This window comes from Ranitomeya variabilis, chromosome 1 (assembly GCF_051348905.1).
Source record: "Ranitomeya variabilis isolate aRanVar5 chromosome 1, aRanVar5.hap1, whole genome shotgun sequence".
NCBI lineage: Eukaryota > Metazoa > Chordata > Amphibia > Anura > Dendrobatidae > Ranitomeya > Ranitomeya variabilis.
The window spans coordinates 122,928,446-123,072,624 of record NC_135232.1 but is presented as its reverse complement, the minus strand read 5'-3'; the positions used below and the strand labels follow the sequence as shown (position 1 = coordinate 123,072,624).

Genomic DNA, 144,179 nt, shown 5'->3' with positions numbered 1-144,179 from the left:
AGAGGATGGTACAGGACCATCTCCAAGTTAATATCGATGCCATGACTGTGGAACTGGACTCTTGCTCATTTTGGGCTTCCAACATGGAAAATGGCCTGAGCTCACCACTAGTGTTGAGCGATACCTTCCGATATCGGAAAGTATCGGTATCGGAAAGTATCGGCCGATACCGTCAAAGTATCGGATCTAATCCGATACCGATACCCGATCCCAATGCAAGTCAATGGGACGAAAATATCGGAATTAAAATAAACCCTTTCTTAACTTGTAGGTTCATTCTACATGAAGGAAAACAACTAAGAATAATGTAGGATGTATTGGGGGACGTGGAGGAGACATTAAAGGCACAGAGGTTTAGCCCAATCTAATAGAATAGCAGGATTTTGTTTTGTTTTTTATGACGTTCGGCGTTAGAAAGATTTTGACTATGTTATTTTTTTTTTTATTTTGTCAGATATTGATGTTTCACTACTTCCACGCCCTTCACCTTCTTTTTTACTTCTCCCACACTTTCTTCTTCATTATTCTCATCATCAGCTTCTTTGACATCAACTTCTTCACCTTATTCATCTTCTTCTTCATCTTCTACCTATTATTTTTTTTGTTACATTGTTCATATTCTTTTTATTTTACTATTATCTTCTTCATATTCAACTTCTTCATCATATTCTTATTTGTGACAGGCATTCCCGTAGTTGTTATCTATAAAAGTTTGAAGATTACACCTTCCGTTCTGCCTGTCACAAAACAGTTACATTTGTTCGCGTTCAGTTTGGCCTGCAGCATCAGGCTTTATCCAGGGGCACCATGAGGAGGAACAGACTCACCCCCATACACTGCTTAGTCTTCTTCTGCTTATAATTTAGATAATATCTTTTGCTCTGATATTTAGTCTTATGCTTAATGTTCTTCTGCTCTTTGTTCTGCAGCCTCTTGTTCTTCTGCTTCTCGGTCATCCAGGTCGTCGTCGTCTCCAGGGTTGTCGTCTCTGGGGTCGTCGTCATCGGGGTGGTCTTCAGGGTCATCGTCTCCAGGGTCGTCGTCATCTCAGCGGTTGTCGTCTCTGGTGTCGTCGTCATCTTAGGGGTGGTCTTCCGGGTCGTCGTCTTTACGGTCTTGAACTTGGAAATGTAGCAGAAGGTACAAGAAGGCTGAGAAAATGCCGAGAAACAGCTGATGGAACTGGAACTCGAATGGCTACCCGAAGGTCCAAGAGCCAATGGAACTACCGAGGACCAGCTGACGTTACTGGAACCCAGTTACTAAGCAGGAGGTACCCGTGCTGAAAGCACTACCAAGGACCACCTGACGTTGGTGGAACTCAGATACCCAGAGGGAGGCACCTAAGCCAAAGGCTCTGCCCGGAACCAGCTGACAGTACTGGAATCAGGATGGGGAGCAGAAGGTACAAGAGCAAAAGACACTGCCGAGAACCAGCTGACGGTACTGGAACCCGGATGGGTAGCCGAAGGTCCAAGAGCCAATGGAACTACCGAGGACCAGCTGACGTTACTGGAACCCGGTTACTAAGCAGGAGGTACCCGTGCTGAAAACACTACCAAGGACCACCTGACGTTGGTGGAACTCAGATACCCAGAGGGAGGCACCTAAGCCAAAGGCTCTGCCCGGAACCAGCTGACGGTACTGGAACCAGGATGGGGAGCAGAAGGTACAAGAGCAAAAGACACTGCCGAGAACCAGCTGACGGTACTGGAACCCGGATGGGTAGCCGAAGGTCCAAGAGCCAATGGAACTACCGAGGACCAGCTGACGTTACTGGAACCCGGTTACTAAGCAGGAGGTACCCGTGCCTGAAAGCACTACCAAGGACCACCTGACGTTGGTGGAACTCGGATACCCAGAGGGAGGCACCTAAGCCAAAGGCTCTGCCCGGGAACAGCTGACGGTGCTGGAACCAGGATGGGGACCTATTCAAGCTTGTCTTCCTAGAGCCCCAACTAGTGGTGTTGGAGCAAAGGGTCAGCAGGGTGAGCAGAGTGTAGGCCGAAGCCTGCACTGGAGGCATTTGTAGGTCTGTTGTGTCTGCATGGCATTTGCAGGACACGTTGCCGGCTACACAGCAGGGGAACAGCTGGCGGTGCTGAACCCCACTGACACATTGGCTGGTGTTTTTCTCTGTGCAGCTAGCAGTACCGGGCCCCAACTGGCGGTGTTAGAGCCCAGGGTCAGCAGGAGGAGAGGGAGCAGAGTGTAGGCCGAAGCCTAATTGAACCAATTTTAAAGGTAACCTTTAACCCCCCCTCAGGTGTTACAAAGTAGAAGAGCCACGCCTTATGCAGCAGTAGTGCTGCACAAGTCAAAGGTTGCTCTTTTAATTTTGTTCCTTGCACAAGCTGAATGAAACACGTACAACATTTTGGCCCTTATAGAGTCAATCTGTCTTGGAGGCAGGAGTTCCCTTTGTAATGAGACGCAGCACAGCTGGCAAAAATACCGACTTGGTGCTTGGCGCGGCCTCCTGAGCATCGCATTTTGCTGTACAGGAGTCTGCGTTGTTGCGTTATCCCTTGGCCATGTGCTGCCCGTCTTCTGACATCATTTCATGTCGGCTGGTGCGGTTCGCGATGCCCATGAATCCCAGCCCCGCAGTGTCTTTACAGTGTTTCACACTGCGGGGCTGGGATTCATGGCCTGGTGCAGTACATATGTTCGCCTCTCGCTCGTGTCCTTACACCTGCTACAGACTGTGCGGCGTCAGCTGATCCCTTATCGCATGCCGCGGCCATGAAGCCGCACCGTCTGAAGAAGGCGGAAGGAGCTGAGTGACAGCCTGGCGAAGATATGCACTGCTCATGCCCGTCAATCACACCCTCGCAGTCAAAATAAATAAGACACCGAGGGGCGTTGTGTCGGGCAGGGTGGCCACAGAGGTGCAGCCAGCCAAACAATGATGTCAGAAGAAGGGCTGTGCTACCAAGGGGGTCGTTGCGTGTCATTACAAAGGAAAGTCACACCTCAGGGACGTTTTAATGGTCTCAGGGGACACATTGTAGACGTGTTCTGTTCCACGTGTGCAAGGAGAATAAGTTTATGAGCCACCTTGCACACATGCAGCATTACTGCTGTACAAGGTGGCTGTAAAACATACAAACACCTGGGGGAGGGGGGACAGGTTCCCTTCAATTTCAGTTCTTGTGTCTAAGTGGCTGTTGCAGGACACGTTGCCGGCTACACAGCAGGGGAACAGCTGGTGGTGCTGAACCCCACTGACACATTGGCTGGTGTTTTTCTCTGTGCAGCTAGCAGTAACGGGCACCAACTGGCGGTGTTAGAGCCCAGGGTCAGCAGGAGGAGAGGGAGCAGAGTGTAGGCCGAAGCCTGCACTGGCGGCAGCTTTGTGTCTGCGTGGCTGTTGCCGGACACGATGCCGGCTACACAGCAGGGGAACAGCTGGCGTTGCTGAACCCCACTGACACATTGGCTGGTGTTTTTCTCTGTGCAGCTAGCAGTACCGGGCACCAACTGGCGGTGTTAGAGCCCAGGGTCAGCAGGAGGAGAGGGAGTTGTTATGATTCTAGTGGTAGAGAAACTCTGGTATTCAGACTAAGTCCGCAATAACATAGAACTGCTCTAGGGAGGTGGAAACTAGGCTAACCGCATAACTGATCCTAACACACAACTAGAAGTAGCCGGTGAACGTGCCTACGTTGATTCTAGACTTCTCGAGCCAGCCGGAGAACTGACTACCCCTAGAGGGAAAATAAGACCTCACTTGCCTCCAGAGAAATTAACCCCAAAGATATAGAAAGCCCCCAACAAATAATAACGGTGAGGCAAGAGGAAAACACAAACGCAGAGATGAACTAGATTTAGCAAAGTGAGGCCCACTAAACTAGATAGGCAGAAAATAGAAAGTGAACTATGCGGTCAGCAGAAAACCCTGCAAAAACATCCACTCTGAGTATTCAAGAACCCCCGCACCGACTGACGGTGTGGGGGGAGAATATCAGCACCCTAGAGCTTCCAGCGAGCTAGAAAATCACATTTTGAGCAAGCTGAACAAAAAACACTGATAATGCAAATGATCCAAAGTATGCAAACTGGACTTAGCTTTTCTTGCATGAGGCAGATGGCAAGGAATCAGGAGGAGACCAAATAGGACTGAATACATCGATACCAGGCAAGAGACTGAGTCCTAAGGAGGACTAAATAGGGAAAACCCACAGCTTAATGAAACAGCTGAAGCCCAGGCATGCAGAAAGACATGACTCATACAATACCATTAGTGACCACCAGAGGGAGCCCAGAAACACAGTTCACAACAGGGAGCAGAGTGTAGGCCGAAGCCTGCACTGGCGGCAGCTTTGTGTCTGCGTGGCTGTTGCAGGACACGATGCCGGCTACACAGCAGGGGAACAGCTGGCGTTGCTGAACCCCACTGACACATTGGCTGGTGTTTTTCTCTGTGCAGCTAGCAGTACCGGGCACCAACTGGCGGTGTTAGAGCCCAGGGTCAGCAGGAGGAGAGGGAGCAGAGTGTAGGCCGAAGCCTAATTGAACCAATTTTAAAGGTAACCTTTAACCCCCCCTCAGGTGTTACAAACTAGAAGAGCCACAGCTTATGCAGCAGTAGTGCTGCACAAGTCAAAGGTTGCTCTTTTAATTTTTCTCCTTGCACACGCTGAATGAAACACGTATAACATTTAGCCCTTTATACAGTCAAACTGCATTGGAGGCGAGAGTTCCCTTCGTAAAGAGACGCAGCACAGATGTCAAGAATCCCACCTTGGTGCTGGGCGCAGCCTCCTGAGCGTTGTTATTTGCTGTACAGGAGTCTGCGCTGTCGTTTTATCCCTTGGCCTTGCGCTGTTAGCGCTGCCCATCTTTTGGCATCATTTAATGTCGGCCGGTGCGGTTTGCGATGCCCATGAATCCCAGCCCCGCAGTGTCTTTACATAGTTAAAACACTGCGGGGCTGGGATTCATGGCCTGGCGCAGTACATAGGTTCACCTCTCACACTCGGGTCCTTACACCCGCTTCAGACTGTGCGGCGTCAGCTGATCCCTTATCGCATGCCGCGGCCATGAAGCCGCACAGTGTGAAGAAGGCGGAAGGAGATGAGGGACAGGCGAACATATGCACTGCTCATGCCCGTCAATCACACCCTCGCAGTCAAAATAAATAAGACACCGAGGGGCGTTGTGTGGGTCAGGGCGGCCGCAGAGGCGCAGGCAGCCAAACAATGATGCCAGAAGACGGGCAGCGCTACCAAGGGGGTTGCAGCGTGTCATTACAAAGGAAAGTCACACCTCCGGGACGGTTAAATGGTCACAGAGGACACATTTTAGACGTGTTCAGTTCCACATGTGCGAGGAGAATAAGTTTATGAGCCACCTTGCACACATGCAGCATTACTGCTGTACAAGGTGGCTGTAAAACATACAAACGCCTGGGGGAGGGGGGACAGGTTCCCTTCAATTTCAGTTCTTGTGTCTGCATGGCTGTTGCAGGACACGATGCCGGCTACACAGCAGGGGAACAGCTGGCGGTGCTGAACCCCACTGACACATTGGCTGGTGTTTTTCTCTGTGCAGCTAGCAGTACCGGGCACCAACTGGCGGTGTTAGAGCCCAGGGTCAGCAGGAGGAGCAGGGGGAGCAGAGTGTAGGCTGAATCCTGCACTGGCGGCAGCTTTGTGTCTGCGTGGCTGTTGCAGGACACGATGCCGGCTACACAGCAGGGGAACAGCTGGCGTTGCTGAACCCCACTGACACATTGGCTGGTGTTTTTCTCTGTGCAGCTAGCAGTACCAGGCACCAACTGGCGGTGTTAGAGCCCAGGGTCAGCAGGAGGAGCAGGGGGAGCAGAGTGTAGGCCAAAGCCTGCACTGGCGGCAGCTTTGGGTCTGTTGTGTCTGCGTGGCTGTTGCAGGACACGTTGCCGGCTACACAGCAGGGGAACAGCTGGTGGTGCTGAACCCCACTGACACATTGGCGAGGTGTTTTTCTCTGTGCAGCCAGCACTTCCGGACAGCAACTAGCGGTGTTGGAGCCCGGGCTCTGCAGTTGGAGCAGAGTGTAGGCCGCAGCCTGCACTGGAGCAAGTTGAAAGGGAACCTTTAACCCCCCCCCCCAGGCGTTTGTAGCTGAAAGAGCCATCTTGTACAGCACTAATGCTGGAAAAGGTAAACTTAGCTCTTTTAATTATGGTCCTTGCACATGCTGAACCTAACACTTATGAAATGTGTCCCCTCACACGGTTAAACCGTCCGGTCGGTGGAACTTTCCTTTGTCATGTGACGCAGCACAGCCGTCATTCTTACCCCCTTGGCGCCGTGCGCCTCCTCCTCAGCGTTGTTTGAATCTGTCCCGGAGTCTGCGCTGTTATGTTATCCCTTGGCCAGGCACACTTAGCGCTGCCCGTCTTCTGACATCATTTGGTGTCAGGATGGCTGTGCCTGTGCGGCCGCGCTGGACGAGATCCCGCCTCGCTATGTCATCTAATGTAATCACTCTGCGGACCTGTGATCCATGGGCATGAGCAGTGCATATCCTCGCCTCTCACTCCCCTCCCTACGGCTTCTTCAGACTGTGCGGCGTCACGGCCATGGCATGCTATTAGGGATCAGCTGACAGCGCACAGTCTGAAGAAGGCGTAGGGAGATGAGTGAGAGGCGGAGGTTAAGATATGCACTGCTAATGTCCATGGATCACAGGTCCGCAGTGGGAATAAATCAGAAGACACTACGAGGCGGGATCTCGTCCAGCGCGGCCGCACAGGCGCAGCCATCCTGACACCAAATGATGTCAGAAGACGGGCAGCGCTAAGTGTGCCTGGCCAAGGGATAACATAACAGCGCAGACTCCGGGACAGATTCAAACAACGCTGAGGAGGAGGCGCACGGCGCCAAGGGGGTAAGAATGACGGCTGTGCTGCGTCACATGACAAAGGAAAGTTCCACCGACCGGACGGTTTAACCGTGTGAGGGGACACATTTCATAAGTGTTAGGTTCAGCATGTGCAAGGAGCACCACGAAAAGAGGCACTTTTTCCCTTTGCATCATTACTGCTGCACAAGGTGTCTCCTTCAGTAACAAACGCCTGGGGGATGGGGGGACAGGTTCCCTTAAATTTAACTTGTTGTGCCTGCGTGGCGGTCGCAGGACACGTTGCCGTATACACAGCAGGGGAGCAGCACACATTACTGAACCACACTAACACATTGGCGAGGTGTTTGGCTCTGTGCGGACAGCACTTCTGGACGGCAACTAGCGGTGTTGGAGCCCAGGGACAGGAGGAGGAGGAGGAGGAGGTGGAGGAGATAGGAGGGATTGCCACACACACAGCTGGGGAACAGCTGACGTTACTGAACCCCAATAACAGAGGAGGGACTGTTGGGACTGTGCGGACAGCACTTCTGGACGGCACCTAGGGGTGTTGGAGCCCAGGGACAGGAGGAGGAGGAGGAGGTGGAGGAGATAGGAGGGATTGCCACACACACAGCAGGGGAACAGCTGACGTTACTGAACCCCAATAACAGAGGAGGGACTGTTGGGACTATGCGGACAGCACTTCTGGACGGCAACTAGCGGTGTTGGAGCCCAGGGACAGGAGGAGGAGGAGGTGGAGGAGATAGGAGGGATTGCCACACACACAGCTAGGGAACAGCTGACGTTACTGAACCCCAATAACAGAGGAGGGACTGTTGGGACTGTGGGGACAGCACTTCTGGACGGCAACTAGCGGTGTTGGAGCCCAGGGACAGGAGGAGGAGGAGGTGGAGGAGATAGGAGGGATTGCCACACACACAGCTGGGGAACAGCTGACGTTACTGAACCCCAATAACAGAGGAGGGACTGTTGGGACTGTGCGGACAGCACTTCTGGACGGCAACTAGCGGTGTTGGAGCCCAGGGACAGCAGGAGGAGGAGGAGGTGGAGGAGATAAGAGGGATTGCCACACACACAGCTGGGGAACAGCTGACGTTACTGAACCCCAATAACAGAGGAGCGACTGTTGACTGTGCGTACAGCACTACCAGGCAACAACTAGTGGTGTTGGAGCCCAGGGACAGCAGGAGAAGCAGAGGAACACAATGTAGGCCGAAGCCTGATTGGAGAAAGTCGAAAGGGAACCTTTAACCCCCACCCCAAGGCGTTTGTAGCTGAAAGAGCCAGCTTGTGCAGCACAAAAGATGCAAAAGGAAAAGGTGGCTCTTTTCATTATGCTCCTTGCAAACACAGAACTAAACACTTATAAAATGTGTCCCCTGAAACCGTGAGACCGTCCCGGAGGTCGGACTTTCCTTCGTAATATGACGCAGCACAGCCGTCATTCTTACCCCCCCGGTGCCGTGCCCTGGCTCCTCAGCGTTGTTTGATTCCGTCCCGGAGCCTGCACTGTTATGTTATCCCTTGGCCAGGCACACTTAGCGCTGCCCATCTTCTGACATCATTTGGTGTCAGGCTGGCTGCGCCTGTGCGGCCGCGCTGGCCGAGAGCCCGCCTAGCAGTGTCATCTAATGTAATCCCACCGTGGGCCTGGGATCCGTGGCCATGCGCAGTGCATATCCTCGCCTCTCACTCCCCTCCCTACGGCTTCTTCAGACTGTGCGTCGTCACGGCCGTGGCATGCTATTAGGGATCAGCTGACGGCGCACAGTCTGAAGAAGGCGTAGGGAGATGAGTGAGAGGCGGAGGTTCAGATATGCACTGCGCATGTCCATGGATCTCAGGCCCCCAGTGGGATTAAATGAGAAGACAATGCGAGGCGGGCTCTCGGCCAGCGCGGCCGCACAGGCGCAGCCAGCCTGACACCAAACGATGTCAGAAGATGGGCAGCGCTAAGTGTGCCTGGCCAAGGGATAACATAACAGCGCAGGCTCCGGGACGAAATCAAACAACGCTGAGGAGCCGGGGCACGGTGCCAAGGGGGTAGGAATGACAGCTGTGCTGCGTCATATTACGAAGGAAAGTCCCACCTCCGGGACGGTTTTACGGTATCAGTGGACACATTTTATAAGTGTTAAGTTCTGCGTGTTCAAGGAGCTAAACAAAAATAGCTACCTTTTCCTTGTGCAGCAGTACTGCTGCACAAGGTGGCTCTTTCAGTAACAAACGCCTTGGGGGGGGGACAGGTTCCCTTACGTTTCAGTTGTTGTGTCAGCGTGGCGGTCGCAGGACACATTGCCGGCTACACAGCTGGGGATCAGCTAACGTTACTGAAACCCAATAACACTGGGTCGTATGTTTTGACTGTGCAGACGGCACTTCAGAGCCTCAACTGGCGGTTTTGGAGCCCAGGAATTAAAGTTCAGGTGGTAGAAAGATGAACACAACAGGAGACCTGGATAACGTAGACAGTCACCTAATTATTTAATCAGGAAGAGGAGTGGCAAATTCCTGCGAGATCCAGGCCTTGTTCATTTTCAGGAAAGTAAGCCGGTCAACGTTATCGGAGGATAGTCGCATGCGACGGTCAGTTAGTACACCACCTGCAGCACTAAAGACGCGTTCCGATAATACACTAGCCGCAGGGCAAGCCAGCACCTCCAATGCATACTGGCTTAGCTCTGGCCATGTATCCAGCTTTGAGACCCAAAACTTGAAAGGGGAAGAGCCGTCTGGGAGTACAGCAAGAGGGCAAGACATGTAGTCTGTCACCATCTGACGGAACCGTTGCCTCCTGCTGACTGGAGCCGTCTGTGATGGTGTAGACTTTTGTGGCGGGCACAGAAAACTGTGCCACAGTTGGGCCATACTGGTCTTGCCTTGGGCAGAGGCACTGCTTCTGCTCCCTCTTTGTGCAGAGCCTCCAACACTGCCTGGACGCACTGAGCTGCTTTGTAATGCACTAGCAGCACTTCTCTCACTTGGAATGGAGAAGATGAAGGAATTCACCAGTGTGTCTTGGTACTCCCGCATTTTTCGCTCCCGGTTCAACGGTGTGATGAGGTTTTCTACGTTGTCCCGGTAGCGAGGATCGAGGAGGGTGAACACCCAATATTCAGACATGTTGAGAATGTGGGCAATGCGGCGGTCATTTCTCAGGCACTGCAGCATGTAATCCACCATGTGCTGCAGACTGCCAACTGCCCAAGAAACGCTGTCCCCTGCTGGAGGCGTGATCTCTGCCCGCTCGTCATCACCCCACCCTCGCTGTACACACTGACTACTGGACAATTGTGTAACTCCCTCCTCTGGACGGATGTCTTCCTCCTCCATTGACTCCTCCTCATCCTCCTCACAAACTGTCCCCTGCCTATGCGTTTGTGAGGAACCACGTGGCGCTGACTGTCCAGAAGATGATGGAAATGGTGAATCCTCATCCTCCACCTCTTCCACAACATCATCCCTTAGCGCTTGCAGTGATTTTTCAAGCAGGCAGATAAGGGGGACAGTCATGCTGACTAGTGCATCATCTGCACTCGCCATCCGCGTGGAATAATCGAAGGGACGCAAAACCTGGCAGACGTCATTAATAGTGGCCCACTCTGTGGTTGTGAAGTCCGAACGGTGCTGAGTGCGACTTCTTTGCGCCTGAAGCAGCTGGTACTCCATTACAGCTTGCTGCTGCTCACACAACCGCTCCAACATATGTAACGTGGAATTCCACCTGGTAGGTAGGTCACATATGATGCGATGTTCCGGCAGGCGGTGTCGGCGCTGCAGAGCCGCAATGCGCGCTTTTGCCGTGCTGGAACGCCGCAAGTGAGCACACTCTAGGCGGACTTTGTGCAGCAGTGCATCAAGATCCGGATAGTCCCTCAAAAAACTCTGCACGACCAAATTAAGCACATGTGCCAGACATGGGATGTGAGTGAGGTTGCCGAGGCCCAGAGCTGCCACCAGATTTCGGCCATTATCACACACTACCATGCCTTGCTGGAGATTCGCTGGCACAAACCACACATCGCTCTCCTGCTTGATGGCATTCCAGAGCTCCTGCGCTGTGTGGCTTCGATTCCCCAAAGAAATTAATTTCAAGACGGCCTGTTGACGTTTGGCCACGGCTGTGCTCATGTCGGTCGTAACAGGTAAACGTTCATCACGGGTCCATGTGGAGGTGGACTGTGATGGCTCCTGCAGCGATGATTCTGAGGAACTGGTGTAAGAGGAGGAGTCAATGCGTACAGAATGGATTCCTGCAATCCTTGGAGTGGGAAGGACACGTCCTGCGCCACTCGCACGATCTGTACCCGGCTCAACAACATTAACCCAATAAGCAGTGAGGGAAAGGTATCGCCCCTGTCCATGTTGACTGGTCCATGCATCGGTGGTGAGGTGGACCTTGCTACTGACGGCATTCAGTAGCGCGTGTTTTATGTGTCCCTCCACATGCTTGTGCAGGGCAGGGACGGCTTGCCTGCTGAAGTAAAAGCGGCTGGGCACATTGTACTGTGGGACTGCCAATGACATCAAGTCACGGAAGCTGTCAGTCTCCACCAGCCTGAATGACAGCATTTCCAGTGACAGAAGTTTGGCAATGCCTGCAGTCAGAGCCTGTGCTCGTGGGTGGTTTGACAAGAAAGGCTGCCTTTTCTCCCATGCCTGTACTACCGATGGCTGTACACTGGGCTGGGAGTGTGTGGATGACTGGGAAAGTGGTGCTGCGGGTGGAATTACAGCGGGTCTCTGGACAACAAGGCCAGAGGTTCTTCCACGGCGATCCTGGGAGGAAGCCGAACCAGCTGCGTGTGAGCTGGAGGAAGAGGCAACACGAACTGAAGAGGTGGTAGCTGCCGCTGTTGGTTGGCCTAGCTCTTCAGTGTGTCTTTCTAACTCCGCCGAGTGCCTGGTGCGCACATGTTTCCACATGTTGGAGGTATTGAGGTTGCTGACATTTCGACCTCTTTTGACTTTGTGATGACACACCTTGCATTTGACATAGCAAATGTCATCTGCAACTGTGTCAAAAAAGGACCAGGCACTGCAAGTCTTGGGAGCGCCCTTTTTGGCTTTTGGAAGAGACATGCTCCTAACGGGTGCCAAGGCGGAGGCTGCAAGATCCGCAGTCTTCCCCCTCCCTCTCCCTCTTTGGGCCGTACGGGGAATGTCTTCCTCAGAACTGCTCCCACCACCTTCCTGTCCCTCACGCCAAGATGGGTCAAGGACCTCATCATCTACACTACCCTCTGCCCCCAACTGCTCCTCCTGGGTAGTCTCAGCAGCAGAGCATGCAACAGAAAGTGGCACCTGAGTGTCATCAGCGGATGCGTCCTGCGATGTGGTGACCGGAGGCACTGGCCCACCAGCCTCTTCAGAGGAAGAGAGAAAAAGCGGTTGGGCATCACTGCACCCTGCCTCTTCTTCCATTTCTCCAATGCTGCTTGGCTGGCCCCCTGTTTCCAAGCCAAGAGATTCAGAGAACAGAAGTAGAGACGGCTCCTGTCCTGGGATCTCTGTCTGCCTGGGCAATTTGGCAGGTGGTGAAGAGACAGATGGCTGCTCTCCAGTGCTCTGTGTCTGAGAGGATGTGGCACTAATTGAAGTTGATGCATTAGCTGCCATCCATCCGACAACGGCTTCAATTTGTTCTTCACGCAGCAGCGGTGTACGGCGCTCTGTGACAAAGCTGCGCATGAAGGACTGTTCCCTGGTGAAAGTGGGTGCTGATGAGTCACCGGTGCCTGCAGCAGGCACAGAATCCCCACGTCCTCTCCCTGCTCCGCACCCACGCCCACGTGCCTTACTCACTGCCTTCTTCATTTTGGTTGACTGATAAAGATAAGCAGAAAAGTACTAACGACTTTGTGTGCTTATTCCTGAACAACTCCTAACAGGTATAAGAAACACTAATTTTCTAAAGTGTGGACTAGACTTTAATATGAGCTAATGTGGCCTACACAAATGTTAAGTGGTGTCACTGGTGTGTTTGGTGAACTTTATTATTTATTTATTTATGGGGGCTGAACTGACAACAGAGAGAGCTGCAGTCACACGGAGACCGTGCAGACAGCCGTAAACAGCGCTGCAAGGCCCAAAAACCCTCCTCTACGTTATCCTATGTAGTGTTTTTCCACAAGTTAGCTGGAGACGGGTGGAAAGACACTAATAGGAATTTTTTGAAAAAATGTGCAGCAGCCTGCACTACTTAAAACAAAAGGAAAATTGATTTTACGGTATGATGCAGTGAAGAACCCTGAGCTGGAGACAACCAGGCTATGGCTGCTCACAGACTACAGGGCGAGCTGCAGTCACACGGAGACCGTGCAGACAGCCGTAAACGGCGCTGCAAGGCCCAAAAACCCTCCTCTACATTATCCTATGTAGTGTTTTTCCACAAGTTAGCTGGAGACGGGTGGAAAGACAATAATAGGAATTTTTTGAAAAAATGAGCAGCAGACTACACTACTTGAAACAAAAGGAAAATTGATTTTACGGTATGACGCAGTGAAGAACCCTGAGCTGGAGACAACCAGGCTATGGCTGCTCACAGACTACAGGGCAAGCTGCAGTCACACGGAGACCGTGCAGACAGCCGTAAACGGCGCTGCAAGGCCCAAAAACCCTCCTCTACATTATCCTATGTAGTGTTTTTCCACAAGTTAGCTGGAGACGGGTGGAAAGACACTAATAGGAATTTTTTGAAAAAATGTGCAGCAGCCTGCACTACTTAAAACAAAAGGAAAATTGATTTTACGGTATGACGCAGTGAAGAACCCTGAGCTGGAGACAACCAGGCTATGGCTGCTCACAGACTACAGGGCGAGCTGCAGTCACACGGAGACCGTGCAGACAGCCGTAAACGGCGCTGCAAGGCCCAGAAACCCTCCTCTACGTTATCCTATGTAGTGTTTTTCCACAAGTTAGCTGGAGACGGGTGGAAAGACACTAATAGGAATTTTTTGAAAAAATGAGCAGCAGACTACACTACTTGAAAAAAAAAAAAAAAAAAAAGAACAGTATGAGGCAATGAACCACCCTCCCTGAACTGAATACAACCAGCTATGGATGGCCTATGGCTGCACTCAGACTAGAGAGTGGGCTGCACTCACACACACACACACACACAGACCTTGCAGATCGCTGTGAAAACAGCGCTACAAGGCAAAAGCAAGGTGATTAGTAGGTGAACACAGCGGTTGCTAAATTAGCCTTTGAAAAGCACAAAGAAGCAAATCGCTATCTCTAAACTGGCCCTCAGTCAGCAAACAGCGTCCTGTCACTAACTGAATTCACAGCAGAGAGAGCGCAAAATGGCACCAGCGACTTTTAAATTGCATCATGACATCATTTCAGCAGCCAATCACAGCCTTGCCAGTAGTTTCAGGCCCTCCATGCTGAACAGGATGTGCCCACACTTGGAATCATTCTCATTGGCTGATTTCGTACAAATTTGTGCAGTTTGAATCCTGGGAACTTCCGATTCCGGTATCCGATACGCGGCAAGTATCGGATCTCGGTATCGGAATTCCGATACCGCTAAGTATCGGCCGATACCCGATACTTGCGGTATCGGAATGCTCAACACTACTCACCACTCTGCTGGTGGTGTGCTGACAGATAAGAGCACGCGGCTGTCCAGTGAGAATGTAGACAGACTAACGTTCATCAAGATGAACAAATCCTGGATCTGCTAGGACCTTTCTACCCCTGTGTCATCCTGGGGAGACTAAAAGCTTGATGATTTTTGAAAATCACCTCACCAACCATTTTAAGAAACTCTGGGGAAATTGATGCCACTTAAGTGGTGTCTGTGGCCCAATTTTTGGAAAAAATGAAGACTCTTTTTGGAGTCCCCTTGCTGTGTTTTACATGACTTTGGCATCGTCAATTCCAGGTGGGTGGGGTCGCTCACCCCCCTTTTAACCTTTAGAAACTACATACACTATGGCTTGGGGTAACACAGATGGCTGAGTCTGCAGAGCTGTTTACTCATACTATGGCCTTGGATTCAGAGGTCTTCTCCAAAGCTTCAGTGTCTGCTAGTCAGCAGAGTAGCCCACCCATGAAGCAAGCTGCACCACCTGTTTATCTAATTACTAATGTTTTACTGCATCTAGCCCAGGCAATACCTTGGGCCTAGTAGCAGTGTCTGCTATTCAGCAGAGTAACCCACCCATGAAGCAAGCTACACCGCATGTTTATCTAATTACTAATGTTTTACTGCATCTAGCCCAGGCAATACCTTGGGCATAGTAGCAGTGTCTGCTACTCAGCAGAGTACCCCACCCATGAAGCAAGTTACACCGCCTTCTTCCTTTCTCAATCTAACCCCTCGGCTCTGGGGTGTCCGCTCTCCCTCCAGCTCTTTCCTCCTCACAGGTGGACTACCGCGTGTATTCACACTGTGGCAAATCTTTTGGGCCCATGTGTAAGAAGTTGTTGAGGTAATGGATAATATGTGCCCCCTTAGAAACTTTTTTTTTTTTGCCCCTGAGGAAGCCAGTTCGCTGGCGATACGCGTTGGGCATCTGTGCCCGGTGCCACCTGCTTTATTTATTTATCCATCTGCTTTACTCACCACTTTCTATTGCCCTGATTGATCCATGGGGATGCTACCTTGGAAGCCTGCTATACCCTGTCAGGTAGTATAGGTTACTCTATAGTGTGGTCATTTGTAGCCACTTAGGGATCTTCCATCACGGTTCCCTAGATAGCCTGGTGGGTGGCACTGTGGCTTGATCATATTACTGGTCTAGGCTATATCTATTTTTTGGCTATGTCTTTGCAAATTTTAAATGTTTTTAACCTTGGTATGTAGTTTTTCAGCATTGTGGTTTAATAAAATTGATATATATTTTTCTGGTAAAACCATTGTCTTGGTGATCCCTTTTGCTTGCATGCTACCCCTTTTTCTTTTGTTTATTATCTTGTGTTTTTGTAGCATGCTTTAGGTGATCCCAAATAGTTGTGCCTGCCTACCTTTTGTTGTCCCCTTAGAAACTTCCATGACGACCCATTCGAGGAGGCAACTAAACCCCTCAAATAGTGAGCAGGATATGGAGCACCCCATGGGCAAACAGCAATCTATGTAGTATGCTCCTTCACAGAAGCAGCCCAATAGGCAGACACTATTCGGAGGCACAGGTAGTAACCGGAGTGCCCCCTCAATGTCTGTTTTGGCCATTAGGGTGCCCCTTCCCAACTTCTTGACCAACCTGATTGCCTCTTCAAAGGAGTTACAGTATATAGTACTGTACTTGGTTTCGCGTCAATGTTGTCGTTTACTGACCTGCCCCTTGGATATGACAAATGGTGGATTAATCTGAATGTATTGGGTTCCTTTTTTTGGCACGACTCCCAACGGGGATACCACTATGCCTTCTAAGGAAAGTGTTATGAATGGACCCACCATTCTACCTTAAGATATTTCTTTTTTAAATTTTCTTGTCACGACGTCTGCGTGTTGGTAGGCTGATTTTAGATTTTTACCCAGCCTTTCTTGATTTTAGAAGGGCATGACATGCCTATATCTGTGTCTCCTCCTCCTTTTACTCCTCCACCTCTTTTCTTTTCGCGTGACTATATGTACTTGTGACTTTTCTACGTGTTTGTTGTGTCTTCTGAGCAGTTCGTCAGCTTTTGGACACCTTTTAAGGTGTTTTCTATGTGTTTTCTATGTGTTTGTATGTGTTTGTATTTGCCTGCCACTGGTTTCAATGGGTTTCGACGGTGTTCGCCGACCGTTCGCCGAACATTCGTTGAACACGCCCCAATTCGACGAACCGAAGCGAACTCGAACACTAGGGGGGTGGCTCAGCACTAGTCATGATCACCACAACTGCTGCCAATTGATTGGCTTTTACTACCTATTGAGAAGGAAATGCATGTGCTCAGTCCTTTTATTCAATGTTTTGCATGTTGTGGATGCACAACTGAAAGCAGTTCGTTGTTTACTGGTGGTGAAACCTCCATACCAGGCAACAATTGTGAGCTTCTTTGACATCGTAGTCAATGAAAATCTCCCAATCGTCACCAGCAATAGGAAATAATGTATCAATTGTCACAAGGCATTACTTCTATTCAACTATAGCCAGGCAACCTTGCTAGCTGCATGGCAAACTCCCTCAACATAAAATATTATTCGTAGAACCAAGTTGCGCTCATTGCCAAAAGAGTGCATGGGCAATTCAACAGTTCTTAAGTGGCGAAAAATGACTACGAATATGATCCTGTTTCTGTCCTTAAGTAGGTCTGAATAACCCCACATGGATCTTGTTGGTTTTAATATCATCATCATAATCTACTGCTTGTTGTGTCTACAATACTCCACATCCTCCTATATTCAAAACTAGAATCATGGCTGAAAGTGTGGGCACCCTTAAGACAAGACAAGGTGCTAAGATCCTAAGCTATAAGATGTTGAGATCAACATTACTATTTTATGATCATCAACTGGAATGAAGTGCACAAGGTCTGGGTGTAAAAGGAAATTATTTTTTTCAAAACCAAATTCTTCTAAGAAACTTGATCCAAGAAGTATCGTTTCTCCTTGCGGAGAGTGACATTTTAAGCATGTCGACATGAGGAGACTTAAAGCCACAATGCTCCTCTGGGAAATATGCAAATTGTCTCTTCAGAGAGGAAGAGGACTAGAACTCTAGTACCACCTACTGGAAGTAGCAATCTAGCAATCCTAACAGTCAATGTCGACCATTTAACAAGCCTTGTCACATGACTTAGGATAAAAGCCAAACCAGAATCTCAATTTGCAGACACTGTTTCGGGGCACTCGTCGACATTGACTGTTTGGATTGCTACTTCCAATAGGTGGCACTAGAGTTCTAGTCCTCTTCCTCTCTAAAGAGACATTTATCTAAGAATCTTAAAATTGATCTAAAGTGAATTTTCATGGTAAGTCACTGAGTAAGGCTGGACCTCTGTAAAGGGCAAACATTTTTATCAAATTGATATTCATGGGCTTCTATTGCTATACTTTTCAGATATCATCATCATCTATTTCCCTGTGAACATATATGCTGAGGTCTATTGGACATTGATAATGTTGTGCCTGCATAAAATACTTTATATAACAATTGTCCAATGTGACAAAAATGCCCTTACCTAGGGTGGCATTTCTTAGGCTAGTGAATTTATGCAAATTTTATACCTAAAGCAACAATTTGTTTCTGGTATGAAATAGAAGTGACAAAATTTTTTATTGAAAACAAATATTTTATTTCAATATTTAAAATAATTTAAAAACAGGAAAAGGTACTGAAAAAATATGAAAACTAATGAACTCATAATTAGAACTTTAGCAGCACAGGTATAACATAATGTCTATTGCACAAATCCTTGGCTCAGAAACATTGATACATAAAACGTGAAAATAAATGGATTAATATTAAATATAGTAGTGTGGAAAAAATACTATAATGTGAAAAAATGCATACTCTCTGAATCTAAAGTAAAAATAAATGGCTTTTAGAGGACAATTGATATCCTATTTTATCCAAATTATTACTCAGAAGGAAAGCTGATATTTCACATGGCCAATAGATGGCAATCTCATCAAAATAAAGTGCTTGTGCTAGCAGAAGACATTGTGGAAAACATGTGTAACCGAACAAGGTAAGTATTCCCCAATGGGTTTTTTGTTCATGGTCAGCATTAAAGTGCAAAGTGGAAGTTATCTAGTAAGCTGAATGTACCTGTAAAATCCGCCGCTACATGCACGTGTAAGAATAGCTCTTGCCTCCAGACCCGACGCGCATGTTTTGTCCAGCTTCTTCAGGGGGCATGTTCAATTATTGCCTCAAAGTAGTGATAAACGAACATACTCTGATTAGATGTTATCCGAGAATGCTCGCATGCTAACCGAGTATCTTTGACGTGCTCAAAAAATATGTTTGTGCTCCCACGTGTGCATGTCTCGCAGCAGGTAGATATAGAGATATGCAAGAGTGGGGACTCCAAGATATTATTTGAGCACGCCGAAGTCACTCGGTTCGGACCCTACCATGCTCGAATAACACCTTGTCCGAGCACGTTCGCTCATCAGTCATCACTACTTGAAAGATATTCAGCACTCTTCTAGGAGACCTTCTTTTCAAGGCAATTGACAGTTTTGCAAATTAATCTTTTCAGAAAATGTCTCTTACCTGTTGTATTTGGATTTCAAAAGGATTGTTCATCTCTTGCTGACACTATAAAAATCAAATAATAATAGATGAGTGAACATATTCAAGTGAAATTGTAATCTACTTGAATTTTTTTTGTAATTCACTTCCACGCAGATCAGCAAAATGATGCCGCTAGCTGCCACATTTTTCTTGCCCAGAAAAACCCATCTCAAATGGTAAAAAAAAAAACATACTCACCTTGCCGCACATTCCTTTGGCCCTTCCACTCATCACCATCTCTTCTGGTTGCCGCTGTGAGCACTGAAAGTCCTGAGTTTCTCCAGACAGCACACGTAGTGGTACTGATGTGGGGCAGGGGCCAGAGAAGTGAGCGGTAATGTGAGTATAGGGATTTTATTTTATGCGGTACATTTTATGCCCTGGGGTCTCTGCAAATTAAATTTCATTGGAAAATCTATGTATGCGAACAGATGAATTTGAATTGTGCTTGATGTACTCATCTTTACAAGTAATACTGTACTTTTCGACTGTACTTTTTGCTTTTAATGCTGAAATTATATCATTCTCCTAGATTTCAGCACTGATTCAAACAGTATAGTCCAGTTATGTATTATTTATGATATATGTTAGATATAATAGTCAAGAAAAAATATTTAACCCCTTCATGACATTTGACGCAAGTTTACCTCATGGTCAGGAAGCCATTCCCACAAAATGATATAAAATTTACATCATGGCGATCATGTCGGCAACAGCAGCAGTGCCCGCACAATCCAAGTCGGGAGCTCAGCTTAAGTGAAAGCTGAACCTCAGCTATCACTGCAAGGAGCAGTGCCCGCATTTAACCCCCTAAATGCAGTGATTGATAGTGATCATTTAGAATGCCGCAATCGATTGCAGCATTTAGAAAGCAGGAGCGGAGGGGGTTCCATTCTCCCATCCGATCGGTGTCATCGCGAGGGCCTGATCATTGCCAATCCACAAAAAAAGCAAGCTTCCACTCAGGTCCATCATCTCTCAATGGGAATATAGAGGGCTTCTACATTACTAGTACCATAAAATCTCTGTAAAAGCGCTATGGCTCCTCACCCCTCATAAGAAATCCAACAAATTCTGTTTTCCCAAATTCAAATGCCAATGTCCCTTCTGAGCCCCAGTGTACCTAAACCACATTTATCGTTCTCATGTTTGGCATTTCTATAGCGATAAAAGGCCTCTTAATTTATGGGTGCATGTCTCAAGAAGCATGAGCTGGGTACAAAGTATAGGCAATACAATGGCAGATTTGCAATTTTCACTTGGTAACATTTACTTATGTTTGTTTCTCGAAAACACCCATGGAGTCAAAATCGTAATTACACCTGTAAATAAATTCCTAGAGGGGTGTAGTCTCCTGAATGGGATCACTTGAGGGGAAATTTGGCTCTTCTGGCATTTAGAGGCTTTGCATATAGAGTCCACAAATAATACTAGAATAATTTGTTCACCAAATAATTATAGGTCATATCCTCCACAAGCCATAATAGTTAAATATGCACTACCATATGGCACTTCTTCCCTTCTGAACTTTTCACTTTGCCTGAAAAGTAGTTCCCGGTTACATGTAGGGTGTTGGAGCAATTGCACAACAAATTGTGAGCTCCATTTTAAGAGGTAAAATTGTAATTATTTCTTCACCGCCCAATGTTATAAAATTCTTTGAGGCACATGTGATATCAATTTGCTCACTACACATCTAGATAAATTCATTGAGGGGTGTGGTTTGTAAAATGAGGTCTCTTATGCGGAGTACTGCTTTTGTGGCACCTCAGGGGCTCTGTGAATGTGACATGGCACTCCAAACTATTCCTTCAAAATCTGATCTCCATTATGGCACGCCTTCCCTTCTGAGCTTTACACTGTGCCTTAAAAGTAGTTATTGAACACATATTGGGTATAGTCGTACTCATGAGAAATTTCAAAACAATTTGTACTATTCATTTTCTCCTACTCTCTTTTGAAAATTAAAAACTTGGTGCCAAAGCAACATTTTACTGGAAAAAAAAATGTAAAATTATCCATTTACTAAGCCTAATGTTATACAATTATATGTGTGGCCTAAAGATTATAAATCCTCACTATACCCCAACATGAATTTGTAAAGAGGTGTAGTTTCCAAATGTGTCTTCTACCTAATCCAGCCATTTTTTCACTCCAAAAGTAAAATAGCAATCCATCCCTTTTTGCACAGGCTAACCGAGCTTTAATGGTGAACTGAACGATCTGTAGCATATAGTTCAGTATGCAAAGGCTTACATTGTTCTCTGCAGCATGAGTTCTGTTTGCCCAATACGATGCACCTCTGAGAACAATGATCTACTGTGAAACCAAAAGATCATTTCACCTGATAAACAGGTGTTTTGCTAGGTCATCAGCGCCTGTTGAGACTGGGTGATTATTTTGAAATACAGGTGCTTCTCACCACATTAGAATATCATCAAAAAGATATTTTATTTCAGTTCTTTAACTCAAAAAGTGAATCTCATATATTATATAGAGTCATTACAAACAGAGTGATCTATTTCAAGTGTTTATTTCTGTTAATGTTGATGATTATGGCTTACAGCCAATGAAAACCCAAAAGTCATTATCTCAGTAAATTAGAATAGTTAACAAAAAACAACTGCAAAGGCATCCTAAGCATTTAAAAAGGTCCCTTAGTCTGTTTCAGTAGGCTCCACAATCATGGGGAAGACTGCTGACTTGATAGATATCCAGAAGGCAGTCATTGACACACTTCACAAGGAGAGTAAGCCACAAAAGGTAATTGCTAAAAAGCTTGTTGTTCACAGAGTGCTGTATCCAAGCATATTAATGGAAAGTTGAGTGGAAGGAAAAAGTGTGGTAGAAAAAGGTGCAAAAGAAACCAGGATAACCACAGCCTTGAATAGATTGTTAAGAAAAGGTCATTCAAAAATTTGGGAGAGACTCACAAGGAGTGGACTGTAGCTGGAGTCATTGATTCAAGAGCCACCACACACAGACGTGTGTCCAGGACATGGGCTACAGGCACCGCATTCCTTGTTTCAAGCCACTTATGACCAATAGACAATGCCAGAAACGTCTTACCTGGGCCAAGGAGAAAGATAACTAGACTGTTGCTCAGTGGTCCAAGGTGTTGTTTTCAGATGAAAGTAAATTTTGCATTTCATTTGGAAATAAAGGTCCCAGAGTCTGGAGAAAGAGTGGAGAGACAATCCAAGCTGCTTGAGGTCTAGAGTGAAGTTTCCACAATCAGTGATGGTTTCGGGAGACATGTCACCTGCTGGTGTAGGTCCACTGTGTTTTATCAAGACCAAAGAGCGCAGCCGTCTACCAGGAAATTTTAGAGCACTTCGTGCTTTCCTGCTTTCCTCTGCTGACAAGCTTTTTGGAGATGGAAATTTCATTCAGGACTTGGCAACTCTCCACACTGCCAAAAGTACCAATACATGGTTTTCAAACAGTATCACTGTTCTTGATTTGCCAGCAAACTCGCCTGACCTTAACCCCATTGAGAATCTATGGGGTATTGTCAAGAGGAAGTTGAGAGACACTAGACCCAACAATGCAGATGAGCTGAAGGCTGCTATCAAAGCAACTTGGGCTTCCACAACACCTTAACAGTGCTACAGGCTGATCGCCTTCATGCCACCCACATTGATGCAGTTATTGATGCAAAAGGAGCCCCGACCAAGTATTCAGTGCATTTACTGAACATACATTTCAGTAGGCCAACATTGTGGATTTTAAAATCATTTTTCAAGCTGGTGTTATAAAGTATTCTGATTTACTGATAAAATGACTTTTGGGTTTTTATTGGCTGTAAGCCATAATCATCAACATTAACATAAATAAACTCTTGAAATAGATCACTCTGTTGGTAATGACTCTATATAATATAGAACTTTCAGTTTTTGTATTGAAGATGAAGAACTGAAATAGGTTAGCTGCTTGATGATATTCTAACTTTGTGAGAAGCACCTGTAAGTATTCCTAGGAAAACTCCTTTGCAATAATAATGCAGTGTAAATAGATCTCAAGGCAGTATGTCATCTAAGGCTACGTTCACATTTGCGTTGTGCGCCGCAGCGTCGTCGCCGCAACGCACAACGCAAACAAAAACGCAGTCAAACGCATGCACAACGCTGCGTTTTGCGCCGCATGCGTGCAACGCATGCGGCGCAAAAACGCTGCGTTTTTTGAAAACGCAGTTGCGTTTGTAACAAAAACGCAGCGTTTTGCGCCGCATGCGTTTTTTGGGCACTGAGTCATTCTTCTTTCCCCACCCCAAAAAAAAAAATTCTACACAATAGATAAGGACCACCAATGGCTAGAAGAGGGTTGGTGTTTATGTAATTGTGTATATATACCCTGGCAGAGATGAATTCCTCCCATTTTGCTGGTATTCATGATGGAGCGTCCCATGGACAGTATCTACATGGATATGGAGATGGAATTTGCCTTGGCTCATGCCTATGCTGTCGCCTGTTCTCATCAAAGGGAAAGGGAAAAACGGAGATGGAGTCGTCGCCGCTTTTGGATACACCCTATCTTGGAAGTCCGGGAGAGCCGTGGAGCATACCATAGCTTGTTTGGCGAACTGAATGACAACCTGGAGAAATATTACGAATATACCAGGATGTCTCAGGACAGCTTCCGCTATCTTCTTCGTCGGGTGGAAGGAGACATTAGCAGGCAGGACACGCAGCTCCGGAGAGCTATTTCCGCAGAGGAGCGGCTTCTGGTGACTCTACGGTATGTAGCTGTTTGAATGACTGTGATATGTTCTTCCCTTTTATTTTTTTAATTTATTTATTTTTTTGGGTTTGGTATGGTCAATGTACTTTTATAAATTACAATGTACTTTAATGTAATTTCTTTCTCTTCTTGGCAGTTTCCTGGCTACCGGAGAGACCTTGAGATCCCTTCAATTTCAGTTCCGGATTGGAGTCTCCACTCTCTCCGGAATTATTGCTGAGACATGCCGCGCTTTGTGGGATAATCTCCGGGAGGAATTTTTACCCGTCCCTACAAGCGAAATCTGGGAGTACAACGCACAGAAATTTGACCAAGTGTGTTCTTTTCCAAACTGTATTGGCGCGGTGGATGGAAAGCACATTCGGATTACCAAGCCAGGGAAAAGTGGATCCCTTTTCTACAACTATAAAAAATACTTTTCCACTGTGCTAATGGCAATTGCCGGTGCGGACTGCCGTTTTCTCGCAGTGGACATTGGTGCGTTTGGCCGTGCAAATGACTCACGCACATTTAAAGAGTCGGATATGGGCCAAAAATTATATGGGAACAATTTTAATTTCCCACAGCCACGACCTCTTCCCCACACCGAAGGCCCTGCGATGCCATTTGTTGTGGTTGGGGATGAGGCATTCCAAATGTCTGCCAACCTATTGAAACCCTACTCCAGTCGGGGCTTGGACCATACAAAAAGGGTTTTCAATTACAGACTGTCCAGGGCCAGAAGGACAGTGGAGTGCGCCTTTGGCATCCTTGTCTCCAAATGGCGGATATTAGGATCCGCCATTAATCTGAAAACTGAGACAGTGGATGAGGTGGTGAAGGCTTGTGTGGTTCTCTACAATTATATTCTGACCAAAGAGAGACTGAACGTGGAACTGGATGAACCCATAGCCAACCCATTGCCCGATTACCATGATCATCCTCTGAGGACAAGTGTGGAAATTGCACAGATGAGGGATCGTTTTGCGGCCTATTTTGTGTCAGATGTTGGCCGTGTGTCATGGCAAGATACAATGGTGTAGTGTTTATGTTTTACTGTTGGACTTTATTCTGGATTTAACTACACCAATAAATACCTCTACTGTGACTGTGCTAAAAATATAATATAATAATAAACTAATTCTACATTATGTGCAATATCCGTTTTGGTTGGTTTGGTTATGTCAAATTTGGCATCTACCTATAGTTCACTAATGTAATGTGCCTTATCTAAAAATTTGTAACCCTTTCTTTTTAAAATGTTGTTTAATAAAAAAGTTTTCTAAGTTTTCTACCCTTTTTCAAAGAACAAATTTATGCCATAGCATATAACATATTTATTTGTTTGTCAGATCGCCGTTTATCGTTGTGTTTGACAGCAAAAACAATGATACCAGCGATGTTTTACAATGGTAACCAGGGTAAACATCGGGTTACCAACCGCAGGGCCGCGCTTAGTAACCCGATGTTTACCATGGTTACCAGTGTTAAATGTAAAATTAAAAATAAAAATACATATACTCATCTTCGCGTCCCCCGGCGTCCGCTTCCTTCACTGACTGAGCGCCGGCCGTAAAGTGAATGCACAGCACAGCGGTGATGTGACCGCTTTGCTGTGAGGGACGTCACTCAGTCAGTGCAGGGAAGCTGACGCCGGGGGATGCGATTGTGAGTATATGGTTTTTTTTTTCCTTTAACACTGGTAACCAGGGTAAACATCGGAAGTGCGCCCTGCGCTTAGCAACCCGATGTTTACCATGGTTACCCGGGGACCTCGGCATCGTTGGTTGCTGGAGAGCTGTCACACAGACAGCTCTCCACCGACCAAATAGCGATGCTGCAGTGAATTGCATCGTTGTCTGTTTTGCTGCAGCATTGTTAAGTGTGAAGGTAACTTTACCGTATGTGTCCACGTTCAGGATTGCATCCGGATTTGCTCAGGTTTTTTCATCAGTATTTGTAAGCCAAAACCAGGAGTGGAACAATTAGAGGAAAAGTAGAATAGAAACATATGCTCCACTTCTGTATTTATCACCCACGCCTGGTTTTGGCTACAAATATTGATTTAAAATCCTGACCAAATCCGGATGCAATAATGAGCGTGGACACATACCCTTTGTGTTTGAAAACAGCTCATACACTTTAGTGTTTGGAAACACCTCATACAGCAATGAGAGACATCCAAAAAAATGTAAAAGTAAAAAATCCAAAAATACTGTCTGTCATTGCATATATGAGGTGTTTGAAGCACAAATAAACGGCGCACGGAGTGAATTGCCGAGAAGTGTACTTGAAAATAAGAACAAATATTGTATTCAAACTAATAATTTTTATTGGGGGGTAACAGAAAAAAAGGGAAAATAAACTTAGGGGGGATCAACATCCGCTACCAGCGGCGAATGGTATGTGTTTGTTTTTGAACGGGGACAGGAAGAGGAGGAGGAGGAACCATAGTCAAGGAGGCTGGAAGGCAGGTCCAACCCCCCCGCAGGGTATACTGGGGAGACCGGATCATCTGTAGGGGAGGGAGGAGGCAACACAAGTCTTTGGTATTTTTTACTTGGTTGGCCCTGGCTGCTCCTGCTGTGGCTAGAGCCACGGCGAGATATTGGTGTCTGTACTGGAGCAGCCAGAACCTCACTTTGTGCCTCTGTGTGTCTCCTCTTTCGTTTGTGTTTTTTCCCACCCCCTGCGGCATCTCCCCCAGAAACACTCCTACGGGAGGATGAGGGCCTGGCAGGAGCAGGAGTGGGCGGCACACTGGTATGGTGCCTGTGGTTGCGTCTCTCGGCACATGGACCTCGATGGCGTGGCTGGAGTGGCTCTGCAGCAGGAGTCGGAGTCATGCTAGCCAGCGACGGTACTACTGGCAGTGTCGCTGACTGCATGACCCGAGCCTGCTGCAGAGCCCTCACGTAGGAAGTGTTGCAGTCCTGCATCACCGAAATCTGGAGTTCCGGCGTAAGGTTTTCCACCATGCCTTTTGCAATTGAACTTAAAAAATGTTTTGCCGGATTCGAGAGCTCGGCTTCCATATTTTCAAGGCGCTTTTCGATACTGGCCAGACGACTGTCCATTTTATCGTTAAACGCCTTGAAACAGTTCTGGAAAACCGTGCTCAAGTGCATAAATTCGGGCATGGCTGGCCTGTCCGAGGCCCGCTGGCGCTGTTGGGAATTCCCGAACGAAGGTGCGCCAGAGGCCTCGGGCAGGGGAAAACCTGATGGCCCGGCTGCCGGTTCTCCAGATGATGGTGGTGCAAGCCTGCTGTCGCTGTGGGAGGGCTGTGACGGGTCAGATGGCGATCCATGAAGTTCCGCTTCACAGGGGGGAGCTCGCTGGAGGGTGCTGCTGTGTGTCCTGTGAAAAGATAAGGAAAAAATTAGTCTTCAATTAATAACCTATCACATACGCCAACTCCTGTAAAAAAATTTACATTACATGACACATCAAAACATTACAATCCCCTGTCTCTCAGTCTGTGTGGCCTATTATAAATTGCTGATTGTTATCGCCAGCTGACCATTAGGGCTCACGATAACAATCATGGACATACCGACGGCAGAAAATGACTGTTCATTTCCGCTGCTAAAGGCAATGAATACCCCTGTCATTGTTTTAAAACATTTTTGGTCAAAAAAAACTTTCAAGATGCCGTCTATGTCGCAAAAATAGTCTAAAATTTAAGGTCAAGAAAAAAATTTAAAAAAAAAACAAAAAAACCCTGATTTATCTGATCTGATCGCAGGAATGGCCATGACGTTAGGATCATGTGATCCAGACGTCATCATTATTCCTGCGATCAGAACTACACTGAACTCAGAACGTAACCTGTCATGGACTACAAGGACTCACGCTTAACCAAATAAATTATGGGCTATATACCATTCCACTAGGGAAAAAGGATGGCCAATATGCTACGCTGACTGCATGGATGGGCAATACACTATGTTCCTGGGAAATATACTATGTGGATACGTGGCATATGTACTATGTGGCTGCGATATAGTGGCCTGCCAATATACTATGTGTATGCGCAATGTACGTGGCTGGACAATGTACTATGTGGCTGTGCAATATGGTATGTGGACAAAATACTTACTGTCGGCGGCTAAGGACCAGTCTTAAGAACTGCAGTGCCCTGCTGTACTTGTATGGCACCGACTTAGCCGCAGCAGCACCACTCCGCGATTGCTCCTCCTCTGTACGGAGCCCCTTATTGAAACGGTCCTTCATGGATCGCCATCTGGTCCTCAACTTTTTAACTGTGAATTTAAAAAAAAAAAGGTTACATATTTAGCATTTTAAAAGGATAAAACAACCGTCTGCGATGCAAAGTTTAGGCGTTGATCGCATCACACAAGGTTGTGTTTATCCTGGCAAGATGGGTCATAACAGCGTCTCAGCAATACTCACTAAAGTTGCCTTTGTCCTTCGCTGAGGCACTGTCAAAGCCATCCCACAGCGACTTTGCCACCTCTGCCCACAAACGCCTCGACACCACCTGGTCCATGTGCCGGGGGTCACGGCTGTCCCACAACGGGCCACGCTCCTGGATGCTGGAGATCAGTAGGTCCACATCAATACTCTCCATGTGGTCCCGTTGTGAAACTTAGAAAAATTAGAAAACAAAAAGGTTACAAATATGCAAATATTAACAACCACCAGCACCTGGCATGATTTGTACCTTTGCCCTATCCTTGGACATTTGATGTATGTATATTTATGTTTTCTACACCTGTATTTTGGAATGTTTGTGTGCAGGGAGTTCAACTTTATGTAAAGCCCACGTCTCACATAGCGAGATCGCTAGCGATATCGCTGCTGAGTCACAAGTTTTGTGACGCAACAGCGACCTCAGTAGCGATCTCGCTATGTGTGACACGTAGCAGCGACCAGGCCCCTGCTGTGAGATCGCTGGTCGTGTCGGAATGGCCTGGACCTTTTTTTGATCGTTGACGTCCCGCTGACATCGCTGAATCGGTGTGTGTGACACCGATCCAGCGATGTCTTCACTGGTAACCAGGGTAAACATCGGGTTACTAAGCGCAGGGCCTTAGTAACCTGATGTTTACCCTGGTTACCAGCGTAAATGTAAAAAAACAAACACTACATACTCACCATCTGATGTCCGTCAGGTCCCTTGCCGTCTGCTTCCTGCTCTGACAGTGCCGCCGTACAGTGAGAGCACAGCACAGCAGTGACGTCACCGCTGCGCTCTGCTCTCACTGTACGGCCGGCACTCAGTCAGAGCAGGAAGCAGACGGCAAGGGACCTGACGGACATCAGATGGTGAGTATGTAGTGTTTGTTTTTTTACATTTACGCTGGTAACCAGGGTAAACATCGGGTTACTAAGGCCCTGCGCTTAGTAACCCGATGTTTACCCTGGTTACCCGGGTGCTGCAGGGGGACTTCGGCATCGTTGAAGACAGTTTCAACGATGCCGAAGTCGTTCCCCTGATCGTTGGTCGCTGGAGAGAGCTGTCTGTGTGACAGCTCCCCAGCGACCACACAACGACTTACCAACGATCACGGCCAGGTCGTATCGCTGGTCGTGATCGTTGGTAAATAGCTATGTGAGACGGGGCCTTTACCTTCCCCCAATACTTGCTGCCCTGAAAAGCTATAATGTAATTAAACTTAGTAAACATCCCTAGTGAAAACAGGATGCTCCTCAAATGTAATGTACCTCACAGCAGGATGCTACTCAAAAAAAAAGATAAAAAAAAAAAAAAATACTCACTTGCCGGCCTGACGCAACACCTTGGCCCCGACCTCGCTGCTCCCGCTGACTGCCTTCCCCCTCCTCACTTGAAGAAGCCTGTAAAAATTGTATACAAAAATTATTGTCAATGGTACAAATGGCAGCGAATAGTAAGCAACTGAACATAATTACTCACCGCACTCCCCCGCGCCGATTGGCCAGATTCACATGGACTCGCCATTCTTGCAAGTTTGTTCTGCAATGAAAAAATGAGCAAAAAATCACATCCAAAGCTAACAATAAAATTGGCATAAAAAATTAAAACAAGCACAATTGACTGTTGACTGATAGATAGGACAATGCAAACTGAAAAAGCGACACCACAACACCATACATTGCAAGAGAATACAATAGAAGAAACAATACAAGAATAGACACAAACAAAATTTTTTCAACAACAGCCACCAATGTCCAAATTTTTAAATATAAAAAAAATGTACAGGGAAATAAAAAGGCACAATGAAATAGCAAACTGCACGCCATACTTTACAATAGCAACAAGACATGATCCAAAACAACACCATCTGGTGACATCTACCACAGAAATACATCTGGAAAAGGAGAAAAATACCATTCTAGATAATAAGCAATAATCATTATGGGACAACCGCTGTTAAAAATACAGCAACCCAAAATATAAACCATAAAATAGAAAAGAAGACACATGAAATTTTACATAGAAAAATGGCCACACCAAAAAAAAAAATATATACTACACACTTGGCAATGCAAACAGGCAAGGAAGGAGATACATGCCATACAGAAAAAGAACCATCAGAGATACCAAAAAAAAAAAAAAAGGGAAAATAAAATTGAAAATAGCATGGCATATAGCCGCACGGAACAATACAATACAAATGAAACATCATACATGTAGCCCCCCCCACCAGCAAGAAAAGACACTCAAGAAAAGAAAAAAAATGCCTGCCAACAGCATAATAAAACACAGCAAGACATGAGCCAAGAAAACGCCATACGGTTAACCCCAACAATAGAAACCAGAAAAAGACATGCACCAGAAATTTAACAATAAAAAATCTGCCAAAAAAAATACATTGAACAACCGCATGACACCAGAACAACCAAAAATCCATTAAAAAGAATCCAAAACCAAGCAAGGCCGAAGACAAGAAACTACAGCATATAACGCCAGAAGTACATCAAAACCAGATAAAAAACCACAATTTTTCAATAACAACCCACAGTGCCATAACCGTACAATAGCACAGACCAAACATTGCACAAATTAAATAAAAATCAAAAAATAAAACACAGAATAAAAAATATTCAAGAGAAATATATACTTACAGGTTTGGCAAGCAGATTCTCCTCTCTGTGTCTTTTCTCCTCACAGTCTGGTCAGCACTGAATAGCCTTGTGAAAGACAATGCCAAACCCCCTTTTTTTTATATATATATATATAGTGCTTTTTTTAAGTGTCTAGACAAAGTCTAGACAATGTTTTGCATTTTTAATTGGAAAACGCATGCGTCGTACAACGCACCACGACGCAAGTACTTGCGTCGTCTGCGTTGTCAATGCAAGTCAATGGGAAAAAAGGCGCATCGACGACGCAAACACGACGCAAACACGACGCATGCGTTTTTGAAAATGTCTGCGCCGCCCAAAAAATGCAACATGTTGCGTTTGCCGCGCCCTGACAGGTGCGCCCTAACGCCGCATGCGGCGTACAACGCACCAAAACGCATGACAACGCATGTACATGCGGCCCCAATGTTAAAGATAGGGCCGCACGACGCATGCGTTTTGTTGCGGCGACGACGCTGCGGCGCACAACGCAAATGTGAACGTAGCCTAAGAGCTCATCTGATCACTGTTTTTCTCTAGTTCCTTCTTGTAGAAGTTTTGTGGCCACAGAGTGCACTCCGATAGTCACAAATATGGGAACACTGAAGCTTGGATTATCTGAGGTCCATGACTGTAGCATATTAAGATAACAGAAATAAATGTTTGAAAAATGCAAATGCATACAATAATTTGTATGAAAAGATGCAATTATAATAATATTTTTTTTTATTTATATAGCAATTGAGGGATACCTGCAGTTTAGACCTCTTACAAATACCGTAACTAAAAAACATACTTTAAAAAAAATCTAGTGTAGACATCCCATTTAGTCTAATATGCAAAAATAAAAATATATATTTCTGCCTCATATTTATATGATTAAAGAAAATGTTCAGATGTCTTTCAGATGGATTGGATCCATGTAAGAATACTTCTGTTTATATTAATATGGGTGGCAAGAAAGCAAAGCACAGAGAAGTTTTGTCTGTGTAAGCTTGACAAGGGCCAAGTTTAGTTTATAATTTTGAAATGAAGCGTCTTCTTTGTTATCATATTCATTACTAAAGATAATTGATTAAAAACTGTGACAACCTTCTCTCAACTAGTTCTGTAAGTGTCCTTTATTTGCTATGCGTTGGTGTATAGGTTGAGCACTTTGGGTTTGCCAAAATTGGGGTCTTTGCCGTCTAATGCCTCCTTCACACATACTGGGAATTCCTGTACAGAAAAAAACAGTACTGGTGAGATCCGTGGTCCGTGTCCATATGTCAGTATGTGACATTTGTGTGCTGTCCATATGTCTATGTTTCCTGTCCGTGTGTCAGTGTGTCCATGTATTACATCCCTGTTCTGTCCATGTATCCATGTGACGCGTATCAGCTCAAGGGCATAAGCGGTACAGTTCGCGCTGTTCCCTGGCACCAACCGGCTGCTGAAGGCAGCTCACATCATTGTCTCCTGCTTGCGCTGAGATCAGTGTGACCAGGAGACATTGATGTGAGTTGTACTTAGCAGCGGCTGTGTACCTTTACTATGTAAAATAAATAATTAAATAAAAATGCAGCATGGACTCCAGCCCAATTTTCATAACCAGCAGAGAGAAAGCCGACAGCTGGGGGCTCATGTTAATAACCTGAGACAGGGACAATACCCAATAAGGTTTCCAGGCTATTAATAACGGTTCAAAACTGTTTGCTTAGCAATTCTTAGTGAATTTATGGGGGAACCCAGAAAAAAAATGATGTAGGGTCTCCCTATAAATTCAAACCAGCAAAAGTGAAACAGACAGCTATAGGCTGATATTAATATCCTGGTAAGGGGTCAGAGGTATTCCCCCCCTTGGGCTACCAACATCAGCCCTCCGTTGCCCCAGAAGTGGTGGATCCATAAGATGCACCAAATCTGGAGCTTAGTCTCACTCTACCCCCTTGCCCTGTGGCGTGCCAATAGGGGTTAATATTTGTGGGGTTGATGTCATCTTTGCATTGGCCGCTGAGATCAAGCCCACAGGTTAGTAATGGAGAGGCATTTATAAGATGCCTATCCATTACTAAGCCCATAGTCATATTGTAAATAAACATACTGCAAGAATAAAGTCCTTTATTTGAAATTCAAAAATAATAAACAACCATATCCTTCACCTGTCTGACATACTGTCCCATGCCGTTATCCATCTCAGCGATAACTACTTTACATCTAGGACAGCGCAAAGATGCAACAGTCCAGGCCTAAGAGCAGGATACAATGATGCACTCTATCATGTCACTGCTCGTCACTGTAGCTGTGCTCGCAGCACCTCATTGTATCCTGCTCTTCAGCCTGGATGGTTGCACCTTGGCACCGTTTTTCTTTTTATAGGAAACATTTTTTTCTGGTGTCCCCTGTGAATTCAGAAGGAAAGGCTAAGCAAACAGCTTTGAGCTATTATTAATAGCCTGGGAATCTTATGGGGTTATTGTCCCTTACTAACGCCAGCTCCCAGCAGTGGGGTTTCTTTCTGCTGGTTATGAAAATTGCACTGGAGCCCATGTTGTTTTTTTTTATTTCTTTATTTTACAAAGGAGGTAAACAGCTGCTGCTGAGTACAACTCCCATTATTGTTTACTGGTCACCCTGAATCAGTGCGAGCAGGAAACAAAGATTAGAGATGCCTTCAACAGCCGGCCGGTGCCAGGGAACAGTGTGAACCGTACCAGTTCTTAGCTGACGCTGTACTTGTCACGCTGATCACAACTCCCATCACTGTCTCCTGGTCACGCTGATCACCGTGCGGGCAGGAGACAATGATGACAGCTGTCTTCAGCAGCTGGCCGGCACCAAGGAACAGCGCAAACCATACCGCTTGTCCCCAGGCGCCGGTATGTGTCACACTGATGACCCACGGATGTCATCTGTCTGTCATCAGCATGCATGTATACAGCACACATTTTGTCCATGCTGCACAAAAAAACCTGACATGTCTGCAGAAAGACCTGACATGTGAACAGGACTACCGCATTTGCGTTCCTTAAAAAATGGACTACATATGGACATACAAAACAAGACGTGAAGAAGGCCTAAGGCATAGTCTTACTGAGGCTTGTGGCTACACTTTAATTTTTTCCTATAGACTACTGAGATGCAAATCTGATATTCTGTAAGACAATACTTTATAGAGCATATGGATATCCAAGGTAGGGACCTCCATTGATAACCTATTCTATGAGCCTGAGTGGAAAGACACTAAAAACAGGTTCTCTGATAGCTGATCTCTTTGAGCTAATGGTGTTAGACACACACACCAATTGTCTGATTTTGAGGGCAGATTTGACTGCAAAAGGGGTTCTATTCATGATACAACCCTTTGAAATGCAGAGAATGGTTAGTATAGTATAGTTACAGAATATCTAAAATGTTTTATTGTGACAATCCAAATAATATTCTGTATGCAAAACAATAAGTGCTATTTAAGAAAGGTAGGTAAATTCACAGCACACTCTTTATTTCTTAAGTGCAAAAAAGTTTATTTGTTGGTAGAGTTGAGCGAATTTAACTTTTTTCGGATCGAGTCGGGTTTCGCGAAACCCGACTTTGTCAAAAGTCGGGTAGGGTGAAATCGGCCGATTATTGCGAAAAGTTGGGGGCCGACTGAAACATAAAACCCAATGCAAGTCAATGGGGAATCAAAGTCGGCAGTGAGTGGAGGACAGGAAAACACCTACAGTACCCATTTTAATGCCAAAAACATCAATTCTTATTACTGAAGCTTGTCAATCCTAATTTACTTTATAATAATAGTTAGGCTTTGAAAACTGGGGGTCATTTGACTAAAGTTGTGGGGGGGTAGGGCTGGCTCAAGATTTTCATGGGCCCAGGAAACACGAAATACGTCACAGCGCTGGAGCAGGGAGAGGTAAGTATTTCAACTTTGCAAGTGCAGTGATCCTGAGCAAGCAGGGGGGCCCACTCCTTGGCATTGGCACTGGCACAGGGCTCCTCATAGTACGGCGGTGTGTTTGACGGCGGGTGGCGCCTCCCACCGGCAGAGACACTTTTGCGTACTATGTGGGGCCCTGTGCCAGTGAAGTCGCCAACGAGTATGCCCCCCCACCTGATGAAGGAACCTGCACTTTCATCTGCACCTTCCTCTTTGTCCCCGTGTTAGGTGGCATAGTATGTGGGAAGGGGAACCTGACTTTCAGCAGGGTCAGATTCTGGCTGTGTAGAGTGCAAGGGGAATGTAGTGGTCTGGGTCAATGTACCAGCAGACTCATCTAGCAGTGGCTGGGCAATGGGCAGGATGAGGAGGAAACACAGATATAGGCCCAAATAATAAAGTGGGCTAAATGCAATTCAAAATTGGTAACAGGACTAAACAGGCGGCATTGCTTTGTTCAGTGGAGGACAACTGTAATGAGCGGCAGACACAGTTAGTAGGCCCAAATAATAAAGTGAGCTAAATGTCTGCCAAAAAATTATTCATAAATAAACAGGTGGCATAGCTAGGTACAGGGGTGGGCTCCTCTGCTGAGTAGCACACAGTGGTAGTAAACGCAAAGTATTAACTGGTCTAAACGGAGGCCAGGGCCCCTGTATATTTTAACTATCATCTATCATTTCAACAAATTTGTATTGACAGTGCCATTGAAGGATTTAACAGCACAGACTACACAGTGGTGGAGCAGGGAGAGGTAAGTATTGCAAGTGGTAGAGCACTGTTCGAGCTGGGGGGGAACACTCTCTCGTGGGCAGCGGTACTGGCACAGGGCACCTCATATTACGACGGTGTGTCTGATGTTGGTTGTGCACCACCACCGTCAGAGACACTTCATTGTACTATGAGGGACCCTGTGCCAGTGCCGTTGCCCAAGAGTGGGCACATCCACCTGTCCAGGCAATCGGCACTCGCATGGGTGCTTGCGCCAGGTGGTGACCATGGCCCTGTGGGGGGAGTCAGCTCATTTAGGGAGGTATAAAAATGGCCTATGGTGGACATTCAGCAGCTGCAAATGGAGGAATTGGAGAAGTTAGTAAGAGGAGGCCAAAAGCAAGACATTTTTCAGGCAAGCTACATGTCAGCAGGGGAAGGTGGGGCCAAATAATTTGAAATCCATGATTGGTTCATTTTAATGCAGGTTAGATTATCAACATTTCGGGTAGCCAGACGTGTCCTTTTTTAAGTCAGTATTGAAACAGCAGCACTGAAGACTCTTTCTGATAGCACACTAGCAGCAGGGCAAGTGAGCTCCTGTCATGCATATTCTGCCAATTCAGGCCAGTTGTCTATTTTAGATGCCCAGTAATCAAAGGGGAATGACCTGTGAGGGAGAACATCGATAAGGGAGGAAAAGTAGTTCGTAACCATACTGTAAAAATGCTGTCTCTTGTCACTTTGAATCGATGCAGCAGTACCTGTCGTGTCAGCGGTCATTGCGAAATCAGTCCACAACCTGGTCATAAAACCCCTCTGTCCAACACCACTTCGGATTTGTGCACCTCTAACACCTCTGCTATGTTGCCCCCTATGGCTGGTGTGAGAACCATCACCGCCGCTGTGTGCTGGGAATGCCTAAACCAAACGGTCTACAAGAGTTGCTTGTTTGGCAGCCAATATTTGCTCCAGGTTCTCATGTGGCATGATATTTTGTAATTTTCCTTTATATCATGGATCCAGGAGGCAGGCCAACCAGTAATCATCATCGGTCATCATTTTGATAATGCGGGGGTCCTTTTTAGGATACGCAAGGCATACTCAGCCATGTGGGTCAATGTTCCAGGTGTCAATTCACTGCTTGTGCCGGGTTGAGGAGCACTTTCTTGCAAATCAACATCTCTTGTGTCCCTCAAAAACCCTGTACCTGACCTTGCAATGCCACCAGTTTCTATTGCCCCCTGAGAAGCATCCTCCTCCCATAAATATTCATCCCCATCATCCTCCTCCTCTTCGTCAGCCACCTCGTCCAGGAGAGTTCCCTGAGCAGACAATGGCTGACTGTCATCAAGGCTTCCCTCCTCCTCGGCTGCAGACGCCTGCTCCTTAATGTGCGTCAAACTTTGCATCAGCAGACGCATTAGTGGTATGCTCAAGCATATGATGGCATAGTCTGCACGTACCAGCCGTGTGCATTCATCAAAACACTGAAGGACTTGACAGAGGTCTTGTAGCTTCGACCACTGCTCACCTGACAACTCCATGTCTGCCAACTAACTGCCTGCCCGTGTATGTGTATCCTCCCACAAATTAATTACAGCACGCCTCTGTTCGCACAGCCTCTGAACCATGCGCAGTGTGGAGTTCCACCTTGTTGCAACGTCAATTATTAGGCGGTGCTGGGGAAGATTCAGCAATCGCTGATGGTTCAGCATACGGCTGGAGTGTACGGGCGACCGGAGGATGTCTGAGCAAAGTCTTCGCACCTTCAGGAGCAGGGCTGGTAACTCCGGATAATTTTTGAGGAAGCACTGCACCACCAGGTTCAAGGTGTGAGCCAGGCAAGGTATGTGTTTCAGTTCTGAAAGGGCTATGGCAGCCATAAAATTCCTTCCGTTATCACTGACTACCTTGCCTGCCTCAAGATGTACACTGCCCAGCCATGACTGAGTTTGTTGCTGCAAGTACTCGGCCAGTACTTCCGTGGTGTGTCTGTTGTCGCCCAAACACTTCATTTGTAACACAGCCTGCTGACGCTTACCACTAGCTGTTCCATAATGGGACACGTCATGTGCAACACTGGCAGCTGTGGATGGAGTGGTCGTGCGACTGCGCTGTGTGGACGAGCTTTCGCTTCTGGAGGAGGAGGAGGGGTGGCGAACGCCTACAGCCAACTGTTTCCTAGACCTAGTGGGCTAGGCAGAACTGTCCCACTATGGCTGTCCCCTGTGGACCCTGCATCCACCACATTAACCCAGTGCGATGGACATGTAACGTCCCTGGCCATGCCTACTGGTCCATGCATCTGTTGTGAGGTGCACCTTTCCACTGACTGATTGCCTCAGAGCATGGACAATGCGGTCTTTGACATGCTGGTGGAGGGCTGGGATGGCTTTTCTCGCAAAGAAGTGCCGACTGGGTAGGTCATAGCGTGGTACTGCGTAGGCCATCAGGTCTTTGAAAGCTTCGCTTTCAACCAACCGGTAGGGCATCATCTCTAACGAGAATAGTCTAGCAATGTGGGCGTTCAAACCCTGTGTACGCGGATCAGAGGATGAGTACTTTCTTTTCCTAACGAGAGTCTCTTGTAGGGTGAGCTGGACTGGAGAGCTGCATATGGTGGAACTAGCGGTGATGGTGGTGGTGGATATGGTGGATTGAGAGAGGGTTGGTGATGGTATTCTTGATGTTGGCCTACATACAGTGTTTCCTACCAATAACCTTGTGATTCCCTGACTGCTTTGGCCTTGCGACGATACCTCCACATTTGCTGCTGGTGGTGTCCTAACCGGTGGGCTTACAGTGAGGGAAGCAATGTAGCATTGCTGACTGCCTTCATTCTGAGCAGGTGCACCAACGGTACGGGATGTTTGGTAGTTAGTCCAGGCTTGCAAGTGCATGCTGGTTAAATGTCTAAGCATGCACGTTGTATTTAAATTTTGAAGATTCTTCCCTCTGCTAAAGGTCATTGAGCATTTCTTACAGATAACTTTGCACTGATCATTCGGATCTTGGTTAAAAATTGCTACACTACACTCTTCCTACTATGGAATACCTTTTCAGGCATTGCACTCTGTGCTACTTTAACCGGATGGCCACGCTGTCCTGAAACTGTTTTTGTTTTTGACCAATGTTTTTGGCCTGATACGGGCCTGCCAGATGACAGCTGTTGCGATGTAGATGGCTGCTGAGGATCATCCTCCTCCGCTTCTGAGCTACTGGCAGCAGCACCCTCTTCCCCCAATGGCTGCCAATCTGGGTCAACAACTGGGTCATCTATCACCTCCTCTTCAATGTCATGTGCACGTTCCTCTGTGTCACCGTGTAAGGTGCTATAGCGTTCAGGACGGGGCACCATAGTCTCATCAGGGTCAAATTCTGGCTCAGTACCCTGCGAGGGCAATGTAGTAATCTGAGTCAATGGAACAGCATAATAATCTAGCTGTGGCTGTGCATCAGTGCACTCCATGTCCGATTCATCTTGTAATGGGCAGTTAACAATTTCCCTTTCTAACCCAGGCACAGTACAGTATGTGTAAAGAGCTCCATGGAGTAACCTGTAGTGTCGCCTGACGCATCCTTCACTTTTGGTTTGGTAAAGGACACAAGGAAACGTCTTGTTCCTGACCAGGAGCATCCACTGACGACTCGCTGCTTTTTTATTTGGAACTTTCTGAAGAGGAGGCGAAAGAGCTAGAGGCTGAGTCAGTAAGGAAAGCCAAAACTTTTTCCTGCTGCTCCGGCTTTAAAAGCTGTTTTCCTACTCCCAGATAAGGGAGCCTTCGAGGCCTTGTGTAGCCAGATGATGACGCTGGCTCAACACCTTCAGCCTTAGGTGCTATTGTGATTTTCCCACTACCACCAGATGCACCACCACCACCACCATCAGTACCAGCTGGCAATGACTGCCCACGGGCTCTTCCACCAGACTTCCTCATTTTTTGGAAAATCTAACCAAAATAACAACCGTTATATGGTACTGTAAAACAAGGTAGAAGGTGTATATTAAATTGTTGAGAATTTAAATCTCCCTTTTTTTTGGGGAGACTGAACCAAAACTCAGGCCCAGTGTATAAAACAACACAATGTAAGTGGCAGAAAGTGGCTGGCTGATATACGACTAACTAACAGGACAGAAGTATATCCACTTTGTGAGAATTTGAATCTCACTTTTTTTTTGGGAGACTGAACCAAAACAGCACAATGTAAGTGGCAGAAAGTGGCTGGAAGATATATGAAAAAATACAAGGACTGTAGTACAATTTCAATCTCCCTACAATGATCTCAGGACAAGTATGGCAGCAATAAAAAGGACTGCTGCACACAAAAGTGTGGACAAATAAACAAGATAACTGTGCAGAAAGGAGCAACAGGATTTTTGCTTTTAAAAAAGCAGTTGGTTTGCACAGCAGCGGTGCAAACAGCAATGCAGCTATCAGGGAGCCTTATAAGGCAGCCTAATAAGCTACAGAGCTGATGCACAAAAATATAGCCTCCACTGTCCCTGCAAAAAAAAGGTGGTGTTGGACAGTTGAAATCGCTACAGCACAAGCGGTTTGGGGGTTAATATTCCCTCTCTAACTATATCCCTTCTTCTGATGAGGCTGCAGCAACCTCTCCCTATGCTAAGATCGGCAGAAGTAAGATGGCGGTCGGCATGCACGCCCCTTTATAGCCCCTGTGACACCGCAGAAAGCAAGCCAATCACTGTCATGCCCTTCTCTAAGATGGTGGGGACCGAGACCTATGTCATCATGCTGCCATCACTCTGCATCCTCCTTCATTGGCTGAAAAATGGCGCTGAAAGCGTCATACGAAACGCGACTTTGGCGCCCAGATTGCCGACCGCATGGCCGATCCCACACTAGGATCAGATCGTGTTTCATGAAACCCGACTTTGCCGAAAGTCAGCGATTTTTGAATTTGTCAGATCCGTTTCGCTCAATCCTATTTGTGGGAACAGGTAGAGACAAAATTATAGCGCTGGGTTTGAGAGACAAAGTTAAGACGTTTCGAACCCACCAGGGTCTTTTTCGGTAAGTCATTTTAGGTGGATGGAGAAAAGAGAACATTTATTAATGGTGGAACATTGCACAAGGCTTGTGCTGTGTTATATTGTCGTTGATTGATTCAGCACTCCCGCGCCTGCCTGCTATCCATGGTATATTAATTTCTATGATCAGCTCAGACTTTGAAATCCTCCTATCACAGCTGCACTTTGTGCCATTCAGGACAGCTACTGTCGACAGAGACGGCTGAACTAAGCAATATAACAGCTTAAATACTCCTACAATAAATACCCTGGATAAAAGTAGGTAGAGATTTAGAAATGCATGAACCTACAATACAAATATTCCCCAGGTATATTGCTTTTTCTATTGTAAATATTACAAGCTCAGAAGGATAATGAAAAAGGTCATACGTTTAGTTTTTCAGCTTTGAGTTGTGAAAATAAAGTTTCAATTTTTATTAGATTTACTCTGTCCCATATGAGCTGCAGGATATTTTTAGCTATATACATTTCCTTGTTTGCTGCAGGTAAAAAAAAATATACAAAAACTATACATGACAATCATTCCAGTTGTGGTCAACAAAGAATTAGCAATAATTACATTGTTTCATTCATTGCAGCACTCAGAGAAGAAAATTATAATGGGGAAGGGCAGGGAGCATAAACAGGGATATCGGAACCATAGGGCACAATACACCAGAGCCAGAGACAAACTAAAGAAACACAAAGAACTACCAACCGTACCACTGAAGTGCAACTGAATAATCAGCGGTAAGCAAGTCGATATGGTGGGTTTTAGGCTATGTGCACACGTAGGAAAAGTGGTGCAGAATTTTCTGCACAAAATCCGCATCTCCTGGCAGAGTCCGCAGCTGCGGATTTGCCACGGTTATTATGCGGATTTTGTGCGGTTTTGCCGCAGAATTGATGCGGATTTTGTGCGGATTTTCTGCAGTTTTTGCCACTGCGGATTTCTATAATGGAGGGGTGCAGAAACGCTGTAGATCTGCACAAAAGAAGTGACATGCACTTCTTTGATATCCGCAGCACTTCCGCACTGATTTTTCCGCACCATCTGCACAGCTTTTTTTTTTTACATTGATTTACATTGTACTGTAAATCACAGTGCGGATCTGCAGCAGTGGCGTATCTTGGGGGGGTAGCTGGGGCATGTGCCCCGGGCGCAGCCGGCAGGGGGGCGCAGTCGGGCCGCCTAAAGCGGCGGTTCGCAGTGTCTCCCCCGGCGGCTGCATTCTGCCGCCCCCCGCACTGGGAGTCGGCTGTTCTCTGTGCTGACTGTCAAGCTGACAGCCGGCCCAGAGAAGCTGCAGCACGCCGGCTCCCAGTGTTCAATTGTACTCGTATCTGAGATGCGAGTACAATTGAAGCTCTGACTTCCGGGTCAGAGTGACGCCAGCAGCGTGATCAGGTCATGTGATCACGCTGCTGACGTCACTCACCCGCGCGGCAGAGCAGACTCCTCACCAGGCTCCCGGGGCAGAATCAGTCATCTTTCTTTGCTTACAGCCACCCACAGTGCAGGATGTACAAACACTGCCCTGCGCGGTGCGTGTCTGTGATTGGCTGTGAGCTCCTCCTCACCGCTTCCTGGACCTCCTCTTCAGCTCCAGGGACAAGAGAAGTTTCCCTGTGTGTGCAGAGCGGTGCACAGACTAGAAGGAAACAAGCAAGAAAGGGAAGAGGTGGGCGGAGCCAGGTATGTGGGGGGAATTAGACACAGACAGTGCTGAGGTGAGGAGAGTTGGTTATTGGAGAAGCTACTGAGGAGAGGAGAGGGGTGATGGGAAAAGCTACTGAGTGGAGATTGATACACACTACTGGGCAGTTATATTCCTGCGCAGAGGGTGGAAACCTTACAGCACTTTCCCCTGCATGGCTGCTATTCACAGACAGGAGCCTCCTCCCTCCTGTAATGCTCCCAGGAGCTCAGCAGTCGGGACAGGGTGGGGGGAGGTGGGGAGGCATGCAAGACTGACAAGATTGATTCCTGACTGCATGACCCCCCATTTCCTGTCCTCTAATTGTTTGTATACAGTGTGTATTGTGTGTGTGCAGGCTGTGTGCTGTACTGTCAGAATATATACAGTGTGTATAGTGTGTGCAGGTTGTGTGTTGTACTGTTAGTTTATATGTGTATATACAGTGTGTATGGTGTGTGCAGGCTGTGTGCTGTAATGTCAGTATATATGTGTATAGTGTGTGTGCAGGCTGTGTGCTGTACTGTTAGTTTATATGTGTATATACAGTGTGTATGATGTGTGCAGGCTGTGTGCTGTAATGTCAGTATATATGTGTATAGTGTGTGCAGGCTGTGTGCTGTACTGTCAGTATATATACAGTGTGTATAGTGTGTGCAGGTTGTGTGTTGTAATATCAGTATATATGTGTATAGTGTGTGTGCAGGCTGTGTGCTGTACTAGGGAGGGGGGATTTATTGTGTGTGGGGAGAATTGGAGTGGAGATGGAGGATTTAATGTGTGGGGTAGATCTGAGGACACAAAATGAAGAGCAAAGGGGGAGATGGGGGGCACGTATGAGAAAACAGTATGGGGGAATGGGGGGCATGTATGAGGAAACAGTATGGGGGATGGGTGCAGACAGTTTGGGGAGCAAATGGGGGAATGTATGCAGACACAGTATGAGTAGCAATGTGAAAAACGTATGTGGACAGAGTACGGGGAGTGAGGGTGTTGGGATGTGTGCATGCGTAGCATGGAGGGACAGTGTAAGGGCACAGCCAGGAGGGGATAGTATACCAAGGAGGGGGAGTGTGATGAGAGAGTACAGTATAAATACTGGGCCCTGTATGGGGGACACAGTATGAGAGGACAGTGTAAAAATGGGGGCCGATATGGAAAGGGGAGGTCAGTGTAAAGAGCGTGTACCATAAGAGGGACAGTGTGGGGGTCATATTTTATGCAGACAATATAGCGAGGGGCAATTTTTTTATTCAGGAGCATTATAATGACACTTGTATCTTTAACCCCTTAGTGACAGAGCCAATTTGGTACTTAATGACCGAGCCAATTTCACTAAAATGACACTAAAGTGTCACTTTATGAGGTTATAACTCTGGAACGCTTTAATGGATCCTGCTGATTCTGAGACTGTTTTTTCGTGACATGTTGTACTTCACGCTAGTGGTAACATTTCTTCGATATTGCTTGCGATTATTTATGAAAAAAATGGAAATATGGTGAAAATTTTTAAAATTTTGCAATTTTCAAATTTTGTATTTTTATGCCCTTAAATCAGAGAGATATGTCACACAAAATAGTTAATAAATAACATTTCCGACATATCTACTTTACATCAGCACAATTTTGGAAACAAAATTTTTTTTTGTTAGGGAGTTATAAGGGTTAAAATTTGACCAGCAATTTCTCATTTTTACAACACCATTTTTTTTTAGGGACCACATCACATTTGAAGTCATTTTGAGGGGTCTATATGATAGAAAATAACCAAGTGTGACACCATTCTAAAAACTGCACCCCTCAAGGTACTAAAAACCACATTCAAGAAGTTTATTAACCCTTTACGTGCTTCACAGGAACTCAAACAATGTGGAAGGAAAAAATGAACATTTAACTTTTTTTGCAAACACTTTAATTCAGAACCATATTTTTTTATTTTCACAAGTGTAAAAACAGAAATTTAACCATACATTTTGTTGTGCAATTTCTCCTGAATACACTGATAACCCATATGTGGGGGTAAACCACTGTTTGTGCGCACCGCAGAGCTTGGAAGAGAAGGAGCGCCGTTTGACTTTTTCAATGCAGAATTGGCTGGAATTGAGATCGGATGCCATGTCACGTTTGGAGAGCCCCTGATGTGCCTAAACAGTGGAAACCCCCCACAATTGACACCATTTTGGAAACTAGACCCCTTAAGGAACTTAACTATATGTGTGGTGAGCACTTTGAGCCCCCAAGTGCTTCACAGAAGTTTATAACGTAGAGCCGTGAAAATAAAAAATCACATTTTTTCTACAAAAATGATCTTTTTGCCCCAAAATTTTTATTTTCCCAAGGGTAACAGGAGAAATTAGACCACAAAAGTTGTTGTGCAATTCCTCCTGAGTACGTTGATACCCCATATGTGAGGGTAAACCACTGTTTGGGCTCACTGCAGAGCTTGGAAGAGAAGGAGCGCCGTTTTACTTTTTCAATGTAGAATTAGCTGGAATTGAGATCGGATGCCATGTCGCGTTTGGAGAGCCACTGATGTGCCTAAACAGTTTAAACCCCCCACAAATGACACCATTTTGGAAACTAGACCCCTTAAGGAACTTATCTAGATGTGTGGTGAGCACTTTAAACCCCCAGGTGCTTCACGGAAGTTTATAACGTAGAGCCGTGAAAATAAAAAATCCTTTTTTTTCACTCAAAAATGATTTTTTAGCCTGCAATTTTTTATTTTATCAAGGGTAACAGGAGACATTGGACCACAAAATCTGTTGACCAGTTTGTCCTGAGTACGCTGATACCCCATATGTGGGGGGAGGGCACTGTTTGGGCACCCATCAGGGCTCGGAAGGGAAGGAGCGCCGCTTGGAATGCAGACTTTGATGGGATGGTCTGCAGGTGTCATGTTGCATTTGCAGAGATCCTGATGTAACTAAACAGTAGAAACCCCCCACAAGTGACTCCATTTTGGAAACTAGACCCCCCAAAGAGCTTATCTAGATGTGTGGTGAGCACTAGGAACCCCCAACTGCTTCACAGAAGTTTATAATGTAGAGCCATGAAAATAAAAAAAATCATATTTTTTCCACAAAAATGATCTTTTCACCCCCAAATTTTTACTTTCACAAGGGTAACAGGAGAAATTAGACCCCAAAATGTATTGTGCAATTTATGCTGAGTAGGCTGATACCCCATATGTGGGGGATAAACCACTGTTTGGGCGCATGGCAGAGCTTGGAAGGGAAGGAGCGCCGTTTTGGAATGCAGACTTTGATAGAATGGTCTGCAGGCATTATGTTGCGTTTGCAGAGCCCCCGATGTACCTAAACAGAAGAAACCCCCCACAAGTGACCTCATTTTGGAAACAAGACCCCCCAAGGAACTTATCTAGATGTGTTGTGAGAACTTTGAATGCCCAAGTGCTTCACAGAAGTTTATAATGCAGAGTCGTGAAAACAAAAAAAAATATTTTTTTCACAAAACAGATATTTTTAGCCCCCCAATTTTTATTTTCACAAAGGTAACAAGAGAAATTGGACCCCAAAAGTTGTTGTCCAATTTGTCCTGAGTATACTGATACCCCATGTGTGGGGGGACCACTGTTTAGGTGCATGGCTTAGCTCGGAAGGGAAGGAGTGCCGTTTTGGAATGCAGACTTTGATAGAATGGTCTGCGGGCGTTATGTTGTATTTGCAGAGTCCCAGATATACCTAAACAGTAGAGACCCCCAGAAGTGACCCCATTTTGGAAACTAGACCCCCCAAGGAACTTATCTAGATGTGTTGTGAGAACTTTGAATGCCCAAGTGCTTCACAGAAGTTTATAATGCAGAGTCGTGAAAATAAAAAATATTTTTTTTTTCCACAAAAAAAGATTTTTTAGCCCCCAAGTTTTTATTTTCACAAGGGTATCAGGAGAAATTGGACCCCAAAATTGTTGTCCAATTTATCCCGAGTACGCTGATGCCCCATATGTGGGGGTAAACCACTGTTTGGGCGCACAGCAGAGCTCAGAAGGTAGGGAGCACCATTTTACTTTTTGAGCACAAAATTGGCTGTGGCGTTTAGAGACCCCCTGATGTACCTTAACAGTGGAAACCCCCCAATTCTAACTCCAACCCTAACCCAAACACACCCCTAACCCTAATCCCAACCCGATCCATAATCCTAATCACAACCCTAACCCCCAAAACACCCCTAACCCTAATCCCAAAGCTAACCATAACCCTAATCAAAACCCTAAACCCAGCACCCCCCTAATCCTAATCTCAACCCTAACCTCAAAACCTAACCCTAATCCCAATACACCCCTATCCTTAATCCCAACCCTAACCTTAACCCTAATCCCAAACCTAACCCTAATCCCAAATGTAACCCTAATGCCAACCCTAATCCAAATCCTAATCCCAACTCTAACCCTAACTTTAGCCCAAACCCTAACTTTAGCCCTAAACCTAGCCCCAACCCTAACCCTAACTTTAGCCCCAACCCTAGCCCTAACCCTAGCTCTAACCCTAATCCTAGCTCTAGCCCTAACCCAAGCCCTAACCCTAAGGCTATGTGCACATGTTGTGGATTTTGCTGCGGATCCGCAGCGTTTCCGCAGCTGTGGGTCCGCAGCAGTTTCCCATGAGTTTACAGTACAATGTAAACCTATGGGAAACATAAAACGCTGTGCCCATGCTGCGGAAAAAAACACATGGAAACGCAGCGGTTTACATTCCGCAGCATGTCAATTATTTCTGCTGATTCCGCAGCGGTTTTACACCTGCTCCATAATAGAAAACCGCAGGTGTAAAACCGCAGTGGAATTCGCACAAAAACCGCGGTACATCCGCGATAAATCCGCAGGAAAAATGCAGCGTTTTGGTCCTGCGGATTTATCAAATCCGCTGCGGAAAAATCCGCAGAGAACCATTCTATGTGTGCACATATCCTAACCCTACCCCTAACCCTACCCCTAACCCTAACCCTACCCCTAACCCTACCCCTAACCCTACCCCTAACCCTACCCCTAACCCTAACCCTAACTGTACCCCTAACCCTAACCCTATTTGGAAAATAGAAATTCATACATTTTTTTTTATTTTATTATTTTTTTCTTACTAAGGGGGTGATAAAGGGGGGGGGTTATTTACTATTTTTTTTATTTTGATCACTGTGATAGGATCTCACAGTGACCAAAATAAAAAAAGAGGAAGAATTTTCTTCTGCCGGCCGGCAGATCATGGCGGGCGTACTGCGCATGCGCCCGCCATTTTCTTACCGGAGCAAGAAGCCGGCAGCCAGCAGAAGAAGCAGGAGGACCCAAGGACACCGGTAAGTATAACAGGGTCCCCGAATCCCCCTATTTCTCTGTCCTCTGATGTGCGATCACATCAGAGGACAGAGAATGACATCGATTTTGTTTTTTGTTTTTTTTTTGCGGTCGCCGGTAAACAGTTAATTACCGGCGATCGCAAAACAGGGGTCGGTAAAAACCGACCCCGATCATGTTCTTTGGGGTCTCGGCTACCCCGGACAGCCGAGACCCCAAAGAACATCCGGGTGCCGGGCGGCGGGCGCACTGCGCATGCGCCCGCCATTATTTCCCCGGAAAAAGATGGCGGCGCCCATCGGGAGCCACGAGGAGCACTGGGGGAGGTAGGTGAGTATTGGGGGGCTATCGGGGACCACATTTCTCTGTCCTCCGATGTGCGATCACATCGGAGGACAGAGAAATTAAATGGCAAATCGCGTTTTTGTTTTTTTTTTGTTGCGACCGCCGGTAAACGGTTAATTACCGGCAATCGCAACTCGGGGGTTGGTAAAAAAACCCCGAATCATGTTCTCTGGGGTCTCGGCTACCCTCAGCAACCGAGACCCCAGAGAAATTCCGACTCTGGGGGGCGCTATTCACTTTTTCCACAGCGCCGTTAATTAACGGCGCTGTGGTTTAAGTACCCTTAGCGGCCGCCGTTAAAAGGCGTATCGGCGGTCGTTAAGGGGTTAAGGGCGTCATGTGGAGATTTTCTGCAAAAGAGCGGAGAAGATGGAAGTCTGCAGAGACGGCTGTGGATGAGAAAACTCATCATGGGGTCTGGCCAAGATGAAGAAAAGGAGAAGGACTCCAGAGACAACGTCATCTATAAGGTACCTCGATGTAAATGTTATTTGTGAAACTGACTAACTCTCATGTTTTTATTTATGTTAGGAGCATTAAAGGGGATGTCCAGGTTTGTGATGAGTCTGCAGTCATTCTTTGTGACTGCAGTATCCTGAGTTCTCACAGTGCGCACTGCACACTGTCAGGATTCTCTCGTGCTGGCGATTCACATACATGCGGTCACATGCTGACTAGACATATGTGGCCTCAGTCAATGAAAATGAACTGAGTGAGGCCGGGCACGTCTGGTCGGAATGTGGTCAGAAGTATACAAATCACATGCTTATGTTGACATGACTGTCCACCGGCAAGGGAGAATCCTAAAAGTGTGCAGTGCATGCGTTGTGAGAATTCAGAAGCTGCGATGTCAGGATTCAGCTCTGCAGGTTCCAGTAGTCGTCACATGGACGCTTCACTCACATGCGACTTTCACACTTATGGTCCTGTGACACCGAGCTTCCCTTCTGCTTCTCTCAATTTGTCACTGAACATTGAGAGCATTAGGGAGAGGAGCTCGTGGGTACATGACTAAGTGTAAAAAATTGCATGCGTTCTGGGGGGGGGGGGGGGGCACCAAACTGAATTCTTGCCCCGGGTGCCAGAAACCCTAGATACACTTCTGATCTGCAGCGTTTCTGCGCGGAAAAATCTGTTGCAGATCTGCAGCAAATCCGCATCGTGTGCACACAGCCTAAATATCCCTCTCATGGATCACCTGATACCACTGAGGTAATTCCCAATCTTCACCCTCTGCTCATAGAGGCAGAGGAAGGGGTAAGGGGGGCAGAGAGAGAGGACCACCACATATCTGAACCAGAAGACATAGCATCCCATGTCTCCTGGCTGCAGTTATCTTGTGAATTCTCCACACCCCATACCCCTTGAGTGACAGGCTTTGAGTGACAAAGGCAAGTGTAGGGAGAGATTTGTCAGAGATGTACAGAGAGACATATCACTCAAAGAGATGAAGGTGTGTAAAAGCCACCAGAAATACTCCTTTTGGTCTGGTCACTAGTGTTGAGCATTCCGATACCGCAAGCATCGGGTATCGGCCGATATTTGCGGTATCGGAATTCCGATACCGAGTTCTGATATTTTTGTGATATCGGAAATCGGAATCGGAAGGGAAGTTCCCAGTGTATGGTTCCCAGGGTCTGGAGGAGAGGAAACTCTCTTCAGGCCCTGGGATCCATATTCATGTGTAAAATAAAGAATAACAATAAAAAATAGGGATATACTCACCCTCTGACGCGCCCTGGTTGTAACCGCTGCAACCGGCAGCCTCCGTTCCTAAGAATGAGCGAGTGAAGGACCTGCGATGACGTCGCGGCTTGTGATTGGTCGCGTGAGCAGTCACATGAGCGGTCACGCGACCAATCACAAGCCGCGACGTCATCGAAGGTCCTTAACTCGGCATTCTTAGGAACGGAGACACCGCTAAGAGCAGGGGCCACCGGAGGGGTGAGTATATCAATATTTTTTATTTTTATTCTTTATTTTATACATAAATATGGATCCCAGGGCCTGAAGGAGAGTTTCCTCTCCTTCAGACCCTGGGAACCATTCCGATATTTTGTGTCCCATAGATATGCATTGGTATCGGGTATCGGTATCGACGAGATCCGATATTTTGCCGGTATCGGCCGATCCAATCCGATACCTATACCTTTGCATATCAGAAGGTATCGCTCAACACTACTGGTCACCACTTGAGACACATGTCTCTGGATGACTTTTTTTTTTATGAAACACTGCAACATTTCAGAGTTAAACACACCTGTTTGAAATTACAGAGCTAGACTCTGGTTCAGGTAACATGAATCAGCTTTCAGGATTCTTTTAATGATTTTAGGTAAATTACACAAAATAGAAAAGTTAGTCTTGTACGAAGAATCAGTCTCATAGTCTAAGGAAATTTTAAGACAATGTATCATGCTCAAGTCTTTCTAAGGAAGCGCAGGTATACAATAGCACTGTAATATGGTACAAAACAGCTAGCAAAGCAGTAGGAGGCAGTGTAGCTATTGTTATACCAAACCTCCTGTAGAAAGTAAAAAATGAAATCACATAGACCCTACTTAAACTGTGTAACCTTCCAGTAGTTTAATGTTTCTTCTTCCTTTGAAAGATATAGGTTGCACGCCTAGTAGATACTGCAGAGATGGAAAAAGAGCATAGGCTCTGCCTTTAAGTCTCCAGGTTTCAACGCAGGAGCCTTTTGTGAAATACGTACTCGCAAAAATGTGAAAATGTGGAAAAGAGCGACTAGGTCCTACAGGCGGTCTCTGCTGTTACATGTATAAATAACAGCAGATACCTCATGTTCTCCAATTTTATATATATGTATATATTGCAGTCCTGCGGTAGCAAGCTGTGCAGTGATGAGGCAGTGACCCAACAAAATTCCAACACAAAAGTCTCTTTTATGCATTACGTCACAGCATTAAATGTCCAATTCACACCAGTGCATATCCTTAATGTCCAATTCATAGCACTACATAGTTTCCAGTATCCTCCGGATAGCAGTTGAGCACATATACTCTGGGTTACACAGTCACTACACACGCCAGTCTACCTTCATGACCTGTTGCCGTTGACAACCGCACCACCATGTCAATGTCTCTTTACTCACAGCTTTTCCACAGTACACAATATCCCTCAGTTTGCAGCTGTTACACATGCTAGTCCTCTTTTGGGCACAGGACAGTCTACCTCCGGTTCACCTCTGGGTACAAGACCGTCCACCTCTGAGACCAGTTACCATGGGCAACTGCACTGCTGTGTAAGCTGTGGGTGCCAGACTATTCAGCTGCATTGGCTGTTTTGGCTCTGCTAGCCTGTGTTGCCTCACACAGGTGTTGCTCTGCACACTATCAAGCACCAACTGACTCTGGCCCTGACACACCCATAGCCTTTACTGCAAAGATTTTAACTGGGATCTGTGGCCTTCAGCCACATGGAAAACCCGGGCCTGGAATGAAATGGACTGCATGACTATCACTCTGCAGTCTATTTCAAAATACAAAACCCAGAGCAGTTTTCCTTAAATCTGCCTTGGACACTAGCATGCCCAAGACTAACGCTTATTTTTAGTCTGCATTGCAATCACAGCTATGCCTGTGACTGCAAAGCACTCTCATGGCCTATATACGCCTCCGTGTGCATCCTGGGGGAACACACAGTGCCCCCTACATATGACGTTCACTGCCTCACCATTGCAATCACAGCTACGCCTGTGACTGCAATGCACCCCCAAGGCCTCAATACGCCTCCGTGCGCATCCTGGGGGGAACATACAGCACTCCCTAGCTGTGACACTGATCACTGCTTCACATATCCCCCCTCTGTTGAAACCTGTGGGGTTGAACACTAGTCACCCCACATGGGCACGTAACAGGGCATCCGCATGACCCTGTGACACCTCCGCCCGACATGGTACTGAGAAATCAAAGTAAGGACCGGAACCATTGGTTGATGCACGCATCTTGATTAACCATAGATTTGGGCCAGTTTTGAGTGGTCTCAACTTTGTTTAATTTGGGTTCACTAATCCCACAGCTCATGCTGTCACCTAAGTACCTGCCTTTGAGCCCTTGATGCCGTTTCCTCCATATCCTTACTTGTGCCTCGGTGACTATTTCATGCTGAAACACCATGGTCCACCCTGGCACATCTGGGCATGCCTCCGTATTACGTTGCACCCGAACCAGAGCCTCACAAAGCTGCTGTCTTGCGAGAACTCTATCCCTTTTTAACTGTCACCTCATCCTTGGCTGGTGCCAGAGGGTTCCTTGTTCGTATGTCCCTTGTCGCATCCGTGACCAAACTCCCAGTACTTCCCGCCGTTCTTTTTATATGTGCGGTTTTTATTCCTGCATCTCTGCGTGGGACCCTGGAACTGAGCTGTCCTGAACTTGCCAATGGTAATTTCCAGCTTGTGGTTTGGTGGATTCTCCGCGTCCTCTCTTGCCACAACCTCTAGGGCAAACCTATTGGGTTTACACTCTGTCTCTACGTTGGTGACCCCTATGACAGGTATACCTGACTCAGGTTCTTTGGGTTCTGCACCTGAAACAACATTTATCATGGGAGGGTTACACTTGTTCTCCTATAGGGACCAGAACAGGGGCAAGTCTCTTCCCAACACAGTCTTATATGAAAGAGTCTTCACCACTCCCACCACATGGTGTGGAAAAAATTAAGCTTCACCATTAGGTACTCCCGAATTTCCCCATGGACACCCAGCACCTCTACTTTCCGCCCTTTTGATTTGTCCCTGGTAACAAGGGACCCATGTACCAGAGTCACTGCGCTCCCCAAGTCCGGGAGAGCATCCGTTTGTCACCCATTAACGAGTATCTAGCACTGCTGGGTTTTGGTACCGGCAGGGCCTGTAGTGGCGGTACAGACTGGCTGGGCATACATAGATACACAGCTAGTATACCCGCAGTCCATGGGCTCAGATATCAGGGGACAGTTGGCAGCGACATGCCCGGGCCCTTGGCACCACCAACACACAATTGCTGCGGCATGACTACACCACGGAGCAGCTCCAGGTGAAATGGAGCCCTCATCACTCTCACTTCGGGTTACCCCCTCATCATGGGCTTGGTCCTGGTTAGCCCCAACAGTGGTTTGTGGACTTTTCCCATGCTCGGCACAAAGTCCTGAGAGGCTATATACCACTCAATCAATGCTATCAGCAGATCCAGAGTGCCTAGGTCCCTTTGACCCACCCAATGCTACATGGCAGTCAGCAGAGCCCTCACCAGCCGGTCGGCAACCACTCTCTCTACCATCTCGGTCAGGGTCAAAAACTTAGGCTGGAGCCATTCCTCCACCAACTGCAATAAATCATTCGCCTGAGACCTGGCGGGATGAGACTCTAAGACATGATGAGGAAACCAGCTCAACGAGGTAGTGAAAAAAAAAGGCTTTCTTTATTCACTTCAAATCATGTTCAGTGGAGGATAAAACATCAGCAACAACGAAGAATAAAATGCGATATCAACGCGTTTCTGGTGAACAAGCACCGTTAATCATGAAGACTCTACAAAGGACCACTGGTACACCCTCTGATCGCCCTTTACCTTAGGGGTCTCTTCTTTACACCGCTGATCATCTGGTTGCTGCTTTAACTGTAGCTCCTGCTGCAGCACCTCTTGCTGCTGCCGCTGGAACTGCAGCGCCTCCTGCTGCTGGCCCAGTAGCTCCTGCTGCAGCTGCTGAGTGAGGACCACCATTTTCAAAATCTCCACCATTTTCCAGCAGGCCTGAGCTGTAGCAATGCCAGCTTGCTCACAGATATGCAGCACTCTTTAGGGTATACCTCAGTTCACACCGCCCATATTCTTTACAACATATGTAGTTCCGCGGTAGCAAGTTGTGCAGTGATGTGGTAGTGACCCAACAAAGTTCCAACACAACAGTCTCTTAATGCAATACGTCACAGCATTAAATGTCCAATTCACACAAGTGCATAGCAATTAATGTTCAGTTCACACCAGTGCATATCTTTAATAGCAGTACATAGTACCCAGTATCCTCCAGTTTGCAGCCTTTACACACGCTAGTCCTCCTTTGGGCACAAGACAGTCTACCTCCAGTTCACTTCCAAGCACAAGATCATCCACCTCTGAGATCAGTTACCGTGGGCGACTGCACTGGTGTGTAAGCTGTGGGTACAGGCTATTCAGCTGCCTTGGCTATTTTGGCTCCACTAGCCTGTGTTGCCTCACACAGGTGGAGCTCTGCACACTGTCAAGCACCAACTGACTCTGGCCCTGACACCCACACCCTTTACTTCAGAGATTTTAACTGGCATTTTTGCCTTCAGCCACATGGAAAAACAACTATTTTAGTGTGTATTGCAATCACAGCTATGCCTGTAACTGCAATACACTCGCATGGCTTCCATACGCCTCTGTACGCATCCTGGGGGAAGACACAGCGCCCCCTACATGTAACATCAGTCACTGCCTCACCATTGCAATCACAGCTACACCATTGTCTGCAATACACCCCCAAGGCCTCAATACGCCTCCGTGCACATTCTGAGGGGAACACACAGCACCCCTTAGCTGTGACACCAGTCACTGTCTCACGATATATATATATATATATTGTTCATACTGTGCGGTAATGAGGTAGTGACTCAGTAAAGTTCAATGCAAATGTCTTTATTTTACAAATACTCACAAAGTAAAGGCAAATGGTATCCTCCAGATCGCAGCAAGGGTGTCAAAATAATCCATCTCCTAAACTAGTTTTGGTGGGTGACTGCACCTCCATGTCACACTGAGGGGCGCTAGGAGTTTTGCTTCCCTTGCCTCTGTGTTAGCTTCACACAAGCCGGTGTTGCAGAGCTACCTGCTTTGCAGCTTCCAAACAAACACTAACACATCCAAACCTTTGTTGCAGGTTTTTAAATGGAATCTGTGGCCTTGAGCCACTTGTAAGACCCAGCTGGAGGGACTGAACTGGCCCACTGCCACCCTGTAGTTTACTCCAAAAATAAAAGCCCATGCCAGGTTTTCCTAAATCTGACTTGGTCAAATAACTTGCCCAAGTCCAAAGTTATTTTTATTTTGCACTGCAACCACAGCTATGTCTGTGATTGCAATGCACTACATTGGGCTCAATATGCTTCTATGCGTATCCTGGGGGATACATACTGTCCCTCACATATAATTCTCCTCACTGCCTCACATATTCCCCTCTGTTCAAACTTGTGGGGTTGGACATTTGCCACCATAAAGATTGCCCGTGACAGGGCATCTGCATTTCCCTGTGACTTCAGCACCCCATGTACCACCGAAAAACTAAAATTTCGTAGAGACAGGAACCATCTAGTGACCTGAACATTTTTCTTCTTTGCATTCCTCAACCAGAGGAAGGGTCATTGATCCGTTATCAAACAAAACACTCCTCTTGAGGGTTCCACCGTACCATAACCGACTCTTTAGCCCCTTTCCGACATCAGGCGTACATTTACGCGGATGTCGGACAACCTCTCTTTGATGTAGACTCCAGCGGTGAGCCCACATCTTTCCCGGGACATGTTTTCAACAGCTGACATGTGCCTGGAATAGCCGCGGGTGGAATCACAATCCACCCGCAGCTATTAACCAGTTAAATGCTGACAGCATCATTTAACAAGCATTTCTGGCAATCACGCTGGAAATATGACCCCCCCAGTGACCCACGTCACATGATCATTGATCATGAGTCACCGGAATGTTGGGATGACAACCGAAGGTCTCCTGGAGACCTCTATGGTTGTCAGTGCCGGATTGCTGTGAGCGCCACCCAGTGGTCGGTGCTCATAGCAAGTGAGTAATTCTGCTATATAAAGGTGGTCTGAGCATCGCCTCTATGTAGCAGAGCCAATCGGGTTCTGTCAGCTTCTAGTCTCGCATGGAGACTATTGAAGAATGCCAAAAGTTAAAAAAAAGTTTTAAAAAATATAAAAAAATTAAAAAAATAAAAGTTCAAATCACCCCCCTTTCTCCCCATTCAAAATAAAACAATAAAAAAATCAAACATACACATATTTGGTATTGCTGTGTTCAGAAAAGGCCGATCTATCAATAAAACTAAAAGGATTAACCTGATCGCTAAACGGTGTAGCGAGAAAAAAAAAAGTCAAAACGCCAGAATTACTTTTTTTGGCCACCGTGACATTGCATTAAAATGAAATAACGGGCTATGAAAGGATTGTATTTGCACTAAAATTGTATCATTAAAAATGTCAGCTCGTCATGCAAAAAATAAGCCCTCACCCAACCCGAGATCATGAAAAATGGAGACGCTACGGAAAATGGCACTATATATATATATATTTTTTAACAAAGTTTGGAATTTTTTTCACCACTTAGATAAAAAAGAACCTAGACATGTTTGGTGTCTATGAACTCATAATGACCTGGAGAATCATAATTTAACCTAGTAAAAAAGCCAAACAAAAAACAAATGTGGGATTGCACTTTTTTTGCAATTTCACCCCACTTGGAATTTTTTTCCCCATTCTCTAGTATACAACATGGTAAAACCAATTGTGTTGTTCAAAAGTACAACTCATCCTGCAAAAAACAAGCCCTCACATGGCCATATTGAAGGAGAAATAAAAAAGTTATGGCTCTGAGAAGAAGGGGAGCAAAAAACGCAAACGCAAAACTTGAAAAAAGCTGCGGGAGTTAAGGGGTTAGCAGATTGGTTAGGGGTGCTGATCTCCCATCAAAATTAGGTGTAAACCGGTGGTAGTACTCAGTGATGCCAAGAAACACTCTTACCTATTTGGTGGTTACAGGCAGGGGCCAGTTTTGAAAGGCCTCAATCTTGTTTATTTGGGGTTTGATAGTTCTGCGGCCAATCACATATCCTAAGTACCGGGATTCCTTGAGTACAATCGCACATTTTTTAGGGTTTGCTGTTAACCCGATTCTGAGTGAATCCAGCACCGCTTGTACCTGGGACAGGTGGATACGCCAGTCGATACTAAAGATGATGATATCATCTAAATATGCAGATGCGTACTTCTGATGAGGCTCTAACACTCTGTCGATCAGCCTCTGGAATGTAGCCGAAGCCCCAAGTAATCCAAAAGGCAAAATGACATAGTAATGGAGACCCTCTGGAGTTATAAAAGCGGTCTTTTCTCTTGCCGATTCTGTCAGTGGCGCCTGCTAGTCTACTTTATGTTTTATCTAAGTGGTAAAAAAAATTCCAAACTTTGCTGAAAAAAAAAATTGCGCAATTTTCCGATACCCGTAGTGTCTCCATTTTAGTGATCTGTGGTTCTCTCATCAAGAGAATGCCAAGAGTGTGCAAAGCAGTCATCAAAGCAAAAGGTGGCTACTTTGAAGAACCTAGAATATAAGACATATTTTCAGTTGTTTCGCACTTTTTTGTTAAGTATATAATTCCACATGTGTTAATTCATAGTTTTGATGCCTTCAGTGTGAATTTACAATTTTCATAGTCATGAAAATACAAAAAAATCTTTAAAGGAGAAGGTGTGTCCAAACTTTTGGTCTGTACTGTATGTTATTTTGATTGCTCGTTATTGTATTTTAATGCAATTTCGCGGTGACCAAAAAACATAATTCTGGTGCTTCTAATTTTTTTTCTCGCAATGCTGTTTAGGGATCAGGTTAATCCTTTTTCTTCTTCATAGATCGGGCGATTCTGAATGAGACGATACCAAATATTTGTAGGTTTGATTTTTTGTATTGTTTTATTTTGAATGGAGCGTAAGGGGGGTGATTTAATCTTTTATATTGTTTTATTTTTTGCATATTTTGTAAAACATTTTTTTTTACTTTTGTTATGCTTCAATAGCCTCCTTGGGAGGCTAGAAGCTGGCACAACTCGATCGGCTCTGCTACATAGGAGCAAAGCTCAGATCGCTCCTATGTAGTAGATTTACTGCATTGCTATGAGAGCCGACCACAGGGTGGCACTCATAGGAATCCGGCATCAACAACCATTGAGGTCTCAGGGAGACCTCTGGTTGTTATGCTGACTCATCGCTGACCCCCGGTAGTTAAATGCCGCTGTCAGCGTATGACAGCGGCATTTAACCAGTTAATAGCATTGGGTGAATCGCGATTCTACCCGCCACTATTGCGGGCACATGTCTGCTGTTCAAAACAGCTGACATGTCACGGCTTTGATGCGGGCTCACGGCCGGAGCCCGCATCAAAGGAAGAGGTGCGACCTCCGCAGTACTAGTACGGCGAAGGCCGGTAAAGGGTTTTAAATGTGTTTTTGGTGAATTAAAAAAAACAAATAAAAAAAAGAAAGAGTAGAACAAGGATAGCACACAGAACTATGCCACGTATGCCTGCGAAACTATGAATTTTCCACCACAGATACATCAGGCCTCAGCCTGACATAGCAGACTGTATACATTTTTTTGTTTTTTTTTTGGTGAATTTTAAAAAAAAATTGAACAAGGCTAGCACACATAACTATGCTAAGTCTGCCTGCGGAAATATGATTTTTCAAACACAGAAACATCAGGCCTCAGCCTGACATAACAGACTGTATTAATTTTTTTTTGCTTTTTGGTGAATTAAAAAAAAAAGAAAAGAGTAGCTCAAGGTAGCACACAGAACTATGCTACGTATGCCTGCAGAAAATACAATTTTTCCACAACAGATACACCAGGCCACAGCCTGACATAACAGACTGTATTAAATATGTTTTTAGTTTTTGGTGAATTGAAAAAAAAACAAATAAAAAAAAGAAAGAGTAGAACAAGGCTAGCAAACAGAACTATGCCACGTATGCCTGCAAAACTATGATGTTTCCAGCACAGATACACCAGGCCTCAGCCTGACATAACAGACTGTATAAATGTTTTTGTTTTTTTGGTGAATTTAAGAAAAAAAAATTGAGCAAGGCTAGCACACAGAATTATGCTATGTATGCCTGCGGAAATACAATTTTTCAAACACAGATACACCAGGACTCTGCCTGACAGACTGTATACTTTTTTTTTTTTTGTGAATTTAAGAAAAAAAAATTCAACAAGGCTAGCGCACAGAACTATGCTACGTATGCCTGCGGAAATGCAATTTTTCAAACACAGAAACACCAGGCCTCAGCCTGACATAACAGACTGCAGTGTCTCTTCAAGAAAATGGTGCCGAAAAGCGCGGACTGCGCAGGCACCGATTCCGGGAGCAGGGGGACATCAATTCTGGGAGCAGGGGGACATTCATGCGGCGGAATCAGGGGGCGTTATCGTGACACCTAAATCAATACCAGGGCAGTCAGCGTTTCCGGCACCATTTTTCTTTGATGGACACTGTGGCTATAATGTAACGCTGGGAGCGTCTGCGCAGGCGCTTGCGCTTACGCAGTCTATAAAGTTGTGGGACAGATTGACGCTCCCAGCATTATATTATAGATAAGCAGCAGCAGACAATTGTGGAGCTTTGGGAGGTATGCAGTGAGAGCTATGTATGCACATACAGTGCTTGCAGGCCTTGCACTGATATGGATATGAGCACATAGACTCCCTTAGAAAATACCAAATATATTGAAAAGCGGAGTATAAATTAAGATATATACCAAAAAAAACTCTAAAATGTAACTTTTAATATTCTTAGGTAAAATTACCCTTAGATTAGGGTCAGGAGACAAGTAGTTAATCTTAACAATGCAATCTTAACAACACTAAAAGGATAGAGGTAAATCTGGTGAGGGGGGTGATCTTTCCCTTACTCACCCTACCTTACCACGGAGGTTGGCCCCATAAGTTTGATACTCAACAGCTGTTGATTCACATTCAATAAATCAACAGCTTTCAAATGTAATGTGCATGTGCTTGAATTATGAAGCTTTGGACATTGTCATTGTGTTGCCGAATCAAAGGAGGTATGTATAAGGTGCAACGGAGAAAGAAGGTCTCCCTTAAATAAGTAGGTATACTTACAAAGTGCCAAAGTGCTTGTGAGATGGATAGTAATGTGTCACCACCCCGGGATGACACCATTTCGCCAGATGCTTTTCCAATTAGGGTGTTCCTAAACTAAAATATTGTGGCAAAAATCTTTTGCAGAAAAAGATAATTATTTCTTCTTACAGAGACATAAGTAAAGTTTAGCAGTTACAATTATCCCCAATGGTATAAAGTCTTAATAGTTAAATTTACTGTACACAAAAGGAAAACTTGCATTTGAACAGCAGAACAATTGCAGAACTGTCAGAATTTTTTTGCTAGGAGGCTAAAATGACTGTATAACATGCCACAGATTATCCAGATTGTACAAAAAAGGGCTTATATGGATCTTGTACATCTTTGGTAGTATGAGTGTCAGTGAGGCTATCATTTAACACAGCAAGCCCTATATAGACAGTTACAGAGTTGTACCTGCTACTTTTATGGCAACGTTCTGATGCTTTGAAGGTTCTTTGCCTATCTAACTTGAAAATGGAAAGATGCCACAAAATTACATTCTTCATGGACCTCTGAAGACAAACAATAACTTCAGCAAAAAGAAGGAACAGCAAGGTGGCATAATTGAGACACAGAGGAATATATCACACATACTCACTAATGTTATTGCTTAAAGATAAGGACAAACCCAATTAAAGCAACTTAAAACCAATGACATTTTTATTATAGATGGCCATGTTTTTTATTTTTATTTTTTGGGGCGTGATTTTTCCTTATTTATACAGTATATTTTGTGCTCCTTTTCTACCAAAGCCAGTTTCACACATGTTTTTTGTTGTCCATACCTAGACTACGATGCATGAAGCACCTAACTGTTGTGAACTCCGTTTTCAGGCTCCCTCTTGTGGTCACAGATGGTATTGTGTGACTTTGGTTTTTTGGCTCCCCCTGGTGGTTTGGTTTATTATCCTGCGGGTCTGCTGGGTCAGCTGCCTCGTTATTCACCAGGGAGGCTCCTATTTAGCTCTGCTTCACTTCCACTTGTTGCCGGCTGACAATGTATTCAGTGCTATTCTGATTACTCCTGATTATCTCGTTTTCTGCCTCTTCAGGATAAGCTAAGTTTTGTTTGAATATTTTTTGCTCATCTGCCTGCAATATGATTTCTGTGTATGATGAGTCTAGTCCAGCTTGCTAACATGTGATTTCTTTTTGCTGGTAAGCTCTGGGGTACGGAGTTGCTTCCCCCACACCGTTAGTTGGTGCGGGGGCTCGAGCAATCTCTGCGTGGATATTTTGAATAGGGTTTTTTATTGACCGCACAGTTTCCTTCCTATTTTCTGCTATCTAGTATTAGCGGGCCTCATTTGCTAAATCTGATTTCATCTCTGCGTTTGTGCTTTCCCCTTAACTCACCGTTAATATTTGTGGGGGGCTATTCTATACCTTTGGGGTCTTCCACTGAGGCAAGTGAGGACTTAGGGCCCCTTCACACTGTGCAATCAAAGTCTGAACGAGCGTTCGATTTGTGACGTTTATCCGTCCTCGTTCCGAGGTTGCAAAGTGTGACATGGCGTTACGATTTGCGACGCAGCCCAGCATCGTACGATGTGAAAGAAAGAGCAGAACTTTCTTTCGTCGTAAATGTCCCGCTGTGGCGGTCGAAATCGTAGTATGTGACGGCGGTCATACGAGCTCGTAATGCGACTACGTGGGTTGGGCTTCCGCATACCTGTCTCCTGATTGGGCGTGACGTTTTAGCACGCCCATGCTGGTAATACGTCACGCTCGGAGTCGTAGGACTATGGCGGTGTGAAGGGTAGCGTACGATTGCGACGCGTGACGTTCACATCGCAACTACGTCAGAAAAAGCGTTAACATCGTAGAGTGTGACCGCTGGCTACGAGCTCGTACTGCGATGTCGAATATGACGCAAATGCGTCGTAATCGTAGCAGAATCGACCAGTGTGAAGGTACCCTTACTTTCCCTCCAGGAATAGTCAGTTTCTCAGGCCGTGACGAGACGTCTAGGATTTTTAGGTAACGTTCCACGGCTGCCTATAGTTGTTTGCGGATAGGATCAGGTTGCGGTCAATCTAGTTACCACTTCCCCAGAGCTAGTAGTCTGTTCAGTTACTTAGCTAGTCCGACCTGCGATCCTTGCCACTAGGATCATAACACCTAACCCAAACTCGATAGCATCATAGGCATTTATCAGGATATCAAGTTCGAATCAAGAGATCCACGGCCAGTCTGTGCATTATAGTATGAGTATGAGAACAATGGTCCAAGTTGAATGACATCTTGTTCATCAGCTGAGTGATGAGGCAATAGTATGCCAGCTCTAATTTTAAAGTTTAGACTATGAGATGATAAAGTCCTTCACAGGATAATACAGCATGCTTCAACCTCAGTAAACAGCATTATGGGGCAACATTGCTCAATGATTAGTCCTTTTGCCTTACACTGCTGTTATACTGGATTCAAATCTGACCTAAAGAAACAACTACATGGACTCTGTATGGCGTCTCCATGTTTGCTTCAGTTTCCTGCAATGCTCCAAAGCCATATTAACAGGAATTTTAAAATATGAGTGATGACAATCCCTGTAAAATGCTGCACAATATGTTTGGCGCCATATAAGCAAGAGAGAAATAAAATGAATTATTACATTTTATAACATATACATGACACTGCATAATGTAAGGAAAGAGAACAGGTTAGATCAGTCCCTCTCAACCTTATGCAACGTGTCCTTAGTTGAATTTTTAGTAGTGATAGTGGTAGTGGATCTTCACTTTTTCTTGAACATGGTCAAGGACTTTTAATAGTGGATTTATTTTAGCAGATAGTATTTAAGCTCCCATTTTATTTTCCTCTACAAATACTGTAGAAAGAAAGTACTCAGTAGGCTCTCTTTTTATCATGTCTCTCAACCATTCCACGTACAGTAGATTAATTTTGAGAGGTCCAACAATTTTAGTTTTAAGACTGTAATTCTATATACAGGTAGAAAACCATTTATTTTTTTTCATTGATACTCAGCCTCAATATTTCCAGTTTGCTAACTTTTTTGTTTATATTTTTAGTTCATGTTTTTAAATGTTTCCTCAATTCCATTTAGCTTTAGTAATATAAAAGCTTTTTTTATCTAGCCAGATGTCAGTTTCATTTTATTTCTCTTTGATGCATATAAAAAAATATATATCACAACACCTTAAAGTGAATATCCACCCTTGAGTACCATTTTGAAGTTTTTATCTATATATGTTTCTTAATATATGTATTTGTCAGGGCTTTCTCAGGGCTTTTTATATTTATCACATACCTCAAAATCAACTGTACAAACATAATATTCTAAAAAATTATGTGTGTAAGTCATCCAATGCTTTAAAGCAGACATGGGCAAAGTGTGGCCCAATGGCCACATGTGGTCCTTTGGCTACTCCTGTTTGGCTTATGGACTGGGCAGCTAGAGAGTGTAGCATGGCTAAAGGGTGTGTAGTCGACGGGAGGTATGTGCCACATAAGTGCCTTGTTGCTGTAATGTAGCCCGGAGTATTTCTTTGTTGTATATAACCATGTATATATATGTGTTTCAGGACCTGTGGTGATGTCAGACCACATGGCTAATCATGTGATGGGTTACTGGGTGTGGTTAGCTCTATATAAGACAGGCTAATGATTAACCCCTTAGTGACAGAGCCAATTTGGTACTTAATGACTGAGCCAAATTTTACAATTCTGACCACTGTCACTTTAAGAGGTTATAACTCTGGAACACTTTATCGGATCCTGCTGATTCTGAGACAGTTTTTTCGTGACATATTTTACTTCAAGTTAGTTGTAACATTTCTTTGATATTACTTGCGATTATTTATGAAAAAAATGGAAATATGGTGAAAATTTTAAAAATTTTGCAATTTTCAAATTTTGTATTTTTATGCTCTTAAATCAGAGAGATATGTCACGAAAAATAGTTAATAAATAACATTTCCCACATGTCTACTTTACATCAGCACAATTTTGGAAACAACATTTTTTTTTGTTAGGGAGTTATAAGGGTTAAAAGTTGACCAGCAATTTCTCATTTTTACAACACCATGTTTTTTTTAGGGACCACATCACTTTGAAGTCATTTTGAGGGGTCTATATGATAGAAAATAACCAAGTTTGACACCATTCTAAAAACTGCACCCCTCAAGCTGCTCAAAACCACATTCAAGAAGTTTATTAACCCTTTACGTACTTCACAGGAACTGAAACAATGTGGAAGAAAAAAATGAACATTTAACTTTTTTTTGCAAACATTTTAATTCAGAACCATTTTTTTCATTTTCACAAGTGTAAAAACAGAAATTTAACCACAAATTTTGTTGTGCAATTTCTCCTGAGTACGCCGATACCCCATATGTGGAGGTAAACCACTGTTTGGGCGCACCGCAGAGCTTGGAAGTGAAGGAGCGCCGTTTGACTGTTTCAATGCAGAATTGGCTGGAATTGAGATCGGACGCCATGTCGCGTTTGGAGAGCCCCTAATGTGCCTAAACAGTGGAAACCCCCCACAAGTGACACCATTTTGGAAACTAGACCCCTTAAGGAACTTATCTAGATGTGTGGTGAGCACTTTGAACCCCCAAGTGCTTCACAGAAGTTTATAACGTAGAGCCGTGAAAATAAAAAATCTCATTTGTTTTCACAAAAATGATTTTTCACCCACAAATTCTTATTTTCACAAGGGTAACAGGAGAAATTAGACCACAAAAGTTGTTGTGCAATTTCTCCTGAGTATGTCGATACCCCATATGTGGAGGTAAACCACTGTTTGGACGCACCGCAGAGCTTGGAAGTGAAGCAGCACCGTTTGACTTTTTCAATGCAGAATTGGCTGGAATTGAGATCGGATGATATGTCGCGTTTGGAGAGCCCCTGATGTGCCTAAACAGTGGAAACCCCCCACAAGTGATACCATTTTGGAAACTAGACCCCTTAAGGAACTTATTTAGATGTGTGGTGAGCACTTTGAACCCCCAAGTGCTTCACAGAAGTTTATAACGTAGAGCCGTGAAAATAAAAAATCGCATTTTTTCTACAAAAATGATTTTTTGCCCCTAAATTTTTATTTTCACAAGGGTAACAGGAGAAATTAGACCACAAAAGTTGTTGTGCAATTTCTCCTGAGTATGTCGATACCCCATATGTGGGGGAAAACCACTGTTTGGGCGCACCGCAGAGCTTGGAAGAGAAGGAGTGTCGTTTTACTTTTTCAATGTAGAATTGGCTGGAATTGAGATCGGACGCCATGTCACGTTTGGAGAGCCCCTGTTGTGCCTAAACAGTGGAAACCCCCCACAAATGACACCATTTTGGAAACTGGACCCCTTAAGGAACTTATCTAGATGTGTGGTGAGCACTTTGAACCCCCAGGTTCTTCACAGAAGTTTATAACGTAGAGCCGTGAAAATAAAAAAATCGCATTTTTTCTACAAAAATGATTTTTTGCCTCCAAATTTTTATTTTCCCAAGGGTAACAGGAGAAATTAGACCACAAAAGTTGTTGTGCAATTTCTCCTGAGTACGTCGATACCCCATATGTGGAGGTAAACCACTGTTTGGAGGCACCGCAGAGCTTGGAATTGAAGCAGCACCGTTTGACTTTTTCAATGCAGAATTGGCTGGAATTGAGATCGGATGCCATGTCGCGTTTGGAGAGCCCCTGATGTGCCTAAACAGTAGAAACCCCCCAAAAGTGACCCCATTTTGGAAACTAGACCCCCCATGGAACATTTCTAGATGTGTAGTGAGAACTTTGAATGCCCAAGTGCATCACAGAAGTTTATAATGCAGAGTCGTGAAAATAAAAAATATTTTTTTTTTAACAAAAAAGATTTTTTAGCCCCCAAGTTTTTATTTTCACAAGGGTAACAAGAGAAATTGGACCCCAAAAGTTGTTGTCCAATTTGTCCTGAGTATGCTGGTACCCCATATGTGGGGGTAAACCACTGTTTGGGTGCATGGCTGAGCTCGGAAGGGAAGGAGCGCCGTTTTGGAATGCAGACTTTGATAGAATTGTCTGCGGGCGTTATTTTGCGTTTGCAGACCCCAAATGTGCCTAAACAGTAGAAACCCCCAACAATTGACCCCATTTTGGAAAATAGACCCCCCAAGGAACTTATCTAGATATGTGGTGAGAACTTTGAATGCCCAAGTGCTTCACAGAAGTTTATAATGCAGAGTAGTGAAAATAAAAAATATATTTTTTTCCCACAAAAAAGATTTTTTAGCCCCCAAATTTTTATTTTCACAAGGGTAACAAGAGAAATTGGATGCCAAAAGTTGTTGCCAATTTGTCCTGAGTATGCTGGTACCCAATATGTGGGGGTAAACCACTGTTTGGGCGCACGGCGGAGCTCGGAAGGGAAGGAGCACCATTTTGGAATGCAGGCTTTTGATAGAATGGTCTGCGGGCGTTATGTTGCGTTTGCAGAGTCACTGATGTACCTAAACAGTAGAAACCCCCCACAAGTGACCTCATTTTGGAAACTAGACCCCCCAAGGAACTTATCTAGATATGTGGTGAGAACTTTGAATGCCCAGGTGCTTCACAGAAGTTTATAATGCAGAGTAGTGAAAATAGAAAATATTTTTTTTTCCACAAAAAAGATTTTTTAGCCCCAAAGTTTTTATTTTCACAAGGGTAACAAGAGAAATTGGATGCCAATATTTGTTGTCCAATTTGTCCTGAGTATGCTGGTACCCCATATGTGGGGGTAAACCACTGTTTGGGCACACGGCAGAGCTCGGAAGAGAAGGAGCGCCATTTTGGAATTCAGACTTTGATAGAATTGTCTGTGGGTGTTATGTTGCGTTTGCAGAGCCCCTGAAGTACCTAAACAGTAGAAACCCCCCACAAGTGACCAAATTTTGGAAACTAGACCCCCTAAGTAACTTATCTAGATATGTGGTGAGAACTTCGAATGCTCAAATGCTTCACAGAAGTTTATAATGCAGAGTAGTGAAAATAAAAAAATATTTTTTTTCCCACAAGAAAGATTTTTAGCCCCCAAGTTTTTATTTTCACAAGGGTAACAGGAGAAGTTTGACCCCAAAAGTTGTTGTCCAATTTATCCCGAGTACGCTGATTCCCCATATGTGGGGGTAAACCACTGTTTGGGCGCACGGCAGAGTTCAGAAGGGAGGGAGCACCATTTGACTTTTTTAGCGCAAAATTGGCTGTCGTGTTTGGAGACCCCCTGATGTACCTAAACAGTGGAAACCCCCCAATTCTAACTCCAACCCTAACTCCAACACACCCCTAACCCTAATCTCAACCCGATACATAATCCTAATCACAACCCTAACGATAATCACAACCCTAACCCCAAAACAGCCCTAATCTCAACCCTAACCATAACCCTAATCAAAACCCTAAATCCAACACACCCCTAACCATAATATCAACCCTAACCTCAAACCTAACCCTAATCCCAATACACCCCTAACCCTAATCCCAACCCTAACCTTAACCCTAATCCCAACCCTAACCCTAATCCCAACCCCAATCCCAAACGTAACCCTAATCCCAAACGTAACCCTAATACCAACCCTAATCCAAACCCTAACCCTAATCCCAACTCTAACCCTAACTTTAGCCCCAACCCTAACCCTAACTTTAGCCCCAACCCTAACCATAACTTTAGCCCCAACCCTAACCCTAACCCTAATTTTAGCCCCAACCCTAGCCCTAACCCTAACTTTAGCCCCAACCCTAACCCTAAATTTAACCCTAACCCTAGCCCTAACTTTAGCCCCAACCCTAACCCTAAGGCTACTTTCACACTTGCGTCATGTGGCATCCGTCGCAATCCATCGTTTTGGACAAAAAAACGGATCCTACAAATGTGCCCACAGGATGCCTTTTTTGCCCATAGACTTGTATTACCGACGGATGGCCACACGTCGCGTCCATCGTGCACTGGATCCGTTGTGTTTTGGCGGACCGTCGTCACAAAAAAAGTTCAATGTAACCTTTTTTTTGTACGTTGCGTCCGCCATTTCCATGCATGCGTGGCCGTAACTCTGCCCCCTCCTCCCCAGGACATAGACTGGGCAGCGGATGCGTTGAAAAACTGCATCCGCTGCCCACGTTGTGCACAATTTTCACAACGTGCGTCGGTACATCGGGCCAACGCATTGCGACCGCCCCGTACCGACGCAAGTGTGAAAGAAGCCTAAGGCTACTTTCACACTAGCGTCGTACTCGGCCCATCGCAGTGTGTCGGGCCGACGTACCGACGCTAGCGTTGTAAGCGCCGCACAACGGGTGCAGCAGATGCTGTTTTTTCAACGCATCCGCTGCCCCATTGTGAGGTGCGGGGAGGCGGGGGCGGAGTTCCGGCCGCGCATGCACGGTCGGAAATGGCGGACACGTCGCACAAAAAAAGTTACATGTAGCGTTTTTTTGTGCTGACGGTCCGCCAAAGCACGACGCATCCGTCGCACAACGGATGCGACGTGTGGCAATCCGTCGCAATGTGTCGCTAATGCAAGTCAATGGAGAAAAAACGCATCCTGCAAGCACTTTTGCAAAATGTGTTTTTTCTCCAACGACTCATTGCGACGGAAGCCAAAAAACGCTAGTGTGAAAGTAGCCTAACCCTAACCCTAGCCCTAACCCTAAATTTAGCCCCAACCCTAACCCTAGCCCTAACCCTAACCCTAGCCCTAACCCTAACCCTAACCCTAATTTTAGCCCCCTGTGCATGCGCCCGCCATTTTCTTTACCGAGGAAGAAGCCGGCCGGCAAGAGGAGACGCAGGAGGACCCAGGGACACCGGGTGAGTATGATAGGGTCCCAGAATCCCCCTATTTCTCTGTCCTCTGATGTGCGATCACATCAGAGGACAGAGAATTACAGATCGCTTTTTTTTTTTTTTTTGCGGTCGCCGGTACAGTTAATTACCGGCGATCGCAAAACAGGGGTCGGTAAAATCCGACCCCGATCATGTTCTTTGGGGTCTCGGCTACCCCCGGCAGCCGAGACCCCAAACATCTTCCGGGCGGCGGGCGCACTGCGCATGCGCCCGCCATTTTTTCCCGGAAAAAAGATGGCGGCGCCCATCGGGAGCCATGAGGAGCACCGGGGGAGAGAGGTGAGTATTGGGGGCTATTGGGGGCCATCGGGGACACTATTTCTCTGTTCTCCCATGTGCGATCACATCGGAGGACAGAGAAATTAAATGGCAAATCGCGGTTTGTTTGTTTTTGTTGCGACCGCCGGTAAACGGTTAATTACCGGCGATTGCAACTCGGGGGTCAGTAAAACCCCCCCGAATCATTTTCTCTGGGGTCTCGGCTACCCTCGGCAACCGAGACCCCAGAGAAAATCCGACTCTGGGGGGCGCTATTCACTTTTTCCACAGCGCCGTTAATTAACGGCGCTGTGGTTTAAGTACCCTTAGTGGCCGCCGTTAAAAGGCGTATCGGCGGTCGTTAAGGGGTTAACACAGGATATATGTGTGGAGGTGCTAGCCTCCAGGGTGTGTTAAGGCTCCAGGACTGAGCCTGAAGGAATGGACACTTGTTTTTTTCATTTGCCTGAGCTAAAGGCTATTTGTTTTCTGTTTATGCTAACTGGTTTATGGAACAATAAACCTTTGAACTTTTGTTTGGACCTGCATCCTGAGTGTCAGTCGTTGCACCTGAGTGAGTGAAACCCCTACAGTTAGAAATGATAGTGTCCCACACCACATGGCTGTCCTCCACCTGGCATCTTAATTTCACCAATATCTACATTCCCAGAAAGCAGACATAGTGAATAAAGTGAGGAACAAGAAGCCATCCGCTCTTTCTTCCACCATTGAGCCGTTGCCTCTGAGAGAACAGCAGGCACAAAGATGTCACTACATCTTACCTGCCTGCTGTGTTGAGCCTGAGTACACTTCACAGAACAAAGCAGTGGAGGAATGGATTTAGGTAAATAATTTTCATTTATACCTTTTAAAGTGTTGTGTGGCAACATCATACTGCATAAGGGGTTTTGTAAGGACATGCTACTGTGTTGAGAGCAGTGTAGGGACATCATACTATGTGAAGGGCTATGTTTTGGCATCACATTATATGGGAAGATATGTGTGGACATAATGTGTGAGGGGCTATGTGGGGGACATCATACTGTGTGGGGGGGTTTTGTGGAGACTTCATATTGCGTAGGGGGGTTGTGTGGAGATATCATACTAAGGTAGTGTGTAAGGTGCTTTGTGTGACATCAAACTGTGTGGAGGGCAGTGTGGCGACATACTGTGTGAGGGGCTTTCTGTCGACAACACGCATGTGGTGCTTTTTGGGGATATCATGTTGTGCAAGGGCTTTGTAGGGAAATAATACTGCATGGAGTACAGTGTGGATATATCATACTGTATGAAGTGCTTTGTGGGGACATCATACTGTGTGGAGGCAGTGTGAAGATATCATAATGCGTGGGAAGGTTGTGTGAGGACATCTTGATGCATGGATAGCTGGGTGTGGAAATCATACTGTGTGAGTTGCTTTGCGGTGACATCATACTGTGCGGGGGCAGTGTGTGCACATCATACTGTGTGGGGGCTTTGAAGGGAAATAATACTGCATGGGGTGCAGTGTGGAGAAATTATACTGTGTGAGGTGCTTTGTAGAGACACTATGCTGTGTGGGGGCAGTGTGTTTATGTCATACTGTGTGGAGGATTGTATGTAGACATCATGATGCATTGGGAGCTGTGTGGAGATATCACACTGGGTGGAGTGCTTAGTGGAGACATCAAACCATATGGGAGGCAGTATGGGTATCATGATGCATGGAGGGTTCTGTGGGGACAACAGACCAAACTTACTAACGACTTACAGCCAAAACTAACAGACAATTCTCTATACTTCTTTTAGACCTGCCCTCTGCCTTCGACATAGTTGACCACTGCCTCCTACTACAGATCCTCTCTTCCTTTGCTGTCAAAGACCTTACCCTATCCCGGATCTCCTCACACCTTACCAACAGCACATTTAGCATTTCCTACTCCCACACTACCTCCTCATCTCGCTCTCTCTCTGTTGGTGTCCCTCAGGGCTCTGTCCTAGGACCCCTACTCTTCTCAACCTATACCCTTGGCCTGGGACAACTCATAAAGTCCTATGATTTCCAGTACCATCTATATGCTGATGACACTCAGATTTACCTATCTGGCCCAGATGTCACCTCTCTGCTGTCTAGAATCCCAGAGTGTCTATGAGCAATATCCTCCTTCTTCTCTCGCATCCTCAAGCTTAATGTGGGCAAATCTGAACTAATTATCTTTCCTCCATCTTGCATATCTTCGCTGCCTCGGAGTAACCCTTGACTCTGCCCTGTAATTCAAACCGCACACCCAAGCTCTCACCACCTCCTGTCACCTCCAGCTCAAAAATATTTCCAGGATCCGTCCATTCTTCAACCCTCACTCTACAAAAATGCTTGTGCTTGTCCTAATCATCTCCCGCCTTGACTACTGCAAAATCATCCTCTGTGGCCTACCTTCTAACACTCTCGCAACCCTCCAGTCCATCCTTAGCTCTGCTTCCTGACTAATTAATCTCTCTCCTCGCTACACTCCTGCTTCTCCTCTTTGGAAATCCCTTCACTGGCTCTTAATTTCCCATCGTATCCTGTTGTGAACTGTATTTCTTGGCTCCCTCTTGTGATCACTAGCGGTATGACACTTGGATTGTCTTTCTCCAGGTTGGTACCCACCTGGTTCGTTAGGCCTTGGGTGTTCCTATTTAGACTTCCTGGAAACTCAGTCTAGTGCCTGGAATCGATGTAGTCAGTCTATGTCTGTTTGCTCCTGACTCCTGGTCTCCTGCTTTTTGCAAGATAAGCTAAGTCCTGCTTTCTTATTTTTGATTATTCGCATTTCTGCTATTTTGTTCCAGCTTGTTACAATGTGATTCCTGATTTTTGCTGGAAGCTCTAGGGGGCTGATATTCTCCCCCCACACCGTTAGTCGGTGCGGGGGTTCTTGGATATTCAGCGTGGATATTTTTGTAGGGTTTTTGCTGACCGCATAAGTTCTCTTCCTATTTTCTGCTATTAATTAGTGGGCCTCTCTTTGCTAAATCTAGTTCATACTTACGTTTGTCTTTTCTTCTTACCTCACCGTTATTATTTGTTGGGGGCTTGTATCATAACTTTGGGGTCCTTTCTCTTGAGGCAAGTGAGGTCTTATTTTCTCTGAAAGGGTTAGTTAGTTCTCCGGCTGGTGCGAGACGTCTAGAATCAACGTAGGTACGTTCCTCGGCTACTTCTAGTTGTTGCGCTAGGATCAGATATACGGTCAGCCAAGTTACCACCTCCCTATGAGCTGGTTTTTGTGTTTGCGGACTTAGCTTGAACTTCTGAGATCCTCTACCACTAGGATCATAACAGTATTCCAGGCCGCAAGTGAATATTTAATGCATTGCAGAAGCGGGATTAAAAGAAAAGAAGTTCAAAGTTGTTTTTTTTTTTTTTTTCTTCTTCCCCTTTTTCCTCTGAGTGGCTTGAAGCTCTGCTGCAGACATGAATGTTCAGACTCTGATTACTAGTGTGGATCAGCTTGCTGCACGAGTGCAGGGCATTCAGGATTTTGTTACTAGTACTCCTATGTCAGAGCCTAAGATACCTATTCCTGAGCTTTTCTCTGGTGATCGATTTAAATTTGGGAATTTTAGGAATAATTGTAAATTGTTTCTATCTTTGAGACCTCGTTCGTCTGGAGACTCAGCTCAGCAAGTTAAAATTGTTATCTCTTTCTTGCGTGGCGACCCTCAGGATTGGGCTTTTTCATTGGCGCCAGGAGATCCGGCATTGGCAAATATTGATGCGTTTTTTCTGGCGCTCGGATTGCTTTATGAGGAGCCCAATCTTGAAATTCAGGCAGAAAAAGCGTTGCTGACTATCCCTCAGGGCCAGGATGAGGCTGAAGTGTATTGCCAAAAATTTCGGAAATGGTCCGTGCTCACTCAATGGAATGAGTGTGCTCTGGCCGCAAATTTCAGAAATGGCCTTTCTGAAGCCATTAAGAATGTGATGGTGGGTTTTACCATTCCTACAAGTCTGAGTGATTCTATGGCTCTGGCCATTCAGATAGATCGGCGTTTGCGGGAGCGCAAATCTGCTAATCCTCTGGCAGTGTTGTCTGAACAGACACCTGACTCAATGTTATGTGATAGAATTCAGACTAGAACTGAACGACAAAATCATAGACGTCAGAATGGGTTGTGTTTTTACTGTGGTGATTCTACACATGTTATCTCAGCATGCTCTAAACGCCTAACAAAGATGGTTAGTCCTGTCACCATTGGTAATTTGCATCCTAAGTTTATTTTGTCTGTAACTCTAATTTGCTCATTGTCTTCCTACCCTGTGATGGCATTTGTGGATTCAGGTGCAGCCCTGAGTCTTATGGACTTGTCGTTTGCCAAGCGCTATGGTTTTGTCCTGGAGCCTTTAAAAAATCCCATTCCTCTTAGAGGAATTGATACTACGCCATTGGTGGAGAATAAACCGCAGTATTGGACACAAGTGACCATGTGCATGACTCCTGAACATCGGGAGGTGATTCGTTTTCTTGTTCTGCATAAAATGCATGATTTGGTCGTTTTAGGTCTGCCATGGTTACAGACCCATAATCCAGTCTTGGATTGGAAGGCAATGTCTGTGTCAAGTTGGGGTTGTCAGGGAATTCATTGCGATTCCCCGTCGGTGTCTATTGCTTCTTCTACTCCTTCTGAAGTTCCGGAGTATTTATTGGACTATCAGGATGTATTTAGTGAGTCCAGTTCCAGTGCCCTTCCTCCTCATAGGGACTGTGACTGCGCTATAGATTTGATTCCTGGTAGTAAATTTCCTAAGGGACGATTATTTAATCTATCTGTACCTGAACATGCCGCAATGCGTTCTTATATAAAGGAGTCTTTGGAGAAAGGACATATTCGTCCATCCTCTTCCCCTCTTGGTGCGGGATTCTTTTTTGTAGCCAAAAAAGACGGGTCTTTGAGACCTTGTATAGACTATCGGCTTCTGAATAAAATCACGGTCAAATTTCAGTATCCTTTGCCATTATTGTCGGACTTGTTTGCTCGGATTAAGGGTGCCAAGTGGTTCACCAAGATAGATCTTCGTGGTGCGTACAACCTTGTGCGCATTAAGCAGGGAGATGAATGGAAAACTGCGTTTAATACGCCCGAAGGTCATTTTGAGTACTTGGTGATGCCTTTTGGGCTCTCTAATGCTCCTTCAGTGTTTCAGTCCTTTATGCATGACATCTTCCGGAGGTATCTAGATAAATTTATGATTGTTTATCTGGATGATATTCTGTTTTTTTCTGATGGTTGGGATTCTCATGTAAAGCAAGTCAGGATGGTGTTTCAGGTTTTGCGTGATAATGCTTTGTTTGTGAAGGGCTCAAAGTGTCTCTTTGGAGTGCAGAAGGTTTCCTTTCTGGGTTTCATTTTCTCCCCTTCTACAGTGGAGATGGACCCAGTCAAGGTCCGAGCTATTCATGATTGGACTCAACCCACTTCTGTTAAGAGTCTTCAGAAGTTCTTGGGTTTTGCTAATTTCTACCGTCGTTTTATTGCTAATTTCTCTAGCGTTGTTAAACCTTTGACGGATATGACCAAGAAAGGTTCTGATGTGGCTAATTGGGCTCCGGCAGCCGTGGAGGCTTTCCGGGAGCTGAAGCGCCGGTTTACTTCGGCGCCTGTTTTGTGCCAGCCTAATGTCTCACTTCCCTTTCAGGTTGAAGTGGACGCTTCTGAGATCGGTGCAGGGGCTGTTTTGTCGCAGAGAGGCCCTGGTTGCTCTGTGATGAGACCTTGTGCTTTTTTTTTCTAGGAAATTTTCGCTTGCGGAGCGGAACTATGATGTCGGTAATCGGGAGTTGTTGGCCATTAAGTGGGCATTTGAGGAGTGGCGTCATTGGCTCGAGGGAGCTAAGCATCGTGTGGTGGTCTTACTCTTGACTGATCACAAAAATGTGATGTATCTCGAGTCTGCTAAGCGCTTGAATCCTAGACAGGCTCGTTGGTCGCTGTTTTTCTCCCGTTTTGACTTTGTGGTCTCATACCTGCCTGGTTCGAAGAATGTGAAGGCTGATGCTCTTTCTAGGAGTTTTGTGCCTGACTCTCTGGGAGTCTCAGAGCCAGCTGGTATTCTTAAAGAGGGAGTAATCTTGTCGGCCATCTCTCCTGATTTGCGACGTGTGTTGCAGAGATTTCAGGCTGGTAGACCTGATCCTTGCCCACCTGATAGACTGTTTGTTCCTGATAAATGGACCAGCAGAGTTATCTCGGAGGTTCATTCCTCAGTGTTGGCAGGGCATCCTGGGATTTTTGGTACCAGAGATTTGGTAGCTAGGTCCTTTTGGTGGCCTTCCTTGTCACGGGATGTGCGTTCTTTTGTGCAGTCCTGTGGGATTTGTGCTCGGGCTAAGCCTTGCTGTTCTCGTGCCAGCGGGTTGCTTTTGCCCTTGCCCATCCCGAAGAGGCCATGGACACACATTTCCATGGATTTCATTTCAGATCTTCCGGTGTCCCAAGGAATGTCTGTCATCTGGGTGGTGTGTGATCGCTTTTCCAAGATGGTCCATTTGGTGCCCTTGCCTAAGTTGCCTTCCTCTTCCGATCTGGTTCCTTTGTTCTTTCAGAATGTGGTTCGTTTGCATGGCATTCCTGAGAATATCGTGTCTGACAGAGGATCCCAGTTTGTGTCCAGGTTCTGGCGATCTTTTTGTACTAAGATGGGCATTGATTTGTCGTTCTCATCTGCCTTTCATCCTCAGACTAATGGCCCAACTGAGCGAACTAATCAGACGCTGGAGGCTTATTTGAGATGTTTTGTTTCTGCGGATCAGGACGATTGGGTGACCTTCTTGCCATTGGCTGAGTTTGCCCTCAATAATCGGGCTAGTTCTGCTACTTTGGTTTCGCCATTTTTCTGCAACTCTGGTTTTCATCCTCGTTTTTCCTCGGGTCATGTTGAATCGTCTGACTGTCCTGGGGTGGATTCCGTGGTGGATAGGTTGCAGCGGATTTGGAATCATGTGGTGGACAACTTGAAATTGTCACAGGAGAAGGCTCAGCATTTTGCCAACCGCCGCCGCGGTGTGGGTCCCCGACTTCGTGTTGGGGATTTGGTTTGGTTGTCTTCTCGGTATGTCCCTCTGAAGGTTTCCTCTCCTAAGTTTAAGCCTCGCTTTATTGGTCCTTATAAAATTTTGGAAGTCCTTAATCCGGTGTCTTTTCGTTTGGATCTTCCGGTGTCGTTTGCCATTCACAATGTGTTCCATAGGTCTTTGTTGCGGCGGTACGTTGTGCCTGTGGTTCCTGCTGTTGACCCTCCTGCTCCGGTCTTGGTTGAGGGCGAGTTGGAGTACGTGGTGGAGAAGATCTTGGATTCTCGTCTCTCTAGATGGAGGCTTCAGTATCTGGTCAAATGGAAGGGCTATGGTCAGGAGGATAATTCCTGGGTGGTCGCCTCTGATGTTCATGCGGCCGATTTGGTTCGTGCCTTTCACGCTGCTCATCCTGATCGCCCTGGTGGTCTTGGTGAGGGTTCGGTGACCCCTCCTTAAAGGGGGGGTACTGTTGTGAACTGTATTTCTTGGCTCCCTCTTGTGATCACTAGCGGTATGACACTTGAATTGTCTTTCTCCAGGTTGGTACCCACCTGGTTCGTTAGGCCTTGGGTGTTCCTATTTAGACTTCCTGGAAACTCAGTCTAGTGCCTGGAATCGATGTAGTCAGTCTATGTCTGTTTGCTCCTGACTCCTGGTCTCCTGCTTTTTGCAAGATAAGCTAAGTCCTGCTTTCTTATTTTTGATTATTCGCATTTCTGCTATTTTGTTCCAGCTTGTTACAATGTGATTCCTGATTTTTGCTGGAAGCTCTAGGGGGCTGATATTCTCCCCCCACACCGTTAGTCGGTGCGGGGGTTCTTGGATATTCAGCGTGGATATTTTTGTAGGGTTTTTGCTGACCGCATGAGTTCTCTTCCTATTTTCTGCTATTAATTAGTGGGCCTCTCTTTGCTAAATCTAGTTCATACTTACGTTTGTCTTTTCTTCTTACCTCACCGTTATTATTTGTTGGGGGCTTGTATCATAACTTTGGGGTCCTTTCTCTTGAGGCAAGTGAGGTCTTATTTTCTCTGAAAGGGTTAGTTAGTTCTCCGGCTGGTGCGAGACGTCTAGAATCAACGTAGGTACGTTCCCCGGCTACTTCTAGTTGTTGCGCTAGGATCAGATATACGGTCAGCCAAGTTACCACCTCCCTATGAGCTAGTTTTTGTGTTTGCGGACTTAGCTTGAACTTCTGAGATCCTCTACCACTAGGATCATAACAGTATCCAGTTTAATCTGCTAACACCGACCTACAAAGCCATCCATAACCTTTCTCCTCCGTATATTTCCAAACTAATCTCCCAATATCTTCCCTCACGTAATCTCTGGTTCTTCCAAGACCTCCTTCTCTGCTCCACGCTTATTCCCCCCTCACACAATCGCCTCTACGATTTCTCCCAAATATCCCCTATACTCTGGAATTCTGTGCCCCAACACATCCGGTTATCCACCACATTTGGATCCTTCAGACAGAACCTGAAAACCCATCTCTTCAAAAAGCTTACAACTTGTAAATGACCACGCGGCTACCTCAACACCATCGGAGCTACTGCAACCTCTGACCTACTGTCTCCTTCCCCATAATCCTGTAGAATGAAAGCCCACAAGGGCAGGGTCCTCTTCCCTTTGTACCAGTCTGTCATTGTTAGTTTGTTTACTGTAAGTGATATTTGTATTTTGATGTGACCCCTTCTCATGTACAGCACCATGGAATTAATGGTGCTTTATAAATAAATAATAATAATAATATAGTGAAATGCCCTCAGTCTGTTGCTGAGAGGCATTTAGTATAACTAGTTCACCTGCAAGATGACTCCTAGCCAATTACTGAGAGTCATTCTGTATAAAGACTCCCTGTCCCTAGATGGTGGTGCATGTGGATTAGTGGACCAACTGTGCCACAGGACCAGGCCTGCCAAGGAAGGGGCATGGCTAAATGGCTACCTGTTGTTCACTGGAGTCTCTAGTGGTGAGGTTAGTCTTGTGTGGTTGGTAACCTTTTTGCAGTGATCCTGAACTGGATCAATTAGCCTGAATAGAGCCCTATTTCAGTGTCAGTGTACATGACCCCCTGGGGTCAGCAGCTTCATTACCAGTTTCTGCATAGGAGTGGTACCTGGCAGCTACCTACTGCATAAGCCTGACCTAGAGAAGACTGTGTTGAGATGGGCACTGACAGGTGCAACGGAACCAGCTGACATAGAGATGAGCACTGGCAGGTTCAATGGGACTGGCTGACATAGAGATGAGCACTGGCAGGTACAACGGGACCAGCTGATGTAGAGATGAGCACTGGCAGGTGCAGCAGGACCGGCTGATGTAGAGATAAGCACTGGCAGGTGCAGCGTACAGGGATATGAGCACTTAAACTTGAGAACTCATAAGAGTGTTAGGAAACAAAATCACAACATTGCACAGACACCTACATGTTGGAGGAGGTGCCTTAAATAGTAAGTGCCCTCCAGTCATTGGCTGAGGACGCTTTTGGGGAATGCGTGCAGCCCCTTTAAGAAAGGGGACGTGTGCATGTGCATGCCCTAAGCACAGTGCCCGGGGACCTGCATGTGGTGCATGCAGCAATTTATAGACACCTAGTAAGTCTCCTCATAGCCTTGTATTTTGCAAGTTAAACATTCCCATATCCTTTAACCTCACACTTTGCAGTCCGCTCACCATCCTGGTAGCTCTTCTCTGAATTGCTTCAGTTTTGCAATGTTTCTTTTAAAATGTAGTGCCCAGGACTTAATTAGTTTACCTTCAGTTCCCTTATCTAAATCATTTATAGAAATGTTGAACAACACTGGGGCCAAGACAGAGCCTTGTGGTACCCCACTTGAAACACTCTTCCAATTGTAAGTGCAACCATTGGATGGGCAATCATTTATTATTACCACTCTTAGGCTGGCGTCACACTACTGTAAAATAAGGGCCAGTGTTAGTCTATGGGGCAGCTCACATCACCATATTTTTTCTTAGGCGTATTTGACGTGCGTGTAAAATCGCAGCGATTGTACACGTGTGTCGTCCGAGAGTCATCAATGCAAGCCTATGGGTGCGAGTAAAACTCGGACGCCACACAGACCGTCATAGTGAGAAATGTAAAGCCATATGCATGTCATACGGATAAATGGGTGGGAGAAAATCGCATCATAGCATTACACACATATTACACACGGATGATCATACGAAGATAACTTGTGCGATTCTCGGCAGGGAGACTCGGAACGATTTTTATACGTTTAGTCTGACTCCGACCTTAGTGTGTTTCTATGAGGCTGTCACGTTTGGGTCGGAAGGCAGTCCATGCATTGTGGTCCTTGATCAGACCAAGATCCACAGATATTTGCATGAACCCTAATAGGAATGACATGCTGCCATCGAACTAAGTTGAGAAATTTTCTGTGATCTTAGGCACTCGGTGCTATTGCATAGGGCCTCTGTATACCACTGTGTTATAAAGTTATTAGGATTTTTTTTCAAGAAGCAATTTTACTAATAAAAAATAAAAATTTTTACAGAATCTGATAGAAAAATATCTGGATAAATTAGGCTAGTAGCCATAGATGCCATTTGATAGCTTTGTATAAATTGAATATTGTTAGGAATAAGATGAACAAATTAGTTAAAGGTAAATAACATTTTTATGATTTGTTTTAAGCAATTCCAGTAAATGTCGCTCGGCTGATCACCATTTTGGTAGTTTGTAGAGGGGCAGGAATGGAGTTAATAAAATAAAAATTATGCTCACCCAGCCCTCACTTATCAGACCATGCAGCCCAGCAACGTTTATCTTCTTCCATCCAGTGTTGTCACTTCCGTTGATGCTTGTCATATTCGATGCTTCAGGCACAAACTAGGCCCCACAACATAATAACGTCAGACGCAAATTGAATTTCATGGCTTAATTAAATCAAATATGCTCAATTTTTATTTAATCGGAATCTGTCAGCAGGATTTAGCTATTTAATATGAGAACAGCATGATGTAGGAGCAGATTGCCTGATTCCAGTGATGTGCCACTTACAGGCTATGTGTTGTTGCTTCAATAAAATTAATGTTTTATCAACAGGTGGTTATCATTAGAGGACCAGTTATCATGAGCCATGTAGTCCTCCTGCTCTGTGTAATCCCACTCTCACCACTGATTGGCAGCTTTCTGCATAGGCAGAAAGCTGCCAATCAGTGGTGTGGGCAGGGTCATACAGCACTCAACATTCAGAAAACTGGTAAATCTGCAGCAGATAAAACAATGATTTCATCAAAAGTGTAGCTACCAATATAGTAATATGTTACGGGAATCAGGGTCTATGTCCCTATATTATACTGCTCTCTGATAACAGAGCAAAACCCTGCTGACAGATTTCCTTAAATTTTAGCAGATTTGCTTATCCTTAGGAAGTCTATTACAAATGTCAGCATAAGATCGAACTGTTTATTTAAAAGTGACAGGTTATTAAAGTCAATGGAGGTCACTTGACGTGATATTTTGCACATTAAATAACAGGTTGCTCAAATATTAAACACTGCTCTATAAACCTATGATTTCATACTGATCCATCTGAATTTCATGGAAAAAAAATGTGCATCAATAACTGAGATTATCTCACCCAGAAGCTTTACTTTTAGAAGAGAATACAATGAGGCACATAGGCACTGTGTATAAATCATACAGAACTCTTATTATTTCTAAGAATTTTGTGTGAAAAAATATTGAACTTTTTCATCAACAGCATTGCATTTATCCTTGTGATAGCAATAAGCATTATGGTTCTGTAATGTGGTGATTGTAATTGAGCATTCAAGCGTAAAATGAGTCGACAAGGGGCGCACTCCTTCCTTCTGCTGAAAAAAGATTTGATCTCCAGGGGCAGCACGATTTCTTCACCGTATGAGCTGGAAATCTGTGGAATATTCAGATTTCTTGCAGAAGTTTCTACAACTGTCTCAATCATCTGATTATGCTTTCTGCACAAATACCAAATTGATCAGCAAATTCGGCCACATATGACGGCACCCTAATATTTCATGGTAGAAAAGACTGAAAGAAATACAGTATATGTGAAGACTAGAGAACTGGCTCATTGCTCTTTTTAAATGGAATCTGTCAGCAGGTTTTTGCTACCTCATTTGAGAGCAGCTTGATGTAGGAACAGAAACCCTGGATCCAATGATGTATCACATAGATTCTGAGTGCAGCAGTTCTGACAGAATCAGAATTTTCAGATTTAGCAATACAGCAGAGCTGAGAAAGCTAACCACGCCCACACCATGCTCTCTATGTACATGGTCTATAGAGAGTGAGCTGCTTATCGGAGGAGGGAGTGGATTCCAGAAGGGAGAGTGGCTAAGTACAGTCTCTAGGCAGAGATTAGGAATTGCAGTCCATTGCTAAATATATAGCTGCTGCAGTTGACCACATTTTAATTTTTGGGGTGAAAAAAACGACCACATTGTCATCCATAGAGTATTAGGTGCTTTGTGATACATTTCTGTGTTATATAACACTCCAACAAAGGATTGAACCCTTTTTCCGGATTCAATTACTCACCCATAGAGTATTGCGTGCTTTGCTGTATATTTCAGTGTTATGTAACACTCCCAAAAAGAGTTGAAACATTTTTCTGTATTCAATTACTTCATATACTATTACGTGGTCTATGGTACATTTCAGTGTTAATAAGTAAAAAAATGAAAACAAATCACTGAGAACATCAGTCCTCAGCCGACCCAGAAATGGAGCATCCATAAGATACACCAATTTTAGGGCATAGCCTAGCTCTTCCCATCTGCCCTAGTGTGGTGGCAAGTGGGGTATTATTTGTGGGATTGATGTCAGCTGTTTTATGGTCGCTGACATCAAGCCCATAGGTTAGTAATAGAGGAGCGTCTATGAGACACCCCCATTACTAACCCCATAGTCAAATGTAATAAAGACATAGACAGGATAAAGTCCTTTCATTGGATTAAGCACACAGACTCCTTTATTGGAAATAAAAATCCCTGACCCTCTTTAACTGATTTATTCACAAAAAATGAAAATAAAAAATAAAGTTATACTCAAAATTCCGCCGATAATCCATTAATGGCCATCGATGCATATTCAATTGAAATAGAGCACTGACACTGGCAGCATCCTGGATCGGGCCACGATCATCAAGAGGTCTGCAGTGCCTGCAGTCCACATGTGCAGAAAATACATTGGGGGACTGGAAAACAGGTGAAAAGATTTTTTCTTTGGCATAATAGGGTACATTATTCCTGGATCAGGGCTTTACTCCTGGATGAGGACATTACTCCTGGATGTGGACATTACTCCTGGATGAGAACATTACTCCTGGATGAGGACATTACTCCTGGATGGGGACATTACTCCTGGATGGGGACATTACTCCTGGATGGGGACATTGGTACTGGATGGGGACATTGGTACTGGATGGAGACATTACTACTGGATGGGGAACTGGATGAAGACATAACTCCTGGCTGGGACATGGGTCCTGGATGGGGACATTACTACTGGATGGGGACATTACTACTGGATGGGGAACTGGATGAAGATATAACTCCTGACTGGGGACATGGGTCCTGGATGGGGACATTACTACTGGATGGGGACATTACTCCTGAATTGAGAAATTACTACTGGATGGGGAACTGGATGAAGACATAACTCCTGGCTTGGGACATGGGTCCTGGATGGGGACATTACTACTGGATGGGGACATTACTCTTGGATGGAGATTGGATGGGGATTGATTGAGTACTCAAACAATGAGAGTTGACTTTATTCCACCTCCCCCCTGACCTGTGGATGACAGCCTGAAGGACAGAAGTGAGTATATAAAGAGATCTCTATCCTTCTGAAGTGTGATTTCACAGAACAGCAGCCAGGGAACCACGGCTCCAACTGGAGGAACCCAGATTTAAGACACTCTGCAGGATTCGCATCGCAGCCATTTTTCGTTTTTGCGTATCTGGTTTCCGCTCCTCTTTTTTCCAGAGCCATAGCATTTTTTATTTTTCTGTCAATATTGCCATGTGAGGGCTTGTTTTTTGTGGAATGAGTTATACTTTTGAACAACACCACCTGTTCTCAAAAATGGGAAAAAAATTCCAAGTGTGGTGAAATTGCAAAAAAAGTGCAATTCTACAACTGTTTTTTGGATTTTTTTTTTACCATATTCACCAAATACTAAAACTGACCTGCCAATATGATTCGCCAGACCTTTACCAGCTCTTAGACACCAAACATGTCTAGGTCCTTTTTTTTTAACTGGTGAAAAAGAATTCAAACTGTACTAAAAAAAAAATTGCAAAATTTTCGGAGACCCGTAGCGTCTACATTTTTCATGATTTCTGGTCGGGTGAGGGCTTATTTTTTGTGCTATTTTGGTGCATATATGATCTTTTGAACGCCTGTTATTGCATTTTAATTCAATGTTGCGACTACCAAAAAAAAATAATTCTGTCGGTTTTAATTTTTTTCTCTATAATAATAAACTTGGCACTCAGTAATTGAACAAAAAAGAGCTTCCTTTTATTTGTGCATCCAGACAAAAATGGTGATGAACGTTTTCGGTCCATCACAGGACCTTCATCAGAACATTCTTTAACATGAACTGGATGTGAAGGGGTGCTCTGTAAGCGGTCATGAGCGTCCAAGTTATAGGGACCTGCTGCAGCGGGTATGTACGGTAGACCAGCTGGGCATCATAAGTTAAGGACAGCGCAAGAGGTAAAGGCAAAACTATTGCAAAAAGAACCGCGCTGTATCCCAGTGTGCGAGTGCGCCGTGCAGCACTGCTGCATTTAACGGACTACTAGCTGCGGGTGGATCGCGATTCCACCAGCGGCTGTTCTGGGCATATGTCAGCTGTTGGAGTATTGACAATATTCCCCAGATTATATTGGAAGAGAAGACTTCTTGTTACTGAACCACTTGGTCGAGTGCAGAACGTGCATCGTATTTCAAAAAATTACTCCTGAGGGGCTGTGTCATAGATGCAGGAAGATACCATGACACGGGCCTCCCTTGACAAACATTATTTATGCTGGATTACTGTAGTAGTTGGGGGCCTCAATTCAAGTTTTCAGAGGGCCATCACTCGGTCATCAACAGTCAGTGTACATTTCTATTGAATATGTATCCCCTATCTCAATCACAATGTGAGACAACCTGTCAAAGGTAGGGCCACTCTACATTCAAGATTTGTCCACTGCACAATGTGCGTAGGGTTTGTAAAAATTAGATCAATGGGCTGAGTCATGGTTGACGCAAGAAGCCACCATCCTAAGGGCCTCCAATCACAAGTAGTAGGTAGGCTTGAGTAGGAATACTGTCCTCGTTTATCCACTGCACAATGTGCATAGGGTTTGTAAAAATTAGCCCTATGGGCTGAGTCATGGTTGACGCAGGAAACTAGCATCCCAAGGGCCTCCAATCACAAATAGTAGTTAGGCTGGAGTAGGACTACTGTCCTGGCTTGTCCGCTGCACAATGTGCATAGGGTTTGTAAAAGTTAGCCCTCTGGACTGTGTCATGGATGACGAATGAAGGAAATGGGTTTTTATGGAAAGGGGTTGATGTTAACAGCAGGAATATGAATCAGCATTTTTGGTGAATTTAGGTTGGCTTGCTGTCATCTGGAGGGATTGCAAACTGGAGATATGCAGTCCTTGTTGAATTTAATCAGAGTAAATCTGTCTGCATTTTCCATGGAGATGCGTGTGCGCCTATCAGTGATGGTTGACCCAGCGGAACTGAAAACACGCTCTGACATCACACTAGCAGCTGGGCAGATCAGTACCTCAAACGCATATAAGGAAAGGTTGGGCCAAGTCTTCAGCTTGGTCACCCAATAATTTTAAAGGAACTGAAGTGTCAGAAAGGACGCACATATGGTCACTTAAGTACCCTTTGACCATGTTCTGCAAATTCTCCCTCCTTGACATTGTTACAGGCACAGATATCCCTTGCTGTTGTGCTGGCTTATTGAAAATTGCCCAATTTGTGCACATGTTCCCCCAACTCTGTTGGACCTGTTGTTCGGGTCTCTCACTATTATCCCGTGGTGTTGAAAACAGTCACTACCTCTGCCACCAGCATGGTCTGAGGGTGATGTTTTCAGCAACTGATCTACAACGGCCTTCTTGATCGATTCCACTGTAAAACTCTTTGGTGACTCCAAAAGAAGAGAAGGAAATTTCTCCTTGTACCGTGGATCGAGAAATGTGGCCAATCGGTATCGGTCATTGGATAAAATGTGTATCATGCTAGGGTCTTGCCACAGACACTTACACATGAACTGTGCCATGTGAGCCAAGCTGCAAAAAGGCAAATGTTCTGTGTCACCAACAGTAGGAACAGTACCCATCCTCTCCTCACACTGACTCACCTTCTCCTCCTCTTCCACCCCCTCCTCTCCAGCCCATCCAGGCTACACAGACATGAAACTTGGGTTGGGTGTCCCCTCTGTAGCATTAGGAGTCCCCTTGGCAGCACAGAAAAAGAAGTCCTCTCCCTCTTCATCCTCCTCATCTTCCTCCTCATCACCCAATATTGCCTCAGAATATTGGCTGGGCTGGGTAGTATAACCCATTGTGAAATCTGGCTTCATACCAACATGCTGGGCACTCAAAGCTTTCTCTTTGAGATTATGCAGTGATTGTTTCAAGAGACACAGAAGTGAGATGGTTACACTGATAATAGCCTGATCACCACTCACAAGGTTGGCGCAGTACTCAAAGTCCTCAAAAACCTCACAAATGTCAGCAATCCACACCCACTCAACAGTTTTATGTGTGGTGGCTGACTCTCAGTTTGACCGACATGTTGAAGCTGGTATTTAGCTACTGCCCTCTGCTGCTCACTAATCCTCACCTCGGAGTGGCCAAGTTTGGGGTCATATGTCTCCTGTGACTGATAATGGTGGGAGGAAGGAGAACCAGCTTCAGGATTGGATGAGCCAGCCTTCTGTGTATCAACAGTAGAGTGTGTGGTCGTGAAAGATTTGTTGGTGCTTGACAAATGCGTAGAGACCTTGTCTGCTATCCAAGACAGAATCTGCTCTCGATCTTCTGGCTTCCACACAAGTTTATGTTCCAGACCAGAGAATTTTTCCAGGAACATAGTGGATGCACTAAGCTTCTTCTGACCTGACACAGACTCAGTGACTTCTCATGCCCCACTGACAACACCACATCCACATCCCTCTCTGTCCTTTCCGGCACCTGCGCACTGCAGTACTTTGCTCTGCCCTCAACAGGGCAGACAAAGTACGCCTGCGCCGGAGCTGCAGCGTGAAGCCCAGAAGAGGATGTCATGGAATGAAGATGGGAGGCACTGTACCGGACCTGAGATGCCCGTCGGAGCGGGAACGCCCCTGGGTGAGTATAATCTAACGTCTTTTTCTCATCTTTCAGGTAACATCGGGGGCTTATCTACAGCATTACAAAATGCTGTAGATTAGCCCCTGATGCCGGTGAGCTTACCTCACCATCAATTTTGGGGGTGACAGGTTCCCTTTAAGAAGCCCAGTATGTTTAGTGGCTGCAAAGGAGACGCCAAAACTGCACAGCGGGACATCCGAATATAGTAATGTAATGAGTAACCCGAATACCGTGCTATCCATGTGTGTGTAGCCCATTCACTATTTACACCTATCCCCCAACCCCTGAAGATGGCTAGACCATCATTGTAAATACATTATTGTAAATACACACCTGTACTTTGTATCTCCCCCACCTCATTATAGATTGTAAGCTCTCACGAGCAGGGTTGTTTATTTTGCTTGAATCATTATATTATTGTTAATGCTGTTACTTATGACTGTTGTATTTGAAACTGTTTAACTGTAAAGCGCTGCGGAATATGTTGGCGCTATAAAAATAAAGATGATGATTATATTATTACTTGACTGTGGCCCGATTCTAACGCATCGGGTATTCTAGAATATGCATGTCCCCGTAGTATATGGACAATGATGATTCCAGAATTCGCGGCAGACTGTGCCCGTCGCTGATTGGTCGAGGCAACCTTTATGACATCATCGTCGCCATGGCAACCATTATGACATCTACGTCGATACTGTGCCCGTCGCTGATTGGTCGAGGGGAATTCGCGGCAGACTGTGCCCGTCGCTGATTGGTCGAGGCAACCTTTATGACATCATCCTGGCCTGGCGGCCTCGACCAATCAGAGACGCGGGATTTCCAGGACAGACAGACAGAAAGACAGACAGACAGACAGACGGAAAAACCCTTAGACAATTATATATATAGATTACTATTATTATTAGTAACGAATACACTCTCTCATCACTACAGTAGCATTAAGTGGGTAGAAGAGCAAAATGAGAAATTGTAATTACACAGTGCCATATATCGATGTGAATACTTTTCTGCCCAATGATGACAATAGTATTCTAGGAGTGATACCTTTATTGGCTAACCAGAAAATAATGTTTGCAAGCTTTCAGAGCACAGGGGCTTCTTCTTGAGGCAAGATTACAATTAGATTAATAAGAAAAAAGCACAACATTTAAGTGATACTACAATAGGACATTTGCTCATGAGGTGGGAGGTGTGATGACTCCTAAAGATAAGACAAGGAAATCAAATTAGGCATTTTGTTACAAATGGAGAGGTGGTGGGAAAGTTCTTCTAAGGGTACTGTCACACAGTACCATTTTGATCGCTACGACGGTACGATTCGTGACGTTCTAGCGATATCGTTACGATATCGCAGTGTCTGACACGCAGCAGCGATCAGGGATCCTGCTGAGAATCGTACGTCGTAGCAGATCGTGTGGAACTTTCTTTCGTCGCTTGATCACCCGCTGACATCGCTGGATCGTTGTGTGTGACAGCGATCCAGCGATGTGTTCGCTTGTAACCAGGGTAAACATCGGGTAACTAAGCGCAGGGTCGCGCTTAGTAACCCGATGTTTACCGTGGTTACCAGCGTAAACGTAAAAAAACAAACAGTACATACTCACATTCCGGTGTCTGTCCTCCAGCGTCTCAGCTTCTCTCCACTGTGTGAGCGTCTGCCAGCCGGAAAGCGAGCACAGCGGTGACGTCTGACATCACCGCTCTGCTTTCCGGCTATGGCGCTTACACAGTGGAGAGAAGCAGAACGCCGGGGACAGACACCGGAATGTAAGTATGTACTGTTTGTTTTTTTTACGTTTACGCTGGTAACCACGGTAAACATCGGGTTACTAAGCGCGGCCCTGCGCTTAGTTACCCGATGTTTACCCTGGTTACCGGGGACTTCGGCATCGCTCCAGCGCCGTGATTGCAACGTGTGACCGCAGTCTACGACGCTGGAGCGATATTCATACGATCGCTGCGACGTCACGGATCGTGCCGTCGTAGCGATCAAAATGGTACTGTGTGACAGTACCCTTAAGGTACCTTCACACATAACAATTTCGTTAACGATATCGTTGCAACGTCATGCTTTTTGTGACGTAGCAACGATCCCGCTAACGATTATCGTTATGTGTGACAGCGACCAACGATCAGGCCCTTGATCGTTGGTCATAGGGAGTGATCAGGACCTTTTTTTGGTCGCTGATCACCCGCTGTCATCGCTGGATCGGCGTGTGTGACGCCGATCCAGCGATGTGTTCACTTGTAACCAGGGTAAATATCGGGTTACTAAGCGCAGGGCTGTGCTTAGTAACCCGATATTTACCCTGGTTACCATTGTAAACGTTTTTTTAAAAAAATACTACTATACTCACATTCCGATGTCTGTCACGTCCCCCTCCGTCAGCTTCCCTGCACTGACTGTCAGCACCGGCCGTAAAGCAGAGCACAGCGGTGACGTCACCACTGTGCTCTGCTTTACGGCCGGCGCTGACACAGTCAGTGCAGGAAGCTGACGGCGGGGGACGTGACATACATCGGAATGTGAGTATAGTAGTGTTTTTTAAAAAAAAAATCTTTTATAATGGTAACCAGGGTAAATATCGGGTTACTAAGCGCGGCCCTGCACTTAGTAACCCGATGTTTACCCTGGTTACCCGGGTGCTGCAGGGGGACTTCTGCATCGTTGAAGACAGTTTCAACGATGCCAAAGTCGTTCCCCTGATCGTTGGTCGCTGGAGAGAGCTGTCTGTGTGACAGCTCCCCAGCGACCACACAACAACTTACCAACGATCACGGCCAGGTCGTATCGCTGGTCGTGATCGTTGGTAAGTCGTTTAGTGTAACGGTAGCTTTAGTTATCTGGAGTGCGTCTGGTGGAGGTGTGAATTGTATCCATGTAGTGAGTCATAAATCCGGGTGTTAAATTGAGTCCTAGTGTCAAAGAATTGAACATCTTTATCAGTTTTCCATATAAAATGATAACGCCAATATAGTAAGAGGATACAAATTTTGATGGAAGTGCTTTTTTAAATAAAGAAAACTATGCATGTTGGGTATCATTGTAATCGTCATGACCTGAGGAATTATATTGCTGGGTAACTCTTGCATTATAGAGATCACTATAGATAAAATAAAAACAGTTGAGGAATAACACATTTTTTGAATTTTTTACATTACATCACATGTCATAATGAATGGTGTGATTCAAATGTATAACTCATTTCACAAAAAAATAAGCTCTCATACACCTGTTGACTGAAAAAAAAAAAAAATACTTTAGGAAGAAGGAGAACAAAGAACAAAAACAGAAAATAGCCATGTCGGGAAGGGGTTAATACTTTAAGTACCAGTTACTTTTTTACTTTTGTTCTTTCATTATTTATCTCCTTCTAAAAAGCATAACGTTTGTATTTTTTTGTCAGCATAGATGAATGAGGGCTTGTTTTTTCATGACAATTTGTACTTTTGAATGACGCCATTCAATTCATCATATAATATACTAAGAATGGGAAAAACATTTCAAGTGGGATGATATGGTGAGAAAAATGTAATTCCACGATAGTTTTTTGGTTATTTTTATGGCATTTATTGTTTGGTAAAAGTGACCTAGAAACATAATTGTCCAGGTAAGTCCAATTATGGCTGTAGCAAACTTGGACAAAATTTTTTTCTAAAAAAAAATTCAGAATATTGTAAAAAAAAGTCTTAGCTTACTGTGACTGAGACTCATCACATTTTTATGTTTCTGTTGATGGGACTGCATGAAAGATGACAGACTTTTTACTTGTACCAATTTTGTGTACTTAGGGTGCTTTAAAATTTTTATTACATTTTTTGGGGAGATGAGGTAACAGAAAATACTTTTGATTTTTTTTCTCTTTACAGTATTACTGATTGGGTTTATTAATTCCATAGTTTGATAGCTCAGATGCGGCAATGTCAAATATATTTTCAATTATTTTTAGTCAGGATAAAGAGAGGATTTGAGTTATTTTTTATTGTTTTTATATTTCTAAACACTTGTTTACATTATTTTAACATTATTTTTTTAGGCCCTCTAGGGGTTTTGCACCTGTGATTATTAGTTTGCTTATACTATACTAGATGGCAGCCCGATTCTAAAGAATCGGGAGTCTAGAATCCATATATACTTTATTTATTCAAGTGTAAGAATAATTTGGTGGGCGGGGACCCTCGGCCTCCGATTTGGTTGGCGGGGCCCCACGGCCTCCGATTTGGTGGGCGGGGTCCCTCTGCCTCCGCTTTGATGGGCGGGCCCGCTCGGCCTTCGATTTGGTGGGCGGGGCTCCTCGGCCTCCGATTTGGTTGGTGGGGCCCCTCGGCCTCCGATTTGGTGGGCGGGGACCCTCGGCCTCCGATTTGGTGGGCGGGGCCCCTCGGCCTCCGATTTGGTTGGCGGGGCCCCTCGGCCTCCGATTTGGTGGGCGGGGACCCTCGGCCTCCGATTTGGTGGGCGGGGACCCTCGGCCTCCGATTTGGTGGGCGGGGACCCTCGGCCTCCGATTTGGTGGGCGGGGACCCTCGGCCTCCGATTTGGTGGGCGGGGACCCTCGGCCTCCGATTTGGTGGGCGGGGACCCTCGGCCTCCGATTTGGTGGGCGGGGACCCTCGGCCTCCGATTTGGTGGGTGGGGACCCTCGGCCTCCGATTTGGTGGGCGGGGACCCTCGGCCTCCGATTTGGTGGGCGGGGACCCTCGGCCTCCGATTTGGTGGGCGGTGACCCTCAGCCTCCGATTTGGTGGGCGGGGCCCCTCGGCCTCCGATGTGGTGGTCGGGGCCCCTCGGTCTCCGCTTTGGTGGGCGGGGCAGGGCTCCTCGGCCTCCGATTTGGTTGGCGGGGCCCCTCGGCCTCCGATTTGGTGTGTGCTCTGCCTGGGGCCACTGTGCTCTGCCTGGGGCCCCATATGCTGCCTAGGGCCCCTGTGCTCTGCCTGGGGCCCCATATGCTGCCTGGGGCCCCTGTGCTCTGCCTGGGGCCCCATATGCTGCCTGGGGCCCCTGTGCTCTGCCTGGGGCCCCATATGCTGCCTGGGGCCCCATATGCTGCCTGGGGCCCCTGTGCTCTGCCTGGGGCCCCTGTGCTCTGCCTGGGGCCCCATGTTCTGCCTGGGGCCCCTGTGCTCTGCCTGGGGCCACTGTGCTCTGCCTGGGGCCCCATGTTCTGCCTGGGGCCACTGTGCTCTGCCTGGGGCCCCATAAGCTGCCTGGGGCCCCTGTGCTCTGCCTGGGACCACTGTGCTCTGCCTGGGGCCCCATATGCTGCCTGAGGCCCCTGTGCTCTGCCTGGGGCCACTGTGCTCTGCCTGGGGCCCCATATGCTGCTTGGGGCCCCTGTGCTCTGCCTGGGGCCACTGTGCTCTGCCTGGGGCCCCATATGCTGCCTGGGGCCCCTGTGCTCTGCCTGGGGCCCCTGTGCTCTGCCTGGGTGTAGGACACTGGTGACGTCACTTATCTCCGGACATTAGCTCCGGACATTAGCTCCGGACATTAGCTCCGGACAAAGCCACGGAAGTTGGCACAAATTGCAGGAAGTAGTATTCTAGGCAATTATATATTAGATACTGCAATGACCCAGTATTATAGTAAATAATGAAAATCAACCTATGGCTAAGCTTCACAGGAGGACCAAGATGGCAGTGACAGGGGTCTTCAGTAGTCCCCTAACTGTCATAGTAACACATCAGTTCCCCGTGATCTTTTCATGGGGCGCCAATAGAAACTGGTGTCCCCAAGATTAACAGCAGTGTTTAAATGGTTAATAGCTTTGTTCAGAACTGAGCTTCAGCCTTGTCTTTTAGACATAAGTGCCGGTTATATATTATAGCCGGTATCTGCCACTTGTGAAGGAAGCTGCGCTCCTGAGCCTCCTCCCCACCCGAGGACCCCTTCCCAGGACGTTAATTCAAGTATTAGTGTGGGAAGGGGTTAAAAAGAAACACATTTTAAAAAATAGAAATAATCTTGCATTTTTTGAATGGTGCCCTGCTCTGTCATATTTCCTCGGTGTAGGGTTAGTTAAAAGACAAGATGTGTGAAGAAATAGAGAATATACAGTAATAACTTTGAAATATATGAATTGGGAAGAAAAAAATATGCAAAATTTACAAAGGCTTTAGAAGAAGATGGAACACAGAATGGAGAATTCTTCAGAAACCTTTGTTATCTGATTCAATAAATAAAGTACATTAAGGGCTACCCACCAGAGAACAAGCCAAGATCAGTTATTGTGTTGAATGTGCTTCTCGTGGGACTGAAATTCTATTTCACTCTTATTTTTACTGAAATATTGCTTGATTGGAAAATATATTTAACAAAGGAAAAAGGATGCCCTTTTTTATAGATTTCTCATAACTACAGTACCATAGTTCAAAAAATGAGGTATGAGAAAATGAAACGTGCTGGTTGTTCATTACAAATGTCCTATAGATAAACAGTTCTGGAGAGGAGAGGCAACATGAATGAGTAACATGAAAATTGTTTTCTATTTCTAAAGTATTATATACAAGACTTTGTGCCCTGTTGGGGAACTGAGTTGATATTGTGGGGTCAAAACAGATATCAACACAACAAATCAAATCTCATCTGGACTATCCATGTTTATGAGTTCAGTGGTTTCTATTGATTTTAGTAGGAACCTTGCAATACGCTACCAGTAGTTTCCCTGGTAATGTCAGAAAATATATATCACTGCTAAATGGCGGTCATCTAGAGATGCACATTGGCTTAGCTCACTAGTCATGCCTTCTTAATACAGTGTGCCCATCAACATACGAACACATGCTGGATACCATTTGGACGGACACGATATGTGTACTGGACCCATATCCATCCTAGTTGTCTTTTTAAAATAGACAATTTTGGTCCGTGTCTCAGTATCAGTTGTCATTTCTGCATGCCAGTCTGTATAATATTCTTCAGCAACCCTAATAGTGTGACCCACAACAAAGTTGGAAGACCCAAAGCACGAATACAAATCGAAAACCAACATTAGATAGCGTATAGGACCAAGATTGTTGCAAATGTAAATATGATATAACTAAGGAATACAAATATAACCTAGTATAAAAACAATGAATAGATTACCTGCTGTAAGTAGGTAAACACTGGAAATACATGTAAAAACCATAGGGTACTTAATTAACTTTTTTTAGTTAAACAAAATCGTAAAAGATGGAGAGTTAAAGAGACAAGGTATACAGCCCAAAGGAGGGGGCGGGGGGGACACTCCCAAATGTACAAAGAAATAAAGCAAGACCAAAAGCTTAGGTCAGCACACTTATAGGTTTAACCCCTTAACGACCGCCGATACGCATTTTAACGGCGGTCGTTAAGGGTACTTAAACCACAGCACCATTAAACGATTCTGTGGAAAAAGTGTATCGCTCCCCCCAGAGTCGGATTTTCTCCAGGGTCTCGGCTGCCGGGGTTGCTGAGACCCCATATAACATGATTGGGGTTGGTTTTTACCGACTAAATGTGTAACGGCGGGCACAAAAAAAAAAGTCTGATGTGCCATTCAATGTCTCTCTCCTCTGATGTGATCGCACATCAGAGGAGAGAGAAAGAGTCCCTGATCCCCCCAGACCTCTGATCACCCCCCCCCCCCAATGCCTGCAGAGTCCCTCCATGGCCCCCTGAAGTCCCCCGTGCCTCCGGCTTCTTTTTCTCGGAGATAATGGCGGGCTCATGTGAAATGCGCCCGCCGAGATCTGCCCGCTGGCAACAATAGGAAGATTTTTCTTATTGGTTCATTTTGGTCACCGTGATAGACTCTATCACAGTGATCAAAATAAAAAAAATAGTAAATAAACCTCCCTTTATCACCCCTTAGGAAAAAATAATAAAGTAAAGAAAATGTATTTATTTACATTTTCCAATTAGGTTTACAGTTGGGCTAAAGTTAGGATTAGGGTTAGGGGCTAAAGTTAGGGTTAGAGTTGGAATTAGGGTTTGAGTTCCCGCCTCTGCACAGGGGGAATCTTGGGCCATCTCCACTGCGGTCTCCCATTCTTCTTCTGCCGCAGTGGAGCCTGCTCAGTGGAGACGTCGGTCCCAGCATCTCGCTCAGTCTGACTCTGTACAAAGAGTTACTGGTGCTTTTCCTGCTTCTGCCATGGAAGTCAGTGCTGGGCAGCGGCGAGCAGACGCTTCTGGGACTAAGTCCTGCTTTTCTCATTCTGAGCATGCCCAGAGTAAGATCTCTCAGTGGAGATCGAGGGTCACATGATCAGATACTGCAGCTAAGGCCATTGGTCCTTCAGGAAGGTCCTGTAGGTGCTCACACTCTGTGGCAGCCTCTCATTGGTCCTTCTAGGAAGCACGGCCATGTGCTAGTATTGTTCTATGTTATGTGCTTTGCGCCAGTGTGGTCATGTGAGTTTGTGTTCAGGGACCCGGCTGAAATAAGCCCCTATAATGCTGGCACCTCCGGCGAGGAGATTTTATGTGAATGTATTCAGGGTCCTGGCTGAAATAAGCCCCTAGAATGCTGGCACCTCCGGCGAGGAGTTTGTGTGCATGCATGACCACTGACTGCTCTCAGTTAAGTAGTTAGCCTGTGCCACTGTGAAGTCTAACAGGGCGCAGTGCTTTGAGTTTCAGCTAATCTGTCAAGTAACAGGGTTAGCTCATACCGCCATATAGTTCTGCCGTTTGCTAGCAGCAGGTTCTCCTGCACGGTGGACCCTGGGCTGCGAACGCATCTATTATAATAAAACCTCTATATTTACTTGGTGCATTCCGCTAGCCCTAACATAATACTAGCGCCAGGGTCTGGCTAGTAAATGGCAGACATTCAGCAATCCTTGCAGTATATCCAGCAGCTGGAGGGTAGGTTGGCGGCTCTCGAGAGCTCAACCTCAGCTGTGGATGTTATCGCAGTAGCTGTACCTTATCCCCATATTTTGGAGGGGGCTGGCTGATCACGTGAAGGATGCTCTGGCCCCTAGGGAGATTCCTGCCACACTGGAGTTAATAACTGTCTCTACTCGCATTGACCTCCGTTTTAACGAGCGGAGGTTAGAGCGAGCCCAGTGTAGGCAGAGGTTTCGGCTGGCTCCCACCTTCGCCAAACCTCTGGAATCTCCAGTCCTGGTTCCTGAGTCACATGAGGCCATGGAAGTGTTACGAGCGGGATCTAAGTCCCGGACCGCTTGTGGACTCAAGGTCTGTCATGTTTTCCAGCAGTCAGGACATCTAGCCACCAGATGTCCCCAGCGGTCGAGGAAACGTCAGCGTCTAGTGGTAGTAGGTGGAGGTACACTAGACACGGCGACGTTTGCCTCCAAATTGTCCTATAATGGTACAATTATTATAGGCTCATCCTCCCACTCGGTAGAGCTCTGCGTGGATTCAGGGGCGGAGAGCAATTTTATGTCTTCTGCCTTTGCCCAACGTCACGCAATACCCCTGGTTATGCTAGCTCAACCAGTAATGGTACGAGTGGTGAATGGGTCGACACTGCCCTCACAGATAACACACCAGACCATCCCTTTTACTCTGTCCATGTCGCCATCCCATCAGGAGATTATATCTCTGCTCGTCATTCCTGAGTGAATTGATGAGGTCCTGTTGGGGATACCTTGACTACGGTACCACTCTCTTCATATCGAACGTATCTATTATAATAAAACCTCTATATTTACTTGGTGCGTTCCGCTAGCCCTAACAGGGTTAGAGTTGGGATTAGGGTTATGGTTATGGTTGGCATTAGGGTTAGGGGTGTATTGGGATTAGGGCTGGGATTAGGGTTAGGCTTGTGGTTAGAGTTATGGTTAGGGTTGGGATTAGGGTTAGGGGTGTGTTGGAGTTAGGGTTGTGATTAGAGTAATGGTTAGGGTTGGGATTAGGGTTAGTGGTGTGTCTTGGGGTTAGGGTTGTGATTAGGATTATGGATACGGTTGGGATTAGGGTTAAGGGTGTGTTGGGGAAAAGGTTGGAGTTGGAATTGGGGGATTTCCACTGTTTAGGTACATCAGGGGGTCTCCAAACGCGACATGTCTCCACCATTGATTCCATCCAATTTTGTGTTCAAAAAGTCAAATGGTGCTCCCTCCATTCTGAGCTCTGCCGTGCGCCCAAACAGTGATTTACCCCGACATATGGGGCATCAGCATACTCAGAACAAATTGGACAACTTTTGGGAAAATAAAAAATTGGGGGCTGAAAAAATCATTTTTGTGGAAAAAAAATTTAAAAAAATGTTCACTGCTCTAAGTCATAAACTTCTGTGAAGCACTTGGGTGTTCAAATTGCTCACTACACATCTAGATGAGCTCCTTGGGGATCTAGTTTCCAAAATGGGGTCACTTGTGGGATGTTTCTACTGTTTAGGCAAATGCAACATGATGCCCGCAGACCATTCCATCAAAGTCTGCATTCCAAAACATCACTACTTCCCTTCTGAGCCCCGACGTGTGCCCAAACAGTAGTTTTCTCCCACATATGGGGCATCATCATACTCAGGACAAATTTGACAACAACTTTTGGGGTCCAATTCCTCCTGTTACCCTTGGGAATATAAAAAAATTGGGGGCTAAAAATCATTTTTGTGGAAAAAAAAAGGATTTTTTTTATTTTCACGTCTCTGCGTCATAAACTTCTGTGAAGCACTTGGGCATTCAAAGTGTTCATCACACATCTAGATAAGCTCCTTGGGAGGTTCTGCTTTCTAAAATGCTGTCATTTGTGGGGGTTTCAACTGTTTAGGCACATCAGGGGCTCTCCAAACGCGACATTGCATCCGATTTCAATTCCAGCCAATTCTGCATTGAAAAAGTCAAACGGTGCTGCTTCCCTTTCGAGCTCTGTCGTGCGCCCAAACAGTGGTTTACCCCCACATATGGGGTATCGGCGTACTCAGGACAAATTGGACAACAACGTTCCTGGTCTAATTTATCCTGTTACCCTTGTGAAAATAAAATTTTGGGGGGCGAAAATATCATTTTCTTGTGGAAAAAATACGATTTTTTATTTTCATGGCTCTACATTATAAACTTCTGTGAAGCACTTGGGGGTTAAAAGTGCTCACCACACATCTACATAAGTTCCTTAAGGGGTCTAGTTTCCAAAATTGTGTCACTTGTGGGGGATTTCCACTGTTTAGGCACATCAGGGGCTCTCCAAACGTGACATGGCATCTGATCTCAGTTCCAGCCAATTCTGCATTGAATAAGTCAAACAACGCTCCTCTTCCAAGCTCTGTCGTGCATCCAAACATATGTGGTATCGGCATATTCAGGAGAAATTGCACGACAAATTCTGTGTTCATTTTCTCTTTTTACACTAGTGAAAATAAAAAAATTGGTTCTGAAATAAAATGTTTGTAAAAAAAGTTAAATGTTAATTTTTCCTTCCACATTGCGTCACTTCCTGTGAAGCACGTAAAGGGTTAATAAACTTATTGAATGTGGTTTTGAGCACCTTGAGGGGTGCAGATTTTAGAATGGTGTCACTTTTGGGTATTTTCTATCATGTACACCCCTCAGTGTGACTTTAAATGTGAGATGGTCCCTAAAAAAATGGTTTTGTAAATTTTGTTGTAAAGATGAGAAATCGCTGGTTAACTTATAACCCTTATAACTTCCTAACAAAAAAAAATTTGTCTCCATGATTGTGCTGATGTAAAGTAGACATGTGGGAAATGTTATTTATTAACTATTTTGTGTGAAATATATCTCTGATTTAAGGGCAAACAAAAGCAAAGTTTGAAAATTGCTACATTTTAAAAATGTTCGCTATATTTCCATTTTTTATAAATAAATAAATGCAAGTAATATCAAAGAAATGTTACCACTAACATGAAGTAGAATATGTCACGAAAAAACATTCTCAGAATCAGTGGGATCCGTTGAAGCATTCCAGAACTATAACCTTATAAAGTGACAGTGGTCAGAATTGTAAAAATTGGCTTGGTCATTAAGAGACACATTGGCTCTGTCACTAAGGGGTTAAGACTATGGCTATTAACAGACAAATATAACCTAGAATAAAAACAGTGAGTAGATCCCCTGTATTAAATAAATAGTAGTAATTCCTTTAAAAAACACAAGGTACTTAGTTGACTTTTTTAATATAAAAATGTAAAAGTCATCCCATCACGACAAGTTGTACCCAATCATTATTGAATACAGGTTAAAAATCTGCATACTGGAACATGTATCGCCACTTGAATTTCTTGCCATCTGTTTGTACCTTCAGTTTGATCACTGGTTTAGATTTTTGGATTAAATGTTCATCAGTGACCACAAGGCATTGACTTATGACTTACTACCCTTCTGTGCCTCACTGCTAAAGTATCTCATGCTTAAACATTGATTATACTAAAGTAAAATCTGAGGAGTCTACCAAGGCCAAACCTCCTTGCGGGGGTCCTGAGTGAAAACAAAAGGAACACTTAACTTCATACTTTTATATAATATAGTATATGACAAACTAGTTGTAGTTAGGGATGATCGAATAGCTTCGGATAAGTGCTTATCCGAATACCTATAGCGCTTACCGAATAGCTGCCTCGGTAACCCGGATACCTGGAGCATTCCCGCCTATCAGATGTTCAGTGCCGCAGCTGCATATGTCGCGGCTGTGTGACCGTCACAACACATGTATGGAGAGCCTGTTTGTTGGGTTCTCTATGCAAGTGTTGTGACTGTCATGCAGCCTTGACATATGCAGCTGCGGAGCCGAACAGCTGACTATTGTAAGCGTTCCAATTATCCAGGTTACCGAGGCAGCTATTCGCTAAGTGCTATAGGTATTCAGATAAGCACTTATCCGAAACTATTCAATCATCCCTAGTTGTAGTACAAGAATCCATTTTTAAAGGTATGTCCACCTAATAAACCTTTGACAATTCGTAATTGTATTCCTCTTCAAATTCGAGTCATAGGGGCCCATTCAGTAAGACTGGCATTGCCCATGCAAGTCTTAATAAAGGGTTCGCTGGAGTACAAACACCTAATTCATTAAGAGGTGCACACCACTTAATGAATTTAGTATCTTCTCAGTGGCGTGCATCTTCATGCCTCTGGCCAAAAAAGCTACTCCAGTCATAGCCATGCCCTGTCCTATCCTGACTCCTCCAGAACTCTGTCCATTCTGGCAGAGCTACTTTAAAGTCACAAAATGTTTGTACAACAAATTAGGAACATTTCAAAGTGTTATATACAAGTTTTCTTGCTTTGATGAATATCCTCTTGCTTTCTTGCTTTTGAAGCATATCCAAGCACACAAGCATGTTTACTCCAGCCTGTAACCAAACTAAGGATTTTTTTTCTTTATAAAGCCGTTGCCTCCCAATATTTTTAATGCTACCATTCCACACACCATTGCTTTTAGTTCTAAGCACTTTCTGTCCTTAATTAGCTGATCTCATTGTTTCAGAAAAAATGGGCTATTTGTGTTATATATATCTGAAAGAGAATATATCAAACTCCTAAAGGAAGAAATTGGAGGTCTGAAGGAAATTTGTAGAAAGGTAGAGGTGGACTGTATGTTTCCACAAATATTTTTCAAAACCTCACTGCCAGCTGATTGCTAGACTCTTCTGCATTTTTGCAAAGTGTTTTGATAGTTATTGCAACCATTGAATTAGTTACAATTTTTATCTGATTTGTTAGCCTTGCCTTCCCATATAACTTAGTTCTTCTACATGATAAAAAATATTAAAAAATATTCTAGTGAAACCATAAAACATGAAGCTACTTACTTCTCTAAGATTAATTGAGTGGACAGCTGATTAAAAGAAAACGTCCATTGTCATCCGCTGCCATAGGAAGGCTTTTCATTAGCCTTACTGCAGTTCTCTACCTATGCTTTACACTTGGCTGCATATTGGAAGGACTGTGAAATAATCAACTACCTCTTGTGAAGAACCACTCGGCAATGTACTAGTTTTTGATATAAAATTATGTTGCCATTTATGACACTGTGAAAAGACTTTGACTACAAGTATAACCTTTAAAAATTGAATCATCCTATAATTCAAACACCATTTCATTCCAGTAACAAGATGTCAGGTTATCACTAAAAAGACACTCACAGCTTATTTTGAGGGGATAAAAGTAGGAAAGAAAGAGCCTTCCCCTTCAGAAAGCTATGATTGTACTTATTGTTGAGTCAAGTCGTATATAATTAATATTCTGTAATATGCTTTGGATTTCCATATTTTTATATTATGTTTAATGTTTTATATTTTAAACTGAATATTTTATTATTGTGGAATGCTTATTATATCTTATTAAAATAATAACTTGAGCTCTAGAGAAAAACAAAATGTAATAAAAGAAGATAAGAAACAAAAGAAATCGAAGAAAAGAAAAATTATGTTTGACTCTGTTAACATTTGTGGTATACTTGTGAAGTCAAAAATTCCAGTATATATCAAAACATAGTATGCAGGTGTCACGACTCAGCTGTCGGATGACCCAGGACCAGGGGCTCCTTCCTTGTCCATAACACTAGGGGGTGCCATAGCCTGCCCTATTCTCCTGGATACTTCTGAAGGTGAAGATGTCGGGGCCGCCACCCTTGCCTTATCTCCTGAATCAGCCCTCTGTCTGTTCCCTTCCCCCACCCAGGAAAGAAGGGAGCTGCAGTGCACCGCAGTACACCAACCTGACGAACAAGGCAACACGAACATGGGGTAACTGAAAATACCAGGCATACAAATTTTCACTCACATATAAAACAGGAAGTCACTGGGGAGTGGCGGATGGGGACAAAACAAAATAAGAGAAGGGAAGGGAATTATCACACTTAAAAACCCATGCAAAAGTCACAGATAACTCCTCCAAACACCTTCTCAAATAAGCACCAAAAACACCTCCATTACAAGCCATGTAGCATAAGCTAGCTCTGACAATGTATTTGAATCAGGACCAAGATTATATAGGGCATATGAGTGGCTAACCAAGCTCAGCTGAGAGCTCAGACTCCCAGGGGTCCCAACATAGCCGATTAACCCCTGTTCTGCCAAAATAAATAAACACCATTTAAAAAGAAGGCGAAGTACTTCTTTTCAGAGCAGGAGTAGGATTAATCAGACAGCGCGGACTTCTGGCTCCTCTCTTTTGCAGTAATCCCGTGACATCAGGACTATACTTTCCATAAAAAATTAACAGAATCCAGATCAACACATGACAAACCCTCATTAGCACCAAGTCAATGAGATCATCCAAGATTAATTAGAAATGCGGATATAATTGACATAAGCAAATCTTCTCAAGTTCAAATTATGTAGATTTGATTGAATTTCGATGGAAAATTCTACTCATCATTAAAATATCCTGCAAATTATATCTGCTGGGAAGAGAAAAACCCTACTACACATCTCTCTTGGGCTATCTTCTTTTCTCTGGTACTCTGGTACTAACACTGGTACTCCAATTGGTTCATCTGTCTTCACTCTTATGTATTCTATCTTCTGTTTTCTCTATCCAGGTCTCCAGCACCTCCGCACTTCACAGACTCAATGCAGATACATTAGAGCACAGTGCAGTCCATTGATGTCAATGACGTGTGCTGCATTCCAAGTGATCATGTGAGGTGCAGCACACATCACTAATGAGCAGCACACCCCGCGTAATACCTAGGGGGCAGGTGAAGAACGGTAGTGATGGAGACCCATAGAGAGAAGACGATATAAGTCAGAAGAGAGAAGACAGAGGTGCCAATTTTAAAAAAAACTCTTTCCCAGCCCTCAGAATCCAACAAAATAGTGACCAGCTGCAAGAATAACAAAAAATGTTGAATTTTCTGAAATCTTACAGTGGGTATGGAAAGTATTCAGACCCATTTAAGTTTTTCACTCTTTGTTTCATTGCAGCCATTTGGTCAATTCAAAAAAGTTCATTTTTTTTCTCATTAATGTACACTCTGCACCCCATCTTGACTGATAAAAACAGAAATGTAGAAATGTTTGCAAATTTATTAAAAAAGAAAAACTGAAATATCACATGGTCATAAGTATTCAATCAAGACCCTTTACTTAGTATTAAGTAGAAGAACCCTTTTGAGCTACTACAGCCATGAATCTTCTTTGGAATGATGCAACAAGATTTTCACTCCTGGATTTGGGGATCCTCTGCTATTCTTCCTTGCAGATCCTCTCCAGTTCCGTCAGGTTGGAGGGTGAAAGTTGGTGGACAGCCATTTTCAGGTCTCTCCAGAGATGCTCAATTGGGTTTAGTTCAGGGCTCTAGCTAGGCCAGTCAAGAATGGTCACAGAGTTGTTCTGAAGTCACTCCTTTGTTATTTTAGCTGTGTGCTTAGGGTCATTGTCTTGTTGGAAGGTAAATCTTTGAACAAGTCTGAGGTCCAGAGCACTCTGGAAGAAGATTTCATCCAGGATATCTCTGTACTTGGCCTCATTCATGTTTCCTTCAATGGCAACCAGTCATCCTGTCCCTGCAGCTGAAAAACACCCTCATAGCATTATGCTGCCACCACCATGTTTCACTGTTGGGATTGTATAGGGCAGGTGATGAGCAGTGCCTGGTTTTCTCCACACATAACACTTAGAATTATCACCAAAAATATCTATCTTTGTCTCATCAGACCAAAGAATTTTATTATTCATAGTCTGGGAGTCCTACATGTGTTTTTCAGCAAACTCTATGTGAGCTTTGATATGTATTGCACTAAGGAGAGGCTTCGGTCGGGCCACTCTGCTATAAAGGCCCGACTGGTGGAGTGATATTTTACTTTGTGAAACTCTCTCCCATCTCCCTATTGCATCTCTGAAGCTCAGCCACAGTGATCTTGGGGTTCTTCTTTACGTTTCTCACCAAGGCTCTTCTCCCATGATTGTTCAGTTTGACTGGACAGCCAGATCTAGGAAGACTTCTGGTGGTCCAAAAGTTCTTCCATTTAAGGATTATGGAGGCCACTGTGCTTTTAGGAACCTTAAGTACTGCAGAAATTCTTCTGTAGCCTTAGCCAGATCTGTGCCTTGCCACAATTATGTCTCTGAGCTCCTTGGCCAGTTCCTTTGACCTCATGATTCTCATTTGGTCTGACATGCAATGTGAGCTGTGAGGTCTTATATAGACAGGTGTATTACTTTCCAAATCAAGTCCTATCAGTTTAATTAAACACAGCTGGCCTCCAATGAAGGAGTAGAACCATCTCAAGGAGGAAAACAAGGAAATGAACAGCATGTGCCTTAAATATGAGTGTCTGAGCAAAGGGTCTGAATACTAGTTATGACCATGTGATATTTTAGTTTTTCTTTTTTAATAGATTTGCAAAAATGTCTACATTTCTGTTTGTTTTTCAAGATGGAGTGCAGAGTGTACATTCATGAGAAAAAAATGAACTTTTTTGAATTTACCAAATGGCTGCAATGAAACAAAGAGTGAAAAATTTAAAGGGGTCTGAATACTTTCTGTACGCATTGTACATTTAATGTAATATTAGCAAAATTTCTAGATTAACGGGATAACACTTAAACATCTTGTCACGTGGATATTAACCCCTTTCTGCCATTGGACATACTATTCCGTCCATGTGGGGTGGGCCCTAATTCCCAAGGACGGAATAGTACGTCTAGCACGATCGGCCGCGCTCACGGGGGGAGCACGACCGATCGCGGCCGGGTGTCAGCTGCCTATCGCAGCTGACATCCGGCACTATGTGCCAGGAGCGGTCACGGACCGCCACCGGCACATTAACCCCCGGCACACCGCGATCAAACATGATCGCGGTGTGCCGGCGGTACAGGGAAGCATCGCGCAGGGAGGGGGCTCCCTGCGTGCTTCCCTGACACCCCCGGAGCAACGCGCGCGATGTGATCGTGTTGCTGCGAGGGTCTCCTACCTCCTATCCCTGCAAGCCCCGGATCCAAAATGGCCGCGGGGCTGCATCCGGATCCTGCAGGGATTACTTCCGGGTGCCGTGCAGGCGCTGGTAAGCCTGCACGGCTGTGAGATCGGTGATCTGACAGAGTGCTGTGCACACTGTCAGATCAACGATCTGTAATGTCCCCCCCTGGGACAAAGTAAAAAAGTAAAAAAAAAAATTCCCACATGTGTAAAAAAAAAAGAAAAAAAAAATATTATTCCCATAAATACATTCCTTTATCTAAATAAAAAAAATCAAACCATAAAAGTACACATATTTAGTATCGCCGCGTCCGTAACGACCCCACCTATAAAACTATATCACTAGTTAACCCCTTCAGTGAACACCGTAAAAAAAAAAAAAAAAAAAAAAAAAAAAACGAGGCAAAAAACAACGCTTTATTCTCATACCGCCAAACAAAAAGTAGAATAACACGCGATCAAAAAGACGGATATAAATAACCATGGTACCGCTGCAAACGTCATCTTGTCCCGCAAAATACAAGCCGCCATACAGCATCATCAGCGAAAAAATAAAAAAGTTATAGTCCTCAGAATAAAGCGATGCCAAAATAATTATTTTTTCTATAAAATAGTTTTTATCGTATAAAAGCGCCAAAACATAAAAAAAAGATAGAAATGAGGCATCGCTGTAATCGTACTGACCCGAAGAATAAAACTGCTTTATCAATTTTACCAAACGCGGAACGGTATAAACGCCTCCCCCAAAAGAAATTCATGAATAGCTGGTTTTTGGTCATTCTGCCTCACAAAAATCGGAATAAAAAGCGATCAAAAAATCTCCCGTGCCCGAGCATGTTACCAATAAAAACGCCAACTCGTTCCGCAAAAAACAAGACCTAACATGACTCTGTGGACTCAAATATGGAAAAATTATAGCTCTCAAAATGTGGTAACGCAAAAAACATTTTTTGCAATAAAAAGCTTTTTTCAGTGTGTGACGGCTGCCAATCATAAAAATCAGCTAAAAAACCCGCTATAAAAGTAAATCAAACCCCCCTTCATCACCCCCTTAGTTAGGGAAAAATAAAAAAATTTAAAAAATGTATTTATTTCCATTTTACCATTAGGGCTAGGGTTAGGGCTAGGGTTAGGGCTAGGGTTAGGGTTAGGGCTAGGGTTAGGGCTAGGGTTAGGGTTAGGGTTGGGGCTAGGGTTAGGGCTAGGGTTAGGGTTGGGGCTAGGGATAGGGCTAGGGCTAGGTTTGGGGCTAGTGTTAGGGTTGGGGCTAGGGTTAGGGTTGGGGCTAGGGTTAGGGCTAGGGTTAGGGTTAAGGCTACAATTAGGTAACACAAAAAACATTTTTTGCAATAAAAAGCTTTTTTCAGTGTGTGACGGCTGCCAATCATAAAAATCAGCTAAAAAACAAGCTATAAAAGTAAATCAAACCCCCCTTCATCACCCCCTTAGTTAGGGAAAAATAAAAAAATTTAAAAAATGTATTTATTTCCATTTTACCGTTAGGGCTAGGGTTAAGGCTAGGGTTAGGGCTAGGGCTAGGGTTAGGGCTAGGGTTAGGGTTAGGGTTAGGGTTGGGGCTAGGGTTAGGGCTAGGGTTAGGGTTGGGGCTAGGGTTAGGGCTAGGGCTAGGGTTGGGGCTAGTGTTAGGGTTGGGGCTAGGGTTAGGGTTAGGGCTAGGGTTAGGGCTAGGGTTAGGGTTAAGGCTACAATTAGGGTTGGGGCTAAAGTTAGGGTTAGGGTTGGGGCTAAAGTTAGGGTTAGGGTTTGGATTACATCTACGGTTGGGAATAGGGTTGGGATTAGGGTTAGGGGTGTGTCTGGGTTAGAGGTGTGGTTAGGGTTACCGTTGGGATTAGGGTTAGGGGTGTGTTTGGATTAGGGTTTCAGTTATAATTGGGGGGTTTCCACTGTTTAGGCACATCAGGGGCTCTCCAAATGCGACATGGCGTCCGATCTCAATTTCAGCCAATTCTGCGTTGAGAAAGTAAAACAGTGCTCCTTCCCTTCCGAGCTCTCCCGTGCACCCAAACAGGGGTTTACCCGAACATATGGTGTATCAGAGTACTCGGAACACATTGGAGAACAACTTTTGGGGTCCAATTTCTCCTGTTACCCTTGGGAAAATACAAAACTGGGGGCTAAAAAATAATTTTGGGGGGAAATTTTTTATTTTTTTATTTTCACGGCTATGCATTATAATCTGTAGTGAAACACTTGAGGGTTCAAAACTCTCACAACACATCTAGATGAGTTGCTTAGGGGGTCTACTTTCCAAAATGGTGTCACTTGTGTTTTTTTTTTACTGTTTAGGTACATTAGGGCTCTGCAAACACAATGTGACGCCTGCAGACCATTCCATCTAAGTCTGCATTCAAAATGGCGTTCCATCCCTTCCGAGCCCTCCCATGCGCCCAAACAGTGGTTCCCCCCCACATATTGGGTATCAGCGTACTCAGGACAAATTGGACAACAACTTTTGGGGTCCAATTTCTCCTGTTACCCTCGGGAAAATACAAAACTGGGGGCTAAAATATAATTTTAGTGGAAAAAAATATTTTTTATTTGCATGGCTCTGCGTTATAAACTGTAGTGAAACAATTGGGGGTTCAAAGCTCTCACAACACATCTAGATGAGTTCCTTAGGGGGTCTACTTTCCAAAATGGTGTCACTTGTGGGGGGTTTCTACTGTTTAGCTACATTAGGGCCTCTGCAAACGCAATGTGACGCCTGCAGACCATTCCATCTAAGTCCGCATTCCAAATGGTGCTCCTTCCCTCCGAGCCCTCCCATGCTCCCAAACGGTGGTTCCCCCCCACATATGGGGTATCAGCGTACTCAAGACAAATTGGACAAAAACTTTTGGGGTCCAATTTCTCCTGTTACCCTTGGGAAAATACAAAACTGGGGGCTAAACAATAATTTTGGGGGGAAATTTTAATTTTTTTTATTTTCACGGCTATGCGTTATAAACTGTAGTGAAACACTTGAGGGTTCAAAACTCTCACAACACATCTAGATGAGTTGCTTAGGGGGTCTACTTTCCAAAATGGTGTCACTTGTGTTTTTTTTTACTGTTTAGGTACATTAGGGCTTTGCAAACGCAATGTGACGCCTGCAGACCATTCCATCTAAGTCTGCATTCAAAATGGCGCTCCATCCCTTCCGAGCCCTCCCATGCGCCCAAACAGTGGTTTACCCCCACATATGGGGTATCAGCGTACTCAGGACAAATTGGACAACAACTTTTGTGGTCCAATTTCTTCTCTTACCCTTGGGAAAATAAAAAATTGGGGGAGAAAAGATGATTTTTGTGAAAAAATATGATTTTTTATTTTTACGGTTCTGCATTATAAACTTCTGTGAAGCACTTGGTGGGTCAAAGTGCTCACCACACCTCTAGATAAGTTCCTTAGGGGGTCTACTTTCCAAAATGGTGTCACTTGTGGGGGGTTTCAATGTTTAAGCACATCAGTGGCTCTCCAAACGCAACATGGCGTCCCATCTCAATTCCTGTCAATTTTGCAGTGAAAAGTCAAACGGCGCTCCTTCCCTTCCGAGCTCTCCCATGCGCTCAAACAGTGGTTTACCCCCACATATGGGGTATCAGCGTACTGAGGACAAATTGGACAACAACTTTTGTGGTCCAATTTCTTCTCTTACCCTTGGGAAAATAAAAAATTGGGGGCGAAAAGATCATTTTTGTGAAAAAATATGATTTTTTATTTTTACGGTTCTGCATTATAAACTTCTGTGAAGCACTTGGTGAGTCAAAGTGCTCACCACACCTCTAGATAAGCTCCTTAGGGGGTCTACTTTCCAAAATGGTGTCACTTGTGGGGGGTTTCAATGTTTAGGCATATCAAGGGCTCTCCAAACGCAACATGGCGTCCCATCTCAATTCCATTTGAAAAAACTGACCGTCACATCCAAACATAGATCAAGTGTGAACAGGTGCTGAACCTTAGAGTCACCAACTCCTATACAGTCAAGCAAAAAAGGCAGCACACTGCAGCGCTAACACATGCAAAAATGAAACACAGAAATTGAACTGCATTACTGCACTAAAAATATGAAAAATGAGAGCGTTTAGCGCATAAAAAAGGCCAATTTTATGTGTACCTGGTAGCCTCATGAGAGGTTTTCATAGGTGCCCATTCACATGGAGACGTTTATTCTCAGCGACGAAGCATAGCGCAGGACCTGGTATAAGAGAGATGCCGTAAAGTGGCTACCAGGTACACATAAAATTGGCCTTTTTTATGCGCTAAACGCTCTCATTTTTCATATTTTTAGTGCATATGACGAAGACGTCATATCATCGCGCACCTGCTGTGTCCCGGGCAGACTGCAGCTGCTGAGACAGGAGCAGGAACCAGGAAGCGACGCTGGCAAGAGGAGAGGTGAGGAGAGTGTTGTTTTTTTTTTTTACTGGACTGTGGGCCATTCTAGGGGGGGGTGGAGAAAGAGAAGAGATGCGGGCTGTGCTCTGTGCTGTATACTACTGTGTGGGCTGTGCTATATATAGTACTCTGTGGGCTGTGCTATATATAGTACTCTGTGGGCTGTGCTGTATATAGGACTCTGTGGGCTGTGCTGTATATAGTACTCTGTGGGCTGTGCTGTATATATTGCTCTGTGGGCTGTGCTGTATATAGTGCTCTGTGGGCTGTGCTGTATACTACTATGTGGGCTGTGCTGTATACTACTGTGTGGGCTGTGCTGTATACTGCTGTGTGGGCTGTGTTATCTACTACACACGCTGTGCTATATTATGCAGGCTGTGCTATATACTATGCGGGCTTTGCTATATACTATGGGGAGTATATTATATTCTATGGGGGAAGCCATGTTATGTACTATGTGGCTGTGTTATATACTATTGTGGGGGTATATTATATTCTATGGGGAGGCTGTGTTATATACTATGGGGGAGGCTGTGTTATATACTATGGGGGGCTGCATTATATTCTATGGGGGGCTACATTATATATTATGGGGAGGTGGGCTGTATTATATTCTATGGGGGGTTACATTATACTCTGTGGGGTGGCTGCATTATACTCTGGGGTGGCTGCATTATACTATATGTGGGCTGCATTATACTGTATCGAGGACTATGGGGAATACGTTATACTATATGAAGAACTATGGGGTGCATTATACTATGGGAAGTGAATTGTAGTACATGGATGACTATGGCGGTGCATTATACTATATGGAGCACTATGAGGAGTGTATTATACTATATGGAGGACTGAGCAGTGTATTTTAATATGGAGGACTATAGGAAGTGTATTATACTATATGGAGGACTGTGGAGCACATTATAATATATGGAGGACTATGGGGTGTATTTTACTAAACAAGTAAATTGCTGCATATTCAGATTGTTTTTGCTGGAACAAAAATCATTGTTCTCAGCGGCACATCGCCGGTGTAAACTGTAGATGTGCTGCTGATAACATGATACTCTATGGTGATCTATTAGTGATCGTTCTGTCCCATCATTATTCCTCAGTTGGTGGAAAGAGGCTGGGAAACAAGCGTTGAACAACTTCCGTATTGTCGATCAAACTCATTTAGCGGCCTGAACTCAGCGCACGTAAATACAACAGAAATGCTTTTGTGTGATGTGCAATATGTTAGCATTTGGGGCCCCATTTTAAACTTTACCTAGGGCCCCACTTTGCCTAAAACCGGCCCTGCCTACAAGTGTACAAAGATATTATACAGTCACCATGTGACAAGTGGGCCTGTGTAACTTCAAATGCCAGGGCTGAATTTTAGTCCCAGTCTGGCCCTGGTCGAATGAACCTTTTCCTCAGGGGAACCACAATAAAGAAGGTGAGAGGAAAAAAAGCAATAAAACCACATGGTATTTGGTTAATTCCCTATTTGTGCTTTTTGTCCTTTCCTAGTCTATTAGCAGAAAAAATGGGCTGTGACCACTTTAAATTTGAAAGCTAAATTATAAAATTAATTAGCCCAGAATTTAGTGTAACAAAAAGTGTATAAAAGTTGAAGTACACGTTAGATTGAAATGTATTTATTAAGTATTCTCTGTATAATATATAATGTATTGTATTAAGTGATTAATACATTGAATATTATACACATATAAAAACACATTCTGGTCACATGGTATCGTACTATGTGGTTTATTATTTATGGCCACTTGTGTAAGGCTGATTACAAATACTGCAACAATGTCCCATAACAAAGTACAGTAATGCTTGGTTATTGCAGTTTGGTATAAGGTTCTCTTGTAGGGTTATAAATAAAATATAATCTGTAGAAGTTTGGGGATTTCTCAGATTCTTAATTAACTGTATTTTAAAATTCAACCATGCACTGGAAGCATTTGATATGCACCATCGAGAATCTACTGCAAATGATGGACAGGGGCTACCTCTCCATTTATGTTATATTTTAGATTGATCTTCTAGCTACCAATATTTCCATGTAGACTTAAAGCGAAAGGTTTGAATGGGGCTGAATCGTGAATGAAACACATGATATTCTGAAGGTAAAATCTCTTTTCCTGAAGGAAAATATTTGAAGGTTGATTTCAAAAGTCAAATAAAACATGACTGATAAAATTGGAACAAAATCCAAGAAAAATAATAAAGCTTAAAATATTCTAAATGATTATGATAACACGAAAGTGGAAATTGAGGAATAGAAAAACATTTCATCCACCTTCTGTATCAGGACTTAGGGGCAATACTATATGTTGGGCACTAAGAGGGCACCATTACTTTGTACAATGCACAAACTGAGCATTCTCAATTAGTGATGGGCTAACTCCCCGATGTTCGGGATCAGCGGGTTCGCCCAAGTTTTTTGTAAAGTTCGAGTTCAGGGCCGGAGATGACACGAACTTGCGTCCGAACCCTGAACTCGGACTTTACATATATGGGATGAGGCGGTTGGGGCTGTAAAACAGCAGAAAACTAATAATAAACATTATAATTATACTTACCTGTCCAGCGATGTGTCCTCCCATTTCGCTGTCTCCCAGCCGCATCTGCTTACGGGGCCGCTCATTAACTGCCGGCAGTATTCACTGCACTCGGCAGTCTTCGGCTTTTTCTGGCAGTGTTCTTGCGGTGAAGTCACCGCACGAACACTGCCATAGAAAGCCGAAGACTGCCGAGTGCAGTGAATACCTCCAGAAGTTAATGAGCGGCTCCGGAAGCAGATGCGGCCGGGAGACAATGGGACAGGAGGACGTTTCGCTGGACAGGTAAGTATAATTATAATGTTTATTATTAATTTTCTTGGGTTTTTTTACAGCCCGAACTGGACCTGAACTGTAACACGGGTTTCCCATGGAAACCCGTGTTCAAGACCATGTGACCGAACACTATGTGTTCGGTACGGTTCCTAACTTTACAGTTTGGGTTCGCCCATCCCTACTCCCAATTAGTGAGGGCAATATTTTTGTGTGGAGCTCACTAAGGGGGTTGTTTTACTAAGTAGATGGCACATTCTGAACTAAGAGGACACCAATAATATGATGGGGAAACTGATTTTTTGTGAAGGCAGAGAGAGGGCACTATTACTGCATTGATGCTACTAAGAGTACACTGTTAGGCCCCTTCACACGTTCTGTTTTCAATACTGGAAAAAACAGGTTCTCAAAACCAAAAACGTTGCCATTATGGTCTATTAAATAACCCTTTTTTTCAAAATTTCTGTGTTGTCTCCATATTAAAGGTTTGGTCTTTTCCTGGGAGGCATTGCACCCTGACTACCTGCTGGTGCTATTTCTGTTTTCATTTTTTAGATAGATAGGTAGATATGGGGTGGATAGACAGCTATATAGATATCCTTGATATATAAAATTATTGCCTTGCATGTGTTGGTTACTGTACATGTATTAGGCTAATAGATAAATTCCCATGATGTTCCCCACGTCCAGCCCTGGCGACTGTGAATAGCAGTGACGCTATTCGCTGTTGCCTTGTCTCACTGAGTGCAGAGTGAGCCGGCAACTCTCATGAGTGGTGACGTCAGTGCCCACCAACTGTGAATAGCATTACTTAAATTCACAGACACCATGGCCGGATTCGGAGAACGTCATGGAAATCACTGGACAACGTCAGATCTGCATGGTAATTTCTTTTTAAATAAATAGTTGAAAGAGGGACAGCATCCTTGTTTTCATTTCTCTCTTTCTATGTTTTTCAGGTATCCATTTGTGGATGGCATACAGATGTCACACCTTATGTCATCCGCGTGCACATGTGCGGTAAGTTTTATCATCCGTGCTTATGGACATGTCTACTTATGGGTCACACTGACACATCGTCTGTGTGAAAACACTGACATGTGCACAGCCCTTTAGATTATAATGGGTATGTATATATCTCCGGGACACGTGAAAGCAGAAAACAGATGAGACGTGTGAAGGGGACCTTACTGTGTAGGGCAAAATGGATGGCACAGTACTTGCAGAGAACAATTGTTCTCACTATTTTGGTGGAGCAACCATAGTTATGACTCTGTTATTTTTTAATTTTATGGATTTATTTAGTTATGGATTGTAATGGTGGAAGAAGCAGAATACCACTGTTAAAAAAGCAGTAGGATGGGGGAGTTTCTGTAGAGTATGGTAAATAAGTAGGAAGAGCACTGTAATAGTGAAAAGCCAAAAGTGTCTGGGCAGAGAACTCTAAACTAGGGTTGAGCGACTTTCATTTTTTTAAGATCGAGTAGGGTTTTGGGAAACCCGATTTTGTCCAGAGTCGAGTCGAGTGCAGTCGGCCGATTATCGCTAAAAGTCGGGGATCGACCGAAACACGAAACCCAATGCAAGTCAATGGGGAAGCATAGTCGGCAGTGAGTGGAGGCCAGGAAAACACCTACAGTGCCCATTTTAATGCCAAAAACATCCATTCTTGTTTCTGAAGCTTGCCAATCTTAATTAACTGTATAATAATAGTTGGGCATAGGGAATTGGGTGAAAGTTGTGGGGGGAGTAGGGCTGGCTCAAGTTTTTCGTGGGCCCAGGAAATGCGGACTACGTCACGGCGGTGTTGCAGGGAAAGGTAAGTATTTAAAAGTTGCAAGTGCTGTGATCCTGAGCAAGCAGGGGGGGGGCCCACTCGTTCGCATTGCCACTGGCACAGGGCCCCTCAAAGTACGGCGGTGTGTTTGCATGGCGGGGGCGCCTCCCACCAGCAGCGACACTTTTGCGTACTCTGAGGGGCCCTGTGCCAGTGACGTCGCCAACGAGTATGCCCCCCCACCTGATGAAGGAACCTGCACTTTCATCTGCACCTTCCTCTTTGTCCCTGTGTAAGGTGGTATAACATGCGGGAAGGGGAACCTTACTTTCAGCAGGGACAGATTCTGGCTGTGTAGAGTACAAGGGGAATGTAGTGGTCTAGGTCAATGTACCAGCAGACTCATTTAGCAGTGGCTGGGCAATGGGCAGGATGAGGAGGAAACAGATATAGGGCCAAAGAATAAAGTAGGCTACATGCAGTTCAAAATTGGTAACAGGACTAAACAGGCGGCATTGCTTTGTTCAGTGGAGTAGCAAACCCAAGAGCAGCAGACACTGTTTCAAGGGCCTAACCACACTAGTAGGCCAAATGCAGTTTAATATCTGATAGTATAGGGCGAAAGCCAGAATGTGGAAGCTCAGCTTTGTTCAGTTGAGGACAACACCAGGGAGGGGCAGACACCTTTAGTAGGCCGGAAAAGCCTATTGCATTTTTTAAAATGGTAATTTGGAGCAGAAGGTTGAAGCTCAGCTTTATTTACTTGAGGGCAACACCAGGGAGGGGCAGAAGCCGTTAGTAGGCCCTAACCACCATTTTTTTTTTTTAAACCACATAATGAGAGCCGGAAGGTTGAAGCTCAGCTTTATTTAGTTGAGGACAACACCAGGGAGGGGCACACAGACAGACACCTTTAGTAGGCCTGAAAAGCCTATTGCATTTTTCAAAATGGTAATTTGGAGCAGAAGGTTGAAGCTCAGCTTTATTTAGTTGAGGGCAACACCAGGGAGGGGCAGAAGCCGTTAGTAGGCCCTAACCACCATTTTTTTTTTAAAACCACATAATGAGAGCCGGAAGGTTGAAGCTCAGCTTTATTTAGTTGAGGACAACACCAGGGAGGGGCAGAAGCCGTTAGTAGGCCCTAACCACCATTTTTTTTTTTTAAACCACATAATGAGAGCCGGAAGGTTGAAGCTCAGCTTTATTTAGTTGAGGACAACACCAGGGAGGGGCACACAGACAGACACCTTTAGTAGGCCTGAAAAGCCTATTGCATTTTTCAAAATGGTAATTTGGAGCAGAAGGTTGAAGCTCAGCTTTATTTAGTTGAGGGCAACACCAGGGAGGGGCAGAAGCCGTTAGTAGGCCCTAACCACCATTTTTTTTTTAAAACCACATAATGAGAGCCGGAAGGTTGAAGCTCAGCTTTATTTAGTTGAGGACAACACCAGGGAGGGGCAGAAGCCGTTAGTAGGCCCTAACCACCATTTTTTTTTTTAAAACCACATAATGAGAGCCGGAAGGTTGAAGCTCAGCTTTATTTAGTTGAGGACAACACCAGGGAGGGGCAGAAGCCGTTAGTAGGCCCTAACCACCATTTTTTTTTTTAAAACCACATAATGAGAGCCGGAAGGTTGAAGCTCAGCTTTATTTAGTTGAGGACAACACCAGGGAGGGGCACACAGACAGACACCTTTTGTAGGCCTGAAAAGCCTATTGCATTTTTCAAAATGGTAATTTGGAGCAGAAGGTTGAAGCTCAGCTTTATTTAGTTGAGGGCAACACCAGGGAGGGGCAGAAGCCGTTAGTAGGCCCTAACCACCATTTTTTTTTTAAAACCACATAATGAGAGCCGGAAGGTTGAAGCTCAGCTTTATTTAGTTGAGGGCAACACCAGGGAGGGGCAGAAGCCGTTAGTAGGCCCTAACCACCATTTTTTTTTTTTAAACCACATAATGAGAGCCGGAAGGTTGAAGCTCAGCTTTATTTAGTTGAGGGCAACACCAGGGAGGGGCAGAAGCCGTTAGTAGGCCCTAACCACCATTTTTTTTTTTTAAACCACATAATGAGAGCCGGAAGGTTGAAGCTCAGCTTTATTTAGTTGAGGGCAACACCAGGGAGGGGCAGAAGCCGTTAGTAGGCCCTAACCAAAGTTGAAGGCCAAATGCAGTTTAATTTCTGATACTATAGGCCGAAAGCCAGAAGGTGGAAGTTCCGATTTAGACAGTGGAGGACAATTTGAATTAGGGACTGCAGACAGACTTAGTAGGCTGTCCCCTGTGGACCATGCATCCACCACATTAACCCATTGCGCCGTAATGGACACGTAATCTTCCGTGGCCATGCCTACAGGTCCATGCGTCTGTTGTCAGGTGCACCTTTGTACTCACAGATTGCCAGAGTGCATGGACAATGCGGTCTTCTACATGCTGGTGGAGGGTTGGGATGGCTTTTCTCGCAAAAGAAGTGTCGACTGGTTAGCTTGTAGCGTGGTACAGCGTAGTCCATCATGGCCTTATTAATAGTAAATAAAATATATAACTAGGCTCTATGAACTTTTAAATAGGTTCCAGGGGTACACGGGCAGCATTGGTGTGGTCAGTGGAGGAGTATTGCAAGTAGGGGCTGCAGACAGGCTATCAAAGGCCTAAAATAACAAACAGTAGGCAGTCATGGCAGTTTTACATCGGTTACATGGATACACAGGCAGGCACTCCAGGCAGCATTGTGGTCAGTGGAGGAGTATTGCAAGTAGGGGCCGCAGACAGGCTATCAAAGGCCTAAAATAACAAACAATAGGCTCATGGCAGTTTTACAGCGGTTACATGGATACACGGGCAGGCAGCTTGGTGGTCAGTGGAGGAGTATTTAAAGTAGGGACCGCAGACAGGCTTCAAAGGCCTAACATAAGAAAATGGGCTGGCTGTAGGCACTTTATAATTGGTTCCAGGGGTACACGGGCAGCAGTGGTCTGGTCAGTGGAGGAGTATTTAAAGTAGGGACCGCAGACAGGCTATCAAAGGCCTAACATAACAAACAATAGGCTCATGGCAGTTTCACAGCGGTTACATGGATACACGGGCAGGCAGCTTGGTGGTCAGTGGAGGAGTATTGCAAGTAGGGGCTGCAGACAGGCTATCAAAGGCCTAAAATAACAAACAGTAGGCAGTCATGGCAGTTTTACATCGGTTACATGGATACACAGGCAGGCACTCCAGGCAGCATTGTGGTCAGTGGAGGAGTATTGCAAGTAGGGGCCGCAGACAGGCTATCAAAGGCCTAAAATAACAAACAATAGGCTCATGGCAGTTTTACAGCGGTTACATGGATACACGGGCAGGCAGCTTGGTGGTCAGTGGAGGAGTATTTAAAGTAGGGACCGCAGACAGGCTTCAAAGGCCTAACATAAGAAAATGGGCTGGCTGTAGGCACTTTATAATTGGTTCCAGGGGTACACGGGCAGCAGTGGTCTGGTCAGTGGAGGAGTATTTAAAGTAGGGACCGCAGACAGGCTATCAAAGGCCTAACATAACAAACAATAGGCTCATGGCAGTTTCACAGCGGTTACATGGATACACGGGCAGGCAGCTTGGTGGTCAGTGGAGGAGTATTGCAAGTAGGGGCTGCAGACAGGCTATCAAAGGCCTAAAATAACAAACAGTAGGCAGTCATGGCAGTTTTACATCGGTTACATGGATACACAGGCAGGCACTCCAGGCAGCATTGTGGTCAGTGGAGGAGTATTGCAAGTAGGGGCCGCAGACAGGCTATCAAAGGCCTAAAATAACAAACAATAGGCTCATGGCAGTTTTACAGCGGTTACATGGATACACGGGCAGGCAGCTTGGTGGTCAGTGGAGGAGTATTTAAAGTAGGGACCGCAGACAGGCTTCAAAGGCCTAACATAAGAAAATGGGCTGGCTGTAGGCACTTTATAATTGGTTCCAGGGGTACACGGGCAGCAGTGGTCTGGTCAGTGGAGGAGTATTTAAAGTAGGGACCGCAGACAGGCTATCAAAGGCCTAACATAACAAACAATAGGCTCATGGCAGTTTCACAGCGGTTACATGGATACACGGGCAGGCAGCTTGGTGGTCAGTGGAGGAGTATTGCAAGTAGGGGCTGCAGACAGGCTATCAAAGGCCTAAAATAACAAACAGTAGGCAGTCATGGCAGTTTTACATCGGTTACATGGATACACAGGCAGGCACTCCAGGCAGCATTGTGGTCAGTGGAGGAGTATTGCAAGTAGGGGCCGCAGACAGGCTATCAAAGGCCTAAAATAACAAACAATAGGCTCATGGCAGTTTTACAGCGGTTACATGGATACACGGGCAGGCAGCTTGGTGGTCAGTGGAGGAGTATTTAAAGTAGGGACCGCAGACAGGCTTCAAAGGCCTAACATAAGAAAATGGGCTGGCTGTAGGCACTTTATAATTGGTTCCAGGGGTACACGGGCAGCAGTGGTCTGGTCAGTGGAGGAGTATTTAAAGTAGGGACCGCAGACAGGCTATCAAAGGCCTAACATAACAAACAATAGGCTCATGGCAGTTTCACAGCGGTTACATGGATACACGGGCAGGCAGCTTGGTGGTCAGTGGAGGAGTATTGCAAGTAGGGGCTGCAGACAGGCTATCAAAGGCCTAAAATAACAAACAGTAGGCAGTCATGGCAGTTTTACATCGGTTACATGGATACACAGGCAGGCACTCCAGGCAGCATTGTGGTCAGTGGAGGAGTATTGCAAGTAGGGGCCGCAGACAGGCTATCAAAGGCCTAAAATAACAAACAATAGGCTCATGGCAGTTTTACAGCGGTTACATGGATACACGGGCAGGCAGCTTGGTGGTCAGTGGAGGAGTATTTAAAGTAGGGACCGCAGACAGGCTTCAAAGGCCTAACATAAGAAAATGGGCTGGCTGTAGGCACTTTATAATTGGTTCCAGGGGTACACGGGCAGCAGTGGTCTGGTCAGTGGAGGAGTATTTAAAGTAGGGACCGCAGACAGGCTATCAAAGGCCTAACATAACAAACAATAGGCTCATGGCAGTTTCACAGCGGTTACATGGATACACGGGCAGGCAGCTTGGTGGTCAGTGGAGGAGTATTGCAAGTAGGGGCTGCAGACAGGCTATCAAAGGCCTAAAATAACAAACAGTAGGCAGTCATGGCAGTTTTACATCGGTTACATGGATACACAGGCAGGCACTCCAGGCAGCATTGTGGTCAGTGGAGGAGTATTGCAAGTAGGGACCGCAGACAGGCTTCAAAGGCCTAACATAAAAAAATGGGCTGGCTGTAGGCACTTTATAATTGGTTCCAGGGGTACACGGGCAGCAGTGGTCTGGTCAGTGGAGGAGTATTTAAAGTAGGGACCGCAGACAGGCTATCAAAGGCCTAAAATAACAAACAATAGGCTCATGGCAGTTTCACAGCGGTTACATGGATACACGGGCAGGCAGCTTGGTGGTCAGTGGAGGAGTATTGCAAGTAGGGGCCGCAGACAGGCTATCAAAGGCCTAAAATAACAAACAATAGGCTCATGGCAGTTTTACAGCGGTTACATGGATACACAGGCAGCTTGGTGGTGAGTGGAGGAGTAGTGCAAGGAGTGTCTGTCCCAGTACTCCCAAAATATAAATAGATGTTAATGTCTCGCAAAACAACCAAAACAAAAAAAAAAGGTGGCATACTTAGGTACAGGGGTGGGCTCATCTACTGAGTTTCTGACATAGTAATTTGGCAGTAACTATTTAATGGTGCCAATATAGGACACAGACACAGACTACTTTAAGTTGCATCATAGATGTCTACAAATTTGTATTGTCAGTGCCAGACATTGAATGATGTCAGCGAATAGACTAAAGATTGGTGGAGCTGTGCGACATAATTTTGCACGTGGTAGAGCACATTTTGAGCTGGGGTAGGGGGGAACTCTCTTGAGGCCGGCGGGACCGCCCCAGGGCCCCTCATGTTACAACGGTGTGTCTGACGTTGGGTGCGCACCACCACCGCCAGAGACACTACATTGTACTATGAGGGACCCAGTAGCAATGCCGTCAACCAAAAGCGAGCACACCCACCTCTTCAGACAAACAGCAGTCTCACGGGTGCTTGCGCCAAGTCGCGATACCACGGCCCCGTGTGGGGAGTTTTGCCATTTAGGGAGGTGTAAACATGTCGTATGCTGTACAATCAGCTGCAGCAAATTAGACATTAGAAAAGTAATTCACAGGCAAGAGCTTTTCATAGGAAAGCTAGGTGTCGGCCGGGCAAGGTGGGGCAAAAGATTTCGAAATCCAGTTGTGGTTCATTTTAATGAATGTTAGATCGTCAACATTTTGGGTAGCCAGACGAGTCCTTTTTTCGGTTAATATTGAACCTGCAGCACTGAATACTCTTTCTGATAGGACACTTGCTGCCGGGCAAGCAAGCTCCTGCAATGCATATTCTGCCAATTCTGGCCAGGTGTCTAATTTGGAGGCCCAGTAATCAAATGGGAATGACGGTTGAGGGAGAACATCGATAAGGGATGAAAAATAGTTAGTAACCATACTGGACAAATGTTGTCTCCTGTCACTTTCAATTGATGCAGCAGTACCTGTCCTGTCTGCGGTCATAGCAAAATCACTCCACAACCTGGTCAGAAAACCCCTCTGTCCAATGCCACTTCTGATGTGTGCACCCCTAACACTCCTAGTCTGCTGCCCCCTGGAGCTCGTGTGAGAACGATCACGTGCGCTGTGTGCTGGGAATGCCTGAAGCAAACGGTCAACAAGAGTTGATTGTTTGGTTGCTAATATTAGTTCCAAGTTCTCATGTGGCATAATATTTTGCAATTTGCCTTTATAGCGTGGATCAAGGAGGCAGGCCAACCAGTAATCGTCATCGTTCATCATTTTCGTAATGCGTGTGTCCCTTTTTAGGATACGTAAGGCATAATCCGACATGTGGGCCAAAGTTCCAGTTGTCAAATCTCCGGTTGTGATTGGTTGAGGGGCAGTTGCAGGCAAATCTACGTCACTTGTGTCCCTCAAAAAACCAGAACCCGGCCGTGACACGCAACCAAATTCCTGTGCCCCCGGGAAAGGTTCGGCATTAAAAATATACTCATCCCCATCATCCTCCTCGTCCTCCACCTCCTCTTCGCCCGCTACCTCGTCCTGTACACTGCCCTGACCAGACAATGGCTGACTGTCATCAAGGCTTTCCTCTTCCTCTGGTGCAGACGCCTGCTCCTTTATGTGCGTCAAACTTTGCATCAGCAGACGCATTAGGGGGATGCTCATGCTTATTACGGCGTTGTCTGCACTAACCAGCCGTGTGCATTCCTCAAAGCACTGAAGGACTTGACACATGTCTTGTATCTTAGACCACTGCACACCTGACAACTCCATGTCTGCCATCCTACTGCCTGCCCGTGTATCCTCCCACAAATAAATAACAGCACGCCTCTGTTCGCACAGTCTCTGAAGCATGTGCAGTGTTGAGTTCCACCTTGTTGCAACGTCTATGATTAGGCGATGCTGGGGAAGGTTCAAAGACCGCTGATAGGTCTGCATACGGCTGGCGTGTACAGGCGAACGTCGGATATGTGAGCAAAGTGCACGCACTTTGAGGAGCAGGTCGGAGAACCCAGGATAAGTTTTCAATAAGCACTGCACCACCAGGTTTAAGGTGTGAGCCAGGCAAGGAATGTGTTTCAGTTGGGAAAGGGAGATGGCAGCCATGAAATTCCTTCCGTTATCACTCACTACCTTGCCTGCCTCAAGATCTACTGTGCCCAGCCACGACTGCGTTTCTTGTTGCAAGAACTCGGACAGAACTTCCGCGGTGTGTCTATTGTCGCCCAAGCACTTCATAGCCAATACAGCCTGCTGACGCTTGGCAGTAGCTGGCCCATAATGGGACAACTGGTGTGCAACAGTGTCATCTGCCGATGGAGTGGTTGGCAGACTGCGTTCTGTGGAAGAGCTGTAGCTTCTGCAGGAGGACGAGGAGGAGGAGGAGGAGGGGGTGCGAACGCCTACAGCCAACTGTTTCCTAGACCGTGGGCTAGGCACAACTGTCCCTAAATTGATGTCGCCTGTGGACCCTGCATCCACCACATTCACCCAGTGTGCCGTGATGGACACATAACGTCCCTGGCCATGCCTACTGGTCCATGCATCTGTAGTCAGGTGCACCTTTGTACTCACAGATTGCCTGAGTGCATGGACGATGCGCTGTTTAACATGCTGGTGCAGGGCTGGGATGGCTTTTCTGGAAAAAAAGTGTCGACTGGGTAGCTCGTATCGTGGTTCAGCGTACTCCATCAGGGCTTTGAAAGCTTCGCTTTCAACTAACCGGTAGGGCATCATCTCTAACGAGATTAGTCTAGCTATGTGGGCGTTAAAACCCTGTGTACGCGGATGCGAGGATAAGTACTTCCTTTTTCTAACCAGAGTCTCATGTAGGGTGAGCTGGACTGGAGAGCTGGAGATCGTGGAACTTTCGGGTGTGCCGGTGTACATGGCAGACTGAGAGACGGTTGGAGACGGTATTGTTTCCGCCGGTGCCCTAGATGCAATATTTCCTCCTACAAAACTGGTGATTCCCTGACCCTGACTGCTTTTGGCTGGCAAAGAAACCTGCACAGATACTGCCTGTGGTGCGGAAAATGGTGGCCTTACAGTGACGGAAGGGATGTTGCGTTGCTGACTAGCTTCATTGGCCGAGGGTGCTACAACCTTGAGGGACGTTTGGTAGTTAGTCCAGGCTTGAAAATGCATGGTGGTTAAGTGTCTATGCATGCAACTAGTATTTAGACTTTTCAGATTCTGACCTCTGCTTAAGCTAGTTGAACATTTTTGACAGATGACTTTGCGCTGATCAGTTGGATGTTGTTTAAAAAAATGCCAGACTGCACTCTTCCTAGACTCGGATCCCTTTTCAGGGATTGCAGACTGAGCTTTAACCGGATGGCAACGCTGTGCTCCAACAGGTTTTGGCTTTGACACGCGTTTTGGGCCAGATACGGGCCCGGCAGATGTAACCTGTTGCGATGTTGATGCCTGCTGCGGCCCCTCCTCCACCTCCGCTTCTGAACTACTGCCGCCTGCACCCTGTTCCCCCAATGGCTGCCAATCGGGGTCAATAACTGGGTCATCTATTACCTCCTCTTCGAGCTCGTGTGCAACTTCGTCTGTGTCACTGTGTCGGTCGGTGGTATAGCGTTCGTGGCGGGGCAACATAGTCTCATCAGGGTCTGATTGTGGATCTGTACCCTGAGAGGGCAATGTGGTGGTCTGAGTCAAAGGAGCAGCATAGTACTCTGGCTGTGGCTGTGCATCAGTGCACTCCATGTCAGAATATACTTGTAATGGGCATGGCCTGTTAAATGTTTCACTTTCTAAGCCAGGGACGGTATGTGTAAAGAGCTCCATGGAGTGACCCGTTGTGTCGCCTGCTGCATCCTTCTCTCTTGTTGTAGTTTTTGCTGAGGAGGACAAGGAAGCGACTTGTCCCTGACCGTGAACATCCACAAGCGACGCGCTGCTTTTACATTTACCAGTTTCGGAAGAGGAGGCAAAAGAGCTAGAGGCTGAGTCTGCAATGTAAGCCAAAACTTGCTGTTGCTGCTCCGCCTTTAAAAGCGGTTTTCCTACTCCCAGAAAAGAGAGCGTTCGAGGCCTTGTGTAGCCTGACGACGAAACTGGCTCCACAGCTCCAGACTTAGGTGGAATATTTTTATCCCCACGACCACCTGATGCTCCTCTACCACTACCATCATTACCAGCTGACAATGAACGCCCACGACGACCTCTTGCACCAGACTTCCTCATTGTTTTAAAATCTTAACCAAAGTAACTTTATTTGTTGCTGTCAAACAACTTACACGGTGAGCTATAACTTCAGTATGATTTCAATATCCCTTAACAGGTTGGTGAGACCACAAGGAAAATCAGGCACAATGTTACACACTCTGTTTTCTGTGGCACAAAATCACAGAGATGACACACACGCAGGACTGTCACTCAAGCACTAATGTCAATATTAATCTCCCACCTAATTTATTTTTTTTTTTTTCTCAGGGAGACTTTAGAAACCAAATAATATTAAAAAAAAAAAAAAAAAAGGCTTTCTATGGCCCACAATTAGAGAGAGAGAGGTGGCACACCCAGGAGTCAAGACTGGCACACAAGCTGAGAGGGCAATATTACTCTCCCACTGTTTTTTTATGTATTTTTTGTTTTTTCAGGGAGACTTTAGAAACCCAATAATATTTTAAAAAAAAAATAAATAGGCTTTCTATGGCCCACTGAATGAGAGGGAGAGAGGTGGCACACCCAGGAGTCAAGACTGGCACACAAGCTGAAAGGGCAATATTACTCTCCCACTGTTTTTTTAGGTTTTTTTTTTTTTTTCAGGGAGACTTTAGAAACCCAATAATATTTTAAAAAAAAAATAAATAGGCTTTCTATGGCCCACTGAATGAAAGGGAGAGAGGTGGCACACCCAGGAGTCAAGACTGGCACACAAGCTGAAAGGGCAATATTACTCTCCCACTGTTTTTTTATGTATTTTTTGTTTTTTCAGGGAGACTTTAGAAACCCAATAATATTTAAAAAAAAAAATAAATAGGCTTTCTATGGCCCACTGAATGAGAGGGAGAGAGGTGGCACACCCAGGAGTCAAGACTGGCACACAAGCTGAAAGGGCAATATTACTCTCCCACTGTTTTTTTAGGTTTTTTTTTTTTTTTCAGGGAGACTTTAGAAACCAAATAATATAAAAAAAAAAAAAAAAAAAAAATAGGCTTGCTATAGCCCACTGAATGAGAGATAGCACACACAGCAGTGGCACACAAGCCCTGACTGAGGCCAATATTTTTCTCCCACTGATTGATGTAGTGTTTTTGTGTTGAGGTAGAATTTAGAACACAAATCACGGAAAAAATAAATAGGCTTTCTATGGCCCACTGAATGAAAGGGAGAGAGGTGGCACACCCAGGAGTCAAGACTGGCACACAAGCTGAAAGGGCAATATTACTCTCCCACTGTTTTTTTATGTATTTTTTGTTTTTTCAGGGAGACTTTAGAAACCCAATAATATTTAAAAAAAAAAATAAATAGGCTTTCTATGGCCCACTGAATGAGAGGGAGAGAGGTGGCACACCCAGGAGTCAAGACTGGCACACAAGCTGAAAGGGCAATATTACTCTCCCACTGTTTTTTTAGGTTTTTTTTTTTTTTTTCAGGGAGACTTTAGAAACCCAATAATATTTAAAAAAAAAAATAAATAGGCTTTCTATGGCCCACTGAATGAGAGGGAGAGAGGTGGCACACCCAGGAGTCAAGACTGGCACACAAGCTGAAAGGGCAATATTACTCTCCCACTGTTTTTTTAGGTTTTTTTTTTTTTTTCAGGGAGACTTTAGAAACCCAATAATATTTAAAAAAAAAAATAAATAGGCTTTCTATGGCCCACTGAATGAAAGGGAGAGAGGTGGCACACCCAGGAGTCAAGACTGGCACACAAGCTGAAAGGGCAATATTACTCTCCCACTGTTTTTTTATGTATTTTTTGTTTTTTCAGGGAGACTTTAGAAACCCAATAATATTTTTAAAAAAAAATAAATAGGCTTTCTATGGCCCGCTGAATGAGAGGGAGAGAGGTGGCACACCCAGGAGTCAAGACTGGCACACAAGCTGAAAGGGCAATATTATTCTCCCACTGTTTTTTTAGGTTTTTTTTTTTTTTTCAGGGAGAATTAGAAACCAAATAATATTAAAAAAAAAAAATAAATAGGCTTTCTATGGCCCACTGAATGAGAGGGAGAGAGGTGGCACACCCAGGAGTCAAGACTGGCACACAAGCTGAAAGGGCAATATTACTCTCCCACTGTTTTTTTAGGTTTTTTTTTTTTTTTCAGGGAGACTTTAGAAACCAAATAATATTAAAAAAAAAAAAAAAAAAAAAAAAAATAGGCTTGCTATAGCCCACTGAATGAGAGATAGCACACACAGCAGTGGCACACAAGCCCTGACTGAGGCCAATATTTTTCTCCCACTGATTGATGTAGTGTTTTTGTGTTGAGGTAGAATTTAGAACACAAATCACGGAAAAAATAAATAGGCTTTCTATGGCCCACTGAATGAAAGGGAGAGAGGTGGCACACCCAGGAGTCAAGACTGGCACACAAGCTGAAAGGGCAATATTACTCTCCCACTGTTTTTTTATGTATTTTTTGTTTTTTCAGGGAGACTTTAGAAACCCAATAATATTTTTTAAAAAAAATAAATAGGCTTTCTATGGCCCACTGAATGAGAGGGAGAGAGGTGGCACACCCAGGAGTCAAGACTGGCACACAAGCTGAAAGGGCAATATTACTCTCCCACTGTTTTTTTAGTTTTTTTTTTTTTTTCAGGGAGACTTTAGAAACCAAATAATATTAAAAAAAAAAAAAAAAAATAGGCTTGCTATAGCCCACTGAATGAGAGATAGCACACACAGCAGTGGCACACAAGCCCTGACTGAGGCCAATATTTTTCTCCCACTGATTGATGTAGTGTTTTTGTGTTGAGGTAGATTTTAGAACACAAATCACGGAAAAAATAAATAGGCTTTCTATGGCCCACTCAGTGAGAGATGGCACACACAGGGATGGCACTGTAGCAGAAATGCCAATCTTAATCTCCCACAAAAAAAAAAAAAAAAAAAAAAAAAAACTGTCCTACAATTACTATCTCCCTGCAGTAATGTAAGCCAGGTATGGCAGGCAGCAATAGGAGTGGACTGATGCACAAATTAAATAAAAAGTGTGGACAAACAAAAAAGATAGCTGTGCAGAAAGGAAGGAACAAGAGGATATGTGCTTTGAAAAAAGCAGTTGGTTTCCACAGTGGCGTACACACAGCAATACAGCTATCACGGAGCCTTCTAGGGCAGCCCAATGAGCTACAGCGCTGAGGGGAAAAAAAAAAAAAAATAGCTTCCACAGTCCCTGCACACCGAAGGTGGTGTTGGACAGTGGAAATCGCTGCAGCACAAGCGGTTTGGTGGTTAGTGGACCCTGCCTAACGCTCTCCCTGCTTCTGACGAAGCGGCAGCAACCTCTCCCTAAGCTCAGATCAGCAGCAGTAAGATGGCGGTCGGCGGGAACGCCCCTTTATAGCCCCTGTGACGCCGCAGACAGCAAGCCAATCACTGCAATGCCCTTCTCTAAGATGGTGGGGACCAGGATCTATGTCATCACGCTGCCCACACTCTGCGTTCACCTTCATTGGCTGAGAAATGGCGCTTTTCGCGTCATTGAAACGCGACTTTGGCGCGAAAGTCGCGTACCGCATGGCCGACAAGCACAGGGGTCGGATCGGGTTTCATGAGACGCCGACTTAGCCAAAAGTCGGCGACTTTTGAAAATGATCGACCCGTTTCGCTCAACCCTACTCTAAACAGATACAGTGGGGGGAAAAAAGTATTTGGTCAGCCACCAATTGTGCAAGTTCTCCCACTTAAAAAGATGAGAGAGGCCTGTAATTGACATCATAGGTAGACCACAACTATGAGAGTCAAAATGATAAAACAAATCCAAAAAATCACCTTGTCTGATTTGACAAGATTCATTTAGCAAATTATGGTGGAAAATAAATATTTGGCCACCTAAAAACATGCAAGATTTCTGGCTCTCACAGACCTGTAACTTCTTCCTAAAGAGGCTCCTCTGTCCTCCATTCATTACATGTAGTAATGGTACCTCTTTGAACTTGTTATCAGTATAAAAGACACCTGTCCACAACCTCAAACAGTCACACTCCAAACTCCACTATGGTGAAAACCAAAGAGCTGTCGAAGGACACCAGAAACAAAATTGTAGCCCTGCACCAGGCTGGGAAGACTGAATCTGCAATAGACAAGCAGATTGGTGTGATGAAATCAACTGTGGGAGCCGCCTATACTGAGAACCAGGGCTGAAGTTGTGTACTGTTATTGTGAGAGAGAAGACAACCAGTTGGGCCTGTAAATACTGTACATACTGCCATCCGCAAAGTAAAAGTTTGCTTTTATAATGCTTGTGTTCCCTTGATTAATTGCTGCCCTGGTTCCAGAAGGATTCCAGGAGTCAGAAGAGGCCAGAAGTAAGTGGGAAGCACCACATATATAGCAGCACACTGGGACTGGGACACACCTTGTCTGTAGGATGCCAGACTGAGTGGGAAGCAAACCTCACGCACGACAACATCTCTTGGGTATCTTACATTTAGACAATTCATTATCAAGCCTTTATAAAAACGCTAAAAGGTACAAAAGGTACTAATAGAAAACAAGGTGTTTTAATGTAACTTTAGGCAAAAGACTAGTCAAGCTTAATGTGTGGATCAATGGGGTTGTCATATTAGTCTATTTAAAGGTGTTAACACACATTCAAATATTGCTGGCATGAGTGATTAGTGGAAAATACAGCTATTTATTGCATTTCTAACATCAACATAGCAGTACATGAATTGCAACATGATCAGTCATAACATTTTAATCTAAATAATACTTTTGCCAGACATTCCCACTTTTGTATTTGTTTCCAAGGTAATATGCAGAATAAATAGGCTCCAGTATACTTCATAAAGTACAATCACAACACTGGATGAGGCAAGAAAAATTATATTTCATTCTTGTGTTTCCATATGGATCTATATTTGTGCATGAGTCAGCAACATATGGTATAAATGGATCACTGTAGTAATGGGAGGGTAAAAATGGTAAATAAATGTTATATAATAACATCCTGATCTAAGATGATTAAACCTTTTGAAATTCGATTTGACCAGGTTTGGCAAATCTTTTCCAAAAATGTGATTTGTGGTGAATCTCAAGTAGTCCACTTGCCTTGCAATGATGTGTAGAAGATTATTCCGTCCCCCAATACCGCATCTAATCTGTTTTACTATTAATAATGCTTTAATGATATGCAAAATTTGAGAAAATGAAAAGATCAATTTCAAAACATTGTGATTTACTCAGTATTGAGTATGAGCGCCACAAGCAAAAATGCACACACTCACATGTTTTGTCATTCTATCAATGAGGTTCTACAGTAAATGGTCATCTGAGGAATATTCTGCCACTCTGAATGCACTTGGGCATGCAAATCATCAACAAATCATCGCTGCTGGAAGCTCTCTTTGCAAATGCTGACCAACGATGTCTCAGACGTGCTCGGTGGGAGGTAAGGTGAGAGACCCTGCAGCCCATGGTAGCAAGTTTAGGCCAATGAGGCTGCTGACAGTAGCAGGGACAACATAACATCACCAAAAAGAAAGTGGAGTAAGCCATGAACCTCCAGAAAATGGTATATAAAAAAAAAAAAATTGTATTGAAACTTTACATTAAAAACATACTAAATACAGAATAAATGACAACCATCAGAAACTGTTAAGGAGACATGGACGTAAGCAAGGAGAAGATTGAGGTCCAATAGGACATGGGAAGGCAAAATCAAGAGAGTCACCAGGACATATAGAGGCAGCACTAAATAGCTAATTTACCCAGATTATTACTAGGTTGCTGCTAGATACAGAATGTACAATGTGCACCAAATGCGTGAGCTGCCATGAAATCAAATTTTCTTACCCATAGTAAGTCTGGACCCCTGTAGCCCTCCTTGCAGCCCCTGACACGCGTTTAGGTGCTTGCTTTATCGAAGGGGTATAAAGGGTACAATGCAGTCTGGCATTGTAGTGCTGAAAATAGTTACTGGGACACTTTAGAGAAATGGACGTACCACTAGATCCACCATCAAATCAATGTAAACTGAGCTACAGTTATACTTAGAATGAAGGCAAGATGGATTCAGCAAGTTTACATTATGATCGGGAAGGGTGTCATGACGATTGTGCAGCCACAGGAACAGTGATTTCACAATCACCGATCATTGCCATGGCAACCCTAGATCGTTGTGATGACCTCCGGGTCTGCCAGCAATGGTGGCCTTGTTAGTCCATGCCAGTAGCATGGTCTAAGTGGCTTCTGTCAGTGTAAGGCTGGAGTCACACTAAACGTATGGAAACTCGGTCTGAGTCACACAAGTGTTCTCCGTATGGTCATCTGTGTGTAATTTGTTTGCAATGCGATGATGCGATTTTCTTGCACCTATGTATTTGTATGACATCCGTATGACATGCGTATGGCTTTACATTTCTCACTGTTTTTTGCCATTGAATTTAATGGCTCAATGGGCTGAAATGAGGAAAATGTATGCATATTTGTCGCAAGCTAGACCAATGGTCCAAAAAGACAAAATGAAAGAGCAGAGATAATCCGCACCACTGTGTTATTCAGACCGATGAATCTCACACACCAAATGATTCAGTGCTTTATTGCCCAAAAGGAACGGGTGCTCAATCCAGGAAGCAGAATACAAAGTCCATTTGTGAATAAAATGAAAGGCACTCACCATCCTAAAATCAAAGCTTTATTAAGACATTAAAGTTTTCGGCAGGGAGGAAAGTGAACAATGACCGGACGATGGCAGTGTTGCACTACCACGCTTCCACGGGTCCTACTCAGCACCTACCCATAATGTAGTGGTGCATGTGGTGGTGCATAAAGTGTCAGGTCCTACATGAACAGTTTCCTGGAAAGAGGATTAGTCATCCTGGGCCAGTTGAATGGCCACCAAGGACTCCTGATCTGACCCCCTCAGACTTTTATCTTTGGAGTCATCTGAAGGCAATTGTCTATGCTGTGAAGATACAAGATATGCAGCATCTGAAACAATGGAAACTGGAAGCCTGTGCTAGCATTTCTTTTGTGGTGTTGCTATCAGTATGTCAAGAGTGGGAGAAGAGGGTTGCATTGACAATCCAACACAATGGGCAGCACTTTGAACACATTTCATAAGGGGTCATAAACTTGTAAATAACTCATGAAAGAATAAAGTTACGTTAAAACCAAGCACACCATTGCTTTTCTAGTGAAATTCTCAATAAGTTTGATGTGTCACATGACCCTCTTCCCAGTGGAAATAATAAAGTTGGATCCAAAATGTCCGACTTCAAAATGGCCGCCATGGTCACCACCCATCTTGAAAAGTTTCTCCCCTCTCATATACTAATGTGCCACAAACAGGAAGTTGGTATCACCAACCATTCCCTTTTTATTTAGGTGTATCCATATAAATGGCCCACCCTGTATATAGAAAGAATATTGCTTTCCAATATAAATCTGGTATCAATGTAATCGCACTGACCCAAAGAATAAATCTGTCTAATCACTTATACAGCAGGAGGAACAGCACAAAAGCATGGTTGACCACAGTTTTGTGTATGTTTGAAAAGAAGGACACAGATAAACAGAGGCCAGACAGAGTCCACAGTAAGATCAACCCTGAGGAAGGAGACAGGAGTCTCCGAAACGCGTTGGTTTTTGATCCCATCCGCACTCCGTACCTTACCCTCTGAGAATTGCGGTCACGTGACCACGCGCGTCACACAGGTCCTGCACGCTCGCACATCGCTCGCACTTACCGCTGGAACTCCTCGCGGCATTTAACTCTGCTGGACCCCGCTCTTCATAGGAGGTTAGTTAGTGGTGGCTTGCTGCCGGCCGGGGCAGCCACCTGTTCCTACCACGTTCCATGTTGGACTTCAGAACGGAAAAAGAAATACTACGGACTTTTCATCCACCTACGGAGGTAGGAAGACTCTTATATTAATTAAAGGTCAAGCCTTCTGTAAGATTGTGCTATTCTCTGCGCGTACCTGTATACACTGGGTGGTATACTATTACGTTTATTAGAGTCCACAGTAACTCTGCTGCTTCATCGAGGGTTTCATCTGAATCACGTCATTTGGAGATTTAGATGGAAACCTCAATACAAGTGCTCAGCAGAAGAGAATCACATAAATGTGACCCAAAATGTTATGCAAACTGCTCCTAAACTCAAAAAGCAAGTCCCCAATCAGGTCAGTCATCTTTAAATGGAAATATAGGGGGCTCCAACATTATTGGTAGCACAAAAAGCTCTAGAAAAGCAAAACGGCTCCTCACCCACCAATAAATCCAGCAAATCTTAATGCCCCCCTCCCTTCTGAGCCTCACAATGTTCCTAAAATGTGCATCTATGCTTGACATTTCTCTAGCGATGAGAGCCCACTTAATTTATGGGGTCCATATCTTCAGAAGCACAAACTGTGCACTGCAAAGTATCGGCACTACAACTTAAGTGTACTACAATGGCAGATGTGTAATTTTCACTTAGCAATATTTTATTGCTGCTTGGGTCTGGAAACATCCATGGAGTTAAAATTGTCACTAGACCTGTAGATAAATTCCCAGAGTGGTATAATTTCCCAAATGTGATCACTTGAGGGGGAAATTCTGCTCTTCTAGCACTTAGGGTCTCTGTATATGGAGTTTGCAAACTATTCAAGGAAAATTTGTTCTCTAAGAGAATAGTACTCCTTCCCTTCTGAGTATTGCTATGTGACTAAGAAGTACTGTACAGCAATGCATGGGGTCCTGCAACTCTCAGCTGAAATTGTTTGACACATTTTGGTGTCATTTTTACCCATTTCTAAATGTGAAAATGTAAAATCTGGGCTAAAACAACATTTTTGTGATAAAAATGTAGTTATTTTTCTTCATCGCCCAATGGTATAAAAATCTGTGACCCACCTGTGGTGTCAATATGATCACTTAAATTCTGTTAAGCACCTAAGCAGGTTCAAGATGCTTACCACGCATCTAAATAAATTAATTGAGGGATGTACACTGAGATACGTTGAAACATTCCAGAGTTATTTCCACATAAATTTGATAGTAATCACTGCGATAGTTATATGAACAGGCCAACATGTGGAATAAGCCCGAATAGTTATGAGAATAAATGTAAATACACTTACTATCAATAACGTTGGTGATATAGCGAACTATAAACAGATAAAAGATGAGTGGAAATTTGTAGCACTAATAATTATGAGTGGAACCAATTAATAAGGTGCATATAAACAAGTGTATAGATATACTCACTTAAATTGTCATTAATGGTGTAGTCTGCTGAGGATCCACATAGAAAATTCACTTGTAGGGAGCGTAATGCTTTGGAGTGTTGTTCCCCGTATGGTCTTGTACAACCAAGTTGCCCACTAATTAAACAGATTTATATTCGCATTAGGTGAAATAATATAAGAATAAGTACAACCTAATCCATTAATACGAATTTGGTGTACTCACTAGTAATCCCATCCAAGAGAACCAAAGGAAGCTTTATTTTCTTATAAAATTAGTAAACTTTTATTTATAACAAAACACACTCCATTAAAAATCAATAAAAACAGACAAGCACTTAACAAAGTAATGAAAGTGCACAGAACACAAAAGTGCAAAAAAAGACACCAGAACTTATGCAATGCCCCACACAAGCAAATTGTATTATATCACCATAAGTCCTATATTAGATATGGTGCAGACATATAGCTCTCCTATATATCAATTTAGGGGAAAACAATATCCCCATATGTAAATTGCCATGTGGCGTTCGCTTAATTACCTCCTAACTCAGGAAAATCATTAGCATTAAGTCAGATCACATCAGGGCCAATGCGGTTTAAACCGTAAAAATGCCAAATCTGAAAGTCCTGTGAAAGGAACATAAGCAGAGCATGTCTCACCTAGTGTGGGGTAAGCCTCAGCACGTATCCTGACGTGCGTTTTGCCGCTGTCAGCACGCTTTCTCAAGGGGGAAGTGTGGTCTGAGTGGCTTGCAGGACCTTTAAGTATCCATGGTAACTCCCCATGTGACCATCACATGATAGTACTTGCCCCTTCACTGTGCCTACACGGCGCATGCGTGAACCGCTGTCCCGGTCCTCCCACCCCCGCCCAGGCATGTCCAGCCCTGAGCACAAGCGGGCACCAACTGGTCCCGACTGCACCCACCGCAGGACGCCACCGGACGAGAGCGGGCGACCACGGAGAGAAGGAACGCGCACGCGCACCACAGTAGGGGTATCTTTATTCCATGTCCATGTCATCCAACGGTCCAGAAGATACAAAATAAAAACAAGTGAATATATAATAAAGGCAGTCTCCATAAAAGAAGGGGATCCACAGTATGTTGATTTCCATATATTTGACAGGATCATCTCGGCTGTGATCCATGTTACCAACTCGTCAATCTATTTTCCCATAATAAAGGACCCCAGAATTTCAGATATTTTCCTAAATGGAGAAGAAGCCTATATCACATAGAAAGAAAGTGAATTAAAAACCACACAAAAAACATGTCATCTCTTTTGTTTTTGTTTTTCTTCTGATATAACAGTGAGTTGCGGGACACTGACTTAGCTTTGTTATAGCCATATTTTATGCATCTCTGGCTATAACCACGCTGTTCAAATATTTTTTTCAGATCAGAGGCCTGGATTTCAAATTTTTGGTCATTCGAGCAGATCTGCCGCATCCTCAGAAACTGTCCAACCAGGACGGCCCTCACGGTGGACTGACTGTGTGCAGTTGTAGCATGTATAAAGGAGTTGACTGACGTCTCCTTACGAAAGACATCAGTCTGGATAGTGGAAGATGAATCCACCTCCAGGCTGATGCCAAAAAAATCAATTTTAGCTATATCATGCCTGTATGTTAATCTAATGTTAAGATTGTTATCATTCAGTCCTACCATGAATTCATCCAACTGCCGCACCGTCCCCCGCCAAAAGATCAAAATGTCATCAATATAGCGTAGCCAACATAGCACATGGTCAGCGGCCCCCGTGTCACCAAACACCAACCTCTCCCAGTATCCTAGAAAGAGGTTGGCGTACGCGGGGGCACAGGCCGCACCCATGGCCGCGCCACGCCTTTGTTGTTAAAACTGATCTTTAAAAGTAAAAAAATTGTGCGTGAGGGCAAAGTGCAGCAGCTCCAGGATGAATTCACATAGAGGGCCATCCAGGTTGGAGGTCCCAAGAAAGAAGCGGACCGCCCGAATTCCATCCACATGATTTGTACAGGTGTATAACGTTTCAATGTCTACCATTACCAAGATAGTGTCCCTGTCCACAAAGGCGCCGTCAACCCTTGTGAGAACGTCCGACGTGTCTTTTACATATAAGGGTAGTGTTTCCACAATTACTTTCAGGTAGTGATCGATAAACTTACATATGGGGTCACATAGACCCCCAATCCCTGACATGATCGGACATCCCGGTGGATTGACGGCGTCCTTGTGTACCTTGGGAAGTAGGTAAAAAGTAGGTACTTTAGGAAATTGCACCGTTAATCCATCCAGAACTTTTTTGTTAATTACCCCCAAATCGAAAGCTTTCACCAAAATTTTCTGGAGCTGTGCAGAGAAGGACACCATCGGATTATATCCCATTTTAGTATACACCTCATTGTCCCGTAACTGTCTAAACACCTCACGTTCGTATTTTACGATTGGCCAGACCACGATGTTCCCCCCTTGTCAGGTGCTTTAAACACAACGTCATCCATGGATTGTAATTGACGAATGCTCTCCCTTTGTGTACGAGTCAAATTATCAAATCGGCAGCGAGTTGATAAAGTTTTTAATTCATTTGATACCAATTTGGTAAAAAGTTCTACCGCCGGACAGAGTGACAAGGGGGGGAACCTCGCTGATCTGGGAAGAATGTTTTTAGGGAAATTGATGCTGCCAGAACAATAGAGGACATGTCATCCCTCAAAACAATCCCAAGACATTTTCGTATGGTGCATAATTGCAACCCCAGGGATTTTAAGGTGAGGGGTATAGACGTGGTGCACACTGGCATTAGAGGAGGAAATATAAAAAAATTACTAGCACAACGAGAGCTAAAATGGATAGTGACGCTTGGAACTATGAAACCGGCGGGTTTAAATGAATCCCTGAATTTTGCCCCATATTTATAAGGCCATCTCTCTAGGTATATTTACTCATAAACCCCCCCCTTTTTCCATGCTGTATTTTATTTTATTTTGTGTTTTTTGTGTGGTTTTTAATTCACTTTCTTTCTATGTGATATAGGCTTCTTCTCCATTTGGGAAAATATCTGAAATTCTGGGGTCCTTTATTATGGGAGAATAGATTGACGAGTTGATAACATGGATCACAGACCAGATGATCCTGTCAAATATATGGAAATCAACATACTGTGGATCCCCTTCTTTTATGGAGACTGCCTTTATTATATATTCACTTGTTTTTATTTTGTATCTTCTGGACCATTGGATGACATGGACATGGAATAAAGATACCCCTACTGTGGTGCGCATGCGCGTTCCTTCTCTCCGTGGTCGCCCGCTCTCGTCCGGTGGCGTCCTGCGGTGGGTGCAGTCGGGACCAGTTGGTGCCCGCTTGTGCTCAGGGCTGGACATGCCCGGGCGGGGGTGGGAGGACCGGGACAGCGGTTCACGCATGCGCCGTGTAGGCACAGAGAAGGGGCAAGTACTATCATGTGATGGTCACATGGGGAGTTACCATGGATACTTAAAGGTCCTGCAAGCCACTCAAACCACACTTCCCCCTTGAGAAAGCGTGCTGACAGCGGCAAAACGCGCGTCGGGGTGCGTGCTGAGGCTTACCCCACACTAGGTGAGACATGCTCTGCTAATGTCCCTTTCACAGGACTTTCAGATTTGGCATTTTTACGGTTTAAACCGCATTGGCACTGATGTGATCTGACTTAATGCTAATGATTTTCCTGAGTTAGGAGGTAATTAAGCGAACGCCACATGGCAATTTACATATGGGGATATTGTTTTCCCCTAAATTGATATATAGGAGAGCTATATGTCTGCACCATATCTAATATAGGACTTATGGTGATATAATATAATTTGCTTGTGTGGGGCATTGCATAAGTTCTGGTGTCTTTTTTTGCACTTTTGTGTTCTGTGCACTTTCATTACTTTGTTAAGTGCTTGTCTGTTTTTATTGATTTTTAATGGAGTGTGTTTTGTTATAAATAAAAGTTTACTAATTTTATAAGAAAATAAAGCTTCCTTTGGTTCTCTTGGATAGGATATGGCACATCTAAGGAAGACAATAGTATTACGGTGTGACAAATGGTTGTCACAATAATGAATCTGGTAATTGTGTTATTTTCACTAGTAATCCCGTTGGTGATACATTATATGAAGGAACGTGTTGGTGTTCAATATGCAGGCAATATAGTTGTGCTGTACAGGATCAGTTGACTGATGGGGAGTGCGATGCTTACGGGTGCATACCCCGTAGGTAGGTGCAGAAGGAGCCCTGATAGAATAATAATAATAATAATAATAATTTTTTATTTATATAGCGCCAACATATTCCGCAGCACTTTACAATTAAGCGGGGACATGTACAAACAATAAATTCAGTACGAGTTAAGACAATTTAAACAGTGACATTAGGAGTGAGGTCCCTGCTCGCAAGCTTACAATCTACAAGGAAATGGGGGGACACAATAGGTGAAAAGTGCTTGTTATTTCAGGTCTGACAATTATAATACATAGGGATTTTCATACAAAGCTGCGTGATCTGGTCATCAGCCCGTGTGTTTAAGTGCAATAGTCAAGTATCAAGTGCAGTTAATCGTGTGCATGGAGGGTGTGGAAAAAGTTGAATAGTAGGGTGCAGATTCAGAGTAATATTTGGAGGGAGGGAACAGGGCAAAGTTAGTTTACTGAGTAGTTGGTGTGGTAGGCTTGTTTGAAGATGCAGCGCCCCAGAGTCCTGGTCGTTGCAGTACTGATGCTCCGCCGCTAAGGGGGGCTATGGTACGTCTGATGGCACTGAAGGAGTTCACCTGACCAGGTATCACAGACACCAATACACTTCACAGTCTGGCCTCCAGGGGGAGCTAAGGGTGCTATGTATTAGGCCACTCCTCACAATCTGGTAAAACTGGGGGTTAGGTAGGAAGTTAGACAGAAGCTGACTGGGTTGGAACCAGGCAACATCCTGTGGCAGAGGGTGTTGCGGGGGAAGATTCAGGGGGGTCCCTGTCAGGGGTGGGATCCTGACAGAGGCCTAGCGAACAGAAAGAACTTTACGGGACCGCGCCTGCACTTCATTGCGGCGGTACCCCAAGAAAGGACAAGAAGCGAGGTTTATGGTGCTGAGTGAGAAATGAGATCACGCAACAAGGAGAAACACCAGTAGGAGTCGTGCTGTAAGACGAGGCAACATCCTACTGAGGCGCGCAGCCGGTGGCCGGAAACGCCGAGGAAGTATTGAGCTCCAGGCCTTACTTCAAACCTACGGCAGGACAGTCAGTTATAGGCGGGCTGTCTCACCCAAAATCACCTAAGCAGACACAGGGGGCAACATTTGGAGAGGGGTGAATCTAGGGTCCCGGAAGACCTCCGAGCCTACCCGTCATACGGGTGCGTCCTAGCCATATCATCTGGGGGACGAAGAAGAACATCATAATCGAGTTGTGAGGGAACTTCAGAAACAGACACAACAGTTGTGGGGACTATCCCATAAGCACAGCAGGGAAGGACCCCAACACACAAGCGCTAGAAGGTAGGCACAGATTTCCACCTGCAAAGGGAACTCTGGAGGTGCCATCGGGCCGGCCAGACTCAGGTAGCCCGGTTAACCGTATTCCGGACTGAGGATCCTGAAGCCTTCAGTAAAGAGGTAAAGAGACTGCAACCTGGTGTCCTCGTTATTCACCACGACCTGCACCACACCACAACATCATCACATTCTCAACTTTCACTGGACGCCCCTCTGCAGGGTCACGGACCGGGCCTAGCCACCGTGACAACCCCAGAACTGAGACACAGAGGCCCGGTACCGGGTGCCCCTCGGCCCCGCGGCAGTGGGGGCGCTCCAAAGAGATGGGTTTTTAAAGCTCGCTTGAATAGGTCGGGGCTAGGTATCAGTCTGATCGTCTGGGGAAGTGCATTCCAGAGAGCTGGCGCAGCACAAGAGAAGTCTTGGAGACGGAGGTGTGAGGTTCGGATTACAGGGGATGTTAGTCTTAGGTCGTTTGTAGAATGGAGGGCACGTGTAGGGCGATAGACAGAGATGAGAGAGGAGATGTAAGGCGGTGCAGAACTGTGGAGAGCTTTGTGGGTGAGAGAGATGAGCTTATACTGGACCTTGTAGCGAATGGGTAGCCAGTGTAATGACTGGCACAAGATGGAGGCATCGGTGAAGCGGCTGGACAGAAATATGACTCTGACTGCAGCATTCAAGATGGATTGGAGAGGAGAAAGTTTGGTAAGAGGGAGACCGATTAGAAGAGAGTTGCAGTAGTCCAGACGAGAATGAATAAGAGCGACAGTAAGAGTCTTAGCAGTTTCAATGGTGAGAAAAGGTTGGATTCTGGAGATGTTTTTAAGATGCAGGTGACAAGAGCGAGTGAGTGATCGGATATAGGGAGTAAAGGAAAGTTCGGAGTCGAATATGACCCCAAGACAGCGGGCATGCTGCTTGGGAGTTATGGTTGAACCCTCCAGAGTAATTTCGATGTTGGGTAGAGTGAGGTTAGTAGAAGGGAGAAACACAAGAAGTTCAGTTTTGGAGAGATGTAGTTTCAGGTAGAGGGAGGACATGATGTCAGAGACAGCAGACAGACAATCCTTGGTATTTTGAATTAGGGTAGGGGTGATGTCGGGGGAAGAAGTGTATAATTGGGTGTCATCAGCATAGAGATGATACTGGAACCCAAATCTGCTGATTGTTTGTCCAATAGGGGCAGTGTAAAGAGAGAAGAGGAGGGGGCCTAGGACTGAGCCTTGCGGACCCCCGATAGTAAGGGGATGAAGAGAGGAAGAGGAGCCGGCGAAAGATACAGTGAAGGAGCGGTCAGAGAGGTAGGAGGAGAACCAGGAGAGGGCTGTGTCCTTGAGGCCTATGGAGCAGAGCATAGTGATCAGGAGCTGGTGATCCACAGTGTCGAATGCGGCAGATAGATCCAGGAGAACCAGCAGAGAGCAATGACCTTTGGATTTAGCTGTTATTAGATCATTAGAGACTTTAGTGAGGGCAGTTTCAGTGGAGTGTAAAGAGCGGAAACCAGATTGTAAGGGGTCAAGAAGAGAGTTATCTGAGAGATAACGGATTAGACGGGAGTGGACCAAGCGTTCCAGGAGTTTAGAGATGAAGGAAAGGTTAGAGACAGGTCTGTAGTTAGCAGTGCAGTTCTGGTCCAGGGATGGCTTTTTAAGCAAAGGGGTTATGATGGCATGTTTAAATGAGGAGGGAAAGATACCTGAAGAAAGAGAGAGGTTAAATATTTTAGTCAGGTGAGTGGTGACCACTGGTGAGAGAGACTGCAGGATATGTGAAGGAATGGGGTCACTGTTGCAGGTTGTAGGCTGAGCAGAAGCGAGGAGCTTGGAGACTTCTTCTGAAACAGGCTCAAAGATGTCTAGTGAGCTTGAGGGGCGGCAGGGAAGGGGATCCAGGCACTGAGGAGATTGCGCTGAGATATCCTGATGGATGTGGTTGATTTTTTCTAAGAAATAAGTGGCCAGATCCTCACCGCTGAGGTTGGTGATGGGGGCCTGTACTTTAGGTTTCAGGAGGGAGTTTAAGGTTTCAAAAAGTCGTTTTGGGTTGTTGGATAGTGAGGTGATGAGGGTGGTGAAGTAGGATTGTTTGGCCAGATAAAGGGCAGAGTTATAGGTTTTGAGCATGAACTTATAGTGAAGTCTTCTGCTAAGAGAGATTTTCTCCACTGCCACTCTGGATCAATATTTGCACTACTACGTTGTAGTGAGTGGATAGAAGCAATGTGCCCTGGCCAGAAGCTACACCATTAATGACAACTTAAGTGAGTACATCTATACACTTGTTTATATGCGCCTTATTAATTGGTTCCACTCATAATTAGAAGCGCTAGAAATTCCCACTTATCTTTTATCTGTTTATAGCTCGCTATATCACCAACGTTATTGATAGTAAGTGTATTTGCATTCATTCTTATAACTATTCAGGTTTATTCCACATGTTGGTCTGTTCATATAACTAGAGCAGTGATTACTATCAATTTTAACAACTAGTTCTAATAATTAACGGGTATACACAGAACCTGTCCTAATCACCAGCAGGTTTTTATATGACATTTTTCCTCTTCCAATTTTTTCTAACCCCTAATGTGGAGCACCAGTGTTCAGCATTTTTTATTTCCACATAAAGTGACACTGGTTAGAATTGTAAAATTTGGCCTGGTCAAGTGAAAACAGGCTAGGGAGGCGAAGGTGCTTAAGTGAGCTGAAACTGAAAGGAGCATGAGCATCTATTTGCTGCACAGCCCAAAGGATGCATGACAGACAATAATGAAGACAAGATAAAACTCATGCCAGCAGTAATATAGAGAATAAACAAGATTTGCATTCATTATATACTAGCAGGCATCATATTGAATAGATACACAAAAGTTAATTAAGCTATCAGCTCATGTCAAGTAACAGCACTGCAGACAAAAAAGTGCGAGTGAAGGTTTTGCCCACAGCAACCGATTGGATTCCAACTTGATGAGTGACAGCTTCTGTTGAACTCCTTTCCAAGATTCCTAGACAATGTGATTTAAAATTGTCATAGTTCTTGGATCCAAAATTTAGTTTTTAGCATTATCAATGCTATTGTATTATTATTTTTTTACTGCAGACGGTTGAAATGTTTAAAAAATAGATTTATTAATTTCCAAAACTGAATTTTTGCTAAACTGAATTTGTGAACTAAGAAAAAAAAATACTGTTTATATCAATCAGTACAAGTAAATGAAATACATTTTTTCCCATAGATCCCTTTTTTGAGGGAGTACAATATAATGTGAATAAGGCCACATTCACATGTTCAGTATTTGGTCAGTATTTTACATATAAAGGCATATCTGGGAGAGGGCAGGTGGGGCATGTGCCCATGATGCAGCACGCAGGGAGGTATTGTAGGACTGGGAATCAGCCGTTCTGTGAGCCGGCTGTCAAGCCGATAGGTCAGGATGACATCTGCAGTGTGATCAGGTCATGTGGTCACTCTGTTGACTTCACTTGCCAGTGCCACGGAGGCACAAACAACATTGGAGATAAGTACTCCGGTGGAGGCGAAGACATCACAGATTTATTGTAACAGGGGTGGAAAAGATTTTAGGACACATTTTAGGACACTGTTTGGGGAGGAGCAAGGAAGGGATAAGTGTGGACACAATATCGGAAACTGGTGAAATTTGAACACAGTATGAGGAGCAAGGGTGTATATGGGGGTCATGTATAAAGAAACAGTATGAGGGGAGATGAGTGCAGACACAGAATGGGAAGCGAGGGAGGGGATGGGTGTAGACACAGTAGAGTGAGTGGTGGGATGGGTGCAGACATAGTATGAGGAGCAAGGGGGAACATATGCAGACACATTATGTTGAGGATCGGTGTGGACACAGTATGAGGAGGGAAGGGGAAGAATGTTTGTGGAGAGAGAAAGAGGAGCAAGAGAGGAGATTGGTGCAGACACAGTATGATGAGTGAGGGATTGTTGCGTACACAGTATGAGGAACGATGGGGAATGTATGCAGACCCAGCATAAGTAATGAGGGTTTAATGTATGCGAGCACAATAATAGCGAGGTTGAATATATGTAGACACAGTATGAAAAGCAAGGGGAAGAATGTATTCAGACATAGTGTCAGGACTCTGAACATTTTTTATTACTTTTTTGTGCATTACTGCCCTTTTCCAAGATGGCGTCTTTGGTCTCATGTGCACTGTGTCTTCCTGCTATAAAACTCCACCCCAGCCTTCAGTCTGTGCTAGAGTATTCTGCCTTGTATCCAGCTCCTGACCTCTGGTGACTCCCTGGCTATATAGTGTTGTGGACTTGAGTTTCTCTCTGCACCTGTTTGAATCACCGTGTGATAATATAGACTTTACCACTTATAAAACTATGTCCTGTAGTTGTCTTGTTCCACGCAAAGAGTCTCCTGAGTTATCCCCTATAATTATTACAGGATACTCTAGCCTAAAAAAAAAAGGAGACTGCTGGAACAATGACTGCAGAAAGCAGACTAGAGCAGGTGTTTTCCATAATTAGATCACTGCAGAAAGATGTGGAAGGTCTGCAAAAGAAGTTTGGAAGTTTTGAACACAATCAACAAGTGTTTGGACAGACTTTGCAGGACTTAAGCACCCACATGGCAGCCCAGGAAAACAAACTTGCTGGCATAGAGTCCCAGTATGGACGGGCTTTTCAGGACATAAGCACGCAAATAGCTGCACAAGCGACTTTTCCCTCTGGGCAACCGCCACCAGCTAGCCCACCTAAGTTGCCCCCATTCAGATTTAATGGTGATCGCGACAAATTTCGTGGCTTTGTGAATCAATGTATGCTATATTTTGATGTGCATGCTGACCGTTTTCCTAATGATAGATCCAAAGAATTGTGTGTAATAATGCTGCTGACCGCACGAGCGCTCGTCTGGGCGAATCCGATAATAGAGTCTCGTGACCCACGGTTAAATAACTTGGATGATTTCTTGGCCGCTATGGCATTAATGTTTGATGATCCTAATCACCTTGCAACCGCTGAATCTGCTTTATTGTCATTACACCAGGCAAAACATTCTGTTATTGAGTATGCTACTGAATTCAGGAGATTAGCGGTAGATACCAATTGGGACAGTTATGCACAATTGCCTATTTTTAAAAGGGGTCTGTTTAGTATTGAAAAAGATGAACTCGCTCGCTCTGAGTCACCACAAGAGCTAGAGACATTTATACAGCATTGTGTGCGCATTGACATTCGCCTTACTGAGCGTAGGCAGGAGAAGTTTGCTGCACATAACCGTATTTCTAACTTTTCCCTTCCTTCCAAAGAGCCTGCAGGTAAAACATCTCGGGAGGTGGAGGAGGTGCCCATGCAAATTGATTCCATTCAGAGGCGCGAGATCAATGAGCGCCGGGAGCATCGCCTTCGTGAAAGTCTATGTTTCTACTGCGGCCAGTCTGACCACTTCTTGATCAATTGTCCTAAACGGCCTAACAAGGTGCTAGCAGCAGTAGGGGAGTATGACAACTGTGATGATGAATCTGACATCTCTGAATGTAGCTTGCCTTTAAATGCTGTATTCCATTCACTTTCTATGACTTCACACCCCAAGGAGCTTAAGGAAAAGAACTCTCACTGTTCTCTCCCTATTAAGATCCTGTGTTCAGGACAGTGGATTTCCAGTGCAGCGATGATTGACTCTAGTGCAGGTGGCAATTTCATTGGATATCGCATTTGCCAAGGAACATGGTATTGAAATTCAGCAAAGAGCCTCTCTAATTACCATGGAAACAGTGGATGGGTCACCTTTAATCTCTGGGCCTGTGGATCAGGAGACCGTACCCCTTGAAATTTTGTTGGAGCCTAATCATCTGGAGCAACTTTCTTTCTTGCTAATTTCTTCTCCTCATTTTCCTGTGATTTTAGGCATTCCTTGGTTGCGTTCTCAGAATCCAATTATCAACTAGGAGACCAAGGAGATTATCTTTCCAACAAGGAGCAACTCAGCGTTAACAGAAGCTGTCCCTGAGTCCACGGCTACAAAACCACATGTACAGGTATTTTCTTTACCTCCAGCATATAAAGAGTTCTCTGACATCTGTGACAAGAAGAATGCAGATCAGCTTCCTCCACACAGGCATTATGACTGTCCCATTGAGTTGCTTCCTGGGGCAGCTATTCCTTTTGGTAATGTGTACCCTTTGGTGGCACCTGAGCTTCAAGCCTTAAAGGAGTATATTGATGAAAATCTGGCCAAAGGCTTCATACGTCCTTCTTCCTCACCAGCAGGGGCACCTATCTTTTTTGTAAAGAAGAAGGATGGGACCCTGAGACCCTGTGTTGACTATCGGGAACTCAATAAGGTAACCGTATGAAACCGTTACCCTTTGCCTCTGATTCCCAAATTACTGGAAAGCGTCCACCATGCTAAGGTGTTCTCTAAACTGGACCTTCGTGGGGCTTATAATTTGGAGCGTATTCGTCCAGGGGATGAGTGGAAGACAGCATTCAGATGCCGGTATGAACACTTTCAATCTCTTGTGATGCCCTTCGGGCTTTGTAACAACCCTGCAACATTTCAAAACCTT

At 44.9% G+C, this 144,179-nt stretch overlaps 1 protein-coding gene and 2 long non-coding RNA genes across 3 annotated transcripts; 1 reads left to right on the top strand and 2 right to left on the bottom strand.

Moving 5' to 3' along the window:
• Positions 1 to 17,765: 17,765 nt before the first annotated feature.
• LOC143793636 (uncharacterized) lies at positions 17,766 to 28,529 on the bottom strand. Its single transcript, XM_077280698.1, has 6 exons — positions 28,167 to 28,529; positions 27,853 to 28,015; positions 26,470 to 27,110; positions 19,230 to 19,333; positions 19,011 to 19,055; positions 17,766 to 17,786 (listed from the first exon to the last, which is right to left on the bottom strand). The coding sequence occupies exons 1-6, from the start codon at positions 28,342 to 28,344 to the stop codon at positions 17,766 to 17,768; spliced, it is 1,152 nt and encodes a 383-aa protein (XP_077136813.1). The 5' UTR covers positions 28,345 to 28,529.
• Positions 28,530 to 29,092: 563 nt separating this feature from the next.
• Positions 29,093 to 31,314, bottom strand: LOC143793774 (uncharacterized). Its single transcript, XR_013220252.1, has 3 exons — positions 30,825 to 31,314; positions 29,653 to 29,712; positions 29,093 to 29,573 (listed from the first exon to the last, which is right to left on the bottom strand). It is a non-coding gene; the product is annotated as an uncharacterized LOC143793774 (long non-coding RNA).
• A 10,734-nt stretch (positions 31,315 to 42,048) lies between these two features.
• LOC143793773 (uncharacterized) lies at positions 42,049 to 128,328 on the top strand. The gene is made up of 3 exons (XR_013220251.1): positions 42,049 to 42,182; positions 112,312 to 112,372; positions 128,195 to 128,328. It is a non-coding gene; the product is annotated as an uncharacterized LOC143793773 (long non-coding RNA).
• Positions 128,329 to 144,179: the final 15,851 nt, after the last annotated feature.

Coding starts and splice junctions, on each gene's coding strand:
- LOC143793636 (XM_077280698.1), bottom strand. CDS start 28,344: ATGGAGAGTATTGATGTGGACCTACTGATCTCCAGCATCCAGGAGCGT. Junction 28,016..28,166: donor GAAGGACAAAGGCAACTTTA/GTGAGTATTGCT, acceptor TTAAATTCACAG/TTAAAAAGTTGAGGACCAGA. Junction 19,056..19,229: donor CCAAAGGAATGTGCGGCAAG/GTGAGTATGTTT, acceptor TGATTTTTATAG/TGTCAGCAAGAGATGAACAA.